The sequence below is a fragment of the Drosophila subpulchrella genome, chromosome 3L (genome assembly GCF_014743375.2).
Source record: "Drosophila subpulchrella strain 33 F10 #4 breed RU33 chromosome 3L, RU_Dsub_v1.1 Primary Assembly, whole genome shotgun sequence".
Lineage (NCBI taxonomy): Eukaryota > Metazoa > Arthropoda > Insecta > Diptera > Drosophilidae > Drosophila > Drosophila subpulchrella.
The window spans coordinates 6,182,997-6,305,466 of record NC_050612.1 but is presented as its reverse complement, the minus strand read 5'-3'; the positions used below and the strand labels follow the sequence as shown (position 1 = coordinate 6,305,466).

The 122,470-nt window shown below is 39.7% G+C and overlaps 23 protein-coding genes across 30 annotated transcripts; 13 read left to right on the top strand and 10 right to left on the bottom strand.

The window, feature by feature from the left end:
* Positions 1-8,723: 8,723 nt before the first annotated feature.
* LOC119554732 (trypsin 3A1) lies at positions 8,724-10,603 on the top strand. The gene is made up of 4 exons (XM_037865752.1): positions 8,724-8,856; positions 9,150-9,488; positions 10,090-10,385; positions 10,448-10,603. The coding sequence occupies exons 1-4, from the start codon at positions 8,790-8,792 to the stop codon at positions 10,601-10,603; spliced, it is 858 nt and encodes a 285-aa protein (XP_037721680.1). The 5' UTR covers positions 8,724-8,789.
* A 384-nt stretch (positions 10,604-10,987) lies between these two features.
* LOC119553356 (arginine/serine-rich protein 1) lies at positions 10,988-12,629 on the top strand. The gene is made up of 2 exons (XM_037863699.1): positions 10,988-11,143; positions 11,202-12,629. Exons 1-2 carry the CDS (start codon positions 11,070-11,072, stop codon positions 12,214-12,216), a joined length of 1,089 nt encoding a protein of 362 aa, XP_037719627.1. The 5' UTR covers positions 10,988-11,069; the 3' UTR covers positions 12,217-12,629.
* Positions 12,630-12,851: 222 nt separating this feature from the next.
* LOC119554926 (dysbindin protein homolog) lies at positions 12,852-14,012 on the top strand. Its single transcript, XM_037866032.1, has 2 exons — positions 12,852-13,706; positions 13,765-14,012. Exons 1-2 carry the CDS (start codon positions 12,941-12,943, stop codon positions 13,863-13,865), a joined length of 867 nt encoding a protein of 288 aa, XP_037721960.1. The 5' UTR covers positions 12,852-12,940; the 3' UTR covers positions 13,866-14,012.
* A 442-nt stretch (positions 14,013-14,454) lies between these two features.
* Positions 14,455-15,165, top strand: LOC119554927 (glutaredoxin-C4). Its single transcript, XM_037866033.1, has 3 exons — positions 14,455-14,726; positions 14,782-14,886; positions 14,944-15,165. The coding sequence occupies exons 1-3, from the start codon at positions 14,583-14,585 to the stop codon at positions 15,037-15,039; spliced, it is 345 nt and encodes a 114-aa protein (XP_037721961.1). The 5' UTR covers positions 14,455-14,582; the 3' UTR covers positions 15,040-15,165.
* A 322-nt stretch (positions 15,166-15,487) lies between these two features.
* On the top strand, positions 15,488-16,180 carry LOC119554979 (biogenesis of lysosome-related organelles complex 1 subunit 3). Its single transcript, XM_037866110.1, has 3 exons — positions 15,488-15,644; positions 15,703-15,832; positions 15,895-16,180. The coding sequence occupies exons 1-3, from the start codon at positions 15,582-15,584 to the stop codon at positions 16,131-16,133; spliced, it is 432 nt and encodes a 143-aa protein (XP_037722038.1). The 5' UTR covers positions 15,488-15,581; the 3' UTR covers positions 16,134-16,180.
* On the bottom strand, positions 16,131-17,819 carry LOC119554978 (cell cycle checkpoint control protein RAD9A). Its single transcript, XM_037866109.1, has 4 exons — positions 17,712-17,819; positions 17,421-17,644; positions 17,216-17,367; positions 16,131-17,134 (listed from the first exon to the last, which is right to left on the bottom strand). Exons 1-4 carry the CDS (start codon positions 17,743-17,745, stop codon positions 16,177-16,179), a joined length of 1,368 nt encoding a protein of 455 aa, XP_037722037.1. The 5' UTR covers positions 17,746-17,819; the 3' UTR covers positions 16,131-16,176.
* Positions 17,820-18,242: 423 nt separating this feature from the next.
* Positions 18,243-23,777, top strand: LOC119554976 (UDP-glucose:glycoprotein glucosyltransferase). Its single transcript, XM_037866105.1, has 2 exons — positions 18,243-18,663; positions 19,001-23,777. The coding sequence occupies exons 1-2, from the start codon at positions 18,435-18,437 to the stop codon at positions 23,416-23,418; spliced, it is 4,647 nt and encodes a 1,548-aa protein (XP_037722033.1). The 5' UTR covers positions 18,243-18,434; the 3' UTR covers positions 23,419-23,777.
* Positions 23,778-23,969: 192 nt separating this feature from the next.
* LOC119554977 (long-chain-fatty-acid--CoA ligase 5) lies at positions 23,970-37,792 on the bottom strand. 3 transcript variants are annotated; one of them, XM_037866106.1, is made up of 8 exons: positions 37,499-37,792; positions 34,741-34,932; positions 34,038-34,192; positions 27,713-27,886; positions 26,109-27,286; positions 25,824-26,052; positions 24,916-25,089; positions 23,970-24,854 (listed from the first exon to the last, which is right to left on the bottom strand). In XM_037866106.1, exons 2-8 carry the CDS (start codon positions 34,805-34,807, stop codon positions 24,717-24,719), a joined length of 2,115 nt encoding a protein of 704 aa, XP_037722034.1. In that variant the 5' UTR covers positions 34,808-34,932; positions 37,499-37,792; the 3' UTR covers positions 23,970-24,716. The 3 variants fall into 3 exon arrangements, with proteins under 3 accessions (XP_037722034.1, XP_037722035.1, XP_037722036.1); XM_037866107.1 differs by lacking the exons at positions 34,038-34,192; positions 34,741-34,932; positions 37,499-37,792 and adding exons at positions 28,811-28,846; positions 28,986-29,192; positions 31,519-31,657; XM_037866108.1 differs by lacking the exons at positions 34,038-34,192; positions 34,741-34,932; positions 37,499-37,792 and adding exons at positions 28,986-29,192; positions 31,519-31,657.
* A 2,471-nt stretch (positions 37,793-40,263) lies between these two features.
* LOC119554455 (ninjurin-1) lies at positions 40,264-40,985 on the top strand. Its single transcript, XM_037865367.1, has 3 exons — positions 40,264-40,522; positions 40,632-40,786; positions 40,839-40,985. Exons 1-3 carry the CDS (start codon positions 40,264-40,266, stop codon positions 40,968-40,970), a joined length of 546 nt encoding a protein of 181 aa, XP_037721295.1. The 3' UTR covers positions 40,971-40,985.
* On the bottom strand, positions 40,973-46,197 carry LOC119554454 (short/branched chain specific acyl-CoA dehydrogenase, mitochondrial). Its single transcript, XM_037865366.1, has 4 exons — positions 46,038-46,197; positions 45,864-45,972; positions 42,316-42,794; positions 40,973-41,814 (listed from the first exon to the last, which is right to left on the bottom strand). Exons 1-4 carry the CDS (start codon positions 46,071-46,073, stop codon positions 41,191-41,193), a joined length of 1,248 nt encoding a protein of 415 aa, XP_037721294.1. The 5' UTR covers positions 46,074-46,197; the 3' UTR covers positions 40,973-41,190.
* Positions 46,198-49,263: 3,066 nt separating this feature from the next.
* On the top strand, positions 49,264-50,238 carry LOC119555028 (60S ribosomal protein L26). Its single transcript, XM_037866174.1, has 2 exons — positions 49,264-49,390; positions 49,626-50,238. Exon 2 carries the CDS (start codon positions 49,640-49,642, stop codon positions 50,087-50,089), a length of 450 nt encoding a protein of 149 aa, XP_037722102.1. The 5' UTR covers positions 49,264-49,390; positions 49,626-49,639; the 3' UTR covers positions 50,090-50,238.
* A 2,053-nt stretch (positions 50,239-52,291) lies between these two features.
* Positions 52,292-53,350, bottom strand: LOC119553593 (gametocyte-specific factor 1 homolog). Its single transcript, XM_037864043.1, has 2 exons — positions 53,078-53,350; positions 52,292-53,022 (listed from the first exon to the last, which is right to left on the bottom strand). Exons 1-2 carry the CDS (start codon positions 53,252-53,254, stop codon positions 52,678-52,680), a joined length of 522 nt encoding a protein of 173 aa, XP_037719971.1. The 5' UTR covers positions 53,255-53,350; the 3' UTR covers positions 52,292-52,677.
* A 412-nt stretch (positions 53,351-53,762) lies between these two features.
* Positions 53,763-55,313, top strand: LOC119555529 (corepressor interacting with RBPJ 1). 2 transcript variants are annotated; one of them, XM_037866958.1, is made up of 3 exons: positions 53,780-53,788; positions 53,856-53,948; positions 54,230-55,313. In XM_037866958.1, the coding sequence occupies exons 2-3, from the start codon at positions 53,877-53,879 to the stop codon at positions 55,256-55,258; spliced, it is 1,101 nt and encodes a 366-aa protein (XP_037722886.1). In that variant the 5' UTR covers positions 53,780-53,788; positions 53,856-53,876; the 3' UTR covers positions 55,259-55,313. The 2 variants fall into 2 exon arrangements, with proteins under 2 accessions (XP_037722885.1, XP_037722886.1); XM_037866957.1 differs by having other exon boundaries at positions 53,763-53,948.
* A 109-nt stretch (positions 55,314-55,422) lies between these two features.
* Positions 55,423-57,262, bottom strand: LOC119555528 (COP9 signalosome complex subunit 1b). The gene is made up of 2 exons (XM_037866954.1): positions 57,127-57,262; positions 55,423-57,055 (listed from the first exon to the last, which is right to left on the bottom strand). The coding sequence occupies exons 1-2, from the start codon at positions 57,157-57,159 to the stop codon at positions 55,514-55,516; spliced, it is 1,575 nt and encodes a 524-aa protein (XP_037722882.1). The 5' UTR covers positions 57,160-57,262; the 3' UTR covers positions 55,423-55,513.
* A 1,775-nt stretch (positions 57,263-59,037) lies between these two features.
* On the top strand, positions 59,038-62,200 carry LOC119555526 (pre-mRNA-processing factor 6). Its single transcript, XM_037866951.1, has 4 exons — positions 59,038-59,218; positions 59,286-60,804; positions 60,884-61,837; positions 61,917-62,200. Exons 1-4 carry the CDS (start codon positions 59,121-59,123, stop codon positions 62,139-62,141), a joined length of 2,796 nt encoding a protein of 931 aa, XP_037722879.1. The 5' UTR covers positions 59,038-59,120; the 3' UTR covers positions 62,142-62,200.
* On the bottom strand, positions 62,156-67,806 carry LOC119555527. 3 transcript variants are annotated; one of them, XR_005219894.1, is made up of 6 exons: positions 67,540-67,806; positions 65,777-66,978; positions 65,190-65,719; positions 65,089-65,136; positions 64,027-65,027; positions 63,611-63,974 (listed from the first exon to the last, which is right to left on the bottom strand). XR_005219894.1 is itself a non-coding variant. In XM_037866953.1 (5 exons), exons 2-5 carry the CDS (start codon positions 65,665-65,667, stop codon positions 63,837-63,839), a joined length of 1,665 nt encoding a protein of 554 aa, XP_037722881.1. In that variant the 5' UTR covers positions 65,668-65,719; positions 65,777-65,931; the 3' UTR covers positions 63,611-63,836. The 3 variants fall into 3 exon arrangements, 2 of the variants coding, with proteins under 2 accessions (XP_037722880.1, XP_037722881.1); XM_037866953.1 differs by lacking the exon at positions 67,540-67,806 and having other exon boundaries at positions 65,777-65,931; XM_037866952.1 differs by lacking the exons at positions 63,611-63,974; positions 64,027-65,027; positions 65,089-65,136; positions 65,190-65,719 and adding exons at positions 62,156-62,421; positions 62,688-63,548 and having other exon boundaries at positions 66,273-66,978.
* A 3,208-nt stretch (positions 67,807-71,014) lies between these two features.
* On the bottom strand, positions 71,015-72,192 carry LOC119555530. 2 transcript variants are annotated; one of them, XM_037866959.1, is made up of 4 exons: positions 71,955-72,192; positions 71,805-71,903; positions 71,511-71,756; positions 71,015-71,456 (listed from the first exon to the last, which is right to left on the bottom strand). In XM_037866959.1, the coding sequence occupies exons 1-4, from the start codon at positions 72,076-72,078 to the stop codon at positions 71,041-71,043; spliced, it is 885 nt and encodes a 294-aa protein (XP_037722887.1). In that variant the 5' UTR covers positions 72,079-72,192; the 3' UTR covers positions 71,015-71,040. The 2 variants fall into 2 exon arrangements, with proteins under 2 accessions (XP_037722887.1, XP_037722888.1); XM_037866960.1 differs by having other exon boundaries at positions 71,805-71,900; positions 71,955-72,190.
* A 3,513-nt stretch (positions 72,193-75,705) lies between these two features.
* Positions 75,706-77,994, top strand: LOC119553256. The gene is made up of 2 exons (XM_037863542.1): positions 75,706-75,871; positions 76,829-77,994. Exons 1-2 carry the CDS (start codon positions 75,706-75,708, stop codon positions 77,953-77,955), a joined length of 1,293 nt encoding a protein of 430 aa, XP_037719470.1. The 3' UTR covers positions 77,956-77,994.
* On the bottom strand, positions 77,964-79,044 carry LOC119553257 (trypsin-2). 2 transcript variants are annotated; one of them, XM_037863543.1, is made up of 3 exons: positions 78,738-79,044; positions 78,400-78,676; positions 77,964-78,350 (listed from the first exon to the last, which is right to left on the bottom strand). In XM_037863543.1, the coding sequence occupies exons 1-3, from the start codon at positions 79,028-79,030 to the stop codon at positions 77,964-77,966; spliced, it is 957 nt and encodes a 318-aa protein (XP_037719471.1). In that variant the 5' UTR covers positions 79,031-79,044. The 2 variants fall into 2 exon arrangements, with proteins under 2 accessions (XP_037719471.1, XP_037719472.1); XM_037863544.1 differs by lacking the exon at positions 77,964-78,350 and having other exon boundaries at positions 78,537-78,676; positions 78,734-79,044.
* Positions 79,045-80,054: 1,010 nt separating this feature from the next.
* On the bottom strand, positions 80,055-81,768 carry LOC119554358. Its single transcript, XM_037865225.1, has 2 exons — positions 81,609-81,768; positions 80,055-81,230 (listed from the first exon to the last, which is right to left on the bottom strand). The coding sequence occupies exons 1-2, from the start codon at positions 81,742-81,744 to the stop codon at positions 80,095-80,097; spliced, it is 1,272 nt and encodes a 423-aa protein (XP_037721153.1). The 5' UTR covers positions 81,745-81,768; the 3' UTR covers positions 80,055-80,094.
* Positions 81,769-83,097: 1,329 nt separating this feature from the next.
* LOC119554360 lies at positions 83,098-110,152 on the bottom strand. Its single transcript, XM_037865226.1, has 8 exons — positions 109,867-110,152; positions 93,647-93,941; positions 91,554-91,641; positions 90,925-91,010; positions 88,777-88,884; positions 85,972-86,031; positions 84,550-84,621; positions 83,098-84,116 (listed from the first exon to the last, which is right to left on the bottom strand). Exons 2-8 carry the CDS (start codon positions 93,752-93,754, stop codon positions 83,535-83,537), a joined length of 1,104 nt encoding a protein of 367 aa, XP_037721154.1. The 5' UTR covers positions 93,755-93,941; positions 109,867-110,152; the 3' UTR covers positions 83,098-83,534.
* Positions 84,910-85,937, top strand: LOC119554361. The gene is made up of 3 exons (XM_037865227.1): positions 84,910-85,241; positions 85,299-85,475; positions 85,609-85,937. Exons 1-3 carry the CDS (start codon positions 85,020-85,022, stop codon positions 85,885-85,887), a joined length of 678 nt encoding a protein of 225 aa, XP_037721155.1. The 5' UTR covers positions 84,910-85,019; the 3' UTR covers positions 85,888-85,937.
* A 5,241-nt stretch (positions 110,153-115,393) lies between the features above and the next one.
* On the top strand, positions 115,394-121,541 carry LOC119554904 (organic solute transporter alpha-like protein). The gene is made up of 6 exons (XM_037866006.1): positions 115,394-115,501; positions 119,535-119,865; positions 120,313-120,725; positions 120,784-120,914; positions 120,977-121,167; positions 121,321-121,541. The coding sequence occupies exons 2-6, from the start codon at positions 119,742-119,744 to the stop codon at positions 121,446-121,448; spliced, it is 987 nt and encodes a 328-aa protein (XP_037721934.1). The 5' UTR covers positions 115,394-115,501; positions 119,535-119,741; the 3' UTR covers positions 121,449-121,541.
* The last annotated feature ends 929 nt before the right edge of the window (positions 121,542-122,470 follow it).

Here is a 122,470-nt window from a genome sequence, read left to right as displayed (position 1 = left end):
AAAAAGCCGCAAATTCCGCATTTGGATGGATTTTCCCTCTTTTTTTTCGTTTGCCCTCCTGATTTAATTGACGAGTGCTCGGTAGGATGTGTCAAGTGCGGTGGAGGCGGAGGGCCAAGAAGTAACCCTAATAGAATTTCCATTTATGTCCATTAGGCCAGGTACGGATTTCCTTGATGGAAAAAATAAATTATGGGCTTGCAGATGACCAGGTGGATTGATGGTTTCAATATGAATTAAATTACGGCTGACTTAATTAATATAAAAGACTGATTCAAAATGCGATGATGGGGAATTGCATTAAATATCTTCACTGGATGAAGCATATTGTAATCTGTGTTTTTTTTTAGACTGGTTTTAACCACGGTTAAGATTATTAAATAATTAAATAAGATAACAACAAGGATTTTTACAGTCAAAACAATTTAAATATATATTCCAGTAAAATTATTCCATACACTTGAAACGATCCTATTCGATAACCCAAAACTGTATGATAACAATTTTATGACCTATATTTCCCACATAACAATCAGTGGCCCGAGTCCTGAAATTATTTTAATTAGTTTTACATTCGACACTTTATGCATCGAAAAATAGATTTTGAGCAGAGCCTCGAACTAGAGACTAATTAAAAAATTCCTAAATTTGTAATATGTTGATATCTTGAAACTGCAATTGACACTAACCTTCTAAATTTTCAAAAATATAAAATTCAAATCTGTTTACCTATACATATCAACATATTCTGATTCAGGTCATCAAACACTTTAGAAATTTATTGGAGCACTGCTTTTAAAAACAAAATAAGCCTCCCTTGTTTTAATAGTTTAATAGATGACGGCAAGTATTGCAGTTGTTTAATTCAAATTTACAATTTTCAGCTTTTTTTTGATAAGATTTGCCTTTTAATAAGTTTTTCGTACCATCCATGAATATCACATTAATTTGTGTCGAAATTTTTGAAAAAATAATAAAATGGACTAAATTACAATTACAAACGATTCGTTTTTTGTATGCCACTTTTCAAAAATTAATATTTTTCAAATGTTTAAAAGCAGAAAGTTGCTGACATCTATTGAGCATTTTCCTGTAAACGTTCGATGGTAAAATTTAAGCGGAGTTAAATACTACAGCCTTTGGACTAAGCCAATATTTTGTTCACTTTTAAAAGATGTAGGGTAAGGCGACGATCTTTAAAAAAACACAAAAACTCTATACAGATGTTAAAATAATTTTTTTTTCTTTAATAAAGTTTAAAAATATATGTACAATAATGGAATGAAAATTTAGATGTAAGCCTAAAAAATGTGTACTTTATTTATGGATTAAAATTGAACTAATTATGTTGTTCAGTTCTTAGCTCACAAAACTCAACAAAGAAATTGTTTTTGTAGTTATTGGCTGTAGGATAGAAACAAATAACGATATTGTCAACTAATACCAAACAAAAATTAAATCTTCTTAGCCTACAAAATGTTCGTCACGATACCCTACAAGAAATTTAATAAGGCTCATAAGAGTAAAACACGAACCCTAAGAACTGTTGCTAAATAACTTATTAATTTTTGTACATATTTATCTGACTTGGATTTCCACAAATCTTTCTTCTGTCACTGCTGAAGCACATATAAATTGAATAGGTTTTTTAATTCTTGTTCCCCCTTTTTGTCAAAATTATCTCACGAACAATTTACGCGAATTCTTAATAATATTATTTTAAATACATTGTCGACACGATAAAAGAAATCGACTACAATTACTTCGAATTTTTCACGTGACATCTCATATGAGATTTGACGAATTCGTCACCTTAGCCTACACTCTCCTTTATGAAATGCTGCCTAGCAAAACCAACATAAGCTGATCAAATATAACTGATAAAGCTATTCAAAAGGAACTATCCACAACGATCCACGATTTGAAGTCTTCAGATTTCTGGGACTGAGACATTTAAAAACAAGGGAGAACGCTATAGTCGAGTACCTCGACTATCAGATACCCGTTACTCAGCTAAAGGGACCAAAGGGAAATGGAGATATGCAAGCAGCAAAGCGAGATTACAATGCGCCACCTACCGGCGGCTTACAGATTCAAGCGTGATGGGCGTTAGAGTGGGCGTGGCAACATTTTTTTTGGATCAATCGATAGGTATTGACGAGACCAATACATTTCAGTTAAAATTTTTTATCTAGCATAAAAATTGTGGGTGCCACAGGCTTGGGCGGTTTGTGGGCGTTAGAGTGGGCGTGGCATATTCGCATAACAAACTTGCGCTGCGTACAAGGCTACGGAATCTAAATAAGAAATCCCAGTACTCTATCTTTGATAGTTTCCGAGATATCCGCGTTCATACTAACGATTTTTTGAAGTTTGTGGGCGGTTTGTGGGCGTTTAAGTGGGCGTGGCAAATTTTTTTTGGGTCAATCGATAGGTATTGATGAGAACAATTCATTTCAGTTTAAATTTTTACTCTAGCATCAAAACTGTAGGAGCCACAGTTTTGGGCGGTTTGTGGGCGTTAGAGTGGGCGTGGCACTCTACTGAAACAAACTTGCGCTGCGTAAGAAGCTCAGGAATCTGCACGCCAAATCTCAATAGCCTAGCTCTCATAGTTTCCAAGATCTCAGCGTTCATCCGGACGGACAGACAGACGGACAGACGGACAGACGGACAGACGGACAGACGGACAGACGGACAGACGGACAGACGGACATGGCTAGATCGACTCGGCTAGTGATCCTGATCAAGAATATATATACTTTATGGGGTCGGAAACGCTTCCTTTTGCCTGTTACATACTTTTCGACGAATCTAGTATACCCTTTTACTCTACGAGTAACGGGTATAAAAACTAACAACACTAATTACACACATCGGAATTGTATAAAAATATATACAATTTTAAATGTGCTTAAATTTAATATTCTTTAAATTTCTCGATAACATTGTTTGATCAAGTAAAACATGACTTTAAATAAATATTAAATGAGCAAACCCTCCAAACATGTTTATATCGGCCTGACCCTATTACTAAACATACCTACATTTTGTTACTTTTTACAAATATGTTAATCATAAAATGAACTAAACTACTCCAAAAATAGTCCACTCTATCTACCATTAACCGATCAATTAACATTAAAAAACCACCCCTGACCCAAAGAACACTTGATTTAATTAATTAATTTATCTTAACCAATCCAAATTTCATACTTCTAGCTCTGAAATTAAATTGTACACCCGACTAATGCTTTTTCTGCAATCCTAGTCACTATTGGAAAACCCACCTTTAACATATTCCTGAAAAATAGTCTAGCCCTGTATCATGTCGTAACTTTGGATCCCATTGTTTACCTGCTCACAATCTAATTAGAGAACAAAAATTTCGAAGTGCAACTGTCTGAATTAAACTTGAACCGAAAGTTGGGAAAACAAAAAGGTAAACAAGATTTTTCAGGAAATCAATTAGAAAATTTCGCCGAAAAGTTGCGGGTTAAATGGTTGAAGTGCTAGTGCTTCCCGGGGTCCATCAAGGAGGACCTTCCGACCGGCAAAATCCGATGGAAGCCACCACTCGGCGTGGCATTACAAATGGCTGAGACTTGGCTGGCTGTCAGTTTGGGTTCAGTTCGTGTTGTGTTGTTCTGTTCTGTGACTTTTTAACCTAATGAATAATAAATTGGCCCAATTGTCACGCAAAAACAATGCCGCGGAATAGATGGATAAGGGTTTTGGGCATGCCCAGAGACGATGATGTCAGGTCTGTGAAGTTTCCTTCTCCAAATTGTAGACACATTTTCCATTCCAATCCATTCCCAGCCATGTTTCGCTGTTTCTTTCGGCTGAAGTGTCGCCTTCGATGGATTTTGGCATTTGTTACAGAACTTGCACTCACCTGGGAAATCGTGGCAGGCATCTTGCAATGATTAGCACTTGCTCCACCTTTCCGTTTTGGTGGCGTGGCGCCCACTTGCAAGTCAAAAAGTAATTAGCATATTGAAATGTTGCAAAGGCCTCTCATCCGGAACCAGAACAACTCCATAAATAATTTAGTCAGCATACTTGATGCACTTCGGTTGCAATCGTTGCACTTGCCAGTTCTTTGCAATGTTACATGTTGCCCGTGAGGTGGCTTCAATATTTAATTGCGAAAAATCTCCAGGCCGCGAAGGGGGTTGAGTGGGGCTGTACTTTGACTATCCCTCGGCTATCTCGGCCCTCGGCCTCTTAAAAGCGTGTCAACAGCTTGTCAATCACAATTTGCCAAATAAAATGTAAGTGTCAGCTCATGGAAATTTAGTTTGCGAATGTGTTGATTGTGTTTTAGTTGCGGCTGTTTTGAAATAATTGAAGAGCGGTGGGGCTAAGTATATTGACGGGGGATATTCTCTCAGGGTCTGTCATCTCAATATTTAAATTCTCTAGGAAAGAGCTTGAACCTTTCAAAGTATTTTTATCACACTCACAGAATAAAGGAAGAACTAAACATTTTAGATCCTATTAACTAGTAATATTCTCTTCGGAAAAAAAATCATAACCGATTGGGCCATCTTAATACAATGTCACATGAAATATTACCCACCCGGAAATCCTAAATATGTATGACAGAGAAATTCTTGTTCTTCAACATTCAGGTGTTATTATTTTATATGAATATTTGTCTAAAACATGCAAGTAAAAACAATACTCAAATTAAATTAATCATTCACATTTTTGTATTTTGAGTTCCAATCCAATTTGATTTTAATCCCATCCTTTTTATAAATTCCACATTCCAACGTCTCTATGCACCAAAAATCATTAAAATAAATATTCAAGACAATATATACATATATATCTTTGAATATACATTTTTTAAAATTTAAAAGTAAATCGTTTATATTACCAATTTAAACCAGTACTCAAATTCAATAAATCATTTACATTTTTTTATTCCAAGTTCCAAATTAATTCGATTTTTAATCCCATTATTTTTATACTTTCAACATTCCAACGACCCTATGCACCCAAAATCATTAAAATAATTGTTTCAGATATATTATATATAATAATTACAAAAAATATAAAATTCATTATCCTAATGTACACAAACGTTTTCTAAAATTTAAAAGTAAATCGTCAATATTACCAGTTTACAGCAGTACTCAAATTCAACAAATCATTTACATTTTTTTATTTTGAGTTCCAATTTAATTTGATTTTTAATCCCATCATATACATTCCCACGTTTTTATGCACCCAAAATCATCAAAACAATGGTTCCATATATAATATAAATAATAATAATATAAAATATAGAATTCTTGACTCTAATGAACACCAGCCTTATTCAAAATTTTAAAGTAAATCTCAATATTACCAATTTTCACCTGCCAAATCCTTTGCATTCTGCAAAATGCCCAACCGTATTATATTTACTTAATCCAATAGGATGAAGTTTTACACGATATCCATTCCCTACTGGCAAAATATTCTAGTGCAGTTATAATTTTAGCTTTAGCAACTGTCATAATCCTTTTCTCACCCTAACACTCAAGAATATATCGGTCAATCTGCACTCAAATGGCCTAAGTGAAATCCATTTAAACAATTAAAAACTGCTTAAATTACTGGGAATAAATAAAACCACCTTTGGGGGAGGTCCATCTAAAAAATACAATAAACTATAAAGTACAAATTCCAAATTTAATATAATTTACGCCTGCGCAACAGGGAATAGTGTTGTTCCAGGACAACAAAAACCAGAGTCAGGACGCTCATTGGTCGTCTGAAAGCAGGAAGCCGAGCGAATGCCGAGCTGCTGTCGTTACCATAACACGCATACGCCGCATAGGCCCAAAGGCCCAAAGGATAAAAGCCGCCGACGACGAGGGATGTTGCTTCCTTGTTGGCCTCCGTTCGGCTCGCGAAGGCAGAACACCATGTCGTTCGTGTCGCCTGACAACTTGTGCCAGGATCACAAGGATACAACGTCAGCGCCTGGACAACCGTATTGCAGTTCCGGTGCGGCTCTCACACCGTGCAGACGTGTTGCTCTGCCTAAGATTCCCCAACCAACTTGTGCATTGTGAATCCCAAAATTGTGTTAACCTTTTGGCTAAGTTTCGGTTTATATAAGAGTTCCTCAACGGACACTTATATAATTTTGATTGTTGCTCAGAAAGCCCTTTTTATATATCAGTTGGCTTTCGAGCAATAATTGAAACCAAATAAGTGATCCAGACAACGTTTGTTATCGCATTGCGTCTCGAGATGGTAAGTTTCGATTTGTTATTATATAAGGTAGAATACAAAAGTAAAATATTTAATTTTAAAACTAATGTGCCTTTAAACATTTATGAATCGAATAGATTTCTCATCTCTCAATACAAAATATAACGTATAAAATTTATTTGTAAAGTAAATAGATAGAAATTGGAAATATTAGAATTTAATATAATAAAAGATATATAAATGAGTATATTTTCTATTAAGGATAAATTAAAATTCAATTAAGGATAGCTTTACTCAGACGCTTTTAATATTGTTATATTACCATTGCTAAGGCAATCAAATTTAAATATTTAAATCATATTCTTCATTAATAGGTATTAACCTATTTATAACGAGTGAAGATTTTTTTGATTTTGTTTCTAACGTATTCATAATTATTTAAAATATATCGAAGCCCATTTGCGAAAGTAATTTATAAATGTTAACCAAAATTAAGTTGTTTAACAGGTTTGTCGTTAAAAGATATTTTTCAATCTCAATCTCAATCTGATTGATTAATACAAAAAATAAAACCCGATTTGCTCAGTGGAAAGCTTTTTCCCAAACAGATCAACACAGGAAAACTAAATAGTTCAAAAATACAATGATTTTCTTGACTTTCCTTAAGTGTCATTAAACTTTCGTTTTATTTTTCGGTTCTCATCCAAAATTTGGTCTCGAAAGCTTGCAATTTAAGGGTTCACTGCGCCCCAAAACATTTCCTATGGCTCCAAACTAGCCCGCATTAGCGACAAGCAAAGACTTCCCCCTTGCAATTAGTCACCAAAGAGGGGCGTCGTTGAACTCCATCGAAATGAAAACAAAAGTGTAGCAAAAACAATTGTCAAACAGAGTACCACGAATCGAAGCGACCTTCACATTGAATGCTCCTAAGTTTCGCCCAAAAGCGGGTGTCAATGCACTTAAAACTTGTTTCTGGGGAGCCCCGCAGTCGTGTTTGTTATTATTATTTATATTTGGTATGGACTGTCAACGGCAGACAATGGATAGTGTTTTTATGGGTGATTTGTTTTGTGAATTAGCATTTAGTGCGAAACTGAATAGCAGCGAACTGCCGCGATCAATGAACTCGGATGGGATGGTAGCTGGTTTATGGTTAAGGAACCAAAGTCAAGAAATCAATTAGTATTCAAGCGTATTTGCGTGATCTACTGAACTGATTTGTCTGCTCTGAGTGAGAATCGAGATCTAGATAATGAATTATTTATGGCTTTGTGTAGAGATTTGTCATACTTTTTTCGTCTTAACTTTCAGTTTCAATTCCTGATTGCCTACTTCAATTCCTGATTTATCTGACTTTATTATTATAAAAGTGTCACAGAATTATACTTCCACCTGCATTTAATGCTAAGATAAAATAGCTTTTCAAATCGACCTCATCATGACGCCAATTGCATTGAGTGTGGGCCACGATTGCGTTAATTTTAAGGGCAATGTTAATGTCAAAGCGGTAATATTACATTGATTGTACCGACATTGAATTTCAATTAAAATTGGGCCCCATCACAATATCATATGCAACGCAGACATCTTCATTTGCATAATAGACCCGATGATTACCAAGTCCAAGCTGATGGAAATATGACGTCTAAGGTTATCTACAATGTGAGAACTTAATTATGGCAAATGTAGGCAATGACAAAACTGTAACGATTAACGAAGGTCTAGGAAATTTAGTGGTTGAGTAAATATTGTATCGAACAAGCCTTTTTCTAAATGACACATTAAGAAGTATTCATTTTTTAGTTTCAAAACTCACAAAACTAAGTAAAAGTATAAAGAGTATGATATGTAATCAGATATAAACAAAAGGGAGCAATCATTATGCAATGTCATGTCATATGATTAACAAGTGATTTAACGATTAAATTGAACGTATCAATATTTTCTCCGTATTGCAACCATCTCAATAACACATAAAGTACGTGTTTATCGCATAAATAATATACCAAAATAAGGATGGTGGGGCAATAAACTGAGCTCCGCCGCCCTATAGAGGTGGCAACGAAAATCAAGCATAAATATTGTCACACCTTTTGTCGTACACTATTCAATGTCATGAACTTCGTTGGGTCATAAAACGCAAAACATACACAACTTTATTTTCGGCCATTGTTTACCTTTCGGTTTTGTTTTCCATCTTTTGGCAGCTCCTTAATTCCCCCGCCGAGCCAATTGAAATGCCAAAACGTGTGCACATGGCACCCACACAAAACGATGGGACAGGTAGTGCAGCGTGGAAAAAAGCTCGGAGCTTCAGGCAACAGGTGCTAAATGCCCGACTTCCGTTTGTTATCAGGCCAAGAGAGCGGCGCAGAGAGGGCCCACAGAGCTTTCCGGTTAATCCGCATAGAACTCCGGACGAAAATAAAATAAGTCAGTGGAACAGAGACGACGCTAGACACCTATATATAAATTAATTGGCGCACAGAATTTTTGTGGCAGTTGCGTTTAAGCTTGAACCGTGCTTAACGGGTTTTTGGTGCTCAGAACTCTGGTTGTGTACACAGAAAATGTCAAAATTCGTATTCGTAATCGCGATCCTGTCGCTAGTGAAATGTGGACAGTCCCAAATTGCTTGTGAGTTGACAGAATGCAGCAAAGTATATCTCATGGTTAAATGTTATTAATCAGTTTGTAATCTAAAAAGACAAGTATGGTGCTTATGGACCCTAATGTCCATTTTAAAAGTTTGTTTTTCCAGTAGCACTTAATTCACCAAGAAAATGTAAAAAAGGTTTTAATGTAATGTAGTTGATCACATATAATTAAAATTAGAAAAATTCCGTTGCTTCTCATAATCACAAACATCCCATATAATAATATAATAGTAAAACTTACCCGAATTATTATTCCACTGACTCCCATGATAGTTACCAACCAGCCCTGCTCGTTTCGGAATCCCAAAATAGTGGGTGGCAGCGAGGCGGAGCGCAACGAAATGCCCTATATGGTTAGTTTAATGCGTCGCGGTGGTCACTTCTGTGGCGGCACGATAATCTCCGAGCGATGGATCCTCACGGCGGGACATTGCATCTGCAATGGCCTGCAGCAGTTTATGAAACCCGCTCAAATTCAAGGAGCTGTGGGTCTGCACAGCATCAGAGAGTATCTGAACGGTATTGGCAACGGTCCGGATGCACTGAGGGTGGACTTCAAGAACATTGTGCCCCATCCGCAGTACGACTGCAATGATGTAAAGCATGATATAGGTATCTATGTGTTTTGATAACATTTTATAAATAGTGTGTTTGAATAGTACAAAACGTATTCTGTTCCCAATTCTACATGGTAGAATTTTACAACTGAAACGTATTTAAGCATTAGAATAAATGTTCAAATTCATTTGCTATAAAGTGAGTACTATAAATGTAAATTCAAGTTGGACTAAACAGTTCAGTAGTACTACAGTTAAAAAAAAATTAAGTCACATTTCTCATTTTTGGAAGAGTATATTTAAAATGATAAAGATTCTGTTTTTAGCATACATATTAGAAATGAAATAGTTACCGAATTTTTTCCAAAAAGGTATTCGCACATAAATATGTACAACCCGTCTGTCTATTAATTATCTCTTTGAATCCTTTATTCGGAAAACAATTTGCGATTACTTACAAAACATCTTAGGTATTATTTGTGAAAACATAAAATCATATTCCAGGCGGATATTATAAAAACTCCAATATTTTTCAATTTTAAATATTTCTTAAAAATACCTGGTAACCATTTTTTTATACCGAATTGAAGTAACAGAACTCCTTTATCTGTAACCCTTACGCATTTGGAAATTGGTAAAAAGTTATATTTATGCAGCCCTGATGGAATTGGTGCAGCCGATCCGATTCTCCGCCCACATCCAGCCCAGCTGCGTGGGATCCGACGAAGGACACCGAAGTTTGGAGCAGGAGTACGGGACTGTTTCTGGTTGGGGCTGGACGCACGAGAATCAAGCGGAGAACGACCGATCGGACGTCCTGCGCAAAGCCACCGTTAAGATTTGGAACAACGAGGTGTGCGAGAGGTCCTACAGATCCCTGGGAAAAAGTAACACTATTGGAGAGACGCAATTGTGCGCGGGCTATGAAAACGGTCAAATTGATTCGTGCTGGGTGAGTATTCAGTTGGCTGATACAGCACAAATGTTATGCTCTGGGTTTACTTACCTTCACAGGCGGACTCCGGCGGCCCACTGATGTCCAAGGAGCATCATCTGGTGGGTGTAGTGTCCACTGGAATAGGCTGCGCTCGTCCTGGATTGCCCGGAATCTATACACGCGTCAGTAAATACGTTTCTTGGATGCAGAAGGTGATAGAAGGCAGGAAATAGTTGGCCTGGAATCTGGAGCCAAATGATTGTGATTCACCTGTGATATTAGTCGTACTATATAATGTGATTTTGTCAATAAAAGTTTACTTTAACCAATTTGCGCCATTTTTAAGCGCCGTACGCCATTTTAAAACACTACGGACAATGGTGTTGAAATAATTTTGGTATTTAGTAGGGACGTATATCGCAATTGAGTTTTGTTGTAGCTTTATCAACAATAAAATACCGTTATGTACAAAAAATCTCACAAATTCTCTGAATCCTTTATTTTTGTGGACAAAATGTCTGTACAATTTAAGGGTTTCTTTACATTTACATTAAAAACATAAAAACTGTAATATTATAAGTATATACCTCCATGGTATTTTTCGTTCTTTAGCACTTGGTCATTTTGTTATATTGGTATATATCGATAGTCACCAAAAACATCGATGTTTCAAAAAACTTGTAAGACATCGATGCATCGATGTTCCTTCCATCTCTATGTTGCAAAAACAAAACAAAATATACGTATATGGAAATGGATTCTGAACTTACAAAGTAAATATTTATATTTAAAACAAATTATAAGTTCAATTAAATATTGTTTTCCCATTAGCCAGGCCATTGCCGAGCTGATGCGCGAGATCGAAGGCCAGAATTCCAGTTTCAGCATCCACAAACAAAGCGAGCGCAAAGTAAACCCATTGGGAAAACCAAACAAGCGCTTTTTAAAAACCACAATAAATACGGTGATCCAGCATAATAAAAGAACAAACGAGCGCACGCAGGCCAATTGCCGGCAGAAACTTCAGGACCTGGATGACGTCTATGAAAGGAGGAAGTCCAACTACTTCTACAACCGCGATGCAGGGAGAAATCGAAGTGTGGACAGGAGCAGGAGCAGAAGTTCCAGCAGGAGTCGAAGCAGGAGTCGCCCCAGAAAGGCCAAAAAACGGCGCAGTAGGAGGAGAAGCAGGAGGAGCAGAAGTTCCAGCCGCAGTCGCAGTCGTTCGCATCGCAGGAAGAAGCACAAAAAGAAGGTCAAGAAGCACAAAAAGGCCAAGCGAAGTCGCCCGAGAAGTCGCAGCAGCAGCTGGGATCGGGAAATGCCGCCCAGCGATTCTACACCCATAGCCCAACCTTCGGAAGTGTTTTTCAACCACTCCAAGAATATGGCTTTGGCCGTAGCCATGGCCTATAGTCACTTATTAAATGCAAATGGACAACATATATCCAAAGACTCCAAGACAGCACCATCTTCTCCTCTGTGTGATATCGATATAGTCCGTGAACTAATGTCCGATGAAGAACCTGACAAGTCCGGAAAGCCCGATACCCTGTCCATTTCATCCAGCGACGAAGTAGAAAACGTTCTTACCATCAAAGTTAGCTCGAATTCCGAGTCCTCAAGCTCGGACACTGACTCCGGTTCCAAGCACAGCTCTGGCAGCTGCGTAACCCTAGAAGAATCGGAATCTGATAACAATAGTGATATAGAAATAATAGAGTGCCATGAAGAGCCGAAAAGGTCAACTGAACCTGCGCCTCAACCTGAACCTACATCGAAAAACGAAAATCAACAGGCGGACGAAAGTGCCGACCTTACCACCGTGGACCTGACTGAAGATTAATTAAGATTAAGATTAGTTAGAAAACTTGAACCGTCGTTGACCAACATCACAGAGAATTTATAAGCCAAGAAATAACAACCAAAGTTGTGTCACACAATAAAAAGGTTTTTTCTGGTTTTTAAAGTGTTTTTGGTAGTTCTAAGTACTGAGTCCTAACATAAGATGCTTATCAGAAATATATAATTTAATGTTGAAAATGAAGCCTGGAGATTAACATCAGAAGTTGTAGATTATGTTCTAGGAATATTAATTGACTATACTTCTTAATATTTAAATTTGAATGAAATTAAATTTATATTTTATGAATACCCACCGAAGTAGCTGAAATTGCTTACAGTGCTAGTTTCCGCTAAATTCGGCTTATTATTTTTAAATTGTTTAAAAAATAAGCATGTATTTACATTTTTTAAAATTTTGTTTAACTAAAAAATTTGTTTCTTACGAAAAAAACGATTTTTAAAATTATCTTCACATTAATAGTTATTCAATAAAATAAAAAATGGCATTTGTCAGCATTGTACAATGAACTATACATACTCAAGGGATATGCCCCAAGTGTAGGGTATTAAACTGTTGCTCTCTCTAACCGATTTCTCCCACTCTCTCTGGCCACCTGCCAAAACAGCTGATTCTTTATTTACCACTTAATTTTCGATGGAAAACGCCAGCAAGGGAGACAATTAGAAATTGCTTTTTTAAATAAATACAGATCAGTGGCCGCAACATGTTTGGGAACCTGAAAAAGAAGCTGAGCAGTGCGATTCAGGAGGGCCTGGTGATATCGGAGAATCTGCAGCAGCAATATCGCCAGCGTGTCAGTTCCGGAAACTCGGGGAGCACCCAAACCAGTGGGCTAACGACTCCCACATCGCCACTGGGTCTCAACGAGAGTCTGTCCTCCAGCAGGAGCAGTAGTCTCTCCCTAAGTGCTCCCTTCCAGCTGACCGACGGTGTACCTAGCCATCTGAACGTGGCAGCGGGCTGCAGTTTGTTGGCCAAGTACGAGGACGACTGGCAACAGATCCATGGGGCCAACGAGGAGAATGCGAAGAAGGCCGCGCAGATTGCTTCCCAAATCTCCGGAGTCCAGAACAAGGCCAGCAACCAGCGCAGGATCATCAGTGAGCTGAACAGCAGTCTGGCGGGAATTCCCACGCTGATTGCCCAACTGCAAGCCAGCTCAAAGGTCCTTAACTCCCTGGAACAAATGGGACAGCAACTGGAGGTTGAGCTGGAGAAACTGGAGGATCTGTGCGAGGAGTGCGAACTCCAGGAGTTTATCCTCGAGCAGCAGTTCCAGCTGTCGCGGCACAAGCAGAGGAAGCTCAACGAACTGGAGCAGTACCGCCAGCAAATAGCCTCCAAGCACCAATCCAAAATCAAGGATCAGGAGCAGAAGCTATTGAAACTGCAAAGGGAACGGCAAGCTGTCTTTGACGATGCATTCCGCGGCGATATGGAGGAGTACAAACAGCATGGCCAGCTGACCAGTAAATTCTAATATACATATATTCATTAAATAACTGAAATAACACCTCTCCCTTTTAGAAATTCAAACCACCAGCAACAAGTTGGCTTTGGAGGAAGTGGTTCTTGAGACAAGCGAAGTGGAGACAAAGGATGCTCTGGAGCAATTTTTGAATGGATAATTTACGTACACCTCGCAAAAGACTCACTTTCGTGCCTTTCAGTGCAATAAGCAGTGTAAATTGTTGAAATATTCTATAGGGGATTCCAGATGTAAGCCTGCGTTTGCCAATACCAAAATAATTGATACTGTTTTTGATATTTGAAAAGTCGTAGCTACATCCTAGAAACAGATCCTATAAAAAGGGTTTTTAGTTTGAAATATTACGTTTCAGTGCCGAACTGATTTGTTTATTATAATACGAAAGATTTTCTCTCTTTGTCAAAAATTAGTTGAAAGTATCGGCAAAACCTGCCAGACATAAGATTTTTTGAGAAACAAACGCAAAATCAAAACGAAACTTCAGGAATCCCCCATATATATACAATTTACAAAATTAGTTGATGTGGCAACGCCACTGGGTGTTTTGACAGCATTTCAAATAAGCGTTGTTTTTATTATATTAATTGTATTTCGATTGTACACACCTAAGTACCTACAGATGCCTTGTATTTTATATTAATATACAAAATATTGAAAGAGGCGAACATGTTTATGATTACGCGATGGTAATTGCACAGCGTGGCAACTCTGTCGTCAAAAACAGCTGATTGCCAGTTAGTGATTAAAGAAGTGACTAAAATAAGAGATAATTCCCCGCAGCTTACACCTGTCGCAGCTTTCATTGCGCCCCGCATTGCCCCCCAAGTTTCCGTACCCTTTCCTGGACTTCGAGCTTATGGGCGCAGTTGGATCCGCTCTGAGATCCCCGTTAGTCGACATGTCTACCAAGCAAGCGAAATTCGTTGAAAACACGATTGCCAGCAATAAGGTGGTGATATTTAGCAAGACCTACTGTCCCTACTGCACGATGGCGAAAGAAGTAAGTGACGAGACCTTCAGCAGGGTCGAAACGAAATTGAATCATTCCTTTCCAGCCCTTCCGAAAGCTCAACGTGGATGCCACCATAATAGAACTCGATGGAAATCCCGATGGGAACGAGATTCAGGCGGTTCTGGGCGAAATCACAGGGGCCAAAACGGTGGGTATACCAATCCACTGCTATATAAACATTGCATTATATCTTTCTTATCTGTAGGTTCCCCGCGTCTTCATCGATGGCAAATTCATCGGCGGCGGCACAGACATCAAACGAATGTTCGAAACGGGCGCTCTGCAGAAATATTTCCAGTAAAAATCCGATCGTGCAATATCCTAAACTCTGTGCAAAGTCTTATTCATTTTCAAAAGTTGTAGCACGTTTTACTAGTTAATGTTCAAAGTCTTAAATACATTCTTTTAAATAATGTTTGCTTGTAAACACATGAATTTTTTAATATATATTTTTTATGGTTCATTTTCAGAATAGGACTTGAACAAAAATATCTTGTTTGTTTATTTTTATTATCTGATAGTGCTGTTTAGTTCTGTTGAATTCATGTCGAAGTATAATGTGCGATAAGTAATTGCTAGTTCGACTCGACTAGAAATTATTATCATGAATATATATACTTTATAGCGTCGCAAAATTCTTTTCTTCTGTAACCTTTCACCGGTAAAATGCTAGCGAGCACACCATACCCCCTTACTCTGCAAGTAATGGGTATAAAACCCCTTTAACAGCGCCCATGTAAACAACTGTTGGATATTGTCATCGATCTGGCAGCACCATAACAGAGCTGCCACTCTAAATAATAATTATTTACATTTTGTTTATAGTAATTAATTGCCTGAGCAATGTCTGATTTAGTGAGCGGAGAAGCCTCCGAGTCGGATGAGGAACTGCAGGACAAGCACAAGGTGATTGGGAGTTCCCTAGCAAAATAATCTTCTTTGTAATAACACAGGTTTATTGCAGATCTTCGCAGCTGAAGTACCGGGGGAAGCCTCCGAAGAAGACGATGAAGACATTTACGAACAACGAACCAGCAGCCGGGTGAACAACACAGCCTCCATCTACCGGAATAATCTCCTCCAGAGGAAACTTAGTAAATAGACTAAAGCTTAGCCCCATCCCTCATCTTCATAACAACATAAACCCCCTTTCTAGTTGAAAACAACATTGCCATTTGGAGATCTCTCACCGCTTTCACCCGCAGTTTTGTGCTGAGTGCCTCCAAGCAGCTCGTCACCACTGACCAAATGCTCATCAAATCCCAGGTCAACCTGCAGTCCGCCCACACTTCTCTCCAGCAGGCCCAGAAGAACGCTCAGGAACTCCAATCCCGGGTAGCTGTCGTGATGACCAGCAGCTTCCTCCCGCACATTAACACGCAGAAAGCCAGCTGAGTTAAACTTATACTGTATTTGCTGATAAACGATCAAATCTAGGCTAATCCTCTGTATCGGAATTGGGCGCATATAACTGAGTATTCGGCGATGGCTCCCGCGGAACATAGGTGCTCTGAAAGCACCGCGAGAAGATGGTTCGCATCTTGTTCGGCCGTTCAGGAGACTGGGGTATGGTTTCATCGTCCTCGGAAGACGTTTCCGGCGGCCTTCCTTCCTTCGAACTGTCCGTGTCGAAGAAGCAAACCTCCGTGCTGTTAGGCGGCGCTGGAGCAGGTGCCATGCTGGCCTCCAAAGCGGCATCCGCAGCTGCCAGCATAAGGGCCTCCTGTTCCGCCTCGTCTTCAATCAGCACCACAGTGTCCACCTCGGCTAGGATGCGAGGCTGTTGGACAGATGGTGCCTCCGAGTGTCGGAACTGGAACAAAGGGGTTTCCAGACTCGTTTCCATCTGACTCTCCTCTAATCTCCGTTTCGGCTGCACTGCAGCCGTTTCCGAAGTGCTGCTCTTGCGCTTGCTGGTCACATTTGGACCCGGTGCACTGCTCTTTCGCTTGGATACCGTCTCTCGCACATCTGCATCCTGCACTGTCAAATCCCTTTGACAATAATCCTCCGAGAAGCTCACATCGTCAGGCGACAGGGTTGACATGATCAGCAAGCACTCAATTTCGGCGTGCTTCTTAATTTTCAGCAGAAAAGGCATGCCCGCATCGTCGAACTCCAAGGTCAGAGAAGCGTTCAAGCACTCGGCGAAAAGAAGAAAGGCTCGAAACTCCTTGATGCAAAAGGTGATGATCGTTTCCTTGGTCACCTGGTACTGGTCGAACTCACTGGGCTTCAGCTTCAGCTGCGTGCGCATGAATTTGTCATTCACTCGGGCCCCTTCTATGTAGTTTTTGGCCACCACACTGCCCGAGTTGGCCTCTAGTGTAAGCTCCTCCTCTGAGGAATTAAAGTTGTTGGAGATGTCCGTAAAAAGTTTGTGATCACCGCGAATCCTGAGGGGATAGAGTTGGTAATTTTAAAAATAGAAGAAATAATATCATTTTATGAAGTAGAAAAGTCGAAGTTAAACCTACAAATTTGGCATCTGATCGGTGTTGATGTTTGTGTTGATATTTTGGTCATCTATGATGGATATGGTGGCCTCCTTTGTGGTCTCCAGTTTGCAGCGGAGATTCACCTGCAGGTTGGTCTGATTGTCCAATATATTGAGTTCACAGTACTCCACCTGGAAGATACACTAATGATAACCAATCCCTAACTAGTAATCCTTCACCATACCTCGTTCATGTTGCGGAATACGGCCAAACACCCCTTCATGGATATCTTACAGTAGAAATCCGAGTTCGGGGCGTCGAACACCTCAAAAACACTTCTTTTGAAGGAGATACTGCCCACGGCTGATTGAGTGGCGTTTATGGCCCGCATTTGCAGCGATTGCTGGTCAATCTCGATGAACATTTCCTTGCCCACCTTGGACAGCGATTGTACGGCTTTGGCAATAACTGAAAACATTAATTTAGTTAGTCAACAGTACTTGTTTCAGATGACCCGACCTAAAGAATAACATACCCCTTGCATTGCTGCCCTCCAAAGTGTATTTCATTGGCAATATTTGCGCTGAGTCCGGTCACGAAATTCGCGCTGAAATTTGTAAACAAACAATTTAGAGTGGCGTACTCGTACAACTCAGTTTGGAAAAATACCAAGAAAATACTGTTTTCATTACATTATTTTATTTATTTTTTAATCTTTATATCTTGCATTTTTTAACCCACTCACCAATCATAGGCCCTGTTTACACTAAGGTTAAGTTAAGGAGTTATGGGGATAAGTTATTTTTTTTTACATAGGATAGGTCTTGCATAGGAAACTAGAGTGTGGGAGTCTTTGGTATTTTGTGGTATATTTCGTATTTTATTAGGAATTTGACGTAACCCTCGTGCGGGGACGAATTATTTTTTACAAGAAGACTTTTTTTGCAGTTTCTGCACATAAATAACTTATGAAGAAGAAATAAAATATTTAAAACCACCTTTGTGCCCTGCCAAACATCGATGATACCGGTCTTTCGAAAACATCGATGACTTGGATGTTGGCATCGCTGTTTGTCCACCTCTACCGGTCGAATAATAACGCCACATCAGTTCTAAATTTAATTAATAAAAACTGGGCTAAAACCAGCTAAGAACTGGTGAAAAGTGAAATTACCTGGAAGGAAAAGCCCAGGGTTCTCCTATTTTGTACTCGTCCGTTATGCGCGTGGTGGAAACACCGTAAAAACGAGTGGAAACAATGTTACGAGCCGTGGCTTTGTGTGTGTCTGTGGTGCTCCTAGCACTTTATAGGCCGACTTCTGGGGAATCCAGTCAGAGCTATCCCATTACCACGCTGATCAATGCCAAGTGGACGCAGACGCCCTTGTATCTGGAGATAGCCGAGTATCTGGCCGATGAGCAGGCGGGCCTGTTCTGGGACTACGTTTCGGGGGTGACCAAGTTGGACACGGCTCTGAATGAATACGGTTTGTGTGAATAAATGATGGGATGACCCGCACTATAAGGCCTCTTCTGTAAGGGAATGCATGTAAATGTAATTCTTTGATGTTGCACCTTACTATGAATGTTGTTAATAATCGAGTGTTTTTATTTAAATTACTTTAAAAAAAAGAATTAACTTAAAATAATAAAACTAAAATTAATCAAATATTTATTATATGATAGCTTCAAACATTCAACGCTTTATTTGATAACTTCAAAAATCATTACTTTCTTGAAACTCAAAAACATGTTATAAAGCCCTATGATGTGATTTTCTCCGCCAAAACCGAATGACTTATTGATTACTGTTTCCCCTTGCAGATACCGAGTCGCAGCAGTACAATGCCGCTGTGGAGCTGGTCAAGAGCCATGTGAGCTCGCCCCAGTTGCCGCTGCTCAAGTTGGTGGTCTCCATGCACAGCCTGACGCCCAGGATTCAGACCCACTTCCAGTTGGCCGAGGAGTTGAGGAGCAGTGGCTCGTGTCAAGCCTTCACTTTTGCCCAAGTGGGTTCCGAACTGGCCTGCAGTTTCAACGAGCTGCAGAAGAAACTGGAACTGCCGGTGGCCAAGGAGAGTTTGGATGCCCCTGTTGTCACCTATAGCTTTGATCACATTTTTCCGGGCAGTGAGAACAATACCCGCACTGTGGTTTTGTACGGCGATTTGGGCAGCGCCCAGTTCCGCACCTACCACAAGCTACTGGAAACGGAGGCCAATGCTGGCAGGATTCGTTACATCCTGCGTCATCAGTTAGCCAAGAAAGACAGGCGACCAGTACGTCTTTCGGGCTATGGAGTGGAACTCCATCTGAAGTCCACGGAATACAAGAGCCAGGATGATGCCCCCAAACCTGAAGCGGGCTCTACTGCCGATGAGGATCTGGCTAATGAATCGGATGTCCAGGGATTCGACTTTAAAGTCCTGAAGCAGAAGCATCCTACACTTAAAAGAGCACTGGATCAACTGCGTCAGACGCTTCTTCAGGGAAACGATGAGATTGCCCAACTGAAAGCCTGGGAGTTCCAAGACTTGGGTCTCCAAGCCGCCGCTGCAGTTGCCGAAATTCAGGGAGATGAAACTCTGCAAATACTTCAGTACACTGCCCACAATTTCCCTATGTTAGCCAGAACTCTGCTGGCCCATAAAGTTACCGATGGCTTAAGGGCAGAGGTTAAACACAACACGGAAGCATTTGGGCGAAGCTTGAATGTCGCGCCTCCTGATGGTGCCCTCTTCATCAACGGGCTGTTCTTCGATGCAGACACCATGGATCTGTATTCGCTGATTGAGACACTGCGTTCGGAGATGCGTGTTCTCGAGAGCCTGCACAGCAATAATGTGAGGGGTAACCTAGCCAGTTCATTGCTCGCACTGGATCTTACGGCCTCCAGCAAAAAGGAATTCGCCATCGATATCCGGGACACTGCTGTGCAGTGGGTTAACGACATTGAGAACGATGCCCAGTACAAAAGATGGCCCTCGTCTGTAATGGATCTGCTGCGCCCAACGTTTCCTGGCATGCTGAGAAATATCCGAAAGAATGTGTTCAACCTGGTTTTGGTGGTAGATGCACTGCAGCCCACAGCCAGGAGTGTAATTAAACTGTCCGAATCATTCGTCATTCATCAAGCTCCCATCCGCTTAGGCTTAGTGTTCGATGCGAGGGATGCCAGCACGGAAAACCTTGCGGATTATATAGCCATCACTTGTGCCTTTAACTATGTGAGCCAGAAGAAAGACGCCCGAGCTGCATTGAGTTTCCTTACTGATGTCTATGCGGCCGTGGGGGAGACCAAGGTGGTCACGAAAATGGATATAGTGAAGCAGCTCACGAAGGAGTTCAGTACCCTCAGCACTGGCAAAGCTGAGGAGTTCCTGGAGGAGGATTCGACCTACGACTATGGCAGGGAGCTGGCAGCGGAGTTCATTCAGCGGTTGGGTTTCGGAGACAAGGGTCAGCCCCAGGCTCTGCTGAACGGTGTTCCTATGCCCAGTAATGTTGTAACCGCAGATAGTGACTTTGAGGAAGCCATTTTCACCGAGATCATGACCCACACAACCAACCTGCAAAAGGCCGTGTACAAGGGCGAAATGACGGACAGCGATGTGGCCATTGACTATTTGATGAATCAGCCTCATGTAATGCCCAGATTGAATCAGAGGATTCTCAGCCAGGAGGATGTTAAATATCTGGATATTAATGGCGTGGCCTACAAGAATCTAGGCAATGTAGGAGCTTTAAATCGTTTGTCGAATCGGGATATGACCGCCACTTTGATGGAGAATCTTAAATACTTTGGTGGCAAGAAATCTACGGAACTTATAGGCCGCTCATCGCTGCAGTTCCTTACTATTTGGGTGTTTGCCGATTTGGAGACTGAACAGGGACGAGCTCTGCTAACCCATGCTTTGGAATATGTACAGAGCGGCGAGAGTGTGCGCCTGGCTTTTATTCCAAATACCGAAAGCGCTTCCGGATCTGACAAGAAGAATCTGAATCGCCTGGTTTGGGCTGCCATGCAAAGTCTTCCACCAATTCAAGCCACGGAGCAGGTTCTCAAGTGGCTGAAGAAACCAAAAGAGAAGATTGAGATACCTTCACAGTTGGAAGATATTCTTGGTTCCACGGAACTGCACTTAAAGATGTTGAGAGTATATTCCCAGCGTGTGCTGGGTCTGAATAAATCTCAGCGTCTGGTCATCGGTAATGGACGGCTGTATGGCCCGCTGTCCTCGGAGGAAACCTTCGATAGCGCTGACTTCGCTTTGTTGGCCAGGTTTAGTTCCTTGCAGTATGGCGACAAGGTCCGCCAGGTCTTAAAGGAATCTGCTCAAGATGTCAGTGAGGAATTCACAAGCGATACATTGCTCAAGCTATACGCAAGCTTGCTCCCCAGGCAAACTAAAACTCGTTTCAAGCTACCTACGGACTTGAAAACCGATCACTCTGTTGTGAAACTGCCGCCCAAACAGGAAAAACTCCCTCATTTTGATATTGCCGCCGTTTTGGACCCGGCCTCTCGTGCAGCACAAAAACTAACGCCTATTCTCATATTGCTCCGTCAAGTGTTGAACTGCCAACTAAATTTATATCTGATCCCAGTGCCCCAGCACAGCGATATGCCCGTAAAGAACTTCTACAGATATGTTGTGGAACCAGAGGTACAATTCGAAGTGAGTGGCGGAAGATCCGACGGTCCCTTGGCCAAATTCAGTGGATTGCCTGCCAACCCTCTGCTGACCCAGCAGCTGCAGGTTCCCGAAAACTGGTTGGTTGAAGCCGTACGAGCAGTTTACGATTTGGATAACATTAAGTTGACCGATATTGGTGGACCCGTGCACAGCGAATTCGATTTGGAGTACCTGCTCTTGGAAGGTCACTGTTTTGATGCTGCCAGTGGAGCTCCGCCCAGAGGATTACAGTTGGTCTTGGGTACCCAGAGTCAGCCCACTCTTGTAGACACAATTGTCATGGCTAATTTGGGTTACTTCCAATTGAAGGCCAATCCTGGAGCTTGGTCACTACGCCTGCGTGATGGAAAATCCGCGGATATTTATGCAATAAGTCATATTGAAGGACCTAACACCCATCACACAGCTGGTTCATCTGAAGTACAGGTTCTGATAACCTCTCTGCGATCCCATGTCGTTAAGTTGAGGGTATCCAAAAAGCCAGGGATGCAGCAGGCGGAACTCCTGGCAGATGACAACGAGCAGGCGGCTCAATCTGGCATTTGGAACAGCATCGCCAGCAGTTTTGGCGGCAGCAATACTAACCAGCCAGCGCCTGATGAGGATGCGGAAACCATTAACATTTTCTCGGTGGCATCGGGACATCTCTACGAACGCCTACTGAGGATCATGATGGTATCGCTGCTGAAGCACACAAAGTCTCCCGTGAAGTTCTGGTTCTTAAAGAACTACCTCTCCCCGCAGTTCACTGACTTCCTGCCTCACATGGCCAGTGAGTATAACTTCCAATATGAGTTGGTGCAATACAAGTGGCCACGTTGGCTTCATCAGCAAACCGAGAAACAGCGGACCATTTGGGGATACAAGATCCTCTTCCTGGATGTGCTCTTCCCGCTGAATGTTAGAAAAATCATTTTCGTGGATGCCGATGCCATAGTGAGAACTGATATCAAGGAACTTTACGACCTGGACCTTGGAGGAGCACCCTATGCCTACACGCCCTTCTGCGATTCCCGCAAGGAGATGGAGGGTTTCCGCTTCTGGAAACAAGGATACTGGCGAAGCCATCTGATGGGCAGGCGTTATCACATTTCCGCTTTGTATGTGGTGGACTTGAAGAGATTCCGCAAGATTGCAGCAGGAGATCGGCTGAGAGGCCAATACCAGGCCCTAAGCCAGGATCCAAACAGCTTATCCAATCTGGATCAGGATTTGCCCAACAACATGATCCACCAGGTGGCCATCAAATCTCTGCCCGATGATTGGCTATGGTGTCAGACGTGGTGCAGCGACAGCAACTTCAAGAGTGCCAAGGTGATCGATTTGTGCAACAACCCACAGACCAAGGAGGCCAAACTCACGGCCGCCCAAAGGATTGTGCCCGAGTGGAAGGACTACGACGCAGAGCTGAAGACCCTGATGGCTCGGATCGAGGATCACGAGAATTCGCATGGCAGGGACTCGGCTGTTGATGATTCGGTTGACGATTCGGTGGAGGTCACCACTGTGACGCCTTCTCATGAACCTAAACACGGCGAGCTGTGATCAACGCGTAGTTAAATCAACTTGTTTAGTGAATTTAAGTCAGATATCGATGGATAAACACTTGATTACTTAGCTAAGACCCATCCCCCGACATTGCGACTAAACATATTTGTACATTTTAATTAGAACTTAATGCGATTAATAACGTAAAAAGAAAAACAGCTCACTAAAGTCTGAAATGTTCTTTTAAATCGATTTCAAAAGATGTTCTTGTCTTGCATTCCAAGAGCTATGGCCACTAATTAAATTAAGCTGAAGTTCAATGTCATTAAACTATATACACAAAGAAGGCGTCCTTAAGTTGAAAAGTTTTTCAAATGTATTAAAAGTTGGAGTCAATAGAAATTAAATTCAAAGTATTTTATTTACCATTTATTTGGGTTGGTCAGGCATCTTGCTGAAAAAGCTTTGGCGTCTCATGTTAGGTGGCAACGCCAAATTTTAAATAAAATGTACGAAAATTGTATATATATACTTTATTTCTTCTAATATTTCAAATAATTTTTTTTATTCTCTGGCGTTTGTATCTACATAAAGAAATTATTTAATAGTTTTAATATAATGCTGCTCTACTTTATTGTTTAGCTCTTAGTATGAAATAGTATATTACTTTAGCAATTTATTAATAAATTTTCATTTGCTATTTGTAAGGCAGACAGTGCAGTCCAAAGAAGTGGATCTTTTTCATATTTATCATTTAGTTTGATCTGCTTCTCGGTTGACGTTCATTTGTATTTTAAATATATTTCCTCAGCATTTGCGTTGAACTTTGTATTCCCATTAATTTAGTTTAGCGTGTCTAATATATAGTTTAAAAAGTTTATTCTCCACTTCAGTTTTAGATCTAGCGCTGAGTGTAGTGTACGATAGTTAATTAAAGCTTTCATTTTATTCAATTTGCTCAATATGTTAGTTTTATATGTTTTCGTTCAGACTACGCAATTGGTTTCTATTCACTTTGAACTAGAATCATAAGTGTTTAAGGAAAATATCTAGTTAACATATTAATTAGGGATCGCTTCTCGATTAAATTATATAAAAAATGCGGCTGTCAAAAGGATTTTCCTTGTCAGTTTGAAAGTTGTGTATATTTTATGTGTATTGTATCTGTATCTGGTGTATCTTGCGCTCCTCTTACTGGCTAAGAATTGACGAAACTACAAAATTAGACAGTTCGCTTTTGTATCTGTATCTGTAGTCTTTGTTATCATCAGTTTAAAATGGCATAGGCATATTTCAATGAATGCTTCCCAGTTTCTTGAGTTCGATTCGTTGTTGATTTCTGTAAAATTATTGCTTTAATCCAGGTGTTTATACATATCCTCCAGCTGTGGCTTGAAGTAGCTCTTTAATTGCGGTCTCTTGGCTTTGAATGTGGGCGTCAGCAGTCCGTTTTGCACCGAGAAGGGATCCGGATGCAAATAGACATCTTTTACCTAGAATGATTTATCCCAAATATTATTTTGAGCACCGTATTACAAGGGCTTATCGACCCACCTGTTCGAATGACTTGAGTCCACTCTGCTTGCCCCAGTTGAGCATGTCGTTCATGATCAGTTCCTTGACATTCTTATTGTTGCACAGGACGGAGAGTGTGCCGCGCACATTGTTCTCCGTGGCCCATTGCTTCAGTACATCGGTATCAGGTACAACAACAGCGATAATGCAGCTCTGAAGGAGTAAGAAAATTTTGAAATGTATAATTTTATGATTTAACAACTTTTCTAATCTTTGCTTTAAATATATTATATTGATATTGTATATTAACAGCTTAAGCGTGTTTGGCGGTTGCGTTAGCTCGTTCCAACGGGGTGGCCAATAAATTCTTCCCTCTTCACGGAAGAAAGTAAATTAAAAATTAAAAAAGCTTAAGCGGGAAATATGTTGCCTATGTATCTTATTGTTAATATAATTTTTATTCTAAAATTTTTTTAAAATTGATTCTCCAAAAAAAAAATTGACAACGAAAAAAACCAAGATCGGTTCTTTTCAGTTTGAGAATTTTGTCTTCTCCCTTTTTCTTCTTGATATTGAGACGAAAGCGATGTCAATTTTAGTATTCCGCGTCAAAAGTAATCTCGGTTCTCAGGTTGTTGAAAAGAAGACGTGAGGGGAAGACTTAGAGAGAGAGACCACACATTCAAGAATACATTAGCAAGCCGAGAAGACTTCGATCTCATTCTTCAGAATTTGAGTATAAATCGATCTTAACTCTCCGATTGTAGGTGTTATTTTATGAATACTCATTAAACTTCTTTGAAAATGTTTCTTAAAAATTAAAAAGGTTATCAAAAAAGAATTATTTTTTTATGTACAAGAAAATTAGTCTCTTCTACCATTATTTGGTTAATGGAAATGCTTACCCTCTCTATAAATTCTCTTAAAAATAGTAATCAGAAACTCACCTTTAAGCTCTCTCCATAGACATAGACTTGATTTACGTATTGGCTGAGCGTGTATATGTTCTCAATTTTCTCGGGCACTATGTACTCGCCCTGACTGAGCTTGAAGATGTGCTTGCGGCGATCGATGATCCTCAGGGTTCCGTTTGGAAGCCACATGCCCACATCGCCGGTGTGATGCCAGCCCTCCGAGTCAATGGCCTCCGCCGTCTTCTCCGGATCCTTATAGTAACTAAATAATTAACATTTATTAATTTACAGTATTACAGCGGTATTTAGTATACCTACCCATGGAAAACATTCGATCCTCGCACACACACCTCCCCCGTATTTTGATTGGCAAAGTACTCCATCTCTGGCACGTCCACCAGTTTCACAGCGTTGCAGGACACGGGTGGTCCCACATGGTTAGGCACATGATCACCCTGAACGGTGAGGGTTATGGCCCCCGTGCACTCCGTCTGGCCATATCCCTCGAGCACCAAACAACCCAGGGCACAGCGCATGAAGGTCAGCACATTGCCGGCCAGTGGAGCCGAGCCGACGACCATCAGACGAAGATTTCCGCCGAATGCCTGATGCACCTTCTTGAAGACCAGCTTGTCCCAGCAGCCGTTCCTCCGCAGCACACCCCTGGCGATCTCCTTCTCCTTGGCCCGCATGGCCATGTTGAAGAGGCCTCTCTTCAACCCAGAGGCGGATATATCACTCTGGATCTTGTCGTAGACTCGGTTCAGGAGGCGAGGCACTGCCGGCATTACGGTCGGCTTCAGCATCTTCAGATCGTTCGTCAGTTCCTTGATGTCCCCGGAATAGAAGCCCACACAGCCGCCCACATAGTACATTCCGTTCTCGCAGCACCGCTCGAACATGTGGGCCAGGGGCAGGAAGGAGACCATCACGTCGCCCGCCCGAATGCGATGGTCGCCCATCTGAAGGATCACAGAACAAACGCCGGCCACCACGTTGCCGTGGGTGAGCATCACTCCCTTGGGATTGCCCGTCGTGCCGGACGTATAGCACACCGTGCACAGATCCTCCGCCGTCGGAGCGACCTCCGGGTGATTGCCCTTGGCGCCCAGTTTCTCCACGTCGATGAAGGAGAATATCTGTATGCCCCTACTGCGGGCTCGCTCCAAGGTCGTCTGGCGGATGGGCTTGATGGCCACTATGATCTTCAGACTGCGCGGCGCCTTTTCCAGCAACATGGCCGCCTTGCCATCGTCCTCCACCACCACGATGGCCATGTCCGTCTGGCGAATGATGAAGGCACAGGCATCGGGACCCAGGGTGTCGTACAGTGGGACCACCACCAAGGAGAACGAGTAGCAGCCCTGCTCGTACAGGATCCACTCCGGGCGGTTCTGCGAGTAAATTCCAATCAGCTGTTTGGGCCGGGCTCCCAGCGCCAGCATTCCGGCCCCGAAGTTCTTGGCGCGCAGCAAGGCCTCGTCATAGTTGATCCACTATAGAAGATATGGTCGTATTTTAGATTAAAATGTTTTCTAAAAGTCAAGTTATCAATAGTTATCTTAATTAAATCTTTGTAAGCTTCTTTGTAGTTTCGAGATTACGGATATATGCTATGTCTTACATTACATTTTAAATCTTTAAGGAATCAAAAATTGTTGTAAACTTTTAAGAAGTATATAATATACGTAGGAGGTACATACATATCATTGGTTCCGATTTTAGTATTATACATTCGCATTTTTAATCGAAATTTAAGTTTTAATCACTTTTAAAAAGTAAGTGTCGCTTTTAAAACTTTAAAAGTTCCTTTTTTAGTAATCGAAATGCTTTTATGTATTTATTCAGATCTATTTAGTAGTGTCTGGACCAGATTTAAGAAATTTTTATTATTCCTTAAGGTTTTAGAGTTTCTATCTCACCTGGTACGGGGATGTCAGGGTTTCCCGCCAACCCAGACATGGTCCATTGTTGGACGCGTAAGCTCCCTCGCGGAACGTCTGGTACAGGGTGCGGACGTTCTCTGTGATGTAGGACACAAACTTTCCATTCTTCGACTCCTTGTAGAATTTGGAGACGTGTATTTGTTCTGGACCCTGCAATGCGAGTGAAGTGACCCCAAAAGAAACAGAGAAATCGAGGACATGCAATGAGTGAGAGACGTTGATAGAGATATTGCGAAACAGTATATATACAATTAGAGATCAATGGAGTAAGTGGTGCAGAATTCGGTTGGGATACTACAAGTATATGTGTGTAATTTTGTTAATTGCTTGTCTTAAGCTTAAAAACTTTTCAGTCGAAAGGACAATCCTTATTTGCTGAGCTTTTAGTTAAGTGAATATTTCCCAAGGAAACCTGTAAGCAGATTTTGTCTCTTAGAAATGTCAGGAATTATTCACTTTTCAATAAGGATAATCAAAATGTTAACGATTGATTTTTATAGACTTTGTATTGCTATTATTTATTTAGAAAACCTCTTCTTGAATAAGCTAAGTCCATTTCGCGGCGTGTGGGTTTATTTTTGGCTTCTCGTACAATAAATCAAAGTCAACTGTTAGATTAAAATCAATAACCATTTAAATTTATATACGTAGTCGATCGCTATGATGTATCGTTTATTTTGGGGTAGAGACTTAAACCCATCACTCGGCGGGATTTTATTTGGGCGCCTGAGAGTGTAGTGGTAGCGCCATAGAGCACTTCCTTAATGGTAAACAGCTGCGAAAAAAATTACCACAATGGCCAAAAGTGTTGATGTACGAGAACGAATATCAAAATACGCTACGATGGGGGAATATTTTTAGGGGGTTCTGGGACGGGGATCCCGAAAGTTAGTTTGTTTGTTTTTGCTGGCTGATTTTAATGAGCAAAATGCAAATGTATTTTCAAAAATAATTGTTTTCCACAGATTAAAGTGCTTTCCAAATTAATTTTTGTTTATATTCCATTGATGACGCAAGTCGGAGGGGGAAAAAGTTAATTTTAGGAGCATACCCCGAGGGGCACATGAGGCCTACCCTGTGGTGAATATCTAGACGATGATCATATATGATCTAGCCCACGAAATGTAAGAGAAGGTAAACAAAAAAAAAGAAGCGAAATAAAGTTCATATTAGTTACTGCTTAGTTAACCTGGGGTTAGGGAGTTACATATTTCTTGTTTTCAAGGAAATTCCTCCTTGTTTGGGTTACCTTGAGCACATCGCTCTGATTGCTTAGCTCGATGGGCACTCGTATACTGGTAATTTGACCGCAACAAGACATTGTTTGATCTTAATTTATTATCACTTTTAAAGTTGATTTTATTTTTGCAGGTTCTTAACACTCTTTTGATTTGTGGCGTTGCTTATTGGTCGTTCAGATTTCATCTGGCATTTAATATGCACATTTTCCACGCAACTGTAAAACACATTCACGAATTTTACCAAATTTCATTGGCCAATTTGCCGATATTATATCTTCCGTTTTATTGCCAAGTGAAACCCAATTGCCCAGGGATGTTTGTGCTCCATTTTCCCATTAGGCGCATTTCAAAACCACAAAAATCGTTTAATGCTAATTAGCGTGCGCATAAATATAATTCTAATTACATCGAATATTATTTTATAATTCTTTATATCTGCTCTACTTTTTATTCAACTTGAATACAGGAAAACATTCAGAAGTCCTAAGTTCTTATTATTTTAGCAGTAAATTGCATTTAAAGTACCTACTTATCTCTGTACTATTTATTGTATTTTAATTTTTAGCCTTTTTAAAGCGAGGCATAGCTTATTAATCCCCCAGATACCCGGGAAAATTCTTATAAATCCGTTACAAAATTCTCTAAATTGCACCAATTTGCATCGCATTAAAGGCCAAGCCAAAAGTCAAAAACCAAAGCATAATTATGACGCCTGGCTGTCCGTTTACATATTTTTGGCAAGTGCAGCCCCAGTCAATTTTGTTTATAATTTTTCAATATTGGCAGTTGCAGGGCGGCCCCAAAAGGGGCTACAAAAATACAGAGAGAGGTGCAAAAAGGCTAAGACAAAAAGAGAGAACGGCCAACAATATCGACAAGGCGTCGTCTGCGGATTTCGCTTGGCCTGCCCCAAATTAATTTATAAATAGTTCGTCCCACTCTGCTCTTATCTATGAGACCCGTGTGTGTGGTCGCATAAAAAAAATAGAAAAAATATAAACATAATTTCACTCACACACAGTACAATGAATACAATTTGCGCTAAAAATAAATAAAAGAAAAGATTTTTAATTTCTTTAGAGACGATAGAGAACTGACTCATGGGGAACGCGTTTCGGGCCTCATTGGGATGTTTTGAAGCAATTGGCAGAGAGCAAACATTTTCCTCAATGAGCAATTCATTTTTGAGTTATGTTAATTGTGGTGGTCATAAAATCGGCCATAAACTATTGGCTAGCGAAAGGGCGGGAGCGGGAGAATAGAAATGAATGAACCAGCGGGACCTTGAGGAATTTCACTTGGATCTGCAACATATCAATAGTTTGGCAGCATATTCTTTTGAAAAATTTGAACGAAGCCCAGGGAAAATGTGCGGGAATTTCAAGGTCGTTTGGGATGACTTTTCATTTTCTGGTTCCAGGTGGCCGGCACATTTATTATTATATATTACGTATCACATATTTTAAAAAATCACTGAATTCTCAAGTTAATCACAGTATTTCTTATGACAGTTTTTAAAAAAATTTTAATTTTGCCTTGTTGCATAAATAGCTTAACTATATTAATCTAGACAGATTTTATTGTTCTTTTTATTTAGAAAAAAATTTAACTTTTTAAAAGAGTGAGCACCGAAAAACACTGTAATTGGATAAACTATTAGACTAAATACTATACTTAAGAAAATATAATTTTGTTCATGACGTTAAGTTTGATTGATTAAGATAGATTTCTGGCACGTTATACGGAAGGAAAATTCGAAAGAATCATATGTAAGCGTTCAGAAAGTCAAATGTAACAAACTGTTTTGAGTGTGTAACCTAGTAAAATTAGAACCCATAAATTAATTTCTTTAAAAATTTAAAATTATGTTTCCTCCATATCAAACACTTAAAAATCTTGCTTGAAATTCCATTAAAACTCAAGAGCTAATATGAGTCATAAATAGAACCTATTTGACAATGGCATTTACGCTTAAAAGTGAACATGGCCGAAAAATTGTTTAGACTGATCAGAAGGTATATCGAGATACTTAGAGTATAAGCAATTATATAGTTTTATGTTGATTTGGTAAAACATCGTAAAGATCAACTTAAGTTAGGATGTTTACAATGGAAAAACCAAACCAATAAAACCGCTAGCATCCATTAAACCAAATTAGTATCAAAGTCGTATTAAAATGAAGTATATAAGCATTTCTGTGGGTGTTGTCTCTTTCTTAGATGTTTTAAGTATAGAAACTGTGTGAACTTGAACTTGAGGGGCTGAGTTCACGTGGCAACGTCGACGGCACTATGACACTTTTGCAAATCGATTTCCATTGGAAAATCTTTTAATTTTTCTTCGTTATTTTCTTTTAGATTTGTTGAACATTTTTTTGGTTCTTGCGCTTTACGTAATGAGATTAAACGCTTGTATTTTTGTCAATTTGTTGCAAATTGTCGTGCTTTTTTTTCGCTTTTCATTTTCGTTTTGTTTAGTATACACGAGCTATTATTTATAAAAAATACGTTTGTTTCATAGATATATATCTGCGATATGTACATTATGTAGATGTTGTTGTTGCTTGTTTTTTTGGGATTTCTCTAATTTGAAATATATTCAAGGGGTTTCCGCCCGCCACGATCAGCGCGACACGATGTTGAATTTCGAACTGAATGGCAGAAGTAAAATATTGGTCGTGGCTAAAAATGATTTTGGCCGGCCCGAGGCATCTTCTTTTCTTTTAAGAGAGAGACTGGGGAGAATTGAGAGTAGCGTTTCGGGGCTACAGAAGGATTTTCGGGGGTATCACGAATAAGAATGCATCGTTTGGCTAGGAATTTTATTCGTTATATGTTCTTATTTTGATATTAAACGGTTTTTCTTTTTGCTTTTGCCAGATAGTTTTGTTCCAATTTTTTTTGGTCCGATCAAGTTGTCCGCCTGACCTGTCTGAATTTTCCGATTGTTGCACTACAAGCGTTTGAAAAGTCTTTGGACGATACATCTTAATGGAGTGGTGCTAAGAAATATACTCGTATGATAAAGGCGACTTTGTTCTGGTAGTGACAGCACTTATTCAACTCTTTAATAACCAAAATGATTTATAGTCCATAAGAGAGGATCACGCCCCTTTTTTGGCCCCATCAAAATAGAATACATTTGTTTACTTTTACTGTATCAAATGTATGAAAAGATACTGAGACATAGAGGGTGACGAAACTAATTATAATAATTGAATTAATTAATAGAACATTTTAAATTTATAAAAAGAAAATTGTAAATTTAGTCTACATTAATAATAAGTTCGGTAAAATATTAATTTTATTTTAATAGCCCATCTTTTTTGTATTCTTATTATAAATATTGTATTATTAGAACTCGGCCACATGAAACTATTTTTACAACCGGATATCACGGCCACACCGACAACTATAAAACCCTTTTCGACCTTTTTAATACAATAAGTATTATAAATGGTTTACAAAATGGCTTACTTACTGTCCATTACTGAATTTTGCATAAATGCTTAATTGATTCACTTTTCATACCCAATCCCCTAGACATTAGCTCATAGCTGGTACACCTCGCACATATTTATCGTTTCATTTGCACCTCAATTTGCGCTCATTAGCAATTTTAGTGTTCATATATTGGAAAACACTCTATATGCTAGAAAGAGTGTGCCAAATACTTGTTGGTGCATTTGCGTTTGCTCGCCAGACCAGACTAAACAAACACACCTAATGACTAACATTCAAAAATGCATAATTACATATAGTACTTGCTTTACAATGGCATACGCAAATGTACCTGCTCATATGTAGACAGGTTGGCCCTGTCTTGTCAAACGTTTGACATTTCCTTATTATTTTGTTGTTCTTTCATTGTTTGCCTCGGTTTGCAATTTTTTTTCAATTTTAACTTATGCGGGATTATGTCAAGAAGGAGGTTATTTTCTATATATATACTATATAAACTATTGCTATGTTGGATAACATTGCATTTAAAGCCACAGAAACGAAATTTTAAATATTACAAATGAAGATGGAAATGTATTAAATGTTAATATATTTTTAAGTAATTAAACAATTTTAATATTTTAGTATGAAAAAGCACACTTTTTAAATATAATTTAACTCTTAATGCTTTAAATGGCTAACTACCAATTATGGAACAACCACTAGTGTAAAATTCAATACATTTCTAAATTATTATTATTCCTTTTTCTTAATTTCCCTTACTTAGCGCTTTATTAACTATTTAGTTTGTCGGGTTCCACTGTGTCACCAACCTTCAACCCCCGAAAATGGTTGTGTGCCATTTTGGCAATGCCAAATATCGCGCGAAATATGGTATTGTGTCAATATTTGTTTATTTACATGACATCAACACAAAAGGAAAGGTCTGTTACACCAACTCAGAGGAAAACGCACGAGGAAAATGCCGCCTAGTGTCAGTTGGAGGAAATGCTTCTGACAATCGGGTGGCGGTGGATGGGGAAATTATTAGCATAGATCGAAATTGAGAGAACCAGGCGACTAATTAGGGGAAAATGCCAATTGAGCCATGACAAGATTTATTATTGTCGTGCCGCTGTCATTCGATAATTTATCAGCGAGAATGTTGCACTCTTGGCAAGCGGAATTTGTAAATTTTCCTTTTCAGCTCGGCACTCAATTAGAGCGTGAGGTGGTGCAGCTATTTTAGTTTAATAACTTTTGCACCACTGTGGCAAAGACGTCATGGCTAAAAGTCGATGAACAAAGGCGCAACTGAAAATCGAAATGGTGAAAATGTGTGAAAATCATGTGACGACAACAACGAAGCAGAATCAGTTTTTGGGAATCCGAATCGTGATCGCACTCAACGTGATTGTGGACATGTGCACATCAAAGCCTTTTGGCCCATATGCCATTGGGATTCGCCTGTTCTCCCTCAAATAGAACCAAACCTAAGAATATCGTAAAATAAGTTGAACAGCGAAATAAAACAGAAAACTCAAAGCAAACAGTTCCCAATTGAACGTGCAATGATGTAATTGATGTGATCGAAGCTTATCAATTGCGAAATCATCATACCTCAAGCAACGGGGATTGGTTTTCCAGAGGCACTAACGGTCGTTCCGGTACGGGTCTCGTAGCAAAATAGTATGCGACACTAGCGGCCAGGCTTCCCAGAGTTAAAGTACCCAGAGATCCGCCCAGATAGTACAGATAGCCATCAATCTCGTCCCCTGGGAAAGGTAATTGGAATGGTACAGATTAGCAGGCGTTCAAACTTAATAAGACCGATAAAAGAGAAGTTATTCCAGTTGTGACAATATATTATATATTACTTAAGGAACTAATTGATGTTTCATAGATTAGATTGTAATAGATTAAGACCGTGGACAATTTTTCCAGTTTCAAAATACATATGGAAATTTTAAGCACCGTGCTATAAAACATTTTTTAATTAAAAATCCCGATCAATCAAATGTTTTTCAATTTTTATATTTGTTTAAAAGAAAATTGTTGGCTAAGGTACAATTTGCACTGAAAATAAATATTTTAAAATAGATTTTTTCAATGTCTCTTAAGTCGGACTCGTTTGCAATGCTTTTCACTTAAACTTGGTTATATTTGCTTAGGACTGGAAAGAAAAGTACGTTATATGCCAAGAAAACATGTTTTAATAATGTTTACAAAAGTTAAACCTTTATGGTAATTGTTATAGTCATTAAATATTATATATTATTTGCTTAACTGCATACATCTTATAAGCTTACATAAAAATACTTACAGAAGTATGAAAAGTTGCTGACTATCAAATGATTGACGTAGGCCATAACTGATTTCTCCGGCGACATCGCTTTTGTTCTCTCTTAACTTTTATTATTGTTTTTATTGGCGTTGTAGTTGTAGTTTGTTGTTGTTCTGTGCTACCTGAGTGAATGTTACGTGTTTAGCTTAATGATTGCCCGCAAAAGATAGCCTGCAAAATAGTCAATAAAAGTGAACACATCTATTAAATGATTTTTCATATGTATAGATTTTAAATTTGTGGGTTTTTTGGGAAACATTGCACTCGAAAAGAGAAGTTTAATAAGGCATTAAGAATTCTCAGTTCCCATGTACACGGAGTGCAATCAAGCTGAACCAGGGGGCAAATCCGAAACATATGAGAACCATATATTTTTCGCCTAATTAGAGGGTAATCCATATGCACACATCCACCTAAATTTCTTTTTATAGATAGATAATTGCCACTGGCCCCTTGACAAGTCAAGTGACAGCAATTAAAATGCGTTCAATTCGGGATGATTATTTAAATTGGACTTACGGCAGTTTTATATTTCTAGGTAGATTGAGCTGACCAGATATGAGAAGCAAAGTCTAAAAAACATTACCCCAGGTTCATTGTTCAATCTCTAGTATACAATTTAAATGCATTTATTTTTTAAAATGACGAAATACATTTTGCACCCCGATTTCTGGTAGATAGAGCTGCAATCGTCCAGCAGTTGCACGATTATGGCATTATCTTCTATGTTTTAAGCACATCTTATCAGCTAAAATAAAAAACGTCAAAAAACTGCAACTAAAATGCAAGCGATAAACCTATAAAAGTTAGAGTTGGCATACAAGGCGCTCTAATGCGCTCCAGAAGGAATTAAATCATGTTCCTTATTTTAAACACTTTTGGAACTCTTTTCAAGCCAACAATTGTTATAACACATTTAATTAGTCATTAAGTTAATTTTTGACATAGTGATATCTTGTAAATGTATGTCTAAGGTTGAAAGGTTGACTCTTTCTTTTTTAAAAGCACTCAATTACACGTTTATTATTCCAGTAAACTGTAATGAAATTAATTAAACAAAAGTACAACACTAAATATTACTGTAAAATGAGAACTGTCTTTTTAAAAACAGGTTTCTGATATATATTTGTTGGGACGTTCATACATTTCGGTATAGGAATACAGCACCTTTTTTTATTTCCTGACATTGATTTAAAAATTTTCTTGACCTTAAGCAATAGACTGCATTCTAACATAACAGGTTTCCCATGATTGCATATTTAATTTGAGTATTTCCCACTTGCAATAGCTAAAATATTGAACTATATTACACGTTTAATGGGAAATTCCTATAATTCGAGGGAGAGTAGCTTAAACTGGTTTTAACATGCATGTAACTATAAAAATATTCTCATACGAATATTCTCTGTCTGTTTCTAATGTGAATGTAATTAGCATAATTAATTGTTATTCAATAGCAAAGGGAGCAGGTAATGCTTTAGTTTGTAATATATGTTCAAGAATACCTCAGGAATTACCTTTTCATTCAACAGTGAATAAGTATTGCTTTTAGTTTTTTTTAAAACTTAATTTAGATAAATACTTCAGTACTCCACATTGAATTAGGAATCAGCGCGTATCGAGAAAGAACAATAAAAAACATTCTTATAAGATGGACAGAACATTAAATAAACGTTTTGTTTTTACTGATGCAAAGAAAAACAAAGGTTAAGTTGGAAAAAATATTTAAATTCAACTAAACCATTTTCAGTTTTGGGCAGAAACAAAAAAGGAAAACGTCATTATGGGTTTTCGTTGCTAGTATGTAGTCAAGGAAATATTCTAAGCAAGACTGTTAATTTTTAATCCTCTTTGGTTCATTAGCTCTGCGATTTGTGGACTGCACTGGTGCAGAGGCAAACGCCATGAATTCACCGAGCAGACCGACCCACTTCACCCACATAAACAAGCAGCAGTGCAGCGCATCCCCAAGCTTTTGGACCGCTGATAAGACTCGGGGCAGCAGAAACAGCAAGAACAGGGAAACCTTTATCAGTCCGGGAGTGATACTTTGCACCCAGACATCTGGTCGGGGCCCTCTTACTAAGCAGATTACTTTCCTTTGAACAATGCAAGACGGACGACCCACACACAAGTTCGAAAAGTGTAGTCTCCAGACCATAAATATACCTTATAAATCGTTAAAATAATCATTACTGTCTTTTTTATAATAAAAGACAGACATCTTCCTGTTTTTAATAATCATTCAGTTTTAATTTTAAAACTTGATTCTAGAAATTTTCGTATACATATGTAGGTAAAGGATCTCTCGTCACAAATTGCATAAGGTCAATATTTTAAAATACTTTTCGTTTACTCCAAAACTTATTCGTAAGTAAATATATAATGATGTCTTATTCTATATTTTCTGTGTCACTTTTGAAAGTGTAAGACTTAGCTAAAGCCTATTACCCTGTTCTACTTATTACAACATGGAACTCTATGAGAACTTGGTAAGGAACTCTGCAAATAAAGAGACGTTCTTATATAATGCAATGTAAACAAGTGTGTTTAGGCTATTGATTTTATAGGCAGTTTTCTTGAAGCCGGGTCAAATCAGGTTTGCCCAAATGAGAAGCGGCGAAAAAGAGGGCAAGGAAGATACAAAGAGCAACGAAACAAAATGGAGCCTACAGAGGTCAAGGCGGGCACATGGAATTTTCGGTCATTGATTTTCATCCCTTACCACAAAACTCACCTAGGAATCTAGACTACCGGTAGATGAAACACATTTGTCGGGATTATTTATATTTAGGCACGGGCCGTATAACCATACACTTAAATTAGCCTGAGAAAATCAATGAAAAATTTACGTTTCGGCACTCGCGGATTCCTCCTATCGTAATTTTTACCGGGTCGCTTTGGGGGGGCGTTTATAATATAGGCGTAGGGCGAAAACAGAGAGGGAAAGTCTTAGAACCGAGCATGGAACACCGGAAAACAGAAAACTGAAAAATGACTGCTAACCGGTCGGACGTTCGAAACAGAACTGAAAACTGCCAACTGAGAACATTGAAACAAAGTCCGGTAGCGTTTGAGTCCCAGTTTTGAGCATGCGTGCAACTAGAATAACAACGGCAGTCGCAATCGCATGAATGAAGCCACACAGAGAGTCAAACATGGGTAACTAGAGAAAGCCCTACACTGGCACTAAAAAAGGTATAATAAATTAACACAGGGCCTATTATAGTAACACAAAAATTATCATTAACAAAAGGGTTCTTCAAAAGTTTTAGGGATCGATTCGGTCGACTTCAAAATTGTAATATATTCAAAATACTTAAACAAATTAAAACTTGTTTATGGGGATTGCCTTACCACTTAAATGACTACGGATTTAAAATCACTTTGATATGAATTTTAGGTGTCTAAAAGTATCCAGTAAATGAGGGGTAGTCGTTTTTCCTAATTATTTCATTGTGGTTCCATGTTTTTGTTGCATACTTTTAGAAGCCCAAGTTACATTTAAAAGAAATTTCAAACTGTGATGGATTTTGGTGGCTGCCAGAATGACAAGTAAAATGGAACTATTTTCTAGTATCTCATCTCCATCACAAAAAAAAAATCTGATCAAATTGACTAACCCACAACAGCTAAATTTTACCAACGATATTGTAACTCTTACAACAAAAAAATACAAAAAAGTTAATATTTTATAGTTATTGAACTATTAAATAGAAACTTAAGGAACTACAAAATAATTAACTTATTTTTTAAAGTAGTAAAATATTTTTCAAAGTTACACAACTTTCCTTATTGTAATATTTTATTACTCAACATTGTTTGTGTATAGGAGGTCAAAAAAAGAAAAAAACGCTGTTGTCGTATATAGACTATAAGATACCCAATACTCCTTTTCCCATTTTTAAAATCATATACATTATTATTCCCGTTTTTGCGGATTAATTCACTTAAGTTTTGATTCCATAGGTCTTGAACTTCAAGACATATTTCTTCGTACTTCCAGGTTTTCAGAGCTCACTTAACCCGCATTTGTTTTAAGTGTAAGGGAGCTCCACGAAGAGAGGGCCGTGTGGGAGAGAGCGCCAGCTCCAGTCATAACAAACAACGAACAAAGTGGCAAACAAACTACACGTGCTACGCTACACAAGACCTGTGGTGGCGAGGGGCGGAGTGGGAGTGGCGGGGAACTGAGAGAAAGCCGGTTGCAAAGAGAGAGCCATTGAGTTTGTCCTTTTTGGTAGCGGCTTCTTGGGGAGGGGAAAACGGGGATCAAAGGATAAGAGCCGCAGAACAACGGTTGTGTTTTACGACTGGGAGCAACGAGGGGGTGTCGTGACGCACTAGTTCCTTTCCGTTCTGCAATGCGACACGATTTTCGAGGGCGGTTCCAAAATAAATAGCCACAAAAATGGAGAAAAAACCAATAAATTCTTTTAATTGATCAAACTCAAAAATGTTTAGGCTAGCAAATCACCTAGTGTAAAAACCTCAAATTACTTTTACCATGTTGAATTTTGGCTTTAGTAAAATCATAAGCCAAATTTTTTCGTGCTGCTAAATGTTTCTCCCAAAATCATGTTGAGATCATCTAAGATTAGAATCGAATCACGTGTTTAAAAATAGATAAACAGACAAATAAAATACTGTAGAACAGATTGAGGTATCTCCCCCGATCAACTGTTGAGATAAACAGTGATTTACAGAAAATACCACTACCAAAATCAAGTATATTAAAGAAACGCTATTGCCAGTTGAATAAAATATATGAATGAATAAGAGGAATATTTAATTGAATATCAGATACAGTAAAAACACTTTCTTTTTATTGTCGTATCAGGTCCATTGAATCAGAACTTTTCTAGCTGCCCTCCAACTATGCGATGGGATACTGGCATGTGACAGCTGTCTGTTAAGTTTACAAGCTTATTGATAAAGAATCTATAATTACTTCCAAGAGGTAAGCCTGATTTAAATATCAATTTTTAAAGAGTCTTTAAAATATAGAGTTGAAAAGTAGCTCAAAAATTTGCTTTGAACTTTGAGAGTGGAATGTAAACTGTGGTTGCGCATGCCAAAGATTCTTGTCTGTGGGTCATGTTTGTTCAGGTTTTGTGCCTTTTTTTATTTACCACTTCCCGTGAGAAGCATAAAACAAAAGGGTTATTGAGATGGGGATAACCAAACGAAAACTCCTCAGTTTAATGTACTATATTTAAAAATAAATTTCATACACCCACTTAACATGTGTACATTCTAAATTAGTTTCCTTAGCATACTTTAAGGCAAACATACTTAGTAAGTACCTCAACCATCAGGTTTTCAAGTCGTCAGCCCCCAACTGCCACCAGTTTTTTGGGGCAGTTGGGTCAGTGTCATTCCTGTTTATCTTTTGGTAGACCGCAGTTCAACTGTGGTTTCCATGCTCAAAAACAAGGAAAGCTTCTCGCATTCTTTAAAGAAAAGTATTTAAATGCTTATTGTTCGACGAACACTCCAACAATGGACAGCAACGAGGTGACAATATCTTTAGAGGATTCCCCCAGCTCCGGGGGAAGTTTCGCCAGCACAACCAGTGGACCTTGTTGCGGTTCAGGAAGGGATTTGGTTGTGGACATGGAGGTGGATGATAAGGATAAAGGAGATGAGCAGTTTCATTTGAGAGCTCCCGTTGACTTGCAGAAATCGAAGGGTACAAATAAGTATTCCAGCGATCTGTCTGGAGGAAATAGCTATGCTGCAAACAAAAATGTGGCTGAAGGTAAGAACCTATAGGTTCTTATAGTACTATAGTAAACAAATCCGATGAAAGTATAAAAATGTTTTAATAAGAACATTGTTAATACCGAAGTGTTTGTCTACTTTTCCAGGCCTCATGGATATAGCCTTGCTCTCGGCTAATGCTAATCAACTCCGCTTTTTAATCACCTACAATGACAAGGCCTCCACCTACGTATACAGTATGATTATGGTGATACTTTCCCTGGTGCTGCAGCTCTTAGTGGGAATAATGCTGATTTTCAAAGTAAGTAATAGATCAATAAATAACAAAAGGTACTTATACCACAACCACACAGCGACGGCTGAAGCGATTCAAAAACCGGAGCTATGAAAGAACCAATGATCTGCTGGTGATGGGAGTTTTTATGATCACAGTGGTCAACATACTGCTGGCTGCTTTCACCACAACCGATGGAGGCACTCATTGAAATACCTTTTTTATATATTTTATGGATGTAAATATTTTAATTGTATTTTATACAACATAACAGAAGAAACTATGTGGTAAATGCTAAGGTAACATGGAGAGAACCGATAACGGATGGCCGTCAGAATTTTTCCAGCGGTTCCCACGCATAAATGCACTTGACGTATCTGACGTACGATATCTCAGCTTGTGTGGGGGATTTGTGGGGTGGACTAGAGTTCCTAGCCGGAGTACTCCTTCTTGATGCTCTTGGCAATGGTGCTGAGCTGCATGTTGGTGGTGCCCTCGTAGATGGCTCCGATCTTCACGTCACGGTAGTACTTCTCCTGGGGGAAATCGCGGGTGAAGCCAACGCCTCCCATCCAGTCGACGCACTTGATGGCCGCCCTCTGGGCCACCTCCGAGGCGTAGTACTTGGCCATGGCAGCCTCCTTCTGGAAGGGCACTCCCTGCTCCTGCAGACGAGCCGCATTGTAGGTCATCAGGCGGGCGGCCTCGATTTCCGTGGCCACGGTGGCGATCTGGTGCTGCATCGACTGGAAGTTGTAGATGGCTTCTCCGAACTGCTTGCGCTCCAGCAGATACGGAATGGTGGCATCGAAGGTTCCCTGGGCCAGACCCACCATCTGCGCGGCGATTCCGATGCGACCCTCGTTCAGGAAGCCGGCGGCGTACTTGTAGCCATGTCCGAAGGTTCCCAGGATGTTCTCCTCGGGCACGCGCACGTTGTCGAAGGTCAGCTGGCAGGTTCCGGAGGCACGGATGCCCAACTTGTCCTCGGGCTTGTTCACAATCAGTCCGGGGGTCTCGCGATCCACAATGAAGGTGGTGATGCCACGGTAGCCCTGTAATAAATGTAAAAATATTGGTTTATATATGTGATTATATGTGACTCAAATTTATTTCAAATCATTAATATCAGTATCAAATAATAAGTGAATTTTTTGACATATTACGCAAACATATTCAAAACATGTTAATATCCCATTTAAAAGTCATTTTACTGATTTCTTATTCAACGATCTGTAATCAACTGAACTTTAAACTCCCGGCGATTAGGTGGCAATCGTTTAAAATAACATAATGATTAGCTATGGAAAATATTGTGTGTTCGATTAGGGGCCTGTAAAAAAGTGAAAACTAATCTAATATAAATAATGGAAAATCTATGACTAAAAGTAGATGAATTTACTTTACACTCAGAGGTTGTTCGAAAGATGATATGTATAGATGTTACTAAAATATTTCATCACTATTTGATTTTAAGAACATAAGACCGAATTAAGATTGGAAGAACTGAAAGTGAAAAAAATGGCTTGCTTTAAAGTTTAAACCTATCTACTTACATCCTCTGGCTTGGCATTGGCGAAGATCAGGAAGACTCCAGCCACATCGGAGTTGGAGATCCACATCTTGGAGCCGTTAATCACGTAGTGGTTGCCGTCCTTCTTGGCCACCGTCTTCAGGGAGAAGGCGTCTGATCCTGCTCCGGGTTCGGTCAAGGCGAAGCTTCCGGCGTACTCCTGGGCCAACTTGGGCAGGTACTTGGCCTTCTGCTCGGCATTGCCGAACTTGATCATCAGCGAGTTGACCAGAGTGTTGTGGATGTCCACAAAGGCGGCCACGGCGGGATCAATCTTGGAGAGCTCCTCCACCACGATGATGTTGGTCATGAAGTTGCAGCCACTGCCTCCCAGCTCGGTATCGATCTCAATGCCCATCAGACCGTTCTCGAAAACTGCCTTAACCACGGAGGGATCGAATTTGTGCTCGAAGTCCATTTTCTTGACCAAGGGCTGGATCTGCTCCTGGGCCAGTTTGGCAACTGAAATAAAAGAAGAAACAATGTATTACCATTTAAATAATATTAATAAATATTAAACTTTCAAAAACCTCGAAAAATAAACAATTTGGTTTAAAAAATATTTTAAAATAGAAACTTAGTGATATTGATATTAAATTAGTTATTAGAAAAATAGAATTTATTACTTTTACACAGAAACAAAGGTAATCAAGATAAATGTATAAAACTAAAACCATGTTACCATTTTTCTTCAAAAACTGAACATCGCAAAGAACACCCAAACGATCAGTAGAGAAGCTTTTTATCAAAGTTTCCTTAAACACGTTTTCTTAAAAAGTCTGGTCTAAAGCTTTTTGCTTTTTATTCTTTCTACCTCTTTTTCCTATAAGGGGCCCGATGTTTGCTCTCGGCCTGCTGTTTGTATAAGTTTAGTTATTTATTTTTCTACATGTAGTCAGATAAAAAATCGTTGTGTGGGTTGTGCGTGTGTACTTTTTATCAGCGGATTCTCCGATCGCGTGGGGCTCTCGCAGCTGTCTTTTTAGCTAATTCTATTATTCTCTCAGCGTTCATATGTATTATTGATCTTTTTAAAGCATTTTTCTTGACATTGTTTTTCAGCTTGGAAAGCAAGCAACTGGTACACACCCACAAAAGTTCTCACACCTTCGACTTTCCTTTCTTATTCACTTTCCTGCCGTTTTGCATACATATCAAAATATTTCGTTTCTTGGGGAATGCTTGAATTATTGACAAACTTTATATATTCATTTAGTTTTCCAACCATATGGGCAGGGTCAATAGTTTTCTGACAGATGTGACCCGTCCCACTGGACTCGATGGTAAATTTGCTCTATTCCAAACAATTTTTCTTGAAATATTTAATACAAAATGACACAAAATCAATTTTTTCGATTTCTTTATAATTTTGCTATTAATTTTAAAATATTGCCACCTTTAATGGTTTCTGGATATGAATTCGCAATGCGCAACTGTACTTGGCTGAAGGCAAATGCCTTCCCTAAATAATGTTTCAAATAAATGAGTTTCTGTCCTTTACCTATTTTTAAAAGAAAATCTAAATAAAATGTTTTATTTATGTACTTTTAGTAGCTTAAATAATAATAAATAATAATAATAATAATAAATATTACCAAACAAATTAGAAATTGACACTGCGGGGTTTAGTTATTATAAGCATTTTTATCTATAGATCATTAAACTGAAAGTATAAGTGTTACCTGTACCATTACTTAAAATGAAAACACTTTGAAAAAAATAAAAAACCAGTTTCAGTTCATGCACTTAGCCACTTTGCATTCAGCTCAGATTACGCAACAGTCAGACTATATAGACACATACCACTTAGAATTATTTGTACGTATGCATGTAAGAAATTGGAAGCCATATAGATTAAGACCAATTTAGTGATTGATAAGCAGAACAAAGAAAAATTCATTGGTTAAAAAAATATAAAAATGTAACCTTCCCAACTAGGAATTAACCGGATTGCGGGAGAAATAGTCCTCCCACTCAGCTAATTCAACTCTCTAGGGAAGGGCGCCCGACCAAGTGCCACGCCCCTGGTTGCCCGGCGTGATCACTAGAACAGTATTCACAGGTGGGCAGGGGGCGTGGCACAGCCGCATTTAATGCTCTATCACAAGTGTAACGCTATTCGGTTGACGTTTAAAACCAGAACCAAACAGCTGACTGACCTGTGAAATTTTGGATAGGATAACTAATGGATAAAACATCAAATAATACTGGAAACCACCCACGCTTTTTACTACAGATGGGTTCGATCGATCGGTCCGAGACTCGAACACGCGCTTTGGTAAATATTTTTTCTTATTTACCGGCCGCTCAACGTGGAACACCACGGCCAGCCGAGAAAAAGCAGCGGCGAAATTCGAAGTTGAGTGGTGGCGGCAACCGAGAGTTATTTTTAGACCGTCTATGTATATGTGAGCGGGAGCGGGTGTACGCCTGTGTACGTGCCGACCCACCCCCTTTTCCTTTAGCTCCCTGATGGTGAGTTTACCACCGATATTTTGTATTCCCTATTATTTTGTTTAATAGGAAAAAAATATGAATATTAAGGAAAGAACTAAGGTGAGAGGAAAGTTTTACCCTCAAAAAGCTCGAGATAAGGTTAGACCTTGAACTTGCCAGGCTGGCAGCTTTTTGGGTAGTATTTTCAGTTTTTAAATGCGGTAAATCATAAATTTTTTGACACTTTTTACCTTAACATACTTTAACAAAACAAAAATTCCGATTGTTGGAACAAATAAAAAATAAAAAATTTACTTTTTGATAATATTTTATAATTGAAAAGTTCTTAAAAGGTGGCTGTCAGTAAGAATGGATAGGAATATTTTATGCAAATTATTTAGCTTTTTAAATAAGCATTATAGCTCTTCAGAAAAATTTCAGGAATGGAAAATTTGTTACTTAAAATAATAGAATATTTTTTAAAAGACACCGAAGTAATTTTAAAAAAAATTGTTACTTAAATTAACCTATAAACCATTATAAGAAAACTAATATTAATTAAAAAAAAATTATAAAAATAAAATATATATGTAGAAATAATAATATTTGCTGAAATAAACTAAGCAATGGAAAAGATAAAATCGCTTGATCATAAAAAGAAAAAAATATTCTGCTATGTTAATATATAGACAAACATCACATAGTAAATGACCAAACCAGCCCACTGATATTCATTGTCATTTTACTTACAATAACAAAATAAAAATGTGCTTATCTGGCAAACGTTATTCTCTATTCCCTCACTAAACACACTTTATCAGCAAAAAAGGGAATACAACTGAAAAATATTAATATTTCCATGGTGCAGCAACACTTTAGCTAGTTAGTATAATGGAAATGTTAATAAATAACACCAAGAGCATCGCCTCTTTGCGATGCTCTGAGTTACGTAACAAGCAAGTCAATCTAAACAGCATAAAAATATCTAAAACTCGACATGGACATGGAAAAAAACATGCTTATCAAAATGGGTCTACTATTGGCCTTACAAAGTACAGAGCACGATGGTCTATATAAATCTAGGGCGAAACTCACCAGTCTCCTTCATCATTTTCTCATCGTCGGTAAGGAAAGTGAGGGGTGGGGGCAGACCCGCTGCCGAGGACATCGCAGCATTTTGCTGACGTGCAGCGGCATTAGCCAGCTAAAAAATAAGAAATCAAATTAATTGAACCAAAAATGAGATCTGAGGGGGCGTGGCAAACTCACCATGCGCACGGGCAGTTTCTTCAGGCTGTTCATCATCTTGAGTGCAGTGGAAAAATTAATTTAATCAAGGGGCCAAACTGGACTTTCTTTGGGGTTTCGATCCAACAATCCAACACGGATTCAACACCACAACGGCAACAGTTGGCTGCTCACACGCGATTGAATGCCCATTCTCCAGCAGCAGATACGATCGGCAAGAGCAGCTAGATTTTGAAAAAGCTTTTCCCCACTAAACTTTCTTTGGGGTTTCGATCCCCCAGACACCACAACACCAACAACACCACAACGGCAACGGCAAAACCGCGATTGAATTTTTTTGTTTAAGTTTGGACTATAATTTGCTTGGAAACTGTTATGGGAGTTATTTTTATCTGAAAGGTTGGCAAAAATAATAATTAAGGAGAATTTTTTTTTATTTTTTACTCCATGTAAATTAAAGTTATACACAATCTTAACAAAAAAAGGGCATCGCCATATCTTTGCTTCTGTCAAATGGATAAATTTTTTTAATATTTTTAAAATCCTGTATAAATGGTATAACATCGTGATAAAAATATGAAACCGTTTTAAGACCATAATGAAAATCTCGATACGTTTCACAAAGAATCACTCTTATATGCCACTGATCTTTGTGTGTATAGCAAGGTATATTACAGAATTATAATTCTTATATCCTTCATATAAATCTAAAACACGTGTAGTTATAATGGAGGCAACAAGGCAATTTAACCACCTTGCTCGCTGTGTTGAAATTCAGTTTAGTGGGGAAAAGCTTTTTCAAAATCTAGCTGCTCTTGCGATCGTATCTGCTGCTGGAGAATGGGCATTCAATCGCTCTCTCGGAGAGCAGAGAGCAGATCTTGCATCTCCCTTTTTTACTGACACTTACGCTGAGGCTGTCTCCCTTTTTTGCTGACACTTACGTTTTGCCGTTGCCGTTGTGGTGTCTTTTTCAAAATCTAGCTGCCTTGCGATCGTATATGCTTCTGGAGAATGGGCATTCAAGATCAGTGGCATATAAATGGAATCCTTTTTTATCGTCTAAATTGTTAGACTCAATATAATTGTTTAATGGAAAATTGACTAGTCCTTAAATGTGTTGGAAATAGTTTTCAAGCCAAAGTCGGCTGCAAAAAAACACTTCTTTAAATTTAAAAGTAACAGCGGCAACGAGTTCCGCAACACGTACAGGGTACAACAGCTGTCGGCACAGACAAAATAGATGGCTACTGAATTTCTAAAATTTCTGCCTGAACAGGGTACTAGCAAGGTCACACTACCCGAAAGTGTTGTAAAGCGCATGGCCTGTGGTTTGACAGCTCATCACGTAGACACTGTTATCGATATAAATCAACTAAATAAAAGTTAATAGCCTATTCAGACTACTGACAGCGACGAAATTCGCAACAGCGACTTTTACTTCCATAAAATGTACATCCAATAGACGGGTAAGAGTCGCTTCAAATCGCTATTACCCTCTGCACATTATTGTTCACATAAGGAATCGCTGAAGCAAGAACTGATAATAGGCATAAACAAACCATAACCGACTGGAGAGGCCGTGTAAATTGAAACGCAAAACTAAATACAATTTCAACAAGAAAGGAAGTTAGCTTAGGCAAGCCGAAGCTTATATACCCTTGCAGCTATAATTATTAAATTTAAAAACACAAAAAATGATATTCCCAATAGTATAAGATAATATGTCAAAAAACACCGAAGCTATAATTTGTTTTATATTATTTTCCTACCAATTTTCCGATCGTTCCTATGGCAGCTATATGATATAGTCGTCCGATTTTGACAAAATTAAATTCGAAATTCAGAACTAACTAAAAAATGTAATTTCCAAGCGTAGGAGGTTATATGTTAAAAAACACCGAAGCTATATTTTTTGTTTCATATTATTTTCCTACCAATTTTCCGATCGTTCCTATGGCAGCTATATGATATAGTCGTCCGATTTCGATAAAATTTAATTCAAAACTCAAACCTAATTAAAAAATGTTATTTCCAAGCTTAGGAGGTTATATGCTAAAAAACACCAAAGATGTAATTTTTTTTCATTTATTTGTCCGATTATTCCTATGGGAGCTATAAGATATAGTTGTACGATCCAGCTGGTTCCGACTTATATACTACCTGCAAAAGATATAAGACTTTTGGGAAAGTTTCAGCCCAATAGCTTTAAAACTGAGAGACTAGTTTGCGTAGAAACGGACGTTCAGACGGACAGACGGACAGACGGACATGGCTAGATCGACTCGTCTAGTCATGCTGATCAAGAATATATATACTTTATGGGACCGGAAACGTCTCCTTCACTGCGTTGCAAACTTCTGACTGAAACCAATATACCCTCTGCAAGGGTATAACAATAGCAAGTGGAATATTTTTCGAGCCATATGATTTCGCCATTGTTCTTGGCCAATTGCGTAAGAAAAAGATTTCAATTCAAGCAAGCTTTGTAAAAATGGAATTGGAACTATTGAAGACCCACAAACTCCTGGGAAAAGTTTCGCCCTTGAAATTTCAATTTAAATTTCAATTTAAATTTCATTTAGATGGACCTATAAAAGTATTTAAACACCCTCCTGGCATACGTACCTCTCATCACATCGTTTATTTAAGCAACGAGATGGGGACATCTTCATGAAAATTTTCGATTGAGCAGAAATGCTTTTAATGCTTGGTCTTGCCAAAAGGGGAAACAAACCAGGTTGAACATTCCCCAAAAAAAAGGGATATCCCTAGGGTCGATACGACTTTGAGTAAAATTCTTTTATTCGAATTAAGTTTGCATTTGTTATAAAGTTTCAAAAATTTCCCTAACGACAGCTGACAGGAGCAAAATGCATCCCCTACCCAAAAATATCCCACAACACCATGTACGGAGATTTCCGCTGAAGCGGAGCTGAAGCGACTTTTACCCGTCAATTTCTAGCGCATGTACTACATGGGGAAAAAGTCGCTGAATCGGAATTTGGTCGCTGATGCAGAAACACCTCTGTCTGAATATACTTAGATGGATATCGAAACACCTCCGTCTGAATATACTCAGATCGTAAGCATAGTACTCATAGTACTCATAGTACTCGAAATACAGTTGCACCAGTCCTGAAAACTAGTGTTATTCAAGGATCTACTTTTTGCCCAGGGTCCACAATAACTGAAAACTTTTTGTCGGCAAGACTGAAACTGTTTCTCTATAACTTTAAAAGCGGAGTGTGCAGAGGGTATTACAAAAGCATCCGATATCAGCATAACTATCGCCATCTCTAACGCGGTCCTTTTTACCACCCCTAACGGCGGCCCATCTGTCAAAATTCTTTCTTTTCGTTGATTTTTCGACGGTGAGTGCGTTTTTTGCGTAAATATCGTATTTGGCCGGCATCAACAGATTTTATGCCCCGCAAACGATGAAATTAAACGGAGAAAGCGTCGCGCAACTCCGCTGTGCAATTATTGGGGGCTCGCAGAAATCTGTTTGCGCGAAATTCGGTGAAAATTCCCCCAAAGAGATTTCTGTGACGCCCCGATAGTTCCGGATAAACCCCCACTTACGCAGTGTCCACTTCCCGTTTACAGCCCGCACAAGCAAGATGAAGCAGAACCCGTTCGTGTCGTCGTCGCGCAGGAAGAACCGCAAGCGCCACTTCCAGGCGCCCTCCCACATCCGCCGGCGCCTCATGTCCGCGCCCCTGTCCAAGGAGCTGCGCCAGAAGTACAACGTGCGCTCCATGCCCATCCGCCGGGACGACGAGGTGCAGGTGATCCGCGGCCACTTCAAGGGCAACCAGGTGGGCAAGGTGGTGCAGTCGTACCGCAAGAAGTTCGTCGTCTACATCGAGAAGATCCAGCGCGAGAACGCCAACGGCACCAACGTCTACGTGGGCATCCACCCCAGCAAGGTGCTGATCGTCAAGCTGAAGCTCGACAAGGACCGCAAGGCCATCCTGGAGCGCCGCGGCAAGGGTCGTCTGGCCGCTCTCGGCAAGGACAAGGGCAAGTACACCGAGGAGACCGCCGCCCAGCCCATGGAGACCGCGTAAATCGCCGGTTGAGACTCTTCGCTGGAACCCTTGGACGTCGCTGTTTACTGTTTTTACCGTAACGCTTAGTGTAAAAAACAAAACATCTTAAAAATCGCGTGTGGAACCGGCGCCATTCTTTACAATAAAGAAACGTTGATTCTCGCAAATGGACTATGTTGGCGTTTTCCTTAAATGGATCAAGTTTTAAATGCACCTAGGGATCGATCTGAACTGGATAACTTGTTGAGCTTCTATGAATGCCATGTGGTTTAGATTACGATCATTATTGATTTGTTGGATTTCGAATCTTAGCCAAGTTCGGAAATTTACTTTCCTGTATTTCCTTGAGTTCTATTGGGGCCTTGAGTAATTTTTGCCCAAGGTTATGATTAGAATTCTAAAACATTTAAAAATGCCGAGTTCCTGAAGTTTAGTAAAATTGTTGACTTTTATAAAATTCCATTTTCTGCCGCGCAACTCGTGGTTTGTTGTATTGCTGCCACGGTTTTGTTTATTTGGTTGATATAGCATTCTTAAACAATTTAACTTAATATTTTGTATATAGATTATGTTATTCAAATTCAAATAACTACTCTCTGAATTTATAACTAAACATTTCGAAATTGATATGCATTGTTATTCTGACCCAGAATATACTAATTTAGTTTACATTACGATTCGAAATTTTTGGCAAAAATATAAAATCAAATCAGGTTTATAGGTAGTCAAATGGGAAATTAAAAATAAATACGATAAGGTAAGAGTTAAGTCCTTGAAGCCTGTATTACATCTCCATCGAAATGATAAACAATTTATTCGAAACATTACTGTGATGTTGGTGGTCACATGTTTAACAGCAATGTGAAGAGAACGATATGCATACGTACTTTTGATATTAATTTCTTATTTATTGTTTTATATTGTGTTATAGTTTTCTATTTTTGTTACTGACTATTCTAGTGAAGCCGTTCATGATGCGCATTTATACGACCTGAAATTTAAATGGTCGAAAATGTCTCCTTCACTTCGTTGCACATTTCCGACTAAATTCTTATACTCTGCAAGGATATTTTTCTTATTGACCAAATAATCTTTTATTCCCATTTCTATATGTGGGTGTACACCGTTATAAAGACATATTTGCTATACGAGTTTAATTCAAACACACAGATTTAGCCACAGGGGCTTATAAAGTTTTTATACCCGTTACTCGTAGAGTAAAAGGGTATACTAGATTCGTCGGAAAGTATGTAACAGGCAGAAGGAAGCGTTTCCGACCCCATAAAGTGTATATATTCTTGATCAGGATCACTACCCGAGTCGATCTAGCCATGTCCGGATGAACGCTGAGATCTCGGAAACTATAAGAGCTGAGATTTGGCGAGAAGATTCCTGGGCTTCTTACGCAGCGCAAGTTTGTTTTAGCGGAGTGCCACGCCCACTCTAACGCCCACAAACCGCCCAAAACTGTGGCTTCTTCAGTTTTGATGTTAGAATAAAGATTTTAGCTGAAATGTATTATCATCATCAATACCTATCGATTGACCCAAAAAAAAGTTTGCCACGCCCACTTTAACGCCCACAAATTTCAAAAAATCGGTAAATATGAACGTGGATATCTCGGAAACTATCAAAGATAGTGAATTGGGATCTCAGATTTAGATTCCGTAGCCTTGTACGCAGCGCAAGTTTGTTATGCGAATATGCCACGCCCATTCTAACGCCTACAAACCGCCCAAGCCTGTGGCGCCCACAATTTTCACGCTAGATAAAAAATTTTAACTGAAATGTATTGGTCCCGTAAATACCTATCGATTGATCCAAAAAAAAATGTTGCCACGCCCACTCTAACGCCCATAACGCCTAAGTCTGTCTTCCGCCGGAAGGTGGCGCATTTCAATCACGCTTTGCTGCTTGCATATCTCCATTTCCCTTTGGTCCCTTTAGCTGAGTAACGGGTATCTGATATCCGAGGTACTCGACTATAGCGTTCTTCCTTGTTTTTTAATAAAAACTTGCCAATGAATTTTAAAACGAAATATTTGGTTATTAAGGTTCTGAAAAGTATTTTCAAAAAAGTCCTGATCTCTGAAAACCCGTTCTTGATTTTTTAAGCCTTTACAAACATGGGAATATGGTGTTATGAGAAGTGGTTCTTCAGCTATGTAGGCCAAGTAATACATATTATTAATTTAAAAATGGGAAATAAAAGTCGGAAAATGTATTTTAATTTTTTTTATTTGTTGGAGAGAAGGCACTTGTTTTATTTTCAACAAATAGTTTATATTTATATATTTTTTTTTTTTGTTAGCATTAAGAATTCGACATTGCGTTTCAAAAGCAACTCAACTAAATCTTAATGTGAATGAAATTAGATTTGGCTTTTGACTGATATGTATAATTCTTGATTTTAAGAATTATATTATTAATCGCCAAATATTTTTGTATATTACTGCTCAACTCAAATCGAAACCTTTCTTAGTTAAGAGCACAAGCTAAATCGGCATTTTAAAACGTGATCCCTTGGTTTTCTGAATTTGTGAGCTCAGTTAAAGCCTCTAAAAATACTTTGGTTTTTGTTCGGGGGGAATCTTTGTATATTCCAGCTACTGACGCCTTGAGTATGGCGTCCACGCTTCATAGGGCGCGGGACGAGTCTCCGCGCGTTTCTTAGCCTTTGGGGGCTTCTCCTCCTTGTAATCCTCGCCAAACTGACGACGATTCTCCTCCTTGATAAAAGCCTTTCGCTGTGAGGGAAACAATCCATTCGGTTCCCTCACTATGTTGGCCGTGGAGCAATAGACCTGCGGATCGTAGTCGGGGACATCATCGTCGTCCCAGTTTTCTTCGCACTCGATCTTGGCGTGTCTGGTGTCTTCGTTCAGAACAGCAGGTGCACTCGTCTGATAGTGCACTATAATCTTCCGATCCTCACACGATTTGGTGTGTTGCTGTTTGGTGTTCAGAAGTTAAGCGGAGTTCAGTAAATATTCTGATTTTACTCACAAAAAACTCGGGCTCCGGAATAAGATGCGCCTTGTTAAAGGGACAAACCATCAGTTCCACCGTGTCTTTGTAGATCACACGGCATTTCAGGATGTGCTGCTGGAGTTTCTTGCGCAGCATTTTGTGCTCCTTATTGTACGGGCAGTAAACCATTTGCGATTCGTCATAGCTCTCCATCGTTTTATATTAATTGATTGATATTAAGAAAAAAGAATTAAAGAGAAGAACCAAGTTTCAGATTTCCCGACAGCTTGAGTGTTGGGCAGCACTATAACGAGGTAAAACAGTATTGGTATTACTACTAAAACAACCGATAGTTTCTGACTTTTTAGTGACTATTATTCTGGAACACATTCGTGCCAACCTCCAAATTCGAATAATTTTTTTTAATTGTTTGTAAGCAAAATAAAATTTCATACCATTAGACAAAAACTAATATAAAATACATAAATATTTACAAAATTTCTAAATAAATGTAGAATCGTTGAATTATTTGTTAATAATATTTTAAGGAACGCAATTTAAAATAACTTTAGATAGACCCTGTGGCAACCAACGATGTATCGATTGCAAACACGGTTTTGTGCGGTCATCCCTGGCTGCACACATTTCTCAACACTGCTTCAGTAATACAAATTTATCGATGTTTAACATCGATATAAAAATATAGAACATCGAGGTAAATAAATGTGTTTGCCATCACTAGTACATGTAAAAACAACGCAGCTGAAAATATTTATCAAAATAGCGAAATCCTCAATTTGTATACCATTAATAGCTAATAAGACAAAACAGAAAGATGGGCAAGGGCTTCAACAACTACATGTGTAAGAAATTCTTCCACCCCGCCTCCAGGGACAATCTCAAGAGGGTAAGTGGATCCAGGTCCTGATAAAAAACATAATTATATACAGTGGGTCACATCTCACTTGAACGAATTATCTCTTGAAATCTTGAACAACCCATAAATACTGAACAAATATGAAAGCAATAAAAACTATTTAATTGTTTCATAATTTTTCGAAAATAACTCTAAAAAATAAATTTTTTTTTTTTGAAACCACAAAACCAAAAAAGTGGTTTGGACAAACTGACCCACCGTACATACTTCGCAAGAATGGAGCCTTACAATGTAGTCATATCCTTTTGCAGGTGTGGATGGCGGAGCAGCAGGCGGAGGCGTACAAGAAGAAGCAGGAGGAGCTGCGCAACCAGTACGAGAAGGAGCAGAATCTGCACGAGAACAAGGCGATGCTCAGCAAGGACAGCAAGGACAAGTTGAGCGTGAATTTCATGTACGAACCTCCGCCGGGAGTGCGAAAGGAGCGCGAAAAGGACGACAACGAGCCGGAGTACAAGTTTGAGTGGCAGAGAAAGTACAACGCTCCCAGGGAGTCGTACTGCAAGGGCGACACTGAGATCCGGGACCAGCCTTTTGGCATCCAAGTGCGCAACGTGCGCTGCCTCAAATGCCACAAATGGGGCCACATCAACACGGACAAAGAGTGCACCATGTACAGCATTTCGATGAGCGAGGCTCGCAAACTGCATGCGGAAACCGAGGCCAGCGACATCATGGCCAAGAACGTGCTGGAAGAGCAGATGAAGGAGGACGGCCTCATGATGAAGCGATCGGCGCTGGAGCTTCAGAGTATCAAGACCATCCAGCAGCAGCACCAGCTGGTGCCGAGCGACGGCGAAGAGGAGGCCAACGCCGATCAGCAAAACCCAGAGCTCGTATTCCTCAAATCGCTGTCCAAGAAACAAAAGCTAAAGCTGCTCAAGAAACTAGAGAAGATTGAACGAATGAAGCGCAAGGGCGAGAGTATCAAAAAACCATCCAAGAAGAAATCGAAAAGGCAAAAAGAGGATAAGGACAGCAAGAAAAAAAAATCTAAGAAAGAAAAATCAGGCAGAAAAGGAAGGAAATCTTCAGTTAGCGGCAGTTCAGACTCCTTATCTTCCTCGAGTAGCAGCGATTCCGAGGACAACCACAAAAGTAATCATAAGGAAGACAAAAGAAGTGGTCATCAAAGGTCTAAGGACTCGGAGCACACCCACCAACGACGAAGAGATGAAAGTAGGCATCGCAGGGTTAGATCCCGCTCCAGAAATCGGTCGCGGTCCGCCAGTAAAGACAGAAGGCGGGAAAGCGAGCGCAAGGAGTACTCCAGGCGATAGTATTATCTTTGTAATACCACACCAATAAATTTTAACATTTTATATCATACAATTATTTAAATGTTGTTTAACTTGAATTACAACGTTCTGTAAGTTCAATTTTGCAAATTAATCAAGTAAACAAAAAAACAATTTTAATAAAATTTCGGTATTTTTTCGGTAAATTTCCTTTTCTTATTTAGCTTTGCTATATCTTTATTTAGCCAGTGTGTGATATATATAGTTCAAATAGTTAATCGGTTATTAAGTGCTGCCCTAAATTCTGGCTAGCTGAGCAGTTGTAGAGGATCCAGCAGAGACGCAAAGTTCGGCGCCGTGGTTGCTACTGCCCTCTCTGGAAACGTTCTTCACGTGGATATGGCTTTTGAGCATCGCCGCCCGGAGGACGAGCATCCTGGTATGACGCTGGTACTGCTTGCCCATGATCAAAGCCCTCTCAAAGGTGCTATTCCTTTGATCGGCCTCCTTGGCGTACAGGATCTTGTTGTGCGAATCGATGCGCGCCTGGATCTGCCCGTCCAATATCAACTGCATCACCTCGTTCTCCAAATCGCCCACCGATGAGTTAAAGGCCATTGCCATTTTGTGCATATCTGCCGACATGTAGGGGCTAAAGTACTGGATTAGAGCGCGATTACGTATTTTAGTGTACAAAGTGGTCACATGGGGCGCAATGTACATGTCCACCAGCAGATTGTCCCTGATCTCATCCAATAGGGTCAAACAGGAGGCGTACTTGCTTTCGTAGAACTTGAATATAATATCCCTTAGTTGAGGCTCAAGTTCTAAGAAGAGTTTGAAGGATGTGGAAGCGATAACCAAGCGCTTAAGCTCCGGCCGATCAAAGGTGGCCAGGGCGCAAAGGCCGCCATAGACCGCCACATTGCTGGTGGAGATCATCTCGGGAAAGTCGCAGTGATCGAAGTTTGCATTGAGAAAGTGCTTGGCGGCCACTTTGTACTTCTTCTGCTGCAGTTCCGCCAAACCAGCAGCGCATTCCAGTCGGGTATGCACCTGGGCATTGGCCTCCTTGGAGCCCTCGGCAAAGTCCGGAGTGCTTTCTGCCTTGGATATGTAGCTCATGACATGAGCCCAGTTCTGAAGATAAATGGAAACCTTGATTACGTTCAGGCACATGTTCACCACATGCTTTCCGCTGGTGCAGTAATCTCTGGCCCGGGAATAGCATTTCAGAGCATTGGTGAGGTCACCACAACTAAGGTAATGGTCAGCCAGGTCATCGTGACCCCGACGAATGCTCTCCTTGATGGAATTGGACTTGTAGTTCTTAAGGTCGGAGTCCAGCTTCTCCAGCTTTAGGGCCGCCTTCTTCATCTTGGTGTCTACCCACCCGGCGTCGTAAGCGAAGGCATCCTTCTCGCCAGCAGGCTGAGCCTGTCCCTGAGCCTGGGCCACAGGTTGAGCAGCGATATCCGGAAGAGGTGCAGCTGCTGGAGCACCGGCAGGACCTGCAGCTGCTCCCTGATCTCCGCCAGCATTCGCCGGCGGAGCTGGCGCGTTCCCGGCATTCAGGTCACTCAAACGCTTGTGCAGCACCTGGTACAGATTGACGTTGTAGGTGGTCTGAACGTAGGTGATAGCCATTTTCAGTGCCTCCACTGCCAAAACCGGGCAGACGTCGGCCACATAAATCAAGCGATGAAGTCGCACGATCCCGGCATATTGGTTGGCGTACACCTCGAGATCGATGCTGGGATTCTCCACGACAATCTGCTGCTCCTCGTTGTTCTCATTGTCCTCGTTCGGCGCATCCACTTGCATCGGCTCCACGGCGTTCTATTGTTCAAGAAATACACCATTTTTGCTGATTGCACTCCCCTAGATAGTGTGATTTGGGTGTCATTTACCTGCATAAGAGGAGGCATCGGCAGCACGGGCATCCTGCGTTTATTTTCTACGAAAACTCAAGAGAAATGCACCAATTCTGCCAAGTTATTGTTTATATGTGAAGAAATACTCCGATTTCAGATTTTTCTTGCAACGATAACCGGTACAAACTAGAGATTGATAATCGAGCCGCAGTATTTTTGCTAATCGATAAATGATAATAGCACGCTTACACTATAGCTGCGTGTTTGCGTTGGAGTTTCAAGCTGATTTTTGTTCACATACATTTCTTTTAAGCGAAAACAGCTGATCGGCATTTTCTTCATTGCTTTTAGAAAATAGATCATGGATAAGATTTCCGTTCATAAAAGCTTAGTGAAAAATGAATAGGGACTATAATGAGCCAGCAGAAACGCCACAAGAATTTCCACAAATTATAGCCGTTTGGACCCTTTTAAGAATTAATAACACCTTAATAAAAACCTTTGATGTTGTTGATGAATCATGCATTCATTATCATTAGAATGATTGATGAAACCAACAATTATCTGCTAAAATATGCTTACATATGGAATTGGATACAAATTACAAACTACAAAGAGAAAAATTCATCGATGACAGCAACTAGGCTGTAACTAAAAGCTAAGCTTTAATTAAAAATTCATTGATGACGTCAGCTGGCTGTTATCAGTTAAAAATTCACCAGTATTTCAACGACGACATTAGCCACAATTCATCGATGTCATCAGTCAAAAATTCATCAAGAATTCATCGAAGACATCAGCTGGGCTGTTATTAACTATTCATCGACGATAAAAGCAAGGCTGTCATCAGTCAAAAATTCATCAAGAATTTATTGGTGACAGCTGCTAGGTTTTTAATGGCACGCAAAATGTTGTAAAACGTTGTTGTCATTGAAGACGGCAGTCACTGAATATTTCATCAACAATTCATCAATGACGGCAGCTAGGCAGACCTCTGCGAAAAATTCATCAACAATTTACAGATGACGGCAGCGAGTAAAAAAAATCATAATTCCAAGACGGCAGCTAGGTAAATTCATCACCTTTAAACAACATGTTATCATTATTACTTAATTTTAGTAGAGTTTATATTAGAGAGAAAGAGAGAGTAGTTCCTGACACTATTTTCGAATAATAGCGTCGGCGCGACCGGAGTCGAAGTAAGTCGGGGACAGACTATATAATTTGCAGCTGTGCATCTTGCCATTATCGCCTAAAAAATTCGTTTTGTCTGGTTTGATAAGCGGATACACCCTTCCGAAGTAGCGGGGACAACCTCCCGGTTAATTTGACGATATCGATAGTTTAGCTGTTATCGGCTTACCGATGTTTGATGTTGCTTGCATCACTAACCACGCATTAACACTAGAGGTGCAGAAACATCGATGTTTGCAGACATCGGTGTTTTTCAAAAAACATCGATGTTTTCCGTAATTGTATTAATTTAAAAAATATTAATGGAATTTGTATTAAGACTAGAAAAACAATTAATTTATTCAAGTAATGTGCTAAGAAATAAAAACAAAAGTTGAGTCCATTGAGATCATCTTAGATTCTAAAGGGATAACTTTGCAAAGCTTTGATAATTTTTGTTAACAAACATAAGTTGGTCATCGATACCGGACTTCAACTGGGTACGGCGATCTAATATTCAAGAACTTATCCATCGCTGAAGTTTTAAGCAGCGTCGCGCCTACACCAGTCATATTATTTCCTATAGTTGCAAGTAAATAATTAAACATTATTATTAACAAAATAGGAAAAATGTAACAAAATACAAGCCTTTAGCGTGCTTTTGTTCTTCTTCTTCTTTGAACTGTGAGGGCCCTAGAAACATCGATGGTCCAAAAAAACATCGATGTTTTTAGAAATTTGAAAAACATCGATGCATCGATGTTTCCATCGATGTTTCTGCACCTCTAATTAATACGCTTTCAATTTGTGAAATAAATTAAATAAAGAAGTTGAAATTGATTTAGAAGTACTTCAACATGTCCAACATAACGGCAGCTGTAATAGCTAACCGCAACAAGAAGCATTTCCTGGGCGTTCCAGCTCCTCTGGGCTATGTGGCCGGCGTTGGTCGAGGGTGACTATCATCGAATGCACTTCTTACGTACGAAAACTCAATTTAAATGGTATCTTTGCTATTTCAGAGCCACGGGATTCACCACCCGGTCCGATATTGGTCCCGCCCGCGATGCCAACGACGTTTCTGACGATCGCCATGCCCCGCCGGCCACCAAACGTAAAAAGAAGGACGAAGAGGAGGAGGAGGACGAAGACTTGAACGACTCGAACTACGACGAGTTTAGTGGTTACAGTGGCTCCCTGTTCTCAAAGGATCCCTACGACAAGGATGACGAGGAGGCGGACGCCATCTACGATTCGATAGACAAGCGAATGGATGAAAAGCGCAAGGAGTATCGTGATCGGAGGTTGCGAGAGGATTTGGAGCGGTATCGCCAGGAGCGACCGAAGATCCAGCAGCAGTTCAGTGACCTCAAACGTTCGTTGGCCAGCGTCACATCGGAAGAGTGGTCTACGATTCCGGAAGTGGGCGATAGTCGCAACCGAAAGCAAAGAAACCCCAGGGCCGAAAAGTTTACCCCCTTGCCAGACAGCTTAATATCGAGAAACCTTGGTGGCGAGTCGTCCTCCACGTTGGATCCGTCCTCAGGTTTGGCCTCCATGGTGCCTGGTGTAGCCACTCCGGGCATGTTAACCCCCACGGGTGATCTGGATCTGCGGAAGATCGGTCAGGCCCGTAACACTCTTATGAACGTTAAGCTGTCCCAGGTTTCTGATTCCGTGACTGGTCAAACGGTGGTGGATCCTAAGGGTTACCTCACCGACCTGCAAAGCATGATTCCCACCTATGGCGGCGACATTAACGACATCAAAAAGGCTCGCTTGCTGCTTAAGAGTGTCAGGGAAACGAATCCCAATCATCCACCCGCTTGGATTGCCTCTGCTCGTTTGGAGGAAGTCACTGGAAAGGTTCAGATGGCCAGGAATCTGATCATGAGGGGCTGCGAGATGAATATCCAGTCCGAGGATCTCTGGCTGGAGGCAGCACGCCTTCAGCCGCCAGATACAGCCAAAGCGGTGATAGCGCAAGCTGCTCGTCATATTCCGACTTCAGTTAGGATCTGGATTAAAGCAGCTGACTTGGAATCGGAAACGAAAGCCAAACGTAGGGTTTTTAGAAAAGCTCTAGAGCACATCCCGAACTCAGTTCGCCTATGGAAAGCTGCTGTGGAGCTGGAGAATCCCGATGATGCACGAATCCTACTATCCCGCGCTGTAGAGTGTTGCAACACCAGCGTTGAACTTTGGTTGGCCCTCGCGCGTTTGGAAACCTATGAGAATGCCCGAAAGGTGCTGAACAAGGCTCGTGAGAATATACCCACGGATCGACAGATTTGGACCACGGCTGCTAAATTGGAGGAGGCCAATGGTAACATTCACATGGTGGAAAAGATCATCGATCGATCGTTAACGTCTCTAACTGTCAACGGGGTGGAGATCAACCGGGATCACTGGTTCCAGGAGGCCATTGAGGCGGAGAAATCGGGAGCAGTTAACTGTTGTCAATCAATTGTGAAGGCCGTCATCGGAATAGGAGTGGAGGAAGAGGATCGCAAGCAGACCTGGATCGATGATGCGGACTTTGTAAGTATTGAAAATATGTTTGCCTTTGATGACTTCAAATTAATAAATTTATTTTTTCAAATATCTTTTACCCTTTCAGTGCGCCAAGGAAAATGCTTTTGAGTGTGCTCGTGCTGTCTATGCTCATGCCCTACAGATTTTCCCCTCCAAAAAGAGCATCTGGTTAAGAGCCGCCTACTTTGAGAAAAACCATGGCACTCGCGAGTCCCTAGAGGCCTTGTTGCAGAGAGCTGTGGCCCATTGCCCTAAATCGGAAATTCTCTGGTTGATGGGAGCAAAATCCAAGTGGATGGCTGGAGACGTTCCAGCGGCAAGAGGCATTCTCTCCCTGGCCTTCCAGGCCAATCCTAATTCCGAAGACATTTGGTTGGCAGCCGTCAAGTTGGAATCTGAGAACTCGGAATATGAGCGTGCAAGACGTTTGTTGGCCAAGGCTAGAGGCTCTGCGCCCACGCCTAGGGTGATGATGAAGTCAGCTCGCTTGGAATGGGCTTTAGAGAGATTTGACGAAGCGCTACGGCTGCTAGAAGAAGCAGTGGAAGTGTTCCCAGATTTCCCAAAGCTCTGGATGATGAAAGGTCAAATAGAGGAACAACAGCGACGAACGGATGATGCGGCTGTCACCTACACTCAGGGTCTGAAAAAGTGTCCCACATCCATCCCCCTGTGGATTTTATCCGCTAACTTGGAAGAGCGCAAAGGAGTGCTGACAAAGGCCCGTTCCATTTTAGAACGGGGTCGTTTGCGCAATCCTAAGGTGGCTGTTCTCTGGCTGGAGGCCATTAGAGTGGAATTGCGTGCGGGTCTCAAGGAGATTGCCAGTACCATGATGGCCAGAGCACTGCAGGAATGTCCTAATGCCGGCGAACTATGGGCGGAGGCCATCTTCATGGAAACTAAGCCTCAGCGAAAGACCAAGTCAGTGGATGCCCTCAAGAAATGCGAACATGACCCACATGTTCTGTTGGCCGTTTCTAAACTTTTCTGGTCGGAGCACAAGTTCTCCAAGTGCAGAGATTGGTTTAACCGAACGGTAAGTTTATGATAATGACTACTGAGTAGCATTTGAGTAGAAATAAATATATTTCAAACTATACAATCATTTATTTCAGGTCAAGATCGATCCTGATTTGGGTGACGCCTGGGCGTATTTCTACAAATTCGAGTTGCTACACGGCACGGAGTCACAGCAACAGGAGGTCCTCGATCGTTGCATTTCCGCAGAACCCACGCATGGCGAATCCTGGTGTCGAGTTAGCAAGAATATTCAGAATTGGCAGTTCAAAACTCCGGAAGTACTTCGTGCCGTTGTGCGGGAACTATCCATACCCATCTAAGCGTAAAGTCTATTTTGATTAAATGTGTGCAGCCTAGCGCTTCATCTCTTGATATCCTTTCATTATGCGATAAACTTGTTTGAAGTGCTTGAAGATAAACTCGAAAAGGAACAGGCCAAAACTGGCGGCAGCTCCGCAGCCAAAGATTCCCAAAGCATATCGGCACTCGGTTATGCCTATGGAGACGAAGCCTCCTACACCGCCCTCGCACTTGGGCTTCTGGGGAATCCACTTTCGCTCCTCGCGGTTCACCAAGCTCACCTCTCGCTGCCACCGTAATCTATAGGGAAAAATAAAGTATTTTATTAATTACGTGGTTTTTCTTTGTTTTTTTCTTTTTATGTTCAAGAGATTCTAAATGAGGAAAATTTATTATATTGGACTCCTTAATACATATTTGTAAAATGAACTTATAAAGTAACTAGACGTGGTGTCACATAAATCCCGTCCAACCAAAGTCGGTAAAAATGAATTTTCCTATGCGGTTCAATTCCAAACGAATTTAGTTGCATGAGATTTTTGTGACACCCTGGTAGCAAATCTTACTGTCTTCGAATGAGCTCCTTATAGGGAAAGTTCTTCCTCGTAGGAATAGCCAGCATGGGCAGTTGGAAAGGCTCTAGCTCCATTAATCCACACTTTTCTGGCTCACTGAAAGTGTCGCTGACGATTTGGTAACCTGCCTGAAGCTCCACCTGATAAGCAAATAACCCCGTTCGCATTTTTTCCATACCTAAAATCGGTCGTATATAGACATTATCTCCCTTGGAGGCGATCTTTTTATGATAAAGGTTCTTGGTCACAGGGTCGGTGGATTCCGTGAAGTATATTTTGTTATATTGGGTATCCTGAACACCAATTTCTAGAGGAGATTGACCAAGATCGGATAAGGAGCGGATGGCATCCGAGGGACTTTGCAGCAGAGCAACAATATTTGCCGAAAATGAGGTAAACAAAAATAGAGCTGCCACGAAAGTGGTAAAGACAATAATTCTCGCCGATCGATTCCGCACCTCCACATAGAAGCCCTGCTGACACATTGCCCCCCAAACAAAGTTTAGGGTATCCATGTATGCCATATCGTGGGTGTGTGGGGAAAATAGCAGTTCTAGAGCCAAAACCATGGTCGTTATGATCAGGAGCATTAATATCGAAGCCCACACATCGTTCTCAAAGGGCATGGCAAATATATTGGCCACCGCCGAAAGTGGTGGTTGTCTGAACATAATTCCCGCTCTCACTCGATAAGTCTCAGCCACAAAATCAACTAAAGCGATACGATCCAATCTCATGAAGATCGCTAGCTGCGCCAAGTCCAATTCATAGCGCTGAAAACGCCCCATAAGGCCATCGAAGGAGCCATTTGGTTGTCTCCATCCATAGTTGACGGTTTGATAAGTATTATAGCTGAAATAGAAGATTGTCCATCATTTGGTAGCTTTTGAAATATTGAGGCATACAATTATAAGAACAGTTTCAATCTTTACACGCTTTATTAGGTAGCGTCCAAATTGCTGCGGTTTACTAATGAGGGAAAATTAAGCGTGAAACAAGTTATTTAAAATTAACTTAACAATACTTCCAATATAGATTAAATTTTTGTAACATTTATATTCATATTTTAAATTTAACCAAGTATGCAATTGTTCCGAAAAAGACTTAAGTAAAATGAATTACTGATGTATAATTTTAAAATTATATTTGACATGTCTTTAAGATTAGTTTAGTCAAATCTTCTAAAGGGCCATCACAGCTAAAATCCATTTCAAGATCTTCAAAGTAATTGCGTCTTTTCAGGCATTTACAAATTTCGGAGTTTGGTAATTCAGCGATCTGAAAAATTAGTTCTTTTAATAATGAAGAATAAAAGTTACCCAACACTTACCATACGTTTTATTTCCGGAAATTCTTTTGGAGAAACAATAATTTCGAACGGATCTTTTGACGAGACTCCACTTTTCTTTAATATCTTTATAAATGAGTTAAGAAATTCGTACGAAATTTTGGTTTCAATGCTAAATTTTTTGAGTTGTTTGCAACTTGAGAGAAATTTAAGAAATTCAGATTCTTCAAATAGTTCTTCGGTCAATTCGATGCTTTGCAAATTATTCGCATGTTTTAAAAGCCACATGTAAAAGTAATCCATTGAGTGACATTCAGCATACTCACAATTCAAATACATAAGGTTTGGACAATATGGTAAATCGTACGAGATTAGGTGAAAGGAAATTTTGAGATCTTCCAACGCAGGTAATGTCCATTGTTGACTCTGAATTTTTGAAAGTTTAGTCAACCGACAATTGTCTTTGAATAACTTAATGCCTATTTTTAGCTTTTGTAATGTTTTTCCGTGTTTTGAAATCCATTTGAAGAAAAAGTTCATTGAAAAAAAGCAAGTGGAGTTTAGCTCCAATGATTTTAATTTTGGACAAAATGGCAATGGGAATTTAATATCGGAATCATGAATATATAATTTTTGGATATTTGGAAACTCCCATGTCTTAAAGTTATTCGATAAAAATATACTGCTTAAAATATTTTTCTGAAATATGCTCCCATCTGCTTGAAGTGTTTCCAAAGTTTTTGTGTGCTCTGAAAGCCATTTAAGGTTATTCGAAACATATTTTGATCTCAATATTTTCAGAGAACGAAGCTTTGGGCAGTATGGCAACTCAAATTCAATTTGTGAACTATTAATGATAAGCTCTTCTAGGGATGGACAAATAAAATCTACTTTTTCAATTGGAGAGCTAATTATTAAATTGTTTAAATTTAGGGAACGAAGCATTTTTAACTTTGATGGAAGATCTATAATGTTAAGTGACATATTGGAAAATGTCGCGCCTATTGTCAACTCTTCTAAATTGATCAATTGGTGTATCTCAGCTAAAATGGAGAAGTATAATTTTCAATTACACGAGCATTAGGTCTGAAGAAAAGAACTCACCTAGATCCAAGCTCGATGGGTGCTTTAAAGTTCCCGACGAACTATCATCTGCAAAAAGACATTAATTTACAGAAGAATCCATTATCCAATATAGGACTTACCTTGACCTTCTCCCAAATATTCGATATTTAATATTTTTAAATTTGGAAGTTCTTGCAAAGCAAGAACTACTTCTGCTGTGGCATCATTAGTAATCGTTATTTCCAGAGACGTTAGATTCCTTACACCACGGATCAAGTTTTTAGTCGCAGAGCATTTGTTATCTTTCACGTAGAGTTTGCTTATGATCTTAAGATTACAACAATGTTGCTCTATCAATTTCAAATATTGAACGTCTAAGCCACTAACGTCCACTTCGTCAACAATTGAGCCACAAATCGACAAGAAGTCAGACCAATTCTCAAGTGGTAAATTGCAAGATGAAATTTTTTTATATTCATTTCGACTATGATAGGCAAATGCCGCTCCCAATTTATTATCAGCTAGGCCCAGCTTTATCTTATTTTCAAAGGTTAGCTTATTGAAAACAAGATCCAATATCTCCAATGGTAAATCCAAGATATTGGTGGGGTTCCCCATTTTGTAACCTATCTGATGGAAAACTTCACTGACGACGATTCAGGGATGGCACCTGAAAACAGAGTTCAATCAGCTGGGGGTCGGACCACACACCATTTGTACCAGTAACTTAGTCTTCGCTAATCTGTTCTTTTCCTTGGTCTGTCGGGACAATTTTTTGTGATCAACTTTAGATAATACTAGTGAAAATTAGGGAAAACTTAGAGCACTTGGCGAGCTAAGCCGACGTGGACCAGAAGAAAACAAAACTGGGTGTGATGTAGTCATCGTCAGCTGATCGGCAGGAATAAGATGTTCTGGACCCAGCTAAAAGCTTTCGCTTGTTGTTGACTTTGATAAAGATTGTGATAATTATAGTTGCATACGTCTGGGCGTTAATATTACAATGATTCCGAATAAACATTCCTTTTAGAAAAGGCTTTGTCAGCTTAATTACCAACCAAGTCTTTAACCACATCTGACCCAAGATTAGTTATGACAATTTTATAATGTAATATAGATCTCATTTGAAGATCTCAAACAAGGAGTTAATCCTCAAAATACAACAAATGTACCTTTCAATTTCTCATCTAAAATATGAATATACCAAGAAGTTCTTGCCATACCTCATATTCAGGCGATTGGCCAGTTCCAGCATCAAGCGATGATTAACCTTTGATATGGTATCAATGTGCCTCAGCGACAAATCTTCGATTGTTGTAAACAGATCTGGAAAGGCAATAACTATGGCCGAGTTGAAGACAATCCCTTCCAGATTTTGCCGATAAGTTATGGCCGATCCAAAGCGCTGCAGGGCGTGAACCATGTGCCTCGGATTCCGAATGTTATGTCCCACCAACGTTTTCTTTAAAGGTTTCCATGCAGCCACTTTGTAGAGATCGATCAGGCTGGACGAGAAGTTGCCTTCGTTTTCATAGTGAAGCACCCTTAACTCACTGTCCGGAGGAATAAATATTTCGGGATCCTCTAGCAAATCGATCTCTGCTGGATCCTCGGTAAGGAGCAGCCAGAACCGATTGGTGGTGAAGTAATTGTGCTCCGAGGCGGCAGACCAGCGAAGTAGGTTGAGTGCACAGTCGCTGCTGAATTCCAGGAAGAGGATTCCCATTTTGTAGGACAACATGGGGAGTAGAAAGGACGTGTCCCAATGGGTGGAGTTGTTGGCATGGAAACTCTTCGGCGGGGGTGCGTCCTTCTGCTCATCCAGGACATCGACATGTCGCAGGTCCCTTAGCGAGGTCGCCGTACTGACCTGCACATAGAAATCGTTGAGGTTGAAGTGCTGCCACAGCGTCCAAACGCGGGAGTCCGCTGAAGGGGAAAAACAGAGATACAGTAAAAAAAAGTTTTAGAGTCCATAAGTTTTTAAATTTCTTTTGGTAGTTTTGTTTTTGATTAAAACAGCTGTTAGCATGGCAAAATTCTAATGTGAGAATATCTTTGAGGTCTATGTTGTGGTGGTTCAGAAAACATTATAGTAAGATATAATAAAGTTAAGAATTTGAAAGTAGATATTGCTCCTTGAAATATTATATCGAAATGAAGCAGCATATACTTGTAATTAGTACATAAATATTTGATCCGAAATTATGGTATCGGTCTTAAAATTTTAGACAGATTTCAAAATGTTTTTAAAGTTACTTTAGAGGTCTCAAACCACCTATGAAGTTGTCTAAAAAGAAGGCTGCAATGTATTTTATATCAAATAGATAAGTTAACGATTTAATTGAATTTTAATTGCTTCCTTTCGGTGGTAGGCAGTAAATTCCATTAGTTTGTAAAGCTTTCTGAAACCCCCAGGGATTTTTGTCTGTGTGTTGTCGGGTCATAAATTTGGCCCGAGAGCACATTGCATGCAGAGGGTTAATTCACCAATGTCCGTGTGACAAACGACCAGCATCAGGCTGTGAACGCCGTGGTGGCGATAGTAAGCGACTAGCATATCCGGCAACTGATTGCCCCACCGTGTTTTCGAGTCCGGATCCTCCCGGGAGTTCTCGCTCCGCCAGCTGCCAGCGACACGTGGCCCCGTCCTGACCAGCAGGAGAAATAGCACGGGGAGCCAGCGGAAAACTTGAACTTTCATCACTCCGAATATTAACGAGTTGCTGTCCCTTTGCTTTTGCACTTCCCGACGTACTTTTTCGGTCACTGGTCGCTGGTGCGCCGTCCCTGGCTTTTATAGCCAAAAGGGTATTCGCCAGTAATTGCATTCAAGAATTGCATTAAAATTATGCATTGATTACACTCCGCTGCACATCCTTTGGGTCCGCTCCGCCCATCTGCCGCCATTACGTTGGGCAATCTTGCCGAGCAATTTCGCGACAACTGCAATTGGTCATCGATGGCGTTTAATTGGTCCGAGCAAGTGGCGCACAAATTGTCCTCGTGGAAGTGCGGACAAAGTCAATTACGTGTCAACGACGACCGGAACGGCAAAAGTTGGCCCGACTTTCAGGACTTGGCCTGGCTTTCGGATAAGCACATAAGTTGGCCCTGTCCTTGGGCCAGCGGAATTGGAAACTTTCACTTGATATATCTGAGAAGTAATTATTATTCTTTGCGTGCAAAAATTAAATCAATCAGAGCTATTTTAACAAAACCTATGGCTTGTAAACATAATAACTAAGATGATTTAACATTTTTTGTATCGGTCGAAATAAATGAAGTCTGAAGGGTTAGTTATAATTATTATATTATAATGTCCAACCTAATCTATAAAATTTTTAGAATGACAAAAGAAAATATGATAGATATACCATGGCCCTGAACTATATGTTATTCTACAAGACAATGGGAATTAGGGATCTCAACCAGTTGCAGAGTATTAAATCAAAATAAGTTAGACTTCAATAAGAACGAAAATTCCAAAAAAATTCATTTTCCCAAATAGTTATCTACGGAAACACAAACTACTGAACTTATTTTACATACCATTATCTCCTTCAAAGCTTACTAAGTCAACTTTTAATAAGCTAAATAAAATCAGTTAAAGAGCCAAGTTACGGCCTGATGGCATGAGCATTGAGAAGCAATTAAGAAAATTGAAAGAAAAATAAGGCAGCGAAAAATAAGCAAATTTGATCAGGAATATATATACACACATGCACAATATAGAGGGCACTGGTATTAGCAGGATGTCACAGGACAAAAACCAAACACAAGGATAAAGGACATGCCCACGCATACACCCCCACTTTCGAAGACATTAACACAATTACAATCTGAACATGTGTTAGTCTTCTAAGACATGCGTTGACTATAAAGAAAAATCCAATTAAAAGTGATAAAAGTTATTGAAGCGCAGCGTAGCAAAAAAGGAAAGCCATTAGAGGAAAAACAGCAGGAAAAACAAATGGCCAAAATGCGGAAAGGGAAGGGAAAAGGCCGGAAGCGAAGGCCCTACAAAAGTGGCTGCGATTTGTGGCAAGGCAGATAGCGCTGATTGCAACACCAGATTATCGCACAGATTGGCGAGTGGGGAGACACGCCAAGGACAAATCACGATTCACACAGCTACCATTTGGTTAGGGCAATCATTCATCCGCGCAAACGAACAGGAAAAGATTTTCCACTCCGAAAACATTTTCCCAATCAGTTTATGTTTAAAAGAAAAGGGAACAAATTAAGACGAGGGTAACTGAATTTTAGATAGCCCCGGTAATTGGGTCAACAATATAACATTTAAATTGGTTAAGAAAAATATAAAATATTTTACCAATTTAGCTCCTAAACAATGCATAACTGTTAACTAGCCTGAAGCTCTGTGTTGGTTTGGTTTATTATTTCAGTTCCATTAAAGAAATAGGGGAGTGTAGGGTATAGTGACGAACGTGAATGCTACTTTTCCAAAACAGATATTTTTAAACGATTTAAAACCAGAAAGTTGCAATAGCATATTTCTGTAAAAGTTGATGATAAAATTCCAGCGGAGTTAAGTGTTACAGCTCTTGGCGTTAACAAATATTTGTTTCACTTTAATAAGGTATAGGGTACGTCACCAACTAATAAATACAGACTAAAATGTAGGCAGATGTGAAAATCATCTTTTTTTTCAAGAAAAGTTGAAAGTATACAATAATGGAATACAAATTTATCTGTACAATTCAAAACAAGAAAAATCGCTATAGTCGAGTACCCCGACTATCAGATACCCGTTACTCAGCTAAAGGGACCAAAGGGAAATGGAGATATGCAAGCAGCAAAGCGATATTGAAATGCTCCACCTACCGGCGGTAGACAGATTTAAGCGTTATGGGCGTTAAAGTGGGCGTGGCAAATTTGATGAGACCAATACATTTCAGTTAAAATTTTTTACCTAGCATTACAATTGTGGGCGCCACAGGCTTGGGCGGTTTATGGGCGTAAGAGTGGGCGTGGCATATTCGCGTGACAAAATGGCGCTGCGTACGATTTTTTGAAGTTTGTGGGCATTTGTGGGCGGTTTGTGGGCGTTAAAGTGGGCGCGGCAAACTTTTATTTAGGTCAATCGATAGGTATTGATGAGAACAATACATTTCAGTTAAAAGTTTTATTCTAGCATCAAAACTGTAGGAGCCACAGTTTTGGCGGTTTGTGGGCGTTAGAGTGGTCGTGACACTCTGCTGAAACAAACTTGCGCTGCTCAGGAATCTGCATGCCTAATCCTAGTATTGTAGCTCTTATAGTTTCCGAGATCTCAGCGTTCATACGGACAGACGGACAGACGGACATGGCTAGATCGACTCGGCTAGTGATCCTGATCAAAAATATATATACTTTATAAGGTCGGAAACGCTTCCTTCTGCCAGTTACATACTTTCCGACGAATCTAGTATACCCTTTTACTCTACGAGTAACGGGTATAAAAAGTCTACTCCAGTTCTTGGTTTAAATTGAACTAATTAAGTTGTTAAATTTACTAGTTCGCAAAATTCAACAAAAAAGAATTTTTTTTTGTTGTCGGATGTAGAAAAGAAACAAATAACGATATGTCAACAAATACCAAAAAAATTAAATCTTTATAGCCTACCCTTCATTCGTCACGATACCCTACAAGGTACCGTTGGGCGTCATAAGGCGGAAAAGAATAAAACACAAAGTTCCAAGTACCAAATTAATCAAATTCATAATAATATAAATAAAAATACATACAATACGGGAAATCGACTTCAATTATTTAAAATTTTTGAGACTTGACGAGTTCGTCACCTTACCCTACACCTCCCCATACAATATAAATGAGTTAGACATCGATCATAGATAGGTAGGCAGTTTTTATTATGGTGGACAATATGATTATTCTTTTTTCCCCGCCTTCTTAACTTCTACGTTCTGCTCGCTTAATAATTATTTTACGATCTTAAACTTCAAGGACCTTATAAAAATATGTTTTTATTGCGCTTCTTGTCTTCTAGCCTCCTTTTCTGCAGCAGCAGCCTCCTTCTTAAGTTGGGCATCTCTTTTGGATGAATGCTTGCGCCAGTTCTTGACCACTTTGTCGAATTCTTTTAGCCGAGCCTTTTTATCCGGCTCAGACTCTGGATCCTTGCCAATGGCACTTTCATCCACCTCGTCCTCATATCCTGCGGGGGGCAAGGCATTCAGATGGCTGTTGTGAAAGGCCGTGCGATTTCCATCTCGAAACCAGAAGGGCTTCGATCGCTTGTACATGTGGGTATAGTTCTTAAATTCAAGGCGATCCCCTTCTATCCGAGTGCTGAACACCAAAAGACTAAGGATGGCTATCAATGGCAGGACTCCGAATAGCGAGATTTTCTGCCATCGCTTGGCATGCTTAGCAACAATTGCTGGACAGATTAACGTTAGTTTTTATAGATCGATAAGTTTAGAAAAATACTGACGTGGTTTTTTATCAACTTTGCCGGGGCAGCCCAAGTCTCCTCCTTGAATTGCCGTCAGAGCGGGTTTCTTTTTCTTCTGATTACCTTTGCCCAGTAATATTTCATCACATGTTCTTAGTTTCTTTTTAGTTTTACTGATTTCTGCAGCTGGATTGATTTTTGGCGGGCATTTTGAACCGCCGGATATAACTGTTTCGTCTTTTGGCTGCGTGATTTTCGTTTCCTTAACCTCTTTCGGCGCTGTATCTATGGGGGAGTTACCTTCTATTTCGCTCAAATATTATTATGTCTAACCTTTTTTTACTGCCTCTGTGGGTTTCTTTACTGCCTCAGCTGGTTTTGTGGCTTTTTCAGAAGACTTTGCATCCTTGCCCTCCTTACATTTAGCATCTGCTAGAAAGTAAACTTTAGTAAACTCGAACACTAATACCATACTCAATTAACCTTCCTTATCTCCAGATCCTGATCCAGATTTTGCATTGCCAGACTTAGACATGAAACGCGGGAACAAAACCGTGTTTATTGCATAACGTGGTTGTATATATTTTACTATTTGTAAGTGCCGCATATTGTGAGGTAAAGGATAATTTTTTAAGAAGATACCGAAACATAAATTTAGAAATACAATTTGAGGTAGAATTTAAAGCATCTAATATAAGTTATGTCAACTAGCAGCCTACCTAGAATTCTATTTATTGAACAAATATAGGTTTTTTTATCCAAAAGAAACAATTACAGATCTAAGGTTAAGCATGGGTTGAAGTGAATGCCCTATTATTTTTTAAACCTTTAAGTTTTCATATCCGCTTTGTGTTTTTTCTAACCTACTTCTGCAGTTTTTCACTTCAACTTTCACACAAGAGCCATTCCTTGCAGTGAGTAAATTGGCGACCTTAGATGGCGGCAGTTCATTAATCATTTCGCTCATGCTTTTGGACGTGCGCCTGTCATGTTCAACTACTTTTATAATTTTTACGCTGTGTGTTCGCTTGGTCAGTTCATTTTTTGTACTCGCTCATACTTCACTGTGTTTTTTCCACCCATCCATGTTGCACTTATGTAATCCATATGGGATGAAAAAGTTTATGATTGCTCTTCGAATCGAGAGAGTTTCCCTTTTATCCGGTACTCCAAATGGATGTTTGTCGGGTTTATTGAGCTTAAATTAATGCAAATCTGTATGCTGGGCTGGTGACCTATTTTTCATGTAGATTGCGTTCCATGTCGAAGGGCTTATCCTTTGAAGACATTGCAATTATCGGAGATCTTTCACTTGGCTGCACAAGATTGCGGCGGGTTGTGAATGATTTGCATAGGGTACAAAAGACCACGGGCCTTTGACAATTAGTGTGTGTATTTATAGAACCTTTGCAACCCTTGCTACCTTAGTTGGGGTTTTGCATCCTTTGGGCTCTATTATTTTTGTGTTGTATTTGTGTTGCCGCAGGCTAAGCTAAATTGAAGTATGCCCAATGTTTATTATGCAACCACAATGTGCTACTTTGTGCTACCTTTTGGCTTTCACGCCTTTGAAATACATTTAATCCATCATTGCGCAGACATACATGTGAATCTGTATTAGGGTTAACCACTTTACCTTACTGCAAATTCTTAATAATCTTAAAATACAACAACTTAAAAATTAACTTTGTTTTACATTCCTGACCATTAATTTGATGATGTTCTGAGAAAAGAAAATCTCAAACTTTGTTAATATATATATTTAAAGTTTTCAAAATTGTGTTATTTGAAATATACAAGCTGAGCAATAAAATGTGTAAAATTTAGCATTTTTCACAAGGTTTGCATTTTAAACATCTTGTAAAATCTCTGGAACTTAGCTCACCCTAATGAACACACTTCCATTCAAAGGGTCCCGGTCTAGCCCTTGGCCATGTCTGACTGTCTACAGCTTTATTGACTCCCCGTTTTCAATTTGCCTGAACATAAGAGCCCCGAGAAACCTGTTGAAAAGGTCCAAAATCGCTCATTTATTCGTTAGCTCGTCGTCGTTTACCCTTCGCCCTTTCCCTGTTGGGCAAACACGCTTAGGCAGCCTTATCAATCAAAGGTATCTCAGTATATAGACTCGAACACACCCACGGAGATACAGAACACGCCCACACGTATGTTATTAATAAGGGCCATTTATCAAGGCTGGGACCCTTGAATGGTGCGAAGCTCCTCAATGCAATGTGCCAGATCAAGTAAAATTCGGATTAAATTGTGTGCCTCCTTTTTTCCTCGATTTTTCTTTTTTTCAAGTGTTTTTATGCTTGTTTGTCGTGCGATGAAATCGTGAGTGCGATGAAAGCGATTTAAGTTAAATGGTTTCTGTGGCGTCAGGTGGCTAATGAAATGGCCTGTAAAGTATCTCACAGTCAATTAATATTGATTGGAAACTCATAAATTTGGCGCGATAATTTATGACACGGGGAAATGAAGATACATCTATTGAGAGCCTGCTTCTCAGCAAATGAAAAAAGAAGATTTCGGTTTTCCGGAATTAAATTAAATTTGCAGTTGGCAAAGAATTAAAAATATAAAAGCATATAAATTGAATAATTTCATATTCCGCAAAAAAAGACAATACTTAAATTTTATTCAGTTTAAAAATTATTTTCTTTCGCAATTTTCTAAAAGCTTTGTAGGATTTGAAAAGATTCTCCAAAAGGTTTGGATGAACATTCAAATCAAAAGCTTAACTGCGACCGACTTCAATCAACCGAATACTTATCTTTCTTCAAATGCTCCATTAGGCTAACCCACCAAATTGCCGTTGGAGACATCGAGAGGGATATAAAATAGAGCTCAGTATGTCAAAGTTCGTCGGCCATTGACATTAATTAATGGAATGTAAAATGAACAGCGGCGCACAGCAGGAAAAGCAGCGAACAGAGATAGTCGGGCAATTAGGCCCGAGTCCCAAGGACAAGGACCTCAGCCGGATACGGTAAGTTCGACGGATGCGGATGGGGAGGAACAGCCGGAGGAACAGCCAGAACCCCGGCCTGTGGAGATGGGTATCGCGTATAATTTGTGAAAATTGATGATTTGTTTAGACTTACGAATGAGCGAACAAAACGAGCCAAATTGGCACGTAGCAAGGACGAAAGGAAATCCGAACAAAGGGAGAAAGGTGTTGCCATGCCATTTCCCCGATTTCGGCAAAGAAGGCTTCAAGGTGTTCGCTAATTGATTCGATATAGATAAATGACCTCAGGGGCCAGGGGCTGTTGCTAGATGGCGCCACATAATGATTAACGAGCTCTTTCTATGGCTCTTTGGGGAGAGTTTTTCCCTCAAACTCCTGGAATTCTGTTCATACGTTCTAATTTCTCGGTATCCTTGGAAAGCCTAGGAAATTCCAATCGCCACAAGAAATTTGAATCCTGCTGCGGCCATAAGCCTTAATTACTTGTTGATTATAAATTATTGCTAAGTGAAAGGAGAACCTGGGGGAACCACTCTCCTTGACTGCTGATTAAATAACTGAATTAGGAGGCAAATAAGTTGCTCATTAACTACGAGTTTGGATGGGCAAGCCCAATTGACAGTTGATGTGCGGAGATGTCATAATTATTTTCTAAATGAAATGTAAATAAAATAAATATATTCTTTTCGTTATTTTGAAACAAATAGGAAATAATCTTTCAGGACAAATGTAGTTTCTGTATAAGTATTTACAAGCATGTACAGCTTAAACTTGTCTTGAACTTGTTTCTTTTGTAATCACAATTAAGTATCAACATTTTTAATTAAACTCTAAACTCAAATATCTTGGTAAATTAAAAAAACAATGGAAGAGCGAGAGCTGTGATTGTAATACCAGAAGTACGCCAAAGATAAACCTCTGGATGAAACGTTTAAAAAAATACGTTCTATTTTTGTAGACAAGTTATCGGCATTGTTTGGGTAATTCCCTTATATTCCCCACTCGTCCACAAAGTAATCGACGCAAAGTGCCTCGAACCAATTAAGATCGAATGAATGAGTCTACGTAAGACGACAAAAAAACCGCACACTTCGCAACTTCACGTTTGTATGTAGATAAGGCCAATATTATATTGTTCCGAAAGAGATAGTGCCCGAAATGGCGAGATTTTATTAGTATTAACTATTTTTCATTAATTGCGCGATATGGCCTGAGACTATTTAAAGATGGCTCGAGAGCCCTAAGGTAGTTAAAACTGAAATGAAGTGCGTTCAATTCTCACTGCTGTTGATTGGCCTGCTGGCGGCCCCAACTGCCTGGGCTCGAGTTCCCTATCCGGAGGTGGAGCTCCCTCCACTTGTCCAGGAGGACGAGATCTTCGAACGCGTGGCTGTGGCACCTCCCCAACCCGTGGGTCGTTCAGGAGGTAGGTTATCTAATTACGATAATGTTATTTAATCAAGACGGAGCTATTCCAATATTTACAAATGTTTCTTTCCAAACAATTTTTTTCTTTTAAAATTAAAATAATAAGTGGAAAGCTTACACTTTAAACTAACAAACGGGTTTTTAAAATAGTTACAACTGAAATATAAACAAGAAAGAAAGCTAATTTCGGCAAGCCGAAGTGCCTTGCAGTTCGTTGTATTGCAAGTAAGCATTGTAAGCATTGTACGTACAGAACTTTCCCATTTTAGAAGAACTAACAACGAATTACAGATATATAAATATTAATAATTATTATTATTATTAATAATATCAATTTACTACCGTATATTTTTACCGAAAACGAAATATAACTGTGTTTGCATTATTATGACATTAATTATCCGATCGTTCCTATGGCGGCTATATGATAAGGTCGCCGGATTTTTATTTTAATTTTATTCAAAGTTCTGAAATATTAAAAGAATATTCCCAAGAGTAAAAATTAATATTTAAAAATCACCGAAGTTATAATGTTTGTACAATAATATTTTTTTTATCATCCTATGAGAGCTATATGATATATATAACTAAAGTTGTCCGATCTGTCTCGCTCTGACTTATATACTACCTGCAATATAAATTAGACTTTTGGGAAGTTTTCATCCCGATAGCTTTAAAATTGGATAATTGTCTAGTGATGCTGATCAAGAATATATATATTATGGATTGGGAAACGTCTCCTTCACTGCGTTGCAATCTTCTGACTGCAATCATTTTACCCATTGCAAGGGTATAAAAAAGGTTTAAATAAATTAGGAATAAGCAACTTATGTCATGGGGTTGTTAAACATAACACATTCCAAATCTATTAAAGAAAACGATTGTGGAAAACATTTAATATTCAACTAAAAGCTTGTATATAGCTTGAAAATAATTAATGAATCATTTCTTAAAGCTTGCAGTGTGGCCATTCGCGGAGGCCTTCCCAGTCCGCAGCCCATCTACCTGAAAACCGACTCCGAGGACTTCTATCCCTTCTCCGATGTCGGAGTGATGGACTTCGAGTCCGGCGCCTCCCTCCAGCTGTGGTGTCCCTCCGGTTTCAACACCCACTCCCAGAATCTGCTCACCGCCAGCTGTGTGAGTGGCACCACCTTCAGCGTGGACGGATCTAACTTCGAGTTCAAGGACCTGTACTGCAAGGCCTGGCCGGGATTCAAGGCCGTCAAGTCGGGGGCCACCTGCAACGGCGGCATCGTGATCCGCGTGGGCTTCGAAATCGACTCCTCGAGGTTCGCCGAGCAGATGCAGGTTTGCTTCAACGAGGAGGAGGAGGTGACCCGTTACACTCGCCACAAGCTGGAGCCCGGCAGCAACTACTACGAGACGGGAGTGGCCAGGATTACCTTCCAGACGGCCGGCTTTTTCGATGGCAAGAACGTGGACAAGCTGTACACCCAGGCCACCCAACTGGAGACGATCAACAATGACTTGGGCGGCGATGCGGCCCAGTACTTCGACACTGCCACCAACGTCTTCCTGGCCCGTGGTCACCTGGGCGCCAAGGCTGACTTCGACTACGCTCCCGAACAGAGGGCCACCTTCCTGTTCATCAACGCCGCTCCCCAGTGGCAGACCTTCAATGCCGGAAACTGGGCCCGCGTGGAGGATGGTCTGAGGGCCTGGGTGTCCAAGAACAAGTTGAATGTGAACTGCTACACTGGAGTCTACGGTGTGACGACTCTGCCCAACAAGCAAGGTGTGGAGACCCCGCTGTATCTGGCCAAGGATGGCAACAACAACGGCCTGATCCCGGTGCCCAAGCTGTACTTCCGAGTGGTCATCGATCCCACTTCCCACAAGGGTATTGTCTTCGTGGGCGTCAACAATCCCCATCTCACCGAGGAGCAGATCAAGCGCGACTACATCATCTGCACGGACGTCAGCGACCAGGTGACCTACATCAACTGGAAGACCACGGACATTAAGGCCGGTTGGTCCTATGCCTGTGAGGTCGCCGATTTCCTGAAGACCGTTAAGCACCTGCCCGCCTTGACCGCCAAGGGAGGTCTGCTCGTTTAAATGGTGACCTAATAAAATCCACAACTTTTCAGAATTTTATTTCCCATGAGTATGCCAATGGAGGTTAGTAGACAATTTAGAGTATATTCCATGCGGTTCCCTTCGTTCTTCGCCATGATATCATTGATCCAGTTCATGTGGACATAGACGTTTGTGTAAACCGAGGGCAAGGTTTTGGATCCGCATCCAATTCGATAAGTCACCACCCCAAATACAGTTCTGTTGAGGATTAGGGGACTCCCAGTGTCCCCGGCACAGGGGTTCTCGTCCAGGCTGTTGTTCAGGTTTCCCGCGCACATCATCTCCTCCTTGAAGGTGTGAAGTTTCTTCTCACAGATCTCCCGGGGCAACAGCTCCACGTCAATGTGCAGGATGTTGGAGGCCATGGGACCGCCCTAGAAGCATTTGATATTGGTCTCGTTACAATTCAGAACTGCAACTCACTTTATAGACCCGTCCCCAGCCCAGAACCGTGTAGTTAACACCCGGTTCGGGGTCAGTCGTGGGCAGACTGATCACACCCACGCGCGGATTGTCCAAGGGCAGTTTCTTGGCCAGCATCATCAGCGCAAGGTTGTTCGTGTTGAACACCGTGAATTGCTCCGGTACAAAGATCTTCTGCACTGGAATGTGCACAGTGAGACCATCCCGGTACTTCAGACGATTCGCGGTTCCAGCCACAATGAGCAAGACCCGACTTCGATGTATGATCTTGCGCTTGCTGTTGCATAGGTTACATAGTTAGGAGGATGCAAACGAATATACAACTTTTCTATACCTACTCCATGGCGCAGTGGGCGGAAGTCATGATGTAGGTTCTCGAAATTATGACCCCACCGCAAAAGTGATTGTCGCCAAAAAACTTTCGGGGCGTTCGAGACCGAATGGAGACCACATATTTCGCCAGTACCAGAGTTTTCTCCTCTTCGAAGTAGGGACTTGATAGGCGTTTCGCCCGCCGACGGATAAAGTGACTCCCGATCGGACCACCAGCTTCGTAGGACGGCAGGAGCAGCATGAGAAACAGTAGGAAACTACACAATTTCCTTGATACATTGTGTTTCACTAGTAACATCAGAGAAATTTTAAATAATTTGACAGCTAACACTGGCAAAATATGAATTAATACATATTATAGGTTGTAGAGTACACTCTTTGCCAATATTTGGTATCATTTTTATATGTTAGAAAAACCTTTTTGAAAAAGTTTAATACAAAACAAAACAAGTAAGGAAGTTAACTTCGGCAAGCCGAAGCTTGTATACCCTTGCAGCTATAATTATTAAATTTAAAAACACAAAAAATGATATTCCCAATAGTATAAGATAATATGTCAAAAAACACCGAAGCTGTAATTTGTTTCATGTTATTTTCCTACCAATTTTCCGGTCGTTCCTATGGCAGCTATATGATATAGTCGTCCGGTTTTGATAAAATTAAATTCGAAATTCAGAACTAATTAAAAAATTTTATTTCCAAGCGTAGGAGGTTATATGTTAAAAAACACCGAAGCTATAATTTGTTTAATATTATTTTTCCACCAGTTTTCCGATCGTTCCTATGGCAGCTATATGATATAGTCGTCCAATTTCGATAAAATTTAATTCGACATTCAAAACTAATTAAAAAATGTTATTTTATTTATTATAATTTTTTAAAATTTTTTTTTCCGATTATTCCTATGGGAGCTATAAGATATAGTTGTCCGATCCGGCTGGTTCCGACTTATATACTACCTGCAAAAGATATAAGACTTTTGGGAAAGTTTCAGCCCGATAGCTTTAAAACTGAGAGACTAGTTTGCGTAGAAACGGACGGACATACGGACAGACGGACATGATCGACTCGTCTAGTCATGCTGATCAAGAATATATATACTTTATGGGGTTGGAAACGTCTCCTTCACTGCGTTGCAAACTTTTGACTGAAATCAATATACCCTCTGCAAGGGTATAAAGAAGTTTGTTTTGTTTGGGTGTATTTTACTTTGAGTCTATCATGAGAATGTGTTATTACCCAACATAATCTTAAAATGATATTCCTTAAACTTTTGCAAAATACATTTGCTTTCCTACTCCCAGTTTTAAATCTAAAACAGATACAGTATAATATAAGGATTTTATTTATTCCGTTAGAGACTTAGACTAACAAACCACTGACTGAGAATTCGGGGAGGTGATCCACCTTCTTGCGGAACTCGGCGACCTCACAGGCGTATGAGTACCCAGCGGTGAGGTCCGTCTTCTTCCAGCTGATCCAGTCGATCTTGTCGCTGACATCCGTGCAGAGGATATAGTCTCGCTTGATCTCCTCCAGGCTCAAATGGGGGTTGTTCACGCCGATCAGAACGATGCCCTTCCTCGACGAGGGTTCGATAACCACTCGGAAGTAGAGTTTGGGCACTGGGATCAGACCGTTGCCATTGTTATCGTGGGACAGGTACAGCTGCCTCTGCTCTCCATTTTTGTTGGCCAGAGTGGTCACTCCCCAGACTCCCGTCCAGCACTCCACGTGCTTCTTTTCCTTGGCCACCCAGGCTCGAACTCCATCCTCCACGCGGGCCCAGTTGCCGGCATTGAAGGTCTGCCACTGGGGAGCGGCGTTGATGAACAGGAAGGTGGCCCTCTGCTCCGGGGCAAACACGAAATCAGCCTTGGCACCCATGTGCCCGCGGGCCAGGAAGATGTTCTTCGCCGAGTCGAAGTAGTGGGCTGAGTCCATGTCCAACTCCTTGTCGATGGTCTCCTTCTGCACCGCCTGCGTGTACAGCTTGTCCACGTTCTTGCCCGCAAAGTAACCGCCAGCACCGAAGGTGATTCGATCCACTCCGGTGGCATAGTAGTTGTTTCCCGGCTCCAGGCGATGGTAGACATACCTGGTCACCTCCTCGTCCTCGTTGAAGCACACCTCGTACTGCGTGGCGAACCGGGAACCGGACAGTTCAAAGCCCACCTTGATCAGAGTGGTGCCCCCATTGCAGCTGGAACCCGACTTCTTGCCCACAAAAGCTGGCCAGGATGTGCACTTAATGGCGGACAGGTCGTGCTCCTTATCGTCGATCTTGAAGGTGGTGCCACCCACACACTTGGCGGTCACAGACTTCCCGGACAGAGGAGAAGCCAGGCTGCTGGTGCAGTGGAATTCAATAGCCTTGTCCTTATCCACATCCACATTGCCACTGTCCGAGAAGCCAACTATTTCAGACGTTCCCGCCTTGATCAGCACAGGCTGGGGATCCTTCAGCTCGGAGCTACGGATCTTAATGGAACATCCAGCTTAAATAGGGAGGGGTGTTGGGTTAAAATTGTTTTGGTTGGTATGTAACTTAGCTTGTAATGAATAGGAAGAATGTTAACTAATAAATATTACACAAATGTTGAAATGCTAAGATCGTTGTGTCCTCGAGTTCACCAAAACTTCTATTTATGTAATATATACAGATTATAAATTTATAGAGAGTATTAGAATAATATATAAATTAAAATGTATTAAAGAGTATACAAAATTAGCAATTATACTTGTTTGTGACTTTATAAATAAATATGTCCAACATCTTAAACTTTTGAAATGTTATAAAGTATTGGCAAATATAAAACAAAGGGTAAGAATCATTTAAGTGTAGTTCCTTAAGGATCCTCTCACTTCTGACTCACCTTCTCTGGGTTCAATCTCGTTCACCAATTCCGGAACCGCAGGTAACTCCCAGGGGAGATCCTCCTTCGGCAGGATCCTGGCCTGGCCAATGGCCAGGAAGAGGCCACTCAAGGCAATTAACACTAGACACTTCATGTTTCGCAACTGATGCCGCCCCGGGAAGACCGGGTGCTTTTAAGGCAACTGGCCGACCGATGATTGATTAGATTCCCCTGATTGCGGCCGTGTTTGCGGGTTGATATCGGCGCTTGTTGATGCTTTGATTGCTTCACGTGTCCCCAGATTCGGCTGCTTCATTCCCACCGCTGGCATTATCATTTAATTAGTTTTGGCCCCGTGATTAGACTGATTCCCGAGAGTGGGGACAAATTAAATACTTGTGATCCGGCTGGAGCTTCAACCTCTTTCACGTGCCCAGCACGTTTGGTTATCGCTCAATAGTGGATGTTGGTCTTCTTTCACAAATATCAAGTGTTTATTATTGGTTTATCGTAAGGTATACATCAACTCACATTTATTGGTTAGTTTTAAACTGGCTTCTAGTGTGTTTTGGCGCAACTGTACTTAATATCACTTACTATATATACAACATTTATAGATATGGTTTTATTTTGCTTATTTTCTTGTACGTCACCGACATCAACTTGAGATAGCTGGAAGTATTTACAAAGTAATTCCCAAAGCACTTCACAAACATTTTAATCGTTTAACGTTTCTGTCAAATCTTATTTTTATTGTTTCTGTGACTTTTGCTCGGGCTGTTTATTTGTATTTTATTTGGATAGACATGCGATTTATTTGATTTAATTATTTTAAAGCTTATGTTTGGGCTTTGCAATAAAGTGGCTTTTGTCTGTTAACTTAATTCTGGAGAGTATTTTATCCTTATTAACAGAAAAATTGTTCATTTATCTCTTGGAGAGCTCTTAAATATGCTATGGATTTTTTATCTTTTTGGATATGACATTTACCTCGAATATTTTTAAACATTTAGAGTTACTGCTATTATTGTTCTTACTATTACTGACTTCTTGCTAACTTTGACCTTTTGTTGACGTATTTACAGTAAGAGTTTTGCATTGGTGAATTGAAAATTATTTTTTTCAAAGCAACTTGTCTTTTTTAATAGATTTTTACAGAAATCTTTTAAGCCTTTATTTAAATTCATGGTAAAAGAATATTTTAAAAATATATACCAGATAGTTAGTTAGTTGTGGTTTTTAGATATTTAGATACAAAATATTTGGAGATTTTGAAAGAAAACATTCAATTGAGTATACTTAAGGACTTCAAAACAAGCTCAAAATCGTTCGTGTTACTGCAACCCATCATTTCATTAAAAGTATTAATGTTGCTATATGAGTTATTTTTATTCGGCGTTGTTAAAGCATTAGCTAAAGTTTTTATGTGTAATAATATTTTTGTATAAGTTATTTACATTTAAAGCTGAAATCTATCTGGCATTTAAAGGGTACTTATTTTTATTTATATTTTTATTTAACAAATCATGTTATTTGGCCTTGGAAGCAACATTTTAGAGAGGGGCTTCTGGTTTACAGGAATATGGCGATTTGGGCGTATATCTCCACGGCCACCAGGAGGCCCATTATGGACAGATTTACAGCGCAGTAGACGCGTCGCAGTGGACGTCGGCGTTGACGCTGACCACAACATTGACCACGGAGGCGGACGCCCTTCGGCCACCCAGGTTCCAGATGCTGGCCCTCGTCAGGATCGCCGTCGTCGTCGGTCTCACTTCCGCTTCCGGTTCTGTTGTTGCAGTGACTGTCGCTGTCGCAGTCGCAGTCGCAGTCGCTGTGATTATGGCACTTTCCCCGGTCGTTTGTACCACTGGACCTATCACTTCCCTCTGCCCCAATGGCTGCATTTCCATTTCCGGTTCCCGATTTGCATGGCGGCCAATGTCAAACCGACGCCATCGACGAACTGCTGTCATAGGCCACCAAAAGCGAATCGTTCTCATCGCTGCCGCTCCCCGCACTCTTCTCCGACTCGTTGATGACCTCCAGTTGCGTTTGGGGCCGGGCGATTTTGTACTTGTTGTGCCGCTTGTTGATCAGCACGCTGCGGATGTTGTTGTTGGTGCGACGGCTTCCGCTCCTCTGACCCTTGACCTTGACCACAGCGGATCGAGGCTTGGACCGCGATCTGCCTGCCTTGGCCGCCCCCAACATGCTGCAGTCCGCATCGTCCTGCTGCAGGCCCAACTGCTGCTGCTCGGCCAGCTCGTCATCGTCGTAGTAATCGTAGTAGTCGTCGTAGTCATAGCCCACCTCATCCTCCGTGTCCAGGCCATCGCCATAGGCCTCGTCGTCGTCGTCATCGTTATCATCGTCGTACTCAAAATCGAAATCGAAGATGGCGCAGCATCCGCCGGAAGTCGCCTCGATGCTATGGCGACGCCTTGACCGCTTGCTGTACGTGTATGTGTGCGGCTTGTTCGTACTAACACTCTTATACATCGGCGCGAAAATTGCGGTCTTGGCCTGCGGAAATAAGAGGATATCAAATGATTTGGTTCGGGAATTAGTACAGGTGATTAACGTGATTAATACTCATATTAATTAGTAATGTAAGTTCATTACCAAAAGAAAATAAATATCTATAACAGCCAGTGATGGCAAACAAATTCTCTGAGACAAAAATTGGGCCTAAAGGACGTAAGCTCTTAAATAATTATGGCGCAGGGCACTTACACAGAAAATAAAATAGATAATGAAAAGCTTCGGGCTTATTTAAAGGAGTTACATATTGCCCAATACAAATCTCAAGACAAATATATATGGGTATTTGATTCTCTCTCTGATTATCATCACAGTTATTAAAGACATTTAAATTCCTTGTCCTGCATTGGCTAAATAAGTCATAAATCTATTGGCAACCTCGCCTCTATCACTGGGTGTTGATTAATTGACTTACCTCAGGCCCTCGCCAAGTAATTCCTGAACGCACCAGGTTGTAGAAGCGCAGCACTCCCCACATGGCCAGCACCTGTTCCAATAGCAATGCAAAAATTGAGTATCATAAATATCCATTAGATAAAATCCCACCCTGTAGACACACTCGCACACACTCGACCTTTTTCTAGAAATCCATGAGATAACATTTTTATGCTGCGTAAATGGACTAATGGACTTATCTAGTAATTAAATTATTTATTACATGTATTGATTAAGCCTTGTGTGGGCTGTGCGCACAGTCAATTAGCCTCTATTGTTATTGACTGATGCGTAAGCCGTTCGAAAGATGTATAAGTGCCAATTTTGGAGTCATCCCTGCTTTGTTTATATATTCAATTTGTGTCACCTTCAAATATTTCTTAAATTTCGTGTAAGGAACAGTTTGGTTTGTAGTATTTGTATTTACGAACTGCTCTTCAATCGCGTTATATGATGTTCAAATTTATACCATTTAAATATCACCTGTGCGCTCTGGGAAATTCTTATGATGTGATTGCGGACGCCTGCAGGGACAAAACAAAGTTCTTTAGCTTTGTGGACTCTAGACCATGGAGAAGTTTCAGGCGCAACGTGGAGAATTTCCTAGAGTGCGACATAAACACTTACCACATATATTATTGGTTCGTCCTAATATTCAGTATTTATGGAGTGGTGAGTTTTGAAAAAAACACAATCGCAACTTGATCTAATCCATTGAACCTTACACAGATACACAGTCTCTTTCGATTCTCACGGTTACTCTTCACCAAGGAGACGTTTGGGAATTCTATGTGGCACAATAATAGATTCCACGTGTTTCCTCCAAAAATGGTCAGAAAATTCAGCGTTCTATACGCTTTTATACTAACGAATATCTGGGCGACATTGTTGTATGCTGCTTTGTTTGTAAGTGCTTATATTTATATAGGAGTTATTCAAGCCGGCAGAATATTTGCTAAATATTGTAGGCTATTCCTAATGGATCTTTAGAATACCACTTGGGACTTTGGTTCTAACTAATTTTTGTAAATTTCCCTAGGTGTCACCACGTCACATGGCACCATGGCTGTGGATCCAAATGGTGGTATTCGCTTGGCATCTGGTAGCGTCGTTTATGAAATCCCTGCTGGGGAGTATGAAAGGTAACCGAACTCGGACCACAATCTATTTGACCGTGTATGTGGTGAGCATATGGCTTGTCTATCAGTCCAAGAGGGCGTTTACCATAGCCCTAAAGCAGGATACTCCAGATAAGCTGATGCTCTGTTCGCGATTCATACACCCTTTACTAAACTATTTTAATGGCATACCAATGTGATTCCTGAAGGTGTTAATTTTGTTGAATTATACTATCTATCCACTCCCATAGCTTTGGTATTTCAATAATATTTATCCAACTTACGTTTATCAGGGCTCGAGCAATAAAGAAAGCCACCTCGGCCTTGCACATGGCATCAAATTGCTGAAAGTAAAAGGTTTATTTAAATTAATTATGAATTGTTTCTAATTTTTTCACGAGTAGTTGGCCCGCAAAAGCCAAACAAACAACTAAAAATATAGTTGCGAAAATTGTTGGCTGCCTTCTGCTTTGGAAAGCAATTTGCAAGGGCGAAGGAAAAGTTTCTAGCGTCAAAATGGAAAGTTTGACTTAGAACAGAAGCGAATTAAATTAATTCAAGCGGTTTAGCTGGCGCCATAAATTAAATACCAAATTTCAGAGGATGCCTTGAGTGGCAAACCACTTTAAGGTACTTTTAATTGTTTGAAAATATACGAGTTTTAAGGGTGAGCTTAAAATAATTTCTGAAATATGTGTCTAGAGCATATTGCATGATCGCAAACGAAAAACATTAAAGTCGTGGGCAAATGATTGGGAAATTCCACAAAAAACCTTAAACAACAAATTAGTAAAAACCCAAGCCATAACGCTAGACTTTGCTATGCCAAAACAGAGAAAAATGAATTTTTACCTTCTGGATTGCAATAAATTATGCATGAGGTGACAATTTTCCGGGAGAAAAAACTTTCCGTGTCCCCCGGCTAGGCGGAAAAACAAACGAAACGAGAACCGTAGGAAAGCAGAACACGTTCGTAATAGAAAAAGCCGAACAGCAAAAACAAATGCCGTGCGACACAGACAAATGTAAAATACTAAAGGAAAATGGTGCAGAAAAATGCCCAACTCATTGCATATGTGCAGACGGAATAGATCCTCGTGGCTGTATAGACCTAGATACGTTTGTATCTGCGTTTGGGTGCGGCTGGTCTTTGAGTTTTACGACCCCTCCCCCGGCTTTCCCGACACGCCCCCTTTCCACCGCCCTTTGTGGCGCTTTGACTTTGTCGCTTGTTTTAAGTGCGAGTGTGTAGTGGGCCCTTGTTCGTCTGTTTGACTCTGAATTTTTATGCGAGGGGGTTTGTTTGTATCCCATGTTTTTATATTTTTTTAGAGGGGTTGTGTGCGCTTCATTTGTTTCAGAAAGGCAGTTTGGCAGTACTACGTTAAAAATGAGTTAGTCAGTGGAGAAAAATAAGGGACGAAAATGGGTGAACTTAAATTTATATTTTGAAATTTTTTTAAAAGATATGATCTAAGTAGGCACAGAAAGTAATCGTAAAAAACTGATTTAATATGTCCTTTATTATTTGAATTAATACATTTCATAGTTTTCGCACGATGCACAAACTTAGAGATGGGGTAAGAGTAAGATAGTCAACAAGATAACGACATGGCCACAATAAATCCACAGGGTGACCTGGTCCAAAAAAAAGGGCTGTCATTCTTTTAAACATAACACTATTAAATCCGAAAAAAGAAAAAGAATGGACAAGTTATTAGAAAAGTCTGCCAACTTAAATACATAAATTAAATAACAAATTATCAATTTCTAATTATATAAATATTAATATTAATATTAGAACAGAGAGCTGAGCACATGACTATACCCATTATACTTATTGACCATAAATGTACACCAATGGGTTTATACCCTTGCAGAGGGTATAATGATTTCAGTCAGAAGTTTCAACGTAGTGAAGGAGACGTTTCCGACCCCATAAAGTATATACATTCTTAATCAGCATCACTAGACGAGTCGATCTAGCCATGTCCGTCTATTCGTCTGTCCGTCCGTTTCTACGCAAACTAGTTCCTCAGTTTTAAAGCTATCGGGCTGAAACTTTCCCAAAAGTCTTATATCTTTTGCAGGTAGTATATAAGTCGGAACCAGCCGGATTTAATAGCTCCCATAGGAATATTCGGAACAAAAAATTTTAATAAATGATATCTTTGATGTTTTTTAACATATAACCTCCTACGCTTGGAAATAACATTTTTTAATTAGTTCTGAATTTCGATATAGCTATATCATATAGCTGCCATAGGAACGATCGGAAAATTGGTGGGAAAATAATATGAATCAAATTATAGCTTCGGTGTTTTTTGACTTATTATCTTATACTATTGGAAATATCTTTTTTTGTATTTTTCAGAATTTGGAATTAAATGTAATAATTATAACTGCAAGGGTATACAAACTACGGCTTGCCGAAGTTAACTTCCATTCTTGGTACTTAAAAATATTGTATTTTTTATTATTCACAGATTAAGAGGCATCCCCAAAGTAACTCAAACTTTTAATAAACCATTTGCGGTCCCTATTGCCCTAGATCGAACATCTGTGACTTCTTGTCTATCCATCTCCGCCCGAGTCCTTTTCCGTTTCCGGTTTCCCTTTGCCCCTTTTCAATTCAGGGCCTGTTGCACATGGGAGTGTGCCTACATTCGCCTGCCAACTTCATTCAACGTTCTTGCCGGCAATGCATTCAACTGTCGCCAACTTCCGACCATAAGCCACAGCCAGTAGGTCTTCGCTTTTGTTTGGTTTTAGCATTTTAGCATAAAGGAAGCCACCAACTTTTTACATATGTAACGGATTCGGTTTGATTTGTTGTCGCTGAAGGCCTTGTGTAATTTATTTGTTTGCCTTGCCGTTGATGCCCATTGATTTATGCCAGGCGCCGAGCGGCGGCGCAATTGATAGTCTGCTTATGCAACGAGGAGCAGGACCCCCGATGGGGCTGAGTCCTTTGTGCGAGATGTTTTTCATTAGACAAATGGTTCCCACAGCAGGTTGAAATGAAAACATCCTCAATATGCATGGAAAAACATCTCGGCCCGCCCCCGGGAATTCGACGGAACACTCACCTTATTTACATGATCGCGCAGAACATTGGAGTAGACCATGGCGACAGCTTCCAGGGCCATAAATGTTATATAGCCAATTATCCAGGGTACAATTAGTCCGGGGTTCTCCTATGGAAACGCGAAAAACAAGAACCATCAATATATTGCCATTAGGAAATAAAGTGGGTGAAGAGGGGCCACAAAAACCAGTACCTGGATAGAACTGGAGCTATTGATTTCATGGCTATACTATAAAATATGGCTCGGATGTGGGTGTTAAAAAGCGTGAGTGCGGTGTAATTTATCTCGCCACGGCGGTAAAACCCCTGATTGGATTTTTTGGGGCTTTTTCATGTGCTACAAATTTTTGCTGAGCACGTTGGGAATTCTGATGTGCAGCTGACAGTTTTTGGCCACAACGTTTTGCATCGCAATTTTGTGGGCCATAGAAAATGTATTTTGTCAGCGGATTACATTTTAATATTGACTGCAAAGCTTGCCTAATTTATGAAAATCTATGTAGTCCCATAACGAACATTTTATTTACGTGGTGGAGTGAATTTATTCAATGACTATTGACTATTATTCAAGGATATTGTAAACTTTAATATTTCAATGATTTGGTTTGAGAAGGGGTTCTTTAATTGGGTTTCCTGATGTATAAAATTGTTTGAATGCAAGTTCAGCTAAAGCATTTAAAATAATATTATTTTTTACTCCTACTTTAAGAATATTAAACAGCAATTTTCATTTAAATTTGGCCTGGTTTGGTTGTCTTTTTATGAAAAAATAGTTTAAAAGATATGAAACCAAAGTACCAGTACTGGTAAATTTTAATTGACCTAATGTACTTAAGTGTATTATTATCTATCTTATCTTCTTGTCAGTTAATCTACACAGCAATTCCACATTAATAAAAGGACTTTAGAAATATCAGATAACTGTCAAATAATGGCATTCTAAGTCTTTTGTTTAATTTCGCATTTCATTACACAATTTGTATGTCTATTATTTGAGAGGGAGCTCAGATGCAGGCTTTAATGTGTGTGATTTGAACCCACCCCATTAGAGCTTGTAAGGAAAACAATGAAATGTTTATCTATTATATAAGCCATCAACCTCAATTTCGGCCGCAACTTTTGCTTGTTTCCCCTCGCATTTGTTGTCCAAATACTCGTTTAGCCTAATTAAGAACCAATGCTTTATGCATTATTTAATGGCCATCAGCTGCGGGCTCTCAGCTCGAGTGACTAAGAACGGGCGCCTATTAGCGAAGTGCAATTAATTTGACCATTAAGCGGACTTGGTAACATTTTCATTTCCATTCGGCAGGGGTTGGCATTCGTTTTGGCTGGAAATCGCGCTTCTTTTTTGGCTGTCAGAGGGAAAATTAAAAAATTCCGCAAAATGTAGCTGGCAATTGCTCAGCAACAAAACCCGAGCTGAATTCGGGCTATGCAATCCCTATCCCCGTCAAGGGTCCTGGCAGCTCGGTTCCAGTTGAGTCAGCCCTGCGCCAATTGTGTGACAAATTGTCCACATTTCCATGCCGCTGTCAATAGCATTGCTGGGTTTTTCTGGGGCGGTCGTGTTCCTACCAGGAATTCTACAGATGCCCGCACATGCACAGGAGTTTAAATATTCGGTTCTCTATATTAAAGTAATTTATACCTCTTTAAAATATAAAAAAACACAAATTCCAACTTTAAAGATCTTAATTAACTAACTTCATTCTACGGCTAACTTTGTAGTCAGATTCCAAGGACATATAACTAGGAAAGGGGCTTACTTACTAAAATAATATAATTTATTTAAAACATTTATTATTGGATGGTGTTTATTAATCGACAAAAAACACAATCTTTATCAAGATGTCCGCAATTTTTGTAGTGTACATTTGGGCGCCCCACGTGCAACATTTCGCACTCCAAAAAATCATATTAGAATTCTGAGGAGGCAACCAGGCGGTATGAGCGCTTTGCGTAATTTACATTTGAATGTGCTTTGTTTGCTCTGTTTGGTAAACATTTCCCGGCGCTCAGGCCAGGCACAATGCGCATAATTTGCGGATATTTGACTTTGAGTCGTTCGATTTGTGGGCGGGGTGGGCCAACAATGCGCTTAGTATTGTAAAATGCTTAAAGCCTTTAATCAAACAAGAGAACTCACCCGACATATTCCAAATATTAACACAATGCTCAGCAATATCATTGACATTTGTGTGCCGATAATGGCGAAGTATGCTATTTGAACACCTGCAATAAATAAATATAAGCTAAGATTAAGATGTAGTTTAATAAAGAGAAACTGATTCAAATGATAGTTTGCAAAGATTTACAAGAGCCAAAACAAGATTTGTTAACTTATCGGGTAAATGCTTTTATAAATTTGTTTAAAGGTTGTTAAATGATTTATTAAAATTGAAACATATTTATCAAATAGCCATTAGCAATTTAACGCTTTGCGAACACAAGAATGAAGTATCACCACTTTAAGTTTGATCCCATTAATCAAAAATTAAGCGTTCAGCTCTGACGCACTCATATTTCATATAGGAGAACACGTATATTATATTGCACTCATATTGCATTCATATATAGTATACCACCAAATTGTATTCCTTGGTGGGTGAGGTGCCTCCGTTCTCATCTACATTTAATTTATTTATTAAAGTGGCTTTATTTATTATGTGGCTGCTCGTTGTTTCAGTTTTCGGGTTTATAGCCGCTTTGGGTTTTGGCTCGAGCCAGCTTCTGTGTGCTTAATTACCAGGCAGACTTGCCGAACTCTGAACTTACCGTAGTAGACATCCTGCAGATCGGCCGACTTGTGCATGTTGACATTAATGCGCCACGAGTATATCAGTACGATTAAGAGCGATATATTCTAAAAGACAAAATAAGGAATGAGTCACCGGAGAAATGGGAAATGTGTGTGGCGAACATGGCACGCATATGCAGTGAGCACCCGCATATAAAATGGTTCATGGGTCATCAAAGTCTGCCCTCAAGTTTCTCCTCACCAAATTTTCCCCTTTTTAACCCAACTCTTATCGCTGTTTTTGCTCAACACGTTTTTACTTTTAAACGGGTCTGAACCCAATTTGATTTTAGGGTCTGAGGTGTTGGCTCGGGTTTTCTGCTAATTAATCCGTGAAAATGTTTCCGTGTCGGTTGTCTCTCGACAGTAAGGTAATAATTTCCTGAAATTTGATTCCCATTTAATGGGGCATTTTACAACTCAACTTTTTTAAATTTAGGGAAAGACATAAAAGGATGCAGATTAACATGAAACCTCTACAGTTTGGAATTTTTAAATGTTTTAGATAAATAAGTTAGGAAGACAAGATATTTATACGATTGCTAATAGAATAATGTATAGTACTTTCTAAACGTCATGAAAAATATAAGACGAAATGAATATCTACTTTAACCTAAATTTTGAAGTTAAGTAAATTATAGAAAATATATATTATTTTATTTTCCAGTAACTTTGACTTAGTGAATCTACAAGAGTACTTTAATGGTGGTAATCCAATTTGCAGAACCGATAATCCCTGGGGCAAGGCAGGTTTAGTATATAAGCAACGACTATGATAAACAAATGCGAAATGGCGTGCTCTTAGGATACATCCATTATGTGTCGTGACTGCACTCCCCGTAGTAACTCTCCCCCCGCAGGAAACCCCCTCCAAACCCTTAACCCCGACTTATGCTAAACACGTAACGCTTACTTGGCCAGGAAGTGGGGCTCGGGGGGAAATCTCTCTTGTTACGTCCGAGGTTGTGCTCGTAACTGCCATAAAATGCAGCACTAATTGCAGAAGCCAAACACTTAAGTTCTCTCCTTAAACAAAAACTAATTTACTCGCCACGAGTTGGTAACTGGCATTGCAAGGGGTATAATATGTCTATTGTTTGCCGCCAAGTTGCATTGCATTATATTTCTTGTAATTGTCTCCGGCGCTCCATTGTCCTTACAAGAAGTGTACAAAATAATGTGGAAAGCCCCAAGCACGATTTGCCCATTAACATAAATTAAAAGCCGTAACGAGCATCATGTAATTGTAATTTATACATGCCAGAAGTCGAAAGATGAGAGGAAAGAGTGCTAGTTGCTCCCATTTTGTCTATCCATTTGGTAAGTTCCCTGGGGCAATGATATTTTTTATTTTCCAGCCAGAGGATTGGAGGCTTGGAAGTCGGGAAGATTATCGGTATACCATATGTAAATTAAATTACCTGCGTTTCAAACAGAGCTAAGAACTGCGAAAAATGTTGCTATTGTAGTTTATGTATAATGTAACTTACTTTTTAAATCTTGTAAGTTATATCAAAGGATGTATCTCTAAAAGAAAAATATTTTTGATTCGAAATTAATTTTGATTACAATAACATTAACCAAAATTTAAATTTCAAATAAATAAAAGTAAATAATTTTGTTAGGCATCTAGGACCTATCTTTCAAACGGGACTGTGAAAGAAATCCAAATGGATACATTTTATGATTCATTGCTTGGTTGAAACTGAATTTTTATACTGAATGCCATGTCTTTAAATATTACTTCTAGAACCCTACGGCATTTTCTCAGCAACGCAAACCTACCAAACACCCCTCGCTGCCAGCCCTTCATAATAATAATGACGTTGAGGTATGCCACGGCACATTCAGAACGGTTGCAAAAAACTCTCGTCGCGGGCACTTGTCTATTAATTATGCCACAATTAACAGGCGAATATAATACCAGCTGCAACTACTGATTTCGTGCCCCTGTTTGTATTCGCGGCTTTTTCTTTTCATACCTGCCATTTGCAACTAACGAGAACCAAATTACATACTTGTCACATTGCGTATACGCCCCCTGCGGCAGCCCATCCCCGCGAACACTTACTATTGTGTAAATTGCACTTGTTATGGCCAAATTTTTGGCATGCAACATGCGACAGCAACGTGTGCCGCCGGTTAGCGGTCCATATGGATACAAAATGACGGACTTCATTTTCAGCTGCCTATTTGTATTATTTTTGGCTTTTCCCGGGCTGTTTTTCCACTCAGCGACGGCAGGACAACTTTTTGAGTTTCGCTTTCATTACGCGGACATCGCGGGATCAGGTCGCCGATGAGGCTGGTTCCCTCGGGCTGGTTATTATCCTCGTTCCGGGGACTTCCATTAAAAAATAGTGCGCCTGAAAAAATACGAGATAAATGGAAGGCTTTAAAAGTCATTCGCATAAATTGAGTGTTTGAGTGCTGTTTTGGTATGCGGCGCAGCTATTTGCTCGCTTTTACCCAAAAACCAATCAATAGTTAAACATTTTCCATACGCCATTCAATATTGAGCATTTATTTTATTTGTGCATTTTATTGCGACAATTTGTTCGACTTGAATGTGTGTGGCAGTGTAAATATCTCATGATTGCACACAACGGACTTTGTGCTCGGTTCTGGCCAAAAAAATGTTGCATGCAAAAAGCGTACTTTTGTGCAAGATCTGGCCAAAGACCAACTGAGCTGAAAAACAATTTGTGGAAAACCATGAAGCTAAAAAATTTGTGAGCTTAAAATTACATGCTCAAATACTAATTACAAATAAATATGATCAATTTGTGGCATCAGTTTCAATAAATTTATTAGGAAAAATAAAAATATATCATTGTATTTTTACACCTTTAAATAACGTCGAAATCAAAGTTTAAGTTCAAGGAATTGAGCACCACAAGCTGAAGGTCTTTAAGCCTTTTGTTGGCGGTCTCCCCTCAATTTATCCATCTGCTTCCAGGCCAGATAACATAACCACTTTAAAGCAATCTTCTCCATCATCTGACTATCGATTTTCATGCATTTTCCCCTCTCAGTTCCAGTACAATAGCACTTAAGTTGCTCTATCTGGCAAAGTTTTTCAACATTTCCAGCAAATGCTTTTCGTGTTCGCCAGACTCGCGAGTGATTCGCCCTCACTTGTCCAATCAACTGACAGCCAAAACATGGGAAACTCAAGCGTTTCGGTGAGCGTTTGGGTAATTAATGATGGGAAAAGGAAATACGCGCCACGGAATTGTCAGTTTTTGACAGATATCACTTGATGGGCTGTGCGAAAACTTACTTAATCACCGCCAAACAAATCTCTAAGATGTTTTCAATTAGTTACTGCTTAACTAATTACAGATCAGCAGAGGGAAAAGAAGAGAACATGATTGATAGTGCGGCGCGAAGTGTACAAAATCCAACCCATTTTAATTGACCTCAAAAAAGAAGAGAGCATTTCACTTTCGCCCGCATTTCACTGCGTGTAAACACACTCATATTCGCACATTCCGAGGGGCATTGGGGGCAAGGACTCGCAAGGACACAGCGCCATAGAACATGTAACGCTCTGCTGAGCATATTGAATGGATAACACACTCGTGTACCAACTAGAACTCATCCCATGGAAACGGAATTCGCATTGTAAAATGTTTACGGTGTAGTAAAATATCAGTAACAAATGTGAAACCAGTGGCACACAAGCATAGGCACACATAAAAGTCAAAAAAGCTAAGAAAATAGGCCAGCAAAAGAATTGCTGGCCAAATAACAATACCAGAACAATGCAACAAGAAAACGGGCTCTTTGAACGCCCTTCAAGGCATTGTAAATGATTGTTTATTTGTTAAAATGGTGAGGAATGCAAAATCCCAACAGGAAAAAATTTTGGATTGCTATTAATAATATTGTTGTTTTGATTTTTTCTGGAATATATAGAATCAGAACGAATTCGAACAAAACTGCTTATGGGTGGAATTGCAAATACTTTATTAATTGCTCTCTGTCAAACGTGGATTGTGTAGGTTTTGCTAATTATAACATTACCAATTAATGAACAATAAAAGATTTTGAAAAAGTTGAGTCTGTATTAGAAAAAAGAAATCAACTTTTAATTGGAGCTAAAATACTGTCAATGCACTATATTTGTAATAGTACACCCTCTGAAGCTTACCCCCCATATATATTCATTTTATAACTTAACAGTTGTTAAATTATATTTAATCTAAAACCAAAAAGAAATCAACTTATAATTGGTGCTAAAATACTGTTAATGCATTATATTTTTAATGGTACACCCTCTTAAGTTTATCCCGCCATATATATCCATTTTATAATATAACACTACTTAAATTAAATGTAATCTAAAAACAAAAATAAATAAACTTTTAATTGGTGCTAAAATACTGTCAAGGCTATATGTTTGTCATGGTACACCCTCTTAAGTTTATCCCGCCATATATATCCATTTTATAATATAACACTAGTCAAATTAAATGTAATCTAAAAACAAAAAGAAATAAACTTTTAATTGGTGCTAAAATACTGTCAAGGCTATGTGTTTGTCATGGTACACCCTCTTAAGTTTATCCCGCCATATATATCCATTTTATAATATAACACGTCAAATTAAATGTAATCTAAAAACAAAAAGATATAAACTTTAAATTGGTGCTAAAATACTGTCAAGGCTATATATTTGTCATGGTACACCCTCTATAGTTTATCCCGCCATCCAATTATGATCCTTTTAAGGCCATTTTGTTATGGAACCGAGTTTAAAAGCTTTTTGCATTTTGCATTTGAAAGGCATTGGCTCGGAGTCAAGTGGGCCCGCATATTGCAAACATCAAGTACTTTTCATATCGGCGCCCCAGGCAGAACCCCCGGCACCCCTTCCCGCAAGAGCGACACAATGAAAATCAATAAAAAATATCGCATTACTTTGGGCTTTGTTTCGGTGTGGTTTTTTTTTTTGCTCTGTTTGCCCTATTGTTTGTGTCGATATCGGCGTTTGATTGATTTCGGGACACGCGCAACGTCCTTCTAGGCACGAAAAATGTTGCATAACTACACGTAACCACCGGGGAAAAAATAAAATTTCGAATTGCAGTGGGTGACACCAGCTGTGACAGATTTGAAGGTTTTTGCGGTGGGGAAGAGGGCTCTACAAAAACGCTAGTCAACAAATTCGATTCAATAAGCGCTTCACATCATATTTACCTTTTTGCCCCATTGAAAGAGGGAGAAATACCCGATATTTTTGAGGGATTGGATTGAAAGGGGGCTGGGACATAAGCCTCTCAGGGGACCCTATATGCATGGAAATGACTCTGCCGGTTGTTGGCTTCTCTCTAAGCGCATTACCATCTCCATCTGTGTGGGCAAATCGATGGGTTCCATTGGGGTTTGGACTTGGTTTTGGGGCTGGCAAAGATATATGGCAATCGGTCCATATGCTGTTCATAAAATGCCAATAAATTGGGAATAATTGAGAGATGATGTGACGTCAAATTGGTTTTCTTTTTGCGATTTTATTGTGTTTAATGTGTTTTCGATTCATTGGTCAACGTAACACGATTGACTGATATTTGACAGGAAGTCTCCAAGCCCATTTTTCGATTAGGGTATCTCATTTAAACGATAAACATAGCTCTGATTAATATGCACAAAAGGTACATAATGATTTATTACACACTATTTTGTATTTGCTTTCTTTTCATATTTATCTATGGATTTTTGTGGAAATAAGTAAACATAATTTTTTTTATACATAAATAAATAAAAATGTAAATTGGTAAATACCAATGTATGAACATGAGGAGATTATATACATAAAAGTTGAGTATTGCATACCACAAAAAGCCTGGGGAATTTTTCTGTAGCCATTTTATCCTAAAGCCTCCTCAAATTTTATTTACCGCCTGCCACATATACAAACTCTTTTCGAAATGAACCTAGAACGTTGGACTCCGTTCCATTTGAGATCTTGGCTTAAATCTGTGGTCATATGTTTCAGTGCGTCATATTCGGGAGTAAGGGCCTATCCGCCCACCGACGTGGGATGTCACAGTTAATTGCGCATTTGGCCGGGTTATGTTCAGATAATCGTCACATAAAGACATTTCATTGTTGTTTGGGGTTTGGAAACAGCGGCAAATACGTGTGTAACATAACCGGAGGGGCAGCTTCTAATAGGACCCCTTCCACCTCCGGAGAGTCCCCACTGCCCGGGGATAATATTTGCTTAACAAACATTAAAGTTGTTTTGGCCCTTTGTTTCATTTCTGTTTATTCGGCTAATTTATGCTACGTCTTATTGCTTACTTTGCCGTCACGCCATAATGTTACGACTTGGCCGCAGCTTAGCTTTCTTGGCCCGAACTTTGTTGGTTTCGTTTCTTGGGTTTGTACAGCCGGGCGTACCATTGCCTAAATGTTATTTCCAAGGGCCTCTTTGTATTCCCGGGCGTTTGGCCAGCGTCGAGCACTCATTATGATTCATTGTTGCCTGCAGGAGTCAAAAGGTAGAACGACTCAAAAGATTTATTAGCACCAGGCTCCATAATGAAGTTCTTTAGTTGAGTTAATGTTTCAGCATTTAGACATGCTGGCCATGTCAAAGGTTTTCTGTTATCCGGGATAAGAATAGGAAAGGGAGGGAGCGGAGAAACAGATTGGAAATCCTTTGGGTTAGTAATCCTGGCATGCCATGGAATTCCATTGCAAAGGATTTGTATGGCGGAATGGAATTGAAGTCCTTCTAAGCCCTGTTGTGTAGGAACTTTGGGAGCAATATTTATTCAACTAACGACCAATTACTTCCATACACATAGAAAAAGGGTAAGAACGATTGTTCTCAAAATTTGTTACGAATCACTAGGTTTTTGAAATAACAATATTATTTTAGGACTATAAAAGTATGCAGTAAATAGGGATAGTCATCTTACCAAATGAATTCATTGTACTTCTACGTGTAAAACATAGTATTGCATACTTGTAGGCAACTAAAACGAATATTTTTAAAAGTAATTTGTAAACCCCATTGATCTGTGGGCACCGTATATACGAGATTAGATTATGCCATTCTTGCCTATCAATTTTATGTTCTATGGTAGTTGGTGACTTATTTTATTCTGATATATTTCTATCTGTGTACTAAGATCATTCTTTCGTCGGCCTGAAATGAAAGTTGTCATTTATAGAGATGGCTTCACTTTCCTCTTCTGTCCGGCTTTCAATTTTCCATCCATTTTCGTGCCCTGTAATTGAAGTTTTCTGTTTGTTTTTCTTGTGCCAGAGCTATCCGCAAGGAACTGTCATAAGAAACCTTTTCCGCTGCCCTCCGCAAAAGTTGATTATTACTTATAGACTTCCAGACCCTGGACTGTAATCACTGTACACACTGAAAACTGGCTTAGACCCTCTTTTTTCCCCATTTCCCCGCCGTCCTAGATAAAAATTACTATTAAAATGCCAGGGGCGGATGGGAAACAAGGAAGAAAAGCAATGATGGGAGAAGCAAATGTGAGAAAAATCTAATTTACAGCTCAGCCTTAAAATGGCAAACAAAAATCTCAAATACACAACACAAAACCCAAATAGTCAACATCGAGTCCGAAAGCCCAAAGTCCCAGACCCCAAAGCCAAATCCGAAATAGCCGCAGATAGTTGGACAAACATTGGCCAAATGCCAGAGAAAGTATCTGATGGCCTTGATTATTTTCTTCTGATGTTATTGGCTTCATTTTGATAAGAATATATGACATAGTTTTGTTAAAATTGGAGAAAAACTTTAACAAGATCGAGGTGATGGCTAGTATAAAAAGCTCTAGAGCATCGATGGTAACGCAAAAGAGAGATGAGCTCTTAAGGAATTTAAGTTCGGACTAAATAAGGCGACTTAAATTGATTGTAGGGATATATTAAGAGAATTGAACAAATGACCAACAGTCCAGCCACTGGTGTAAGATTTTAAAGTGAATAAGTTCAAAAGTATTCAAACATTTGTTAAGGGTTTTAAAATCTTTGAAATTTTTAGGTGCCCAAAAGTATGCAACAATATTCTTTGAACTCAGAAATGCAATGTATTTACCTAATGAGACGAATATATTTTTTTACTGTATACTTTTAAACATATACATATACTCAAAATATTCTAATGAAAAAATTAAATGGTTTTTAAATTTAAAGAAATCCAATTAACTTCAAAATGACAGCGCAATTAACTTGTGTAACATACGAACATATTTGCAAAAAAAATAAGTCAAAGCTTAAGACCCATTAAAAGTAAAGTCTAAGCTATAACCTATTATACATTATACTTTTCATCAGCTTTAATGCTGATTTATGTCAACCGCAGACAACGGCCTAAGACCCGAAAAAGGGCCAAAAGTTTATCCAACGAAAACCTCGGATCATCAACGGTCATGGAGTTTCCCTGCGGCTGCCAGCCAGTTTGCCTGCCGTCATCTTAGATAAACAGGCATAAATCGCAGAATGCGTGCTCCATAAAGGTCTTTTGATTAAATGAATCCATTTATTAGGCGAGGTAAAGACAATGTCATGACACCTCTCTAGCCCAGTCGTGCAAGAGGTTAATGTTGCCATACGAGGGGCGGTAAAACAATTTCTTTAAAAGGCCCCCCGAACTCCCGAGTCCTGAGTTATGATGGCGAGGGCTGCCAGACAGAAGCCACAGACCCCGCCCGATCCCAGCCCCTATATCCCCCTGAAAAAGGAGCCCCTGCAAGGGCAAGTAAACACAAACAAATTTTTAAATTTGTAAACACGGCGAACGAGTGAAAGTTAACAAAATGAAGCCAACAACGCGCAACGAAACCACTTGGCAATGTCGACAGGCGCCATCGCTGACACGGCTCTCCATCGCCGGTTGCCGCTGCCATTTGCCACTTTGCGATTTGCGTCGCACGCACACTCGATTAGGAGGTGTGGCAAGATGGGCGGAGGGTTCGGAGGTCACAGGTCGCAGGTCGCGGGTCGAGCGGTCGGGGTGGTAACAGGAAATCCGGCAATTTCTGGATTTTTCGCAAACAGCCAAACAAAATAAACAGCATGGCACATGTATCCTATCCCTAAAAGGAATCTCAGATTTTAAGGGAAAACTCAAAAGTACAATTTGCAAGAAAGATGGAGTATGCTCTTGCTGGAAAAATAAATAAATATAATATGCTGTGTTAAGTGAAAAGCTCAGCCCAAGACGCCTAGAAATTTGATAAAACAATTTTATTTTCCACATGTGATCCCAGTTTATTAACAAATTTAGTTAAGTGTGTTCCAACTGAGATGAAATTGGGGTTTTTAAAGGTTTATTTACAAAGCTATCGTTCAAGCGGCATTCTCCCCGTTAAATAAGATATGAATACATACAACATATTATTTATGCGCTATAGGTACTTTTAGAATGCATCTACTTCTTTTGTAATTTAAATTACATGTTTCATAATACACGTTTGTTAAATAGCAAACGAAAACTATAATTTTGTATATTTCTTGAGCGTGTTTTGAAATGGTTTTTGTAAAACACCACACAATAAAAATTTTATAAAATTGTTCGAGCAATAACAATATTGTACAAGATTAAGATACCTAAAGCTCTTTTAAAATTTTTTTATTTAACAAAATTTAATTAAAACCCAAGTTGATTGCTTGGCGGATCAAATTTCCCCAATCTCTCAAAATTGTATGTGGGTAAACGTATCTTCTGTTGACTTTCTTAGAGCTCTTACGATTAGGCCCGCCTTCGGGGCCCGGTTTCTCACCCCGCCCACGTGGGCGTTTAATGGCACACTCGGCGTATGCGTAATATGCCTTGCTCATATGCCACTACGTTCCTGCAGCGGCATTTGCATAATTTTCCGGCGAGCCGAGCACATTGCTATCATTTAGACCAGCCAGCCTGTCTGAGTTAGTAAATTGCGCATACGCCACATAAGCCTCAGATGCGTGGGATTTTTTGTATTCCGTGTGTTTGGATGGCTCAAGAAAAAGGTAAGGATGTAGGAGGGTATTGCTGACAAATTGAGCCAAAGAGGAGTGGGCAAAATCCAGAGTGAAATTGGCAAGAGCAACAGGTAGGGGATAATAATTTGATGGGCTGGCTGGGATCTCAGGATATGGCTTGCTCTCACTTTAATTCGGCCCTTGTTTGTTGAGGATAACTTTGCAGGATTAAACTTATTACATTTTCTTTAAATGAATCTTTTTAAAAAACAACCTCTTAAGACTCGGAGAACCCCTGAGATGATAATCCCCTCCACAAAAAACCCTTTGCAATCCAATTAAATTTCTTCTGTTGCTTGTTTTGGGTGAAAGCCAAAAAAATCACCTGTCTCATCCCCTTGAAATCATATTTAGCCTCAACTTAAGCCACAAATTTATGTACTTGAGGCAACCAGGATAAGAAAAAGAAAAACTAAAAAAACTTTAAGACAACACAAAAAGTTTATCAGAGAGTCCTGGGCCCGGCCTAAGCAGAGCCCAAATAATTTGCCACAAAACTAGAGAATGACAGGACCACCAGCCTCATGAAACTGTCAACTGAGCTCCCATCCCCATCCCCTGCAGCACCAGCCCCCTGCTCCATTCAACTTTTTGGGGCCAAATGCAAAGTTGAGCTCAGTCAGTTGAGCGCTGAGCTCTGTGGAACTTTTCGGTAACCGCAAAATGACTTGGAGCACTTTTTCCCAGAGCCCGCACACAACTGACATATTAAAGTCCACTTAGACTAATTGCAAAAGCATGAAACCAAAAAATGAGACAGGACCTTCATCTCCACCGGCGAAGCTGCATAAATTCGGATTATGCCCTAATTTATGCGTCGAGAACAACTGAGAGCTAAAGGCAATTAAAGTTGCCTGTCGCCAGCTGCTCCCTCTACAGCGCCAAATTTGACTGATTAAGTGCGACGCAGTCGAGTCAAGTGGGTGAGTATTTGATTTCCCCGCTTTACGATCCCGCGTACATATAGATATATATTTTCCCGACACTGCAGCTGCAGGCAATTGTCGTCTACCCGAAACTTTGCTCAGTTTTCTCCTCCAAAGTTCTGTTGGTTTTATGTGGGCCACGTGTTGTTCACTTGGCTGTTTTAGCCTCGTTGCTTTTATTGTTACTTTTCTTGATGTTTTGATACCCCCAATACCCTGCCGTTTTTTGGGACAAAACTCAACCGACTTTGAGCTTTTTTGGTGAAACTTTGATTCTTGAATCTGTTTCGTGAAGAAACTGCGGAATAATTGTTTCTAATTAGAAGATAAGCAAGGATATTTTGAAATGATAGACAATGGTTCGCAGATTGAAAAACTTATGTCAATTTGCTTCGAAATACTTGGTTCATAAAAGTTCTATGTTTCACAATGTTAAACAAAACCATAACTTAAATATAAGAGAGTGCCCCACATACCACTAGAGCTTTAAATCACTTTTAAAAGTCCTTTAAGGTGTCTAAAAGTATGCAGTGAATAAAGATGTTTAGTTTAAAATATAATGTTGCATACTTTTAGACACCTAAGACACGACATTTAAAAGTGATTTAAGAATTCTAACGATTTGATAACATCACATGAAAATTATGACCCAAATAATTTCTACAACTCCTGTATTACACAAAACAAGCTACGTCAGAAAAATACAAGTTATAGGGTCTGTACGCATAAGATATTTTTTATATGCTACCTAAATTACGGGTTCCTTAATTTTAAAACAAAAATATATATCATAAGACAAACAAGTGTATTGCAGCTTTCGGTCCTACAAGTTAGCCCTATTTCCACGCTCTTTTACTTGCTTTTGGCCAGACTGCTGTTTCGGCTGCTGAAGACGTTTCGGTATATATGACGTCTTCTTTTGATGTTGCCGTGAAACAATTGCGGCGTATTTTTTACTTGTTTGCTTCGGGACCGCCGTCTGATTTGATGACCTTGTCGGAGAAATGGGTTTGTTTTATGAACGGGCACGCAGAAATTCTGACGGGGTGAGAAGATGTCTGCCTAGATTTGGTCTGCTTTTGAAATGGAAATGCTCCGCATCTGTTCCCGAAATGTCGGCAACAAAATTGAATTATTTCCGCATACGTAATGAGCGCTACTTTTAGGAGTTTCAGCAAAAACCCATATAATCGACCCATCACAAACTTGTGAGAATAGTTGGTCACGATAATAGTTTGAGTTGCATGGAATGGGCTTGAAAAGGGTTAAGAATAGTTGGCAGAATAGTTAGTAAAAACACTGTATATCTTAAGTTCAATTCAAATTTTAAGATACATAGAAGACATTTGAAAAGAAAACTAGAGATCTGATTTTCATTTGGTATGAATTTGATTAAAGTGATACCACATAAACTGTCCCCTTCGATTTTCGACCTCTCCCTCAATCCGCAGTGATTCTTAATTAATCCCAAAACCCTGAAACTGGCACATCCTTTCACATTTGAGACCCTCTGAATCCTGTCCAGCTGAAGAGCCACTCAATCGTTGACTGAGGCTCGTCTCGGCTTCCAATTGAGTGCGGAGTACCAAAAAAGGAGAATTTGCATATTTTATTAAATTCCCGCACAAATATCCAATCAATAATGTAGTATGCCATTCGCCGTATCCGGATTTCCCTGCCTCCCCTGCTGCCCTTGCCCTTTGAGCACGGACCAGAGGCAAAGCCGTGGCAAATTAAGTATGCATACGTATTCAAATGGCTCACAAGCCGAAATATACACAGAGATATTGAAAGTCGAGGAGGGGAATGGGTATCGTTTGGGACAGGATGGGTGGAGGGGTAGCTTCGGCCGTATGCCCAAGAGGGAGATTTTTGGTTTTTTCCAGATCCGCACCTCTGGACTCCCGAATTCCCACACCCTCGTCCTCAGCTTCTTTGTGGGGAAGGCCAATCATTAAGGACGCCGATTCCTCCTCTCATCACCGTTCGGTCTGTACTACACTTGGAAAAATAGCACTCTACTAATCAATCTACATTTTTCCACTTTATTACAATGTGTGCTTCCTGTAAGACCCTTTTAATAACTTGGTTATCTTTTTATTGTGGGTTTTTCTTTATTGTTTTATCAGTAATGAGATTTTATTCTTCCATTTTATTAAATGGTGTTCTCCCTTTAATGCCCTTTTAATAACTTGGTTATCTTTATACCCGTTACTCGTAGAGTAAAAGGGTATACTAGATTCGTCGGAAAGTATGTAACAGGCAGAAGGAAGCGTTTCCGACCCCATAAAGTATATATATTCTTGGTCAGGATCACTAGCCGAGTCGATCTAGCCATGTCCGTCTGTCCGTCTGTCCGTCTGTCCGTCTGTCCGTCTGTCCGTCTGTCCGTCTGTCCGTCTGTCCGTCTGTCTGTCCGGATGAACGCTGAGATCTTGGAAACTATGAGAGCTAGGCTATTGAGATTTGGCGAGCAGATTCCTGAGCTTCTTACGCAGCGCAAGTTTGTTTCAGTAGAGTGCCACGCCCACTCTAACGCCCACAAACCGCCCAAAACTGTGGCTTCTACAGTTTTGATGCTAGAGTAAAAATTTAAACTGAAATGAATTGTTCTCATCAATACCTATCGATTGACCCAAAAAAAAGTTTGCCACGCCCACTCTAACGCCCACAAACCGCCCACAAACTTCAAAAAATCGTAAATATGAACGCGGATATCTCGGAAAATATCAAAGATAGAGTATTGGGATTTCAGATTTAGATTCCGTAGCCTTGTGCGCAGCGCAAGTTTGTTACGCAAATATGCCACGCCCACTCTAACGCCCACAAACCGCCCAAGCCTGTGGCGCCCACAATTTGTATGCTAGATTAAAAATTTTAACTGAAATGTATTGGTCTCGTCAATGCCTATCGATTGATCCAAAAAAAATTTGCCACGCCTACCCTAACGCCCACAATGCTTAAATCTGTCTTCCGCCGGTAGGCGGCGCATTTAAATCTCGCTTTGCTGCTTGCATATCTCCATTTCCCTTTGGTCCCTTTAGCTGAGTAACGGGTATCTGATAGTCGAGGTACTCGACTATAGCGTTCTTCCTTGTTTTATGTTGGGTTTTTGTTTATTGTTTTATCAGCTATGAGATTTATTTGGGCCAGTTGATATCCCCATCATAGTTAACTTATCTAACGTCAGAATGATCCAAAACATATTGATAAGAAACATATCATGTTATTATATCCCAAAATATCACTAATATTCTCTAGCTTCTGATGAGGTGGCTATTATTATAAATATAAATATGTTGTTTGTTATGTTTTATTAACTTATAAACGATTTGATTGCCAATTTGAAGATATAAATAGGCGGTTATAGTACTAGCTACAGGGCCTTCGGGCATGTTCATTAAAAATTATTGAATAACAAATTGGTATATGCAACTGATTTAAATATTTATTTAAATATTTTCTTGAAGTGTATCCCTTGGCCTTTGTTTCTCTGGTTTGTCGCCACGCAAGAAATTTGGCACACTATCGATGGGGCGGCGTATGATACGCAATTTTTCCGGAGAGGAGTTGGGTGGAAGATGCAAATGAGTACAAACAAAATACCGCAAGCAGAAAAGATTATGCCTGGCATAAAAATAAATTAATGGTCGTGGCGTGTGTGTGACTGTGAGTGAGTGTGTGTGGAGGGCAAGGACAAAGAAATGCCTCGCCTCAGGGGGTGTTGTAATAAGCCAGGACCCCCGACCCCATTGGTCAGCATTTCTTTTTTCTCTTTATAATTTACCATGCGTAATTTCCTCGACTTCTTTCATACGTAAATATTTAATTTCCTTAATTTTGTAGGACTCTGTTCGGAGTTCCCCGCCCGCTCTCCTTTGCCTTGTTGGCTAGCTTTTTATTTCATTATTTATTGTTTTGCATTTCTTCGCCGGGGCTTTAATGTTTATTGCTCTTCGTGCCAGCCAAAGTCCGATTTCAACTGGTCATACGCGGCGTATGCGCAACGTTCTTAGCACTGCGTGAGTTTGGAAAGTAAAGTGTGCAAAGTGCTGTCAAAAGTTAAGACCCGACACTTTCGCTCGTTATTTTGTTGCTCAGTGCTTTATAGTTTTTTTAAGTTCTCAAGTGCTGCGAATATGAAGTGAGAGCTTGAGTGCTGAGATGTGGAAAATCTTACTATTTTAAAGAAAACTGCACTCAAAAAAAAGCCTCGAATCAAGTACAAGCAGTCTTGATCTAAGAACGATTTCATGCTCAACATTTTAAGAACGTGTGTACTGGAAAGGTTTTAAATTGAGCACAATTTGAATTTAAACAACGATGAACTCTAAAAATTGCCATCTTTTTCTCTGAAAGTGCTTGGTATATAAGGCTCATAAAATACACGGTCGTAAGTAAACGTATAAGAACAATGTAATTTATATATATTTAAAATATGTATATTGATTTTAAAAAATGTTAATAAACCGAACTGGTTTTTAGTACAAATATTACTTGATTTAAGATTGCATATTTCACACCATATTGTAGACCTGAAGGTTCTAAAAATTGTTACTTGAAGGCTGCGTTTTATTTCTGAGATTGGAAATTTCCATGCTTGGCAAAGACACTGAAAATGCTCATTTTTTTCTGAGTGTATTTTTCATGCATTCGAGTAACTGTGTTTTATTCCATTTATTCTTCATTACATTACCTTTAAATTGGATAAGAAATGCACATATTGTTCAAGCACACTGACTCATTTCCGATTTCCTGGCAAGGACATTTTGAACCCTTTTCATTGTTTAAGGACTCCGTAAGTCCTCCGAAAAAGATTTGCACTTTAGTGCAAAGAAGTGCAGAGACGAAACTTTTGCGCGCCATTTTTATTAGTGCCCCAAAGAGAGAAAGTAAAGTTGAAAGTGCGCAGAGCATTTTTCTTGATTTCCATTTTTGTGCAGTTTTCCCGCACTTATTTTTTACCCATCCGAAGTGAACTAAACTTAAACGCATTGGCATCCGTTTCTGGTCGAAAGCGGTTTATTGCTAAAGAAAGAACTTAAATAAAGTGGAATTACTTGTTTCAGGAGCAGCAGAAAGGCAGGGGCGAGGACTTCCAAGAGCTGTCGAGTCTATTCGAAATAAGTATTTTGCATATTCATTCTGCGCTACTTTGTCGCCACTTGAAAATTGCGATTGACGGCCAACTCTTGGGCTGATGGAAAAGTTTTCGGGCCAAGAGCCCCATTCCAACCGTCTTCCGTAATAGTTTCCAGTCTTTAGATTTCCTTCAATTAATTCTCTTTTAATAAGAGTTCATTGCGGAACTGGTAATATCTTGGGCATTACATTTCGCCCTGAATAATTCAATAAATATTTTCATTTCCAATTATGGCAAACGGCGTAGCTTTTCTGGGGATTTTCCTGGCTATTAAAGTTTCCCCACCCGAATTAATTGCCGCCAAAACTTGCAGGGAACGAAAATATTATTTTATGTATTTTTTCGGAAGCCATCGTTGATATTAAGAAAAGTTTGCCCGAGAGGCGTGGCGTTCCATGGCTTTTGCCTGGTTCGCTGGGTGTAGGCGTGGGCTGTTCCACTAATGAGCCTATTGTTTGGCAGATAAAACGTGGCTAACTTGGGGCCCAGAGGAACAGGAAATAGCTGTTGTTGGTGCCGAAGTTGTTGGCATTAGCAGAAGGGTTGAGCCTCGGGCTGGAAAACTTTGGGTGGCCAATCGACGCGGGATGATTCAGAAGTTTGTGGAACTTGAATTTGAGATTGGCACATGAAGCATAATATATTTTCCTAACTTAGCGATCTTGTACTGTACATTATTATAACAAATTTTATTTATTTAAATAGCTTTGCATCAATTTAATCTATAAATTTGTTCTGCTTTTTATTAATAATAGCATATAAATAATTAAAATAAAATTATAATTGTTTAGTTGCCCCGAAAATGGGTTTGCCAAATATCAGAAGAACTCTGGTTGCTACTTTTATTTAAAAGTTTTTGGTTTCCCAATATTGGGTTTCTTAAAGCTTATTTACGAACTAAATGAGCCAGTATCATTATAATTTTCAAATTTTATTTCCAACAATTTTCTCCGGTATATTTATCTTCTATATTTCGGCAAAACTCATTTCATTTAGAGAGTACCCACCACCACCACATTTAAAATAGCTCTCTATCCCATGAATTTTTAATTTGAGGTTTACTTTTGCATTTTGTGTGCCCGTCATGAATGCAGTTAATTGTTTTCAGTTTAAATTACTATTAGTTTTTTGCAAACTCTGCCAACAGCTGGCAAAACATTTTGCCCACTCTGATGACTGTCCCCCATTCAGCCCCCTTTCTACTCATCCGGTTTTCCTCCGCCTCTGTTACAGTCTTTGGGGTCCTTGGCGATCTCCTTTAAAACGAAAGCGAAACTGAAATTGTAATTAAATTTTTGCCAATTCGTTTAATTGAGTTTTAAGCCGCAACTTCTGAATGCCCGAAATTGAAAGTCCCTCCCAGCCGCAGCCGCTTTTTTAGCCACTCTTCCTGGCGAACTGCTTAAATATTTTTTGCCTGGGGTTGACTCGCTTGTGGTTTTTATTATATTTTTTGTGCATATTTTGCGACCGCTTCTTGTGACTGCTTGCGCTGTAATTAAGTGCGTCTAATTTGTGTTAAGCGCTGTGCCACTTGAGCATCGCTTTATTTTCCTCCTCCGAATTTATTTTTTAACCCGACGCTGCTCCTGTGAGCTTAACCTAAGCCCAGACGTACCGCCCAGCCAACAGTGGCTGAAAAATTTAAAAGACCGATTTCGGAGTGGGTAAACGGCAGTCTGAACGGGGCTTTAAAGGTTGTCTGGGTACAAACTGCCGGTAAATTGCCACTTCCCCTGGGAATTTCATGTTTTTTGTGAGTCGCAGGCGGACGAAATACAACATTTTTTGAGTGATTTCTGTATGTGATTCCGGTGCGCTTCGCAGAATATTGAAGGAGAATTAAGGGTTGGATTCCATGAAGGTAGTATCAGATTTTAAATGGAGAGGATTTGATTTAATAAATAAATAATGAACGTGATTTTGACATTGATAGCAGTTGCTGGTGTTGTAAATTTAAGACCTATTTAAACTGTCAAATTCAAATGTTTATTGGTAATTTCTTCATTGGAATAATCTTAGTAAATGGCTTACTGTTTCAAACCTTTACTTTGTATAAAGCCATCTGCTTATTTTTATCTCATTGTGCATTCAAACTTTTTCTCGCTCGTTAGCTCAAGCCCTTCGTAATTAGACCTTTTCTTACGCCTTTTTAGATATTTCTTTTATCGCAACAGTCGTCTTTAATTACAGTTCTTAGCTTTTCTTTAGACTCACCTCATTTGATGGGCTTGAATTTAATAATTCACCAATTAAAAAGTTTTCTTGAGTTTTTCACTTTGCACAAGGGAAACACTTTCTGTTTGCTAACAATTTTTCCAGGTTTTACCCACTCACAAATATTTGTTTATCCTATTTGTTTATTCGCACTTTCTACCGGCAATTGGCGGTGAGAATTTCGTCTCTTTTCCGGGATGTTATTTTCTTGAGTTCGGTATTGTTGTTTTTGGTTGGGTTTTAGCCACGATTGCAGCTCTCGGATTTTGCTGCTATCGTTACACGTTCGAAACGGTAACTGCTCGAGTTTTTATCAGTGCGCCCCGTTTATAAGGAAAACCCGAGCGGAGCTTTTCCCGAGGAGCTTTTCTTTTCGCGAGAGCACTGAAATGCCAGCGAAAGAGAACCATTTTGACCAATTTGCGAGGTTTTGACCAAATCACAGGATTCCTTACCCTCTGTTTGCCGTCAATTGTTTTAAGTGCAACATATCGGAGAAAGTCAAACACAAACATTTCACATTCTTGGCAGTTTGTGTTCCATGCTTCCTGGGAAAAGCGGAGGCAAACAGAGTGCAGGAAAAAGTGCATGCAAATCATTTCTAGCTTGTAAATTATGCAGGTGCGAAGAGCAAACAGTGTCTGCCAAAAAACGGAGGAAAAAGCTGGAAAAAGTGCAGTAGCCACGAGCAGTCGAGCAAATAAACTTCGATTTATCTCGACGTGAGTTGTGGTTTTGGCTGTTCCGAATCGTTACTTCCGGTGGTCCAACGTTTGACCAGCAATTCGAATTCTAACCTTAAGACTATATACCATTTTTGATTTTTAAGATCGAAAAAGTATGTATGTGATATTCAAGCCTTTCTAAAATAAATTAACTATTAATATTAATGCATTACCAAATTGCCAATTTATTTATATGAACAACTATTTTAAAAATGCTCTTAGTATTGTTTTTTTATATTTCTACTAAGAATTCATCATTAAATAAAATACCATTGTCTTTTTATAAAAAAAATTTAAGATCGAAAAAGTATTTTATTATTTTTTTAAGTGTTCATGTCTCTCAAAAATAAATTAATTATAAATAATGATGCATTACCAGCATTTCCTATAATACTTATTATTAGCGTTTCATTTATTTGAACGATTGTTGTAAATGCTTTTAGTATTATTTTTTACATTTCTATAGAGTATCGGTTGTATGAATTGCTGCCAAATGAACGACCCAATTGATTTAAATTCATAAAGCACCGGAAAACGTACAGTTCACTTAAAAAAACAAATTATTAAAGTTACTCGTTCCCCGTGGCTCTGCCATTGAACGTTTCAGTGTGCGTTTTGAGCGGAAACGGAAATGCCGGCCATCGCAGTGCAAAAAGTAAAGCAGCATGATGGAAGAGGCCAGCGTGTTTTGCCTTTGGCGATTTCGTTTCGGCCTTGGTCCAATGTTCTTACTGGCTTTCTTCTTGTTTTTGTGGGTCCACTGTATCCTGTGTCATATGCAAATTCCAATTCATGGAAAACAGAAGAGCCAAGAAAAAAGGAGAGGTCAGAAGAAGAATAATATAAATATCGATTAGTTAACATCAAACTAGCTGACAGGCTGACAAGGACCTTAAGGCGGCATTGAACTTGTCTAGCCGAGAGGGAGAAAGGGCTACTGTTTCCGGCCAATTCCCCCTCTTTGTCTAACTCTGTGCACACCCACACAGACACCTCGGCAATGGCCTTTGCATGATTTAATTATTTGTAGCATACTTTTGTTCGCCGACCAAAAACTTCTCACCTGAATGCACACCGAAGTGGGGGGCAAGTGGTGCAAAGTTTTGCCACTTCTGCATTCACCAGAAGTTGTTGTTTTGTTGAAGGACCGACCTCTGCGGTTTTGGGGCCGAGAATCCGGCTTTTTCTATGCGAGCCCGAATGTCTCAATTCATTTTACGCCACACTGCGCCTCAAGTGGAGCGCACCATGCAAAAAAGGGCTGCCGATGCGGGTTTCGGGCCATGGGTTGGATACCCTATATTTCAGTGGGTTGAGGGTGTATCGATTAATTGATAATGAATAAAATTTGAACAAGTTTGTTATAAGTATATGAGAATTTTAGAAGGTGATGTTTTCAATAGCTGATATTTTCACATACATTGTTCTTGAATTGAGAACATTCGTTCTTGAAAACAGTGTAAAAACATTTTGGTTCAATGTTCTCAATATCAGATCAAGATGGTGAGAAGAGAAGAGTTGAATTGAGTTTATTCAACAACTTTTTGATAAGTATACACTACTGACATTTAGTTTAGTTATTGAGATAAATAATTCATCTTGATTGACTTTAAAAACATTTTTAACTTAGATGAGAACTTTAGAGATCTCTCTGATAGTAAACTGATATTATCATGTAAACATTCAGATATGGTACTTTAAGATAAATATATTTGTCATTGATTTATGTGTAGTACCCATTGTGTACATAGCCAAGTCTTCAATATTTGGAATGTGGGTATAGTTATATGTAAATGATCTTAAAGGCCAATGGTCACTGCTCATTACCACGTAAATTTGAAAGTTCACGCACCTTTGAGTATGTATTCAACCCACGTAGTAGTGAGTATCTGCAATTCGACTTGGTCCACTCAGGAGTAATTTCTTGATCTGAATGGGTTCGGGTCTGTCATTTGGGGCAAAAAATAAAACAAAACAGGGTTTTTGGGGGTGGCGGCAAAAGTGCAAGCAACGCAGAAAAGGACTTCGGCATCATTACAATTTGTTGATTTGCTTCGTTAAACAGCAAACAACACGGGCGAAAGGCGAAAGTCTGAGGATGAAAGTGCGGACTGAAATTGAAACAACGGCGACAGTTGAATGAATCAGGGGGCATAAAGACCCGAGAAATGAACGCCAAGTCAGCCCTGGGCCGGGCTCCCCATCATCTCATCTCGCCGTCAACGTCTTTTTGTGTTATTCAAATGGCGGCTGCATTGTTGCTTATTTGCGAAAAAGCAAGCGCTAAAAAATGAGCAAAATAAGAAAACATGAAAACCCAAAGGCGGCAAATAAACAGTGGCGGGAAAATGAAAACCGACAAGGAAAGCTGGCGAGGCGCTGAATCCACGACGTCGCCTTCAAAGGCGTCGCCCCGGGGCCTCGAAAATTTTATCTTTTCTTCAAAAAGCGGGGGAGTGTGCTTGGCCGCTGGCCCCCTTATTCAAAAGGGGGTTAGATTCAAAGCAGGTTTGACTCAATGGAGCTGAGAAGCGGAGGTTGCAGTGGGCTTCCAGGTAGAAATGGTGGCAAGCAATCATCACTGACAGCAAATAATGAATTCAGAGCGGGTTTCCATAGTATTTTCTAAGAATTTTATGAGACTGCGAGAAGATTTGTTTTGCATATGCAATACTTTATCACAAAAGCAGACAGACAGTGAAAATGTATAGATTTATATTTATCAAAACGTAGGTTTCCCACAAATATGGGTGTATACATTAAGTTTGAAAATAGGCTCTTTCTGAGGAATTCATGGGATTACTCTTTGACAGACCTGCTTTGAATTTATATTACGTTTATTCTTTAGAAATCTTGTAAATTAACTCAAAGGAAGTTTATAAGACCTTTTCCGAGAAAATTAAATGTGTGCAAATATTTTCCACAGAAACCTCTTGAACTAAAAGTATTCTCCCTTGCTATTTTGTTTTCTAGTTCCACCAAAACCCACAAAATTGTAAAGCTATAATTCCATGCTTATAAATAAATATTCACAACTCAGAAGTGACAGAAAAAATTGTTTATATTTGTTTACAGCCATAACTTTCAAACTGTTCCATTAAATCAGTTTGCAAACTTTGCTCCAAGAAAGTCCTTCTGCTCCGCTGCCTTTTTCATGCTGACCGCCTCCCACTTTTTCCCTTTTCGATCTGCTCCTCTAATTGGCCTTATCACTCCTGACCCTCTTTACACAATTAGATTTATTTGCAAATTATAAGTGAAATTGCATGGCGGCCTGCCATCATAATTTCTTTTTATGAGTCTCCGCCGCAGCTTCTGCAATAAAAACGTGCCCACTTGGCAGTTCGCATTCGAGGCATAATTTATTGCATAATTTTTGGGTTGAATAATTAGCATTTAATTTTAGATTGGTTACAAAAAGTGCGAGCGCAGAGAGATAGCAAAAAAGGTTCATTGGACCGCTCATTAAATTAGTGAGCGGATGTGCCTTAGATTTGCGTTTTTTGATATACCCACCCCTCGGGCTGTGTTTTGGACTCGAAGTCCACTCGGCTTAATGGCGTTTCTAATGACTCTAATTTAAATATCAAATTTTATGGGAATTTTTGTATTCGACTGCTGGCTTCGGTTAATATAATCGGATAAGGTTTTTCACTCGGGGGCGTGCAAATTAAGAGCTGATTGATGCGCCATTGGAAACTTCAATGTATGCCACGATATTCTCTGAATTATGGTCCCTGGGGTAGGTATCGAACACTGGGAAAAATAATTATCCCCTGGTTAGACATGTTAATTGGTTTCTGCTGGAATGGAAACCATAAGTTCTGGACGCATTAATAAGCTGATGGCATTTCTCTATACAAATTAGCTTTTAGCTTAAGTGCCCACCGATGGCGATGAAAATTGGGTTGGTCAGACCGGAAGACAGGATTGCAATTTTCTCAATTGCACAGTGGGTCAGAAAGTTCTAAAATTGGGGGAAATATAAGCAGTTGATTGCACTAAGAATATATATTTTATATGTTTCTAAAAATATATTATATTTTTTATATTACTAAAAATGTATATTTTAGTTTCGTATTCTTTGTCTGGCTGAAAGTATTTTACAATTGAAAAATGTCTAAATTATCAATTTAAAATATTAACGAATTTATATTATTTCTTATAGAATTACTAAACGATTTGTATTTTTTATGGATAATCAATAAGATTTGTCAATGATTTAATATAAATCTAAATTCAGTTTTTCGTCGTAATATTAAACCGTACTCCAACAGCAATAAATTTAGATATAGTTGATAGTATATATTTAAAACTTAAAACAAGATATGGGTATCGCTAAAACTAAAACACGAAACATCGCTCTTTAAGGGAGAACTATTTTCCCGCGAAGATGAATTTTCCAAAAACATTTTTTTTGACTCTTAAAATTGATAGAAATGGTCCATTAGTGGCCTGAATTTTTACTTTCATTTTCAGAGATATTTTTTAATTTCGCAACTCTTTTACCATCGTGTTAGCCGGACAAGCCTCTTTATGTGCCACTTCAGCTGGCCAGAGCAAACGCTTTTTGATCGGCAAATAACCAACTTCCGCAACGAGCGAGTGTTAAGAAAACTTTTCCCAGCAGCAGCGTTTGAAATCGACAAATGGCGATTAGCACATCGCGTCTGTGTTGTGGTTATTGCTACCGCTATTTTCTGTTTTGGCCGAAACGAACACACACAGCCATATGACATATAGCCAAGTGCCGACATTTAGCCCGTGGTCTGAGATGGGCGCATTCACGTTCGTGATCGGCATGGGCACTACAATATTTTGAGTTTCATTTTCAGTTGCTGAACAGAGCGCGAGCGAATAAGACACACGCGGCTAAAAAGTGCACAAAAAGCAGAGAGCGAGTAAAAAGTGTAGGCAATAAATAAAAATAAAGAAAAGTGCACAAATTAAACAAAAATAATTCAACCAATTGCAGTGTCGAGTATTTTTATTGTTTATTGATTCCCCCCATAATGTGTTTAACTCGTGATCGACCCTTAACATTACACAACCCCAGGCTAAATGAACAACTGAACAGTCGTGTGAACATGTAATGAATAATTACTCTGCATTTGTTGATGCCGAGGCAATCAACATGAACTAAAGAAAAGTCGAAATGCATATGACTTTAATTAAAACGCTGAAACTATTCAATAAAGTGCAATGCCAAGGCAGCTGGGTGATGTGCTGTGACGGTCAAGGTTCCAATCGAGGAACTAAAAATCGTATATGTTTGGCTTTTAAGCCAATTCTCAAACTATTTGTTTTCGTGATTTGTCGTACAACTTTGTTGACGGTTAATTAAGTGAATGAAAAATATTTAACTTATCTTACATGTTATTAACAGGCACAAAAGATATTAGCTCAGCCTAAATGGATTTTTCACGGGAAGTCTGTACTTTACACCAGCGATTCTGGGAATTTACAAGATTGTTCTGGCTTTCAGCTCAAAAATGGGCGATAATAGGGAGTTGAAACACATTATCGTACAAGCGAAATAATTAAACTTTTATCTAGATAGCTGGCATTCCCAAGTGTCTTGACTTGACACGTTGTCTAATGAATTGCTGTCTTTGGTGACTGCAGACGGGAAAATTCCCCGCATTCACAACTCACTTTGCGCAAATTCCTCTTGCGAATTTCAGCAGGGAAATGATTTGCTTTGTCGACCAGAAAACAAATTACATTTTGCGGTCTGAGTTGTGATTTTGATTTTTCCCAGGCATTGCATCTGCATTTGCATTTGATTTTCGGTTATGGGTTCTACTTTATTTTGGTTTTGCAAGCATTTTCCGCTTTGCTCAATTTGCTTGCATTGCGTAAGGTCGCGTTTTTTGCCATTCGTTTTGCAGCGTTTTGTCTCGCCAAGATATTTGAATTATGTTAGCCGCAAGAGCTCGAAAATATCTTGGCTAAGAGTCAGGGACGGCCACAAGATGACAGTTAGCCCAAAAATATGAATGGAAATTTAAAGAGAAATCCCTCATTTAAAAAGGTTACCACAAAAAAATGTGCCAACAACACAATGCAAAACTTTATTCGTTTTTGACCAATGTTTACATTTCATTTCGGCAACTCTCTGTGGCAATTTTCGGGAGAGTTGAGCAACTTTATTATTATTTTTACAAAACGCTTTTTGGGCACACAAGGAATGACTGTTTTTAAAAGTAGGAATTCAACTGGAAATTTTTTCAAACATATCTTTTGGGTATCCATTGAAGATTAAGCAGGAATAACCGTTAATAAATATTTTCTATTTCGTGTACAAAAATAAAACTTTTGTTTACTCAGGTGTCAACGTCTTTAATAACATTAGTGAGCGCATTTTTAGTGTTACTTGCTTTTTAAAATTTTGTGTGTTACCGTTCTTAAGAGCACGTTTTAACTATAGAGCTAAAAATATTTCTAAATATTTGGATCTTTATATTTGCTGATTATGGCGTGCCAAATCCATTTGCGAACTGTTAAAAATCCATCCAAAATATGTATATACTTTATGCTGATACCTGTATATAATATTTATGACGCTTATTTTCGCGGTTTGTTTTACGCACCTTAGAATGTGCTAAACAAAAAACGAATCCGCGAATTTTGTGCTAATTACTGGAAAAATGATTTATGGCTCTTTGTAAATTAATTATGGATGTGCTCTTTTTTCGCCAACTGACGAAATTGGATCGTCGAATGGGTTGTGATCTCTGGCAGTCGGCGATAAGACATGATTCTACTTCACTTCCCCATCTCCGGATTACGCTGAAGTCTGAGACTTAATTGAGGTCAGATCGCGGGGACTTTGACACGTTTTCGGAGCAGAGCTGAAGGTCGTTGTTGGTGCTGCGAGATGTTGAATCATGTTTTTAGTGCGTTTACAGGCACTTTCAACACGGTGTTGTATGCGTTATTACTGTGCAAAAATATAAAACCAGTTTCGGAATGGACAATAACAAAGAGCTTACATAACGCGCTGTGCAATGGGGCAAGCTACTCGTAAAATTTGTTTTGGTATGGCCGGTCTGCTACCTGCCTATGCTTTCGAAAACCAGTTTATATTTGGAAGCCCACTCGGTCTCTTGTACTCCAAAATACTGGATGGACTCTCTTCAATCGCCTAAGGCTCCAATCACGTGCTCGTCTCCTCAGACTAGTTATAAACAGCTGGGCGGTTTGGGGCTTAAGTTTCAGCCAACGACCTAACGAGGTTTATATGCTCTTTCAACGTGCTAACTCAAGCTCCAGCTATTTCGAAATTTTTAATTAGGTTTGTTATAGTTGCATGGAAATGCCACATTTTAGGGTAGTGAGCACTCAACACAAGTAGTTCAAATTTATCTGGAATTTTGTAAAGTTACAATATTTTGGTGAACCATACTTCTACACCTATATACCTAAAATACCTGGTTTTATCAAAGAAGACAATATAACTTTGCAGAATAGGTTTGCTTATTTTTAAAGAGCATTTGATAATGTAATAATCAAAATGGGTTTCTTATCTCCGGTCTTCGTTTGTTTTTCAATGAATTATTTATATCCCACAGATCGGTAATTTTGGTGACCGTCTGTGTCAGTTGTTAATTTGAATACCGTCTACAAACTAAGAATTTTGTGCAAATCATTGTGAATTGTTTTTAGTTTGATTGGGTTTGCTGTCACGTGAGTGTTTGGATACTCATATAAAAATGAAGCGTAAGGCGTTACTCTTCTCAGTTGGCTTTGAACCTTCCAAGGTTGATTAAGGTCTTGGATAAGGTTTTAGGGAACTTCCGATGAAAAGAAGATGTGTCATCGAAGCTTCATTTCACCACTTATTAGTTAATTATACCCGTTACTCGTAGAGTAAAAGGGTATACTAGATTCGTCGGAAAGTATGTAACAGGCAGAAGGAAGCGTTTCCGACCCCATAAAGTATATATATTCTTGATCAGGATCACTAGCCGAGTCGATCTAGCCATGTCCGTCTGTCCGTCTGTCCGTCTGTCCGTCTGTCCGTCTGTCCGTATGAACGCAGAGATCTTGGAAACTATAAGAGTTACAATACTGGGGTTAGGCATGCAGATTCCTGAGATTCCTGCGCAGCGCAAGTTTGTTTCAAAAGAGTGCCACGCCCACTCTAACGCCCACAAACCGCCCAAAACTGTGGCTCCTACAGTTTTGATGCTAGAACAAAAATTTTAACTGAAATGTATTGTTCTCATCAATACCTACCGACTGACCTAAAAAAAGTTTGCCACGCCCACTTTAACGCCCACAAACCGCCCACAAACTTCAAAAAATCGTAAATATGAACGCGGATATCTCGGAAAATATCAAAGATAGAGAAACGAGATTTCAGATTTAGATTCCGTAGGCTTGAGCGCAGCGCAAGTTTATTACGCGAATATGCCACGCCCACTCCAACGCCCACAAACCGCCCAAGTCTGTGGCGCCCACAATTTTCATGGTAGATAAAAAATTTAAACTGAAATGTATTGGTCTCGTCAATACCTATCGATTGATTGTAAAAAAACTTTGCCACGCCCACTCTAACGCCCACAACGCTTAAATCTGTCTGCCGCCGGTAGGTGGCGCATTTGCTGCTTGCATATCTCCACTTTCCTTTGGTCCCTTTAGCTGAGTAACGGGTATCTGATAGTCGAGGTACTCGACTATAGCGTTCTTCCTTGTTTTCCACATGGGATCGTGCTTGAGGGTATTAACACTTCGTCTAGACTTTTGTTTAGCGTATATTAACTATAATATATATTATTCATTTCTGCAAACAAGCCGTATCAATTTGAATACAGTCAAGTGCATTGCCTCTATTTCTAATCAAATCGGTTAATAACCGAAAAATACTGCACAATTCTCGCACTTTCACCTGACTCGGTTAATAACACATTTCTTTGTGTTCCCTATTTTTCTGGACAGCACCCACATTGCGAATATACAACAGCAAACGCAAACTTTCAGATACATCTATGAGTGCTAATAAAGTGTAAAGTCTGCTAACTGGCTTAGTGTGAACAGTGATAAAGATGTGAAGTGAAGTGTCGTAGCCTAAGCGAAATAAACCAGGAAGTATTGCACCAGCTTGCCCCAGTTTGAATTTATCACCTTAATTACAAAAGCCTCACGATGAATGCCACCGAGGACTATATATTGATGGACCCGACGGAACAGATATCGCAGACTTTGGATCTGCAACAAAATGACACACATAACCAACGAACACACCCCACTGTGGAAGAGTATTATGAAAGTGAGTACCAGATTTGTAATGTAGTAATCTAAGATCTTATTGCACGAAACAGAAATTTGTTATACCTTAACTGATCCTTGGGTTACTGAAATAGTTTCTTGTTTGTTAACTTGATTGAATGGGTATACTAATACTTATTTACCTACCTAACACTGCATCTAAAGTTGTTAGCCAAAAATATTGACACCTATTACAGAAATATCTAAGACTTAGAAAGAAAGTTCATGTTTTACAGGGTGTAGGTACTTTAAATTTGAGATTCAAGATATTGATAATAATCTAAGTTTATCAGTACTTTGATTTAGGCTAAGAAGGTATATGAAACATCAAATAATATTTCCTTAACCACCTTTACTTACTCGTAGACTTATAGAAGTAGTTTGTGTTGCCTCCTAGGACCCCATCCACTGCTCCCGACTAATTGGGTTTTTGCCAACTCACTTACAGACATGACTGCCTTTCTCAGCCTCGCCATCTTCATAGCCAGTCTGCTGACCATCCTGAACATCTGCATATTCTCCACGACGGTCTCACGGCTGCGGCGTCACCTGAACACGCCGCTCTTGAGGCCCTCGATTATAATGGTCGGTCTGTATCCGATTATCTCGCTGGCTGCCCTGGTTACCATCCTGGTGCCCTACTCCTGGTTCGCCTGCCACACGGTGATGCACGTGATGTTCATGGTCGGAGGACCGGTGTTCCGTACGTTGCTCTTCCGTTACGTAAGCTCGGAGCAGAATTACGTGAAGGAGACGGGTGGCGAGGCGGTGCAACTTAATACTCCACCGTGCTGCTGCTGCTGCCTCTGCCTGCCGCTGGTAATTCCCACCAAGGCGAAGCTCTGCATCTCCAGATACATGGTATGTGGTTAAATAGGATTTATAAATAAGTATTATTTTGTATAACGCTATGTTTTAGGTCTGGCAAATGCCCTTCTGGCAGGGGTCCATCATGCTGGTGATGAACATCCTGTACTACCGGGACATTCAGCTGTACCACCAGGTCATGTACTTCTTCATCCCCTTCATCGTCTGCTCCATTGTCCTGGGGTAAGTAATTACTTTTAGTGTATTTTTAAAGTATTCTAAATTGAGTTTGTATTCAAAAACAGCGTTTGGTCCCTTCAAATCACGGTGCGGGCAATTACCAAGCTGCGGGGCGACTATCAGCTGAGGAAGAAGATGTTCTGCCTCCAACTGGTGGTGATGTTGTGCAAACTGCAGTACTTGGTCCTTTACGATCAGCTAGATGGCATCAAAATGGGCGGGGAGTACCCCATCAACCACACCATCTACAAGCAAAGTGAGTTTTTTACTTGGTGGTTTCTTTCTATCTATCTATCAGCAGATTCCAGAGGCTTAAATGATATTTTCAAAAGTATTTTAAAAATCTATTTTACTTATTTCGATCTCAAAATTTTAAATGTATGCTAATTTAATATTCTTCCTATTTCAGCTATCATTAACATCCTAATCCTAGTGGAAATGGTTCTGGTGTCCATGATGGTTCAGAGTGCGTATCGCACTCCCATTCAGGTTCAAATCGATGAGGTCAATAAGGAAAAGGAAGTAACTCGCATTTGAGTCATTTTGCGGATGATGGAGCTTTAGTAGAAAGTAGAAAAATATTGTGATAAATTTAATAAAGAAAATGTAGTTAAATTTATATGAAAATAACTTGAAAGCTATTTTTGGAGATCTTAATTTTAACGTAGTTATCTTAGAGTAATTTTTGAAAACAAAATGAAGTATTGCCTGTAAATCAAACTTGCAGGCGAGCTAAATCTTACTCGACTAGCTGGCTTAACAAAAAGCGTCACAAATCATGTTTTTCCATCTCAACTCGGTCTCGACTGGAGGAACCACCCCCTTGGTGGAACCACCAACCTCCTTTTAGCCATGCGAGTCGCGTTTGGCTCATAATTCTCCCTGCGGCCTTGCAGAGGGTCGAGATCCGTTTTACATTTTTCAACAGGACAAACAAAACGCTGGACGACTTAGGCCAAATGCCCAAGTGCCATAAAAATACAATAAATATAATATATCTCCTTTCTGTTTAGATAGCCTTTTTGGATAACTCAATTGCTGTCGCAACGAGGTATAGGCCAGAAGACGTGGCAACTCGGGCTTGAAAATGCTGGAAGAAAATATGACGAAATCCAGAAGATGGGCAAAAATTAATATTGGGAGTGACAGAATCCGGAGCTGGGGCAGCATAAACAACAATTGTGTACTGCAAGGCAGTGCGTTGAAATTTATGATTTATTTGAAACGAAAGTACATTGTGCTCTGCCCAAATAAATCACACTAAAGATGCTGCCAGCTCAGAAACCAAACGAAGTGGGGGAGAACAAGGGACAGGAGGTGGTTGTTTGGTGGGGGAAGAACCAGGGCCACCGGGCAATGAAAATCAAATATAGCACTAGGAGAGAAAATTTCACTAAACTGGGAATACCCTTAGAAGGCAGGGGGTCTTCAAAAACTACTGTGTCAAACCAATTTTTAATATGGCTTAAGTGTACAATCAAGTTGCTGGTTGCTTTACTATCTCGAAGCATTATAGAGTCTATAGAGTCCGGATATGATCTTAATAATATCTTTATTTA

Coding starts and splice junctions, on each gene's coding strand:
- LOC119554979 (XM_037866110.1), top strand. CDS start 15,582: ATGTCTGATTTAGTGAGCGGAGAAGCCTCCGAGTCGGATGAGGAACTG. Junction 15,645..15,702: donor AACTGCAGGACAAGCACAAG/GTGATTGGGAGT, acceptor GGTTTATTGCAG/ATCTTCGCAGCTGAAGTACC. Junction 15,833..15,894: donor TCTCCTCCAGAGGAAACTTA/GTAAATAGACTA, acceptor CCCCCTTTCTAG/TTGAAAACAACATTGCCATT.
- LOC119554454 (XM_037865366.1), bottom strand. CDS start 46,073: ATGATGAACAGCCTGAAGAAACTGCCCGTGCGCATG. Junction 45,973..46,037: donor AGAAACTGCCCGTGCGCATG/GTGAGTTTGCCA, acceptor CTTATTTTTTAG/CTGGCTAATGCCGCTGCACG. Junction 41,815..42,315: donor CCAATGCCAAGCCAGAGGAT/GTAAGTAGATAG, acceptor CATTTATTACAG/GGCTACCGTGGCATCACCAC.
- LOC119554976 (XM_037866105.1), top strand. CDS start 18,435: ATGTTACGAGCCGTGGCTTTGTGTGTGTCTGTGGTGCTCCTAGCACTT. Junction 18,664..19,000: donor CACGGCTCTGAATGAATACG/GTTTGTGTGAAT, acceptor TTCCCCTTGCAG/ATACCGAGTCGCAGCAGTAC.
- LOC119553356 (XM_037863699.1), top strand. CDS start 11,070: ATGTTCCTTCCATCTCTATGTTGCAAAAACAAAACAAAATATACGTAT. Junction 11,144..11,201: donor ATGGATTCTGAACTTACAAA/GTAAATATTTAT, acceptor TTTTCCCATTAG/CCAGGCCATTGCCGAGCTGA.
- LOC119555028 (XM_037866174.1), top strand. CDS start 49,640: ATGAAGCAGAACCCGTTCGTGTCGTCGTCGCGCAGGAAGAACCGCAAG.
- LOC119554977 (XM_037866106.1), bottom strand. CDS start 34,807: ATGTCGCCGGAGAAATCAGTTATGGCCTACGTCAATCATTTGATAGTC. Junction 25,090..25,823: donor TCTATGGAGAGAGCTTAAAG/GTGAGTTTCTGA, acceptor TTACTCCTTCAG/AGCTGCATTATCGCTGTTGT. Junction 24,855..24,915: donor GACTCAAGTCATTCGAACAG/GTGGGTCGATAA, acceptor AAATCATTCTAG/GTAAAAGATGTCTATTTGCA.
- LOC119553593 (XM_037864043.1), bottom strand. CDS start 53,254: ATGGAGAGCTATGACGAATCGCAAATGGTTTACTGCCCGTACAATAAG. Junction 53,023..53,077: donor TTCCGGAGCCCGAGTTTTTT/GTGAGTAAAATC, acceptor AACACCAAACAG/CAACACACCAAATCGTGTGA.
- LOC119554927 (XM_037866033.1), top strand. CDS start 14,583: ATGGGCGCAGTTGGATCCGCTCTGAGATCCCCGTTAGTCGACATGTCT. Junction 14,727..14,781: donor ACTGCACGATGGCGAAAGAA/GTAAGTGACGAG, acceptor ATTCCTTTCCAG/CCCTTCCGAAAGCTCAACGT. Junction 14,887..14,943: donor AAATCACAGGGGCCAAAACG/GTGGGTATACCA, acceptor TCTTATCTGTAG/GTTCCCCGCGTCTTCATCGA.
- LOC119555529 (XM_037866957.1), top strand. CDS start 53,877: ATGGGCAAGGGCTTCAACAACTACATGTGTAAGAAATTCTTCCACCCC. Junction 53,949..54,229: donor CCAGGGACAATCTCAAGAGG/GTAAGTGGATCC, acceptor ATCCTTTTGCAG/GTGTGGATGGCGGAGCAGCA.
- LOC119553256 (XM_037863542.1), top strand. CDS start 75,706: ATGAAGTGCGTTCAATTCTCACTGCTGTTGATTGGCCTGCTGGCGGCC. Junction 75,872..76,828: donor ACCCGTGGGTCGTTCAGGAG/GTAGGTTATCTA, acceptor CATTTCTTAAAG/CTTGCAGTGTGGCCATTCGC.
- LOC119554926 (XM_037866032.1), top strand. CDS start 12,941: ATGTTTGGGAACCTGAAAAAGAAGCTGAGCAGTGCGATTCAGGAGGGC. Junction 13,707..13,764: donor ACAGCATGGCCAGCTGACCA/GTAAATTCTAAT, acceptor TCTCCCTTTTAG/AAATTCAAACCACCAGCAAC.
- LOC119554358 (XM_037865225.1), bottom strand. CDS start 81,744: ATGAAGTGTCTAGTGTTAATTGCCTTGAGTGGCCTCTTCCTGGCCATT. Junction 81,231..81,608: donor CGAGATTGAACCCAGAGAAG/GTGAGTCAGAAG, acceptor TCCCTATTTAAG/CTGGATGTTCCATTAAGATC.
- LOC119555527 (XM_037866952.1), bottom strand. CDS start 67,753: ATGAAAGTTCAAGTTTTCCGCTGGCTCCCCGTGCTATTTCTCCTGCTG. Junction 63,549..66,272: donor GCCAATCGCCTGAATATGAG/GTATGGCAAGAA, acceptor CTTCTATTTCAG/CTATAATACTTATCAAACCG. Junction 62,422..62,687: donor AAGGAGCTCATTCGAAGACA/GTAAGATTTGCT, acceptor TTTTCCCTATAG/ATTACGGTGGCAGCGAGAGG.
- LOC119554732 (XM_037865752.1), top strand. CDS start 8,790: ATGTCAAAATTCGTATTCGTAATCGCGATCCTGTCGCTAGTGAAATGT. Junction 8,857..9,149: donor TGGACAGTCCCAAATTGCTT/GTGAGTTGACAG, acceptor CTCCCATGATAG/TTACCAACCAGCCCTGCTCG. Junction 10,386..10,447: donor GTCAAATTGATTCGTGCTGG/GTGAGTATTCAG, acceptor TTACCTTCACAG/GCGGACTCCGGCGGCCCACT.
- LOC119555526 (XM_037866951.1), top strand. CDS start 59,121: ATGTCCAACATAACGGCAGCTGTAATAGCTAACCGCAACAAGAAGCAT. Junction 60,805..60,883: donor GGATCGATGATGCGGACTTT/GTAAGTATTGAA, acceptor TTACCCTTTCAG/TGCGCCAAGGAAAATGCTTT. Junction 61,838..61,916: donor GAGATTGGTTTAACCGAACG/GTAAGTTTATGA, acceptor CATTTATTTCAG/GTCAAGATCGATCCTGATTT.
- LOC119554360 (XM_037865226.1), bottom strand. CDS start 93,754: ATGAAGTCCGTCATTTTGTATCCATATGGACCGCTAACCGGCGGCACA. Junction 91,642..93,646: donor CAAGTGCAATTTACACAATA/GTAAGTGTTCGC, acceptor TTTGTCTTTTAG/AATATATCGCTCTTAATCGT. Junction 86,032..88,776: donor TGCGCGATCATGTAAATAAG/GTGAGTGTTCCG, acceptor TTTTACTTTCAG/CAATTTGATGCCATGTGCAA.
- LOC119554904 (XM_037866006.1), top strand. CDS start 119,742: ATGAATGCCACCGAGGACTATATATTGATGGACCCGACGGAACAGATA. Junction 120,726..120,783: donor TCTGCATCTCCAGATACATG/GTATGTGGTTAA, acceptor GCTATGTTTTAG/GTCTGGCAAATGCCCTTCTG. Junction 120,915..120,976: donor GTCTGCTCCATTGTCCTGGG/GTAAGTAATTAC, acceptor ATTCAAAAACAG/CGTTTGGTCCCTTCAAATCA.
- LOC119555530 (XM_037866959.1), bottom strand. CDS start 72,078: ATGCGGCACTTACAAATAGTAAAATATATACAACCACGTTATGCAATA. Junction 71,904..71,954: donor AGGATCTGGAGATAAGGAAG/GTTAATTGAGTA, acceptor TTTACTTTCTAG/CAGATGCTAAATGTAAGGAG. Junction 71,457..71,510: donor CAAAGTTGATAAAAAACCAC/GTCAGTATTTTT, acceptor TAATCTGTCCAG/CAATTGTTGCTAAGCATGCC.
- LOC119554978 (XM_037866109.1), bottom strand. CDS start 17,745: ATGAAATACACTTTGGAGGGCAGCAATGCAAGGG. Junction 17,368..17,420: donor TATTCCGCAACATGAACGAG/GTATGGTGAAGG, acceptor TGTATCTTCCAG/GTGGAGTACTGTGAACTCAA. Junction 17,135..17,215: donor ACCGATCAGATGCCAAATTT/GTAGGTTTAACT, acceptor CTATCCCCTCAG/GATTCGCGGTGATCACAAAC.
- LOC119554361 (XM_037865227.1), top strand. CDS start 85,020: ATGATGTTCAAATTTATACCATTTAAATATCACCTGTGCGCTCTGGGA. Junction 85,242..85,298: donor TATTCAGTATTTATGGAGTG/GTGAGTTTTGAA, acceptor AACCTTACACAG/ATACACAGTCTCTTTCGATT. Junction 85,476..85,608: donor TGTTGTATGCTGCTTTGTTT/GTAAGTGCTTAT, acceptor AAATTTCCCTAG/GTGTCACCACGTCACATGGC.
- LOC119554455 (XM_037865367.1), top strand. CDS start 40,264: ATGGACAGCAACGAGGTGACAATATCTTTAGAGGATTCCCCCAGCTCC. Junction 40,523..40,631: donor AAACAAAAATGTGGCTGAAG/GTAAGAACCTAT, acceptor CTACTTTTCCAG/GCCTCATGGATATAGCCTTG. Junction 40,787..40,838: donor GAATAATGCTGATTTTCAAA/GTAAGTAATAGA, acceptor ACAACCACACAG/CGACGGCTGAAGCGATTCAA.
- LOC119553257 (XM_037863543.1), bottom strand. CDS start 79,030: ATGTTACTAGTGAAACACAATGTATCAAGGAAATTGTGTAGTTTCCTA. Junction 78,677..78,737: donor TCCGCCCACTGCGCCATGGA/GTAGGTATAGAA, acceptor CCTATGCAACAG/CAAGCGCAAGATCATACATC. Junction 78,351..78,399: donor GCTGGGGACGGGTCTATAAA/GTGAGTTGCAGT, acceptor AAATGCTTCTAG/GGCGGTCCCATGGCCTCCAA.
- LOC119555528 (XM_037866954.1), bottom strand. CDS start 57,159: ATGCCCGTGCTGCCGATGCCTCCTCTTATGCAG. Junction 57,056..57,126: donor CGATGCCTCCTCTTATGCAG/GTAAATGACACC, acceptor CTTGAACAATAG/AACGCCGTGGAGCCGATGCA.